The 121896-nt window shown below is 45.1% G+C and overlaps 2 protein-coding genes across 2 annotated transcripts; both read right to left on the minus strand.

Annotated features, from left to right (window-relative positions):
• Positions 1–2892: 2892 nt before the first annotated feature.
• On the minus strand, positions 2893–32663 carry LOC136588299 (protein-glutamine gamma-glutamyltransferase E-like). The gene is made up of 13 exons (XM_066587405.1): positions 32498–32663; positions 28939–29115; positions 28564–28806; positions 26067–26185; positions 24692–24802; positions 21989–22160; positions 19214–19346; positions 17991–18094; positions 16405–16650; positions 13772–14122; positions 10263–10420; positions 8109–8242; positions 2893–4793 (listed from the first exon to the last, which is right to left on the minus strand). Exons 1-13 carry the CDS (start codon positions 32502–32504, stop codon positions 4646–4648), a joined length of 2103 nt encoding a protein of 700 aa, XP_066443502.1. The 5' UTR covers positions 32505–32663; the 3' UTR covers positions 2893–4645.
• Positions 32664–68360: 35697 nt separating this feature from the next.
• LOC136588296 (protein-glutamine gamma-glutamyltransferase E-like) lies at positions 68361–118629 on the minus strand. Its single transcript, XM_066587401.1, has 13 exons — positions 118429–118629; positions 110095–110268; positions 109681–109923; positions 108642–108760; positions 100273–100401; positions 91957–92134; positions 86721–86850; positions 82927–83030; positions 81933–82175; positions 78980–79345; positions 77855–78012; positions 69343–69476; positions 68361–69138 (listed from the first exon to the last, which is right to left on the minus strand). The coding sequence occupies exons 1-13, from the start codon at positions 118433–118435 to the stop codon at positions 68838–68840; spliced, it is 2286 nt and encodes a 761-aa protein (XP_066443498.1). The 5' UTR covers positions 118436–118629; the 3' UTR covers positions 68361–68837.
• Between the last annotated feature and the right edge of the window lie 3267 nt (positions 118630–121896).

The raw sequence follows: 121896 nt of genomic DNA on the forward strand, positions 1-121896 counted from the left end.
TTCCAAAGCGTCGTCCTTTATGCTTTGCAGGGAACTTCTCAAGAGGCATAGCAGAGGAATGGTGACGCTAATGATTGCAGCATCCCCGCTCAGCATCTGGGTAGACTCCTCAAAGTTTCCAAGGACCTGGCAGATGGCTGCCAACCAGGCCCACTCTTCTGTAAAGAATTGAGGAGGCTGACTCCCACTATGCCACCCATGTTGGAGTTGGTATTCCACAATAGCTCTACGCTGCTCATAGAGCCTGGCCAACATGTGAAGCGTAGAGTTCCACTGTGTGGGCACGTCGCACAGCAATCGGTGCACTGGCAGATTAAAGCGATGTTGCAGTGTCCGCAGGGTGGCAGCGTGCGTGTGGGACTTGCGGAAATGTGCGCAGAGCCGGCGCACCTTTCCGAGCAGGTATGACAAGTGTGGGTAGGTTTTCAGAAAGCGCTGAACCACCAAATTAAAGACATGGGCCAGGCATGGCACGTGCGTGAGGCTGCCGAGCTGCAGAGCCGCCACCAGGTTACGGCCGCTGTCACACACGACCATGCCCGGTTGGAGGCTCAGCGGCGCAAGCGAGCGGTCGGTCTGCTCTGTCAGACCCTGCAGCAGTTCGTGGGCCGTGTGCCTCTTCTCTCCTAAGCTGAGTAGTTTCAGCACGGCCTGCTGACGCTTGCCCACCGCTGTGCTGCCACGCCGCGTGACACCAACTGCTGGCGACGTGCTGCTGCTGACACATCTTGATTGCGAGACAGCGGTTGCGTAGGAGGAGGAGGAGGAGGGTGGTTTAGTGGAGGAAGCATACACCACCGCAGATACCACCACCGAGCTGGGGCACGCAATTCGGGGGGTGGGTAGGACGTGAGCGGTCCCAGGCTCTGACTCTGTCCCAGCCTCCACTAAATTCACCCAATGTGCCGTCAGGGAGATATGGTGGCCCTGCCCGCCTGTGCTTGTCCACGTGTCTGTTGGTAAGTGGACCTTGGCAGTAACCGCGTTGGTGAGGGCGCGTACAATGTTGCGGGAGACGTGGTCGTGCAGGCCTGGGACGGCACATCGGGAAAAGTAGTGGCGACTGGGAACCGAGTAGCGCGGGGCCGCCGCCGCCATCATTCTTTTGAAAGCCTCCGTTTCCACAAGCCTATAAGGCAGCATATCCAGGCTGATCAATTTGGCAATGTGCACGTTTTAACGCTTGAGCGTGCGGGTGCGTGGCGGCGTACTTGCGCTCGCACTCAAACAGTGGCGCTAGCGACGTCTGGACGCTGCACTGAGAGACATTGCTGGATGGGGCCGAGGACAGCGGAGGTGAGGGTGTGGGTGCAGGCCAGGAGACGGTAGTGCCTGTGTCCTCAGAGGGGGGTTGGATCTCAGTCTCCAGGCCTAGTTACAAATTAAGCCACATTAACCAAAGCGATTAATGGGTTTCACCTGCCCTCTTGGTTGGGCATGGGCAATTTTTCTGACGTACATTAGTACTGTTGGTACACCAATTTTTTGGGGCCCTCGCCTACAGTGTAATCCAATTAATTTTTTGCCCACCTGCATTAAAGCTGATGTTACATCAGCTGTGTTGGGCACTGCAATGAGATACATTTATGTACAGCCGGTGGGTTCCAGGGAGCCACCCATGCCATGGGTCCACACGGAGTTGTAACTGCATGTGTCCACTTCTAAAGAACCCCAGTCTGACTGGGGCATGCAGTGTGGGCCGAAGCCCACCTGCAGTAAGCACGACATTACCTCAGCTGTGATGGGCAATGCAATGGAATATATTTATGTACCGCCGGTGGGTTCCAGGAAGCCACCCATGCTGTGGGTGCACACGGAATTCCAATTGCGGAGTTGTACCTGGCTGTGACTATTTATAAAAAACCGCGGTCTGACTGGGGCAGGCAGACACCTTGACAGAATGAATATTGTGGCACATAGGTTCCCCATTGCTATGCCCATGTGTGCAGCTCCTGATGGAGGTGGCACAGGATTGGATTTCTCATTGCTTCTGTACAGCATTGTGGGCTATCGCCCCGCCCCTTTAAAAGAGGGTCGCTGCCTAGCCGTGCCAACCCTCTGCAGTGTGTGCCTGCGGTTCCTCCTCATGGCAGACGCACTTATAAATAGACATGAGTGTGGCGTGGCATGAGGGCAGCTGAAGGCTGCGCAGGGACAGTTTGGTGTGCGCTGTGGACACTGGGTCGTGCGGAGGGGGGGGGGGTTGGGCAGCATGTAACCCAGGAGAAGTGGCAGCGGAGTGTCATGCAGGCAGTGATTGTGCTTTGTTGGAGGTAGTGTGGTGCTTAGCTAAGGTATGCATTGCTAATGAGGGCTTTTCAGAAGTAAAAATTGTTGGGAGGGGGGGGCCCACTCTTGCCGGTATTGTGGCTTAATAGGGAACTTGAGATGCAGCCCAACATGTAGCCCCTCGCCTGCCCTATCCGTTGCTGTGTCGTTCCCATCACTTTCTTGAATTGCCCAGATTTTCACAAATGGAAACCTTAGCGAGCATCGGCGATATACAAAAATGCTCGGGTCGCCCATTGACTTCAATGGGGTTCGTTACTCGAAACGAACCCTCGAGCATCGCGATAATTTCGTCCCGAGTAACGAGCACCCGAACATTTTGGTGCTCGCTCATCTCTAGTTATGATCATTAATAATTTCAGAAGGGTGAGTGATCCGGGAATTATTCTGATTGCCAGATTGGAGTCAGGAAGGAATTTGTTTCCATTAAATGGGGAAAATTGCCTTCTATCTCATTGGGTTTTTTTTTGCCTTCCTCTGGATCAACCTTGGGCAGCAATAGGCTGAACTGGATGGACATATGTCTTTTTTCGGCCTTACATACTATGTTACTAGCAGAAATAGGAGAGATAACAACAAACAAGTCTGACACTTAGGGCTTCATACTCATGAATTTTATTTTGCTTTTTAATAATCAGAATAGCACAAACTGATGCAGTAGTATTTGATTCGTTATTGATCCTATGAAAGCAGAAGCTGGGAAACCTTTGAAATAAAAACCTTATAGGAACATTACACCTTGAAATGATTGTTAAACAGGGGATAACACCCCTATTATTTATCAGCCTGTAGGATTTCTACAATAATGTTTGGTTCAAGAAAATGAAAAAAATCCTACGGAGGACATAGGGTTTTATTATTTGCCGGTGTGTTTCATTTTTATAGCTATGGGGCAGGTCATTATAGCTATGTCAGGGCATTGGGAGTGGATCCTGCTGCAGGCAGTTGGCTTACAGACAGACATAGGACAGTGAGGAACAGGAGGAGAGAAACCTCTAATCTCCTGACAAACCTACAGGAGATTTTTTTTAATGTATATCTCAATTTTAAAGGGTTTTTTTCTCCAAAAACATTGATCACCTATTCACAGTGGGACCTCCAGGGATGACAAAAAAGGTGCTTCTGAATCCCCTGAGTGACTCTGGCCGTAATGCTCATGTGTAACCACCACTCCATTCACTCTATTCAGGTGATGCTCTTGGTTCTCTTCCTGAGTCCCACAGAAGTGAATGAAGTGGGGATCATTCATGCAGGTAACTTAGAGGTGCGCTGTTATCATGATCTCTGAGAGACCCAACGATCACACATTTATCACTGATCCTGTGCATGGTTGATAAATGTTTATGGTGGGATAACTCATTTATTTGCAAAATGAGACAGAACAGGTTAATGGAAGAAGTGCTGGGATAATTTTTAATTTTCTATATGTATTGTTTTTTTTAAAGTTTTTCTTTCCAGAAAAAATGATATCATATCAGTCTGGATCTGTGGAGAGTCTAATGGTAACATTATGTTATGGTGTATAGCACTACAGTCTAGCACACTACATGCTCAGTAACATACAGTGCACAGGATGGATGGCAGCAGGAAATTTTTAATTGGGAATCTAGTGGAATAGTTGCCAGGTGCAGCATGCAAATCTCATTTCTCTTAGGCCCTTTGGAAAATGAAAGCACCAACATTTAATTTGGACTATTTTGGACTAATTTGGACAAGTGCTGTGGAATAAGTTGGCGCGATACAAATAAAGATTATTATTATTATTATGACTATCGTGTGACAATGTGATGCCATATCAAAGTTGCAGTAAGCCGCACCTCCAGGCACTCACTGTTGCACAATTCTTTTGGATCATATATCACATGATCCAATATAAGGGCTCACTCACACGGGTGTATTGTCATCCCGTATTATTTGTGTTCTTTTCACACGCCTTATACTCAGTGCTAATAGTCCATTAATTTATATTCGGCCAATCACACCTGTGAAAAAAAACACGACATGTCCTATCTTGGTGCGTATTATGAACTGATTCATGTCAATATAGACTATGGGGGTTGGACGTGTGCAGACAGTATACCTGTACATGCATACCAGCAGCGTACACGCATAACACTCACACTGCACACCCACAGATGCAGTGTGAGCCCGGACTAAGGCTTTATGTTGTACAACGGTTTGATTAGAAAAATTGCATTTCCAAAGTTGCCGTGTAACAAGGTCCTAAGAGAATGTATGAAAGTGATTAAAACTCATTTAAAAGATAGAAAATGTGAAATCATAAGAAGCAATCAATAAATGTAATTAAAACTGATTTTAAGGAATATTTTAGAATTCCTTTTGCTATCCAGACTGCTTATGCTTCTGCAACATTGATGAAGGTGAATGCCTTGACGTGCTTCATTCTGTGACAGGAGAGCACGACCTGCAGCTGCTTAGACCCTTTCTTATAAGGAGTGATTTCCAATCCAACTTTGGCCTTCTCTTTTGGCTTCAATGAAATCCTGTGTAAAAAGGTAAAACACATTTCAGTTTGCTTTGTGATAATTATCGTTCAGTGTAAATCCATGTCCCAACAAATGCTGAACAAGAATTCTTTCACTTCTCATTTGTCGTTTAGTTTCTGCACCCAGAAAACTGAATGACGAATCAGCCCAGGTAAACAGTTATGAAATATCATTCATTTAAGAATTACCTGCTTACTGTGAATGAAGGCGAGTGGGCTGGAACGATCCTCGGCCCCCTCAGCCTCCATTCACTAGCAATGCTTGTCCCTGTGTAAAAGCACAGAAATGATTATCGATGAGAAGACCTGTCAGGCATCTTTGCCCGACACATCGTTCTGTGTGAAAGCATCCTTACTTAGATGAGATAGATGGAGAGATAGCTGTGTAATTTTAAGTAGGTGGGGTTATGCTACACAGCCTCTGCAAGAGGAGAGGGGGGCTGAGCTTGTGCAGGTTCATGAGAGAGACCAGCTAATGAGTGCTGGGAATGTCCCTGAACCAAGAACTTAAATGCAGTAGAACCTCCAATCCAAATACGAGGCTTTCTAAATGCATCAGAAGGAAAACTTAATGCAAAAAATAAATACATGCGTATTTTTTTTTTTGCAGTGACTTAGTAATATATGTGTGTATTGATCTTTCCTGCTCAAAGTTTGCCATAGACTTTAACTCTAAAGCATGCACATTGCACAATCCCCTCCTTCCCACAACTCCCCCCTCCCATCCTCAAATATAATTATCCTATTTCTAACTGTCACTTTCATCTGCTATTTTTTGTTCCGGGTTTGTTCTCGCCTTAGGCGTTTATTTTCCTTTTTAAATTACTCCCTCCCTTTTAGGTATGGGCTTGCTTTATTTGGTCCTTGTTTCTCACGCGGAGAGATAAGGCTTAAAACCATTACACCATCTTGAATACACGTTATTGACTAGTTAAACACTGTTTTTCTTAGTTGTTACATCTCACTTAATTTTATGAGGATTTGTATTCCTTTATGTTTGCACAAAATGTTTGTGACAGTGTATGGTTGAACCAGTGATTTTGGGCATTTATTATAATAATAATAAATAATTCTTAAGCATGTATTTATACTGCGGATGTTTATGGGGTATATCAGGCCCTATAAAGAGAGGAAAGATCTGCAGAGAATCCATGCCAAAATCAATGTTATGTAGCACACGGGAATTTTGCTTTGGATTTTCTAGTGCAATAATTCTGTGCCATTTAGACATACCCTTAAGGTGACCATTAGACATTAGATGAATGTAAGCCAAACATGCCAACTTTGGTGGGACCGATTAACCATCTAATGAGTATGAAAGTATGCCAAATCTCTCTGTATGGCACATGTTGGCAGGGGAGGGAAGGATTGGACATCTTGGTTTTCTACACACTATATACTTTGCTCTCACAGAATATAAGCCATCACCAGAGGAGTTAGGGCCTTTATACACTGGAACCCTACAACAGTCATCTCAGCCATAATTGCTCTGTGCTTTCACACAGGACAGATAGATATGATAGAGATAGATAGATAGATAGATAGATAGATAGATAGATAGATAGATAGATAGATAGATAGATAGATAGATAGATACAGAGAGAGAGATGGGATAGGATATAGATAGATATATAGATAGATAGAGAGATAGATAAATAGATAGATAGATAGATAGATAGATAGATATGATAGAGATGAGATAGGATAGGATATAGATAGATGAATAGATATGAGATAGATAGATGATAGATAGATATGAGACCAGGCAAGACAGACACATAGAAAGACACAGATAGACAGACACATAGAAAGACATACAGACAGGCAGACAAGCAAATGGATAGATAGATACATACCCCAGTGCCCGGACTACTTCTCTGGTGAGGAGAGGGGCTGTGTCAGCAGGAGGGAAGCAGCAGGGAGATGACATAATCATCCCTGGTCCACTGGATGCTGTGCTGTGCCCGTGAGTCTGTGTCTCTGTCCTCTCTGCTCCTTCCCCCATCCCCCCTCCTCTTCCTCTGTCGTTTCTCCAAGTCCTTTTTCCTCCCTTCTCCTACTGTCCTCTCTGGCTCGTGCTATCGGCCAGACCACACTAAGGACGTGGCCGCCGACAGTGCAGTGCGAAGTGAAAGTGTATGGTGGAGGGCGGCCTCTGGATCTCCTCAAGCACAGGGGCGGGCCACCCCCTGCCGGTACGCCTATGCACAGGAGGTATTATTGCTCAGTGAATAGAGGTGGAGCGGGCCAGAGATTGTTCTGGTTGATCACCTCCATTTACAGTAAATAAGCACTCATTCCTGTTTTTACAGGCCAATCATCATTAGATTTTCATGCCTGCACAATCTGAATGAAAAATGATAAGCGAATGAGATATCATTCATCATTCAGATCGTGCAGCATTTACATTGAACTATTATCGTTCAGACTCCCGCAATCCAGCAACAATCTGAACAATGATTGTTCTATGTAAAAGGGCCATTTATGAAGCAGCTTATTCTTCTCTCTCCATTGAGAACACCTGCACACTCATCCAAGCCAAGTGTTCATGTGTATGGGGGGGGGGATCTGAATTGCCAGCATGAGGCCTCACTCAAATGGACATATGCAATTTTGGTCTGTAAAAGATGCATTGATTGCACTGCTTGTGTTTGTGTATGCACATTTTTTACGTCCGTGTTGCATCAGTATTCACTGCCTTTTTCACACGCACAAAGAAATAAACGAAAGAAGGCCCAACCCGTCATTTTTCCCACTGTCTATTGGCAACATGCATAAAAACGCAGTGGCTCTGTACGTAATATCCATTTTCACTGCGTTTTTTACACTTGAATAGACTTTCATAGAATATGGTGCGTTTTTTATTATGTGCCTAAGATAGCACATGATACGCTTTCTTTTCTTTTTTTTTTTTTTACATGCGTCCGATTTAATTCAATAGGTCCCTATTCAATCAGTGTAAAATATGAATAGAAAATACCTGTGAATGGGCCCTAACTAAAAACATTATCTCATGACCCCCGATTGTGGACCTTTCTTGATAGTGGGGTCATAGAATACTTTCCTCTGGTTTGCTCACAGTATTCTAATCTGATGCAGAGTTGTATCTCATGGTATTGTATAATACATGGCAGATCTCAAATGGTTTACGGTCTATGTACATTTGGAAAGCACATCATGGACAAAGTTACATGCAGGTGCAGATTTTGGTCCCTGATCTCAACAATCAATTTTGTTGATCATTGAGGACTGGAAACACCTACTTTTTGTAGTAAATGGATTTCAGCTATTTTGGAAGGATTATTCTACTCACGTGCGTTTTATCTGCTGTGTGACCAGTCCACTGCCTTCTACACTTAGCTCACATCCATTGAGGGTTTCATCCAGTGGGTTCTCAATAATGATTTCCACATTTAAGGTTTTTTTAAGGACCGGCTTGTTCAGTACCTTCACAGAAAAGACAAAAACTCATGAAGTATTGAGGTAGCAGAAAGTACATAAAGCATTACAAAACAGAGGAAGGGGGCAAGAATGATAAAATGTAAAGCTATTTATCATAAACTTGTCCTGATGAATAGAAATACTTTGATATTTGCAAACAGGATAGCAAATGCAATTTCCCTTGACATAGTGCTGCAGATGGACATTGACAAGACTCAGGAGTCATGGTTAGCATCTGATTCCTTCCCTAAATGCCCACAAGGCTTTGTAAGAGATTTCCTGTAATCTAAAATACTACTAACCCCAACCAAGCCTGAGTAGAGATGACCGAGCACGCTCGGATAAGGCAGTTACTCGAGTGAGCATCGCTCTTCTCGAGTAACTGCATTCTCGTCCGAGCAGGCTCGGGGGGCAGGGGGGGGGGGGGAGAGAGAGTAAAGAATGGCTGCCTTGGCCAGTTGCTGGGCAGGGAGCGGTGGTATGGCTCCACTTGTTGAGTTGGGCCATGTTGCAATCTCTTGCCAACTGATAGTGAACTGGAAGAGGTTGTCTGGTACATACTCTCAGGATAGGTCATCAATAGTTGATCGTCAGGGGTCCACCACTCAGGATCACTGCTGATGAGGTGTTTCTCGGGCCCACTGCCAGTATGTACAGTGCTGGAAGCAGATAGTACTGTCTGTATTGCAGTGGCCTGATTTGATAGTGTAGGCACAGCGCCTATTGAATTCAATGGGGGTTGTGCCTGTAGTACTGAACCAGGCTTCTGCAATATGCGCAGCATTATCTGCTTCCACCTCTGACTGTACTCACAGTGCCATCAGCTTTTTAGAGCTCTCTGAACGAACAGCACACTGGAAAGCCTGAGCGGCGCACCCCCACCAATCTCACTACTGGTGTCATATGTTGTAATAACAATAGCATACTTAAATAGGAAGGCATAGATACACTACACGATAGTATGACGCATAGTCCCCTGGGGGCCCCAGAACATGAATTTCTATTTTGTGCTGTGGCCCTCATAAGAGAGACTAAAACCTAATGGCAAAGTTGAAGAGTTGCATGTGAGAAACAGTAATCCACTTACTATGTCTTTCTAAGTCCCGTGGGACTGCTGATAGGACTGAATTGAAAAAAGTTTAGTCAAAGTGGCCTCCTTCTGTTATGATACATACATGGACTCTCAACATCGATCGATGCCTGAATCTCCTGCAGATGATGATGAATGACTTCCTGGATGATCTGTCCTTATCGGTGCAGGAGGAGCCCACTTCCAGTATTCTTTCCTTACTTCAGTCATAACAGCGGTCCAACTGAACTTAGACACGCATGGAAAGCAGATTTATGCTTCTCACATGCTACTCTTCAACTTTTGTAATTGGGTTTTACTCTCTATCTCTTACAGGGGCTATAACACAAAATTGAAATCCCTATCCTGGGGCCCCAAGGGGCCCATGTGTCATACCATCGTGTAGGGCAACCATGCCTTCCTCTTCAAGTATGCTATTATTATTTCAATATAGGACATCAGTATTGAGATATAGCGCTGGATCAGACTTTTTGACTACATTGCTCAAAATAAACACTAGAAAGCGATTATGATTATTCTTTTTTGAGATTTGACGCATGCCATTTAAAATCTTGGGAATTGTTTATCACCATCTCCTTTGCAGTACACTACAAGCTGTCAATCATAAATGTAGAAAAGTTTAACTAGAGTTTAATAACTTTCTATGATGAGCTATGTTATCTTTAGCCATTGAAAATATATTCTTATGTTAACACAACAAAAACCGTTGAAAACCTATTGAAACGTTAAACAAACCAAGGCATAGAAAGTTATGTGTTAAAAGTCCAATTAAATTTTGATACATATGTACATTACAGTGGATGCAGTCTGCTTCCAAGGAGACAAAAAGAAGCTACTGACTGCATTATAAATGGTGCTAATCAAATCGCAAAGAAAGAAAAAAAACATCCATATAATAGTTTTATGAATTGCTATACCATATACTGTATCACGTACCTTGATAATCATGGAAGGACTTTCCAATGTAATCACTTTGGTCGCAAGAAACTTATGATTGTCATCTCCTTTACACAAAGCCGTCACTTCCAAAACTTTATCATCCGTGAGGCAATCCCTGTATTTGCTGTATGGGAGAGTGAATGGGATTTCCTTTTCTGCAATCCAATTACAATTAATCTTACCATTTTGCATTCATCTGTTTACTGCTTTAACAGAAATATTCAACAGGTTTTAACATGTTCTTTATTACACTCTGGCTTGCATTATGAGATAGTTTATAGAGTCAGTATGGCTGTTATCGGGATGCCAGCAGAATATAAGGGCAGAGCTATGGGGGCCATATAGAGAATTCCCCTAAGTCTTGTTCACAAATGTTGCTGCAGGTAGTCCCTGTACTGTATACACCCAAGCAGTTGTAAAATACTAGCATTACTCTGGTCAGAGTTGTACATATGAATTACATCTCACTCCAGTGTTGAGAAGTGGCAGATCCAGTATGGTAACCTCCATTACAATAGGCAGCCACCTGAACTCAGTTGGGTGTTTTTTGTAACGCTGGAAGCATGTAAAGAGTCCAAATGAAGGAAAGTAGAGTTTGCAGGAGTAAAGCTGTCTTGTTTGGTCTACTTATTTTCAGTGAGCATGTCATGAGTGACTGTCTTGTAAAATATAACTACACTCAAAAATTAGAGACACTATTCCTTTCTCTCTACTTAAAAAATACAAGACCTGTTCCTACATCCTACCAACAGATACTGTCTACCCAACGAACAATTGGACTAGAAGACCACTGATGCTTTCTCATATATGTCCTCCATGATATGGTGTATAAGGTGCCCTGATGGAGCCTATATTGTGGAAACAAAGCAAAAACTACAATCCAGGATGAATTTGTACAGATCTATATACATAAAAACAAATGTCTGTCTGTCTGTTTGTGCTTTATTCATTACTACACCATTCATCCGATTGCCATGAAACTTTGGGAAGTTGTTGAGTACACTCCCGTGAAGGTTTTTGGCATAGTATATCTATCCTACGATAGGTGGCGCGCATGTGAGCATCGTTGACACTTATGCCCCCCAAACAGAAATCGATTGGTCAATCTACATCTCAAGCACGAAAAAAAAAGGCATTACGAGCTTCAGAAACAGACGAGCAACAGGATGCGTGTTCAACTACAAAATGATGCATCCGACGAACGTTTTGCAAAACAACTGCTGGATATTGGGAATAGGAAGATGGCAATCGACAGATCTACACAATGTATCACGTTGCCAGCAAATTTTGGTAAGATGACATCAACCAAAGAAGAATTGATTCAAAAGGCTTTCCCAAATATCGCGCAGAATTACAAAAATCATCAGTGGCTCAGTGCTATATTAGCAGCTACCAACAACAATGTCAATGCCAGCAATTTCAGCATTCAAAACAGAATACCAGGCGAAGCGACAACGTATAAGTCCATCAATACTGTGATGAATCAAGATGAAGTTGTCAATTACCCAACGAAATGCTTGAAATCCCTCGATTTTCCAGGAAAATTGGCATGCCTATCATTCTTCTCCGAAACATCAATCCACCATGACTTTTGGTGAAAAAGATGATGAACAATGTAATCGAAGCTACAATTTTGAATTGGAAATTCAAGGGAGAAGATGTCCTGTTGCCACATATTCCAATTATCCCAACAGATATGCCATTTAAACTCAAACGTTTACAGTTTCCGGTGCGACTCGCTTTTGCAATGACCATCAACAGAGCACAAGGACAATCGCTGCAAGTGTGTGGGCTAGATTTGGAGAATCCGTGCTTCTCACATGGACAACTGAATGTGGCCAGCTCACGCATCGGAAAAGCTTCTAGACGGGAAAACTAAAAATATTGTGTATCCACAAACACTTGAATAAATAAATAGAATTAAAACAACACTTTGAAATGTTTTCTGTATGAAAATGAATAAGTTTGAATAAAAATGACACAATGTAAATTTCCTTTCTTCTGAGATCGCAGCGACGCGCGACGGGTAAGCTAGTATACAATAAAGAAGAAGTTTGATGCACTCTTGCGGAACCATTTCTTTGGCCTAAAATACAGGGTGAGCAGATATAAATGTTTTAATCCTGAAAGAGCATTTTAAGAATGACCGAGAGAGAAAAATGTGTGAATTCAACCTGATAAGAATCATTAAAGGGGCTGTACCAGAAAATACTTTTTAGCACGTATCCACAAGATATGTGTTAAAAGTCTGATTGATGGCGTTCTCACCACTGAGATCCCCACCAAGCCCAAGAATAGTGGTCCTGTTTCTCCCCCTCCTCCTGACTGCAGGCTTACTGCACCACCTACACTGAGGAGAGGAGTTAATGGAGCAGCGGTTAAACATGCACGGTGCTGATCCATTCATTGTCAATGGGACTGCTAGAGATAGTTGAGCAGTTGTACTTTGTCAGCTCCATTCAAATGAAGACAGTAGCAGCTGTGCATGCTTGGCCATCGCTCCATTCAGTATAATCAAAAGTGGCACAGCATCAGTGTAGTGGGTACAAATAGGTGATAAAAGTTGTTCCTGGTACAACACCTTAACACAATGTCTTAATAACCCCTGGATTTATGACTCGTTACATGGACACTTCACACCTATCAGCCTGTGACCTCCTAAGTCATCACCTTTTTCACTTGCATCTACTAAACCATAGTTTTATTGTTTTAGCTTATCTTAACTGGCTTTTCCATGAATATACTCCTCAGGATAGGTAATCAATAGTTAATCGGCTAGGCCTGACGCTTGGGACACCAGCCGATCAGCTGATCGGGCACCCGCTATCAACGCCGGTATACACTCAGGTTGAGACCCCAGCCTGCAGTTACAAGTACGTGCCACTACACTTAGGTCGGAGCAATGACTTCCACTCAGTTCCCAGCTTATCTTGTTGCTGTCAACAGGTGCCTGACCAGCTAATTGGCTGGGGTTCTGAGCAATGAACCCTGGCCTATCGATGACCTATCCTGAAGCTAGTTTATCAATAGTATTTTCATGGAAAACTCCTTTATTGATGTATCAGTCCCCGTTTACAATGTCTTGACGTAACATCATTTAAAGATTGTGCATTTCTCTCACTTGTTTATTTGTTATCTGTCTGATGAAGGAGCCTCTGTGCCCCGAAAGCTTGCGAATATAATTTTTCTAGTTAGCCAATAATGGTATTACCTCGATAATATTTTTATCTCTTTTATAGAAGAGTATTTAACACGACAACAAAGGATCTAAGTAATGAATGATCAAAACTATGATCCATGAGGAATGAGAATACAGACAATATTCCTAACTGGAAAAAAACTGGCAAATTTCCAAAGTACATCAGTTGCCCCTTTGTCCTCATCGGACCCAAGAGCCGTTAATATATGGTGTCTATAAATACTCGATCCAGTAACACTATCATAAAGCTATGTATAAAAGGCACGACAATCAACAATTTCTACATGTGATTATTAGGGTACGTTACCTTCATTAGGACCCATAGTGATAGTCACAGCGTCATTTACAACATTTCTCATCACCCGTCTGCGGTAGCCGGTGCTCTTGGCACTGAAATGACATATTACTTTATTGACAGCTGAAGTATTCTTTACGACCAATGTCAGCTGCACATCTTGGCCAATGACAATGGGATCACAATCCTTGAATTGTGCGCTGCGGTTCACATTAGTCGCTGGTTTCACCCTGACATTTCTAGCGAAAGTCACAGCAGCTGGGGCGGCTCTGCCTCTTCCGTCATGCTCATCAGTGGAAGCAGCTCTTCGTCCATATATTTGGTTCACGGCATTGTCGTACGACTCTCTCTCCTGAGCAGATCCTTTCAGAAAAACAAGAACCAACATATTAGATGGCATCAAAGAGAATGAGGCTGCAGCTTCATGGAGAACATTTTGTAGTATGTCTTACCAATATTAAAGGGAACCTGTCATCAACTATAAGCTCTATATACTAAGTTATGGTGGTTACAGTTTAGCTGTCGAGGAGTCAATGGAGCTCTGTCCCATCCTTACCCTTTCCCCCCATGCCCTCGATTTCCCCGGGTGAAGTCAGAGCACGCACAACCAACTTGACTCTCTTCAGAAGGCTGTGTGGGTTCCCAAAAAGACGAATAGGAATGTATGCACACTCCCTTCTGAAAAGAGTCTTTGTGGCTGTGCACATGCTGACTTCGGGGGAAGGTTGGGGGGGGGGGGCGCAGCCAGGACAGGGGATTGGGTGCATATGAAAAACATCTCCACGGACTGGACATCACCCAAACTATAAGTAGCATGCCTTAGTTTATGTTGCTTATAGTTGATGACAGATTCCCTTTTACTATTGAGTGTAAGCTGCAGTTTGGAGGAGTGCCCTCAGTTGATGCAACTTACAGTATTCCCCATGACTGCAGCTTGTTAAAATTGGGAATTTGAACTATAAAAAGTCTCCTTGTAGCTCCAGCTTTATTCCTTTTGGATAGGTCCATGCTCCAACAGAGGTTATATTCTAATATTTTTCAATAGCCTTAAACATTTACTACCTGTGATGGTGATATCTAACAAGACATGGAATCCAATCTGCAGAAACACATCCTTGTAGAAGTGAGCCAGGCCTGTATACATTGACATACTGTACCTTTTATATCTTTGTATGGAATAATGCTATTTTATGCAAAGGATCAAAAGGAGTATAGTTTCTCCTTAGGGAGAGCACCTAGTAGATGTCAGGAGACTAAGTCTGCCAGTCCACGGGCGTTGCGAAATCCCGCGGCGAATCTCCGCCACGGAAGCCGCCACCAGGCAGTAGGAAGCAAGAGCTGGCAGACAGATCTCGGCAGTGAGCCTATCTGACAAATAGACTCACCGCGAGTGGAGGATCGCTATGATTCTCCGCTCGTGGACAGGGGAGCTGCGCTTTCCATAGCAATGCTATGGAAAGAGTTCACTGCATTCCTCACAGCCGGATTATCGCCACGGGGAACGCAGTGAAAATTTGTCCGTGGACAGGAGGCTTTATAAGGCCATGCATGCTCCTCTGGGAAACTTATGCAATTCAGAAGCTGGATTAATGCCTCTACAGTGCCATCTATTAGAAGGCAACTTTCCTACAAGTAAATGTCATATTTTTTAACCAACCTTATAATAATCACTGGGAATAAAAGCCAAAGCCAGAGTCTTTTTGTGGAAGTCTAAGGTAAACCATGGACAGACTTTTTCGGGGTATTTGCCCCTCATCAGTGTGCAAAAAGTTTGCTGGCTTGGCTGCGTGAGAAGCCTATGAGTTGGTTGCAGAGGCACAGGCGAAAGGGCTACTTGACTCAAAGAACTTCTTTAGCTCAAGTAAGCCCGATGTTACTTCTGCCACCCTAAGCATCTGTGAGTTATAGGTTGCCAGTTAACTACTGCAAGTAAAGAGACATTGTTTGGCCCCATTTCTCTTATTTCCTGACTGGTCCAAGCTGTCCTGTAGTTGACAAATCCTGGGTCCCAGCTGCCCTTGACTGCTCTAATGAACCTATGCTAGAACTTTCTATTTCTGGGGCTTTACAGTTAAAAGGTTCCCATACACATAAGATTACTGACCAAAATGAGTAGGCTCAGTCCACTTTGATCTCATTTGTAAAGGTACCTTTACACAGGGCAATTATTGCCTGAATAATCACTGGAAACAGCAAATTCAAGCTATGGTCTTCCTGTGTACACAGAGCTGCTAACAAGTCATTGATTAAGAAATTGCTCACTTGTCAAAATCTTTTGGTTTTTAGCAGAACTAAAAACCAAGCAACTAGCAGCCTGTTTGCTCTGGCCACCTACCTTCATTCCCAATGATCTCCAGCCCGCACAACCTCCACTCTCTAAAAGAATATCACTCTTCTGTAAGGGCAGAGGAATGATGTTCTATGGGACGGCTGTTGGGTACTTAATGCACCTGACAGTTGTCCCACGTAGTTAAATGGTCAACTATAGACAACATCTATGGTTGTTAATACTTTACTACTAGATAGGTTTTGCTGTGAGATAAAATCAAGTACTTAACTATGGTGCCAAAACGTTTTCCAAGAGCATTCAAAATGACATTTCTATTACAGATATTGTAGCCTATACTTTTATGATAAAATCTCACCTTCTTTGTATTTGTATTCGGATGTAATATCAGCACGACTATTGGTGCCAACAGCTTTTGTGCTTATAAACTTCCCAACAGAAGTACGGTTAGTACTAACTTGCTCCGAATCGCCAGTGTCTTCGTCGTAGAGCCAGGATATAGTATCTGCATTCACCTCCGAGAATACAAAGGGGCAATCATAGTTCATATTAATGTCTCCTTCTTTGACAGCTTTAACTGGTGTAGGTCCAAGCCTGAAAACACCTACATACAAACAGACATACAATCAAGTCAAGTTTAGTTTTATATTTCCAATCCCTATGTACCATATAATATAAGTAATACTAGTGGGTTTCACTTAAAAGCTATGCAATAAAAGGGGAAATGTTGGGTCTTTGAGTTTGTTGACATGCATCTAACGTGTGCAGATACATGGTTCAGAATACAGGAAGTCCAAAAATCCTAATATTCAGGCCAACAGCTAAGGGCTCAGTCACACGGGCATTTTGTTGTACGATTCTTTGTGCGCATAACTGATGCGCTCAAAAAAGTCGTGTGACCTAAGCGGGCGGCACGGCGGAAAAAAACACTGCTAGCAGAGTTTATCTGCACAAAAGGGCTCGGTCACACAGGCGTTTTGACGCTCAAAAAGAGCGCTGCCCGCTATCCTCTGCCACAGCTGTCACAGAGGAGCATGATGTTCTCCCATTAAATTCAATGGAGCCGGCAATACAGCCGGCTCCATTGAAAACAATGGGTTGCCAGCAAGCGCTGTAGTAATTGTCTCAGAAGGGCTTCCAATATAAGCCCTTCCCTGAAAACCATCCTAAAAAGTGTTAAAAAAAAATCTATACACATCTCTCTGCAGTTGCGTCCAGCCGGCTCTTCTCCTGAACTGAATTTAAAATCCCTGACTGCTGAATGGACTGCCTCTGATTGGTTTAGCACTGTAACCAATCAGAGAAGGCTCTCTGCTATTGAATGACAGCTGAGAGCTGCCTCTGATTGGTCACAGTGCTCAGCCAATCAGAGGCAGCGCTCACCCATTCATGAATTAAAAGAAGGGCTTATATTTGCCGGCTCCATTGAATTCAATGGGAGAACATCGTTCTCCTCTGCCACAGCTGTGACAGCTATGGCAGAGGATCACGATCTTCAGTATATGTTCTCAATGGGTCGGCGCTGCTGCCGACCCGTCCCATTGAGCGCAAGGTGAAAGCCCTGGATGTGACAGCATCCAGGGCTTTCACATACACAGAACACTGATTTGCCGCAGAACACAGTTACATGCGTTCTGCGAATCGTTGTGCCCTATAATTTTCACCACATGCGTTTGTGCGCATGTAAAATTCGCATTGCGTCTATATAGATGCAGGTCGCAAATGCAACTGTCAGACGTGTGTACAAATGCCCGTCTGACTGAGCCCTAAAGGTGTTGTACCAAGATTTCAAGTTATTCTCTATCCATAGTTTTGCAATGTGCCCCATCGACCTCATTCACAGAAGTGCAGCATGGGTAATAATTCATTCAGTTACAGCCCGACCCTTCTCCATGAATCTCTAGCATTACTCTACACAAGTATAAAGTTTTTGGTTATTCCAACCTGCACTTGTTTCTTGTGGTGTTGCATCCAGAACTTGCCATCCATTATAGTATGATCCAATGTCAGGTCTGGCCATCCAGGCTTCAACCCATACATGAAAATTCCTGGTGACAAGATCACAGCATTTCAATGCCAAATCTGATAACAGCATTAATAATAGTAATAAACATGGAATAATATAATAATGCACCAGAATTAGGCAGTGGTTTGTTGGCACATTCCTGGCAACCAGCTCTCGGGACTCATGCCTATCCAACCCTCCTTCCCCAGTTACACTATTAGGTGGTGAACCAAGTTTTAATTAAACTTGGTATAATTACATTACTAATAGTTTTATATAGTGTCAGTGGTAATAAGTTGGGATTAATATTAGCATGGTCACTTGGTCACTCTACGATTATAGAGTGTGGTTGATTTTTATTTCTATCCAATAAATAAAATCATTACATGAACTTTCAGACTAACAACATTTCAAAAGTGTCTATAAGCATTAAAGCAAACCCATCAGGGGCGCAGAGGCCCAGGGGATAGGGAGGCCCCAACTACAATGGCTGCTGTGACTGTCTCTGGTGTCCCATAGTCCCCCAACCTCCCCTCTACTACACCTTGTCAGATGAAATTTCATGATCACCACTAATAATACTGCCTGACAGCCACATTGTATGTAGAGCATAGCCTGACTCCTCCTCTCATCTCAGGCACTTAGAGCACATGTTATACTAAGTGCCTGAGATGGGGGAGGAGTCAGGCTATGCTCTACATCCTGCCATGCAATGTGTTGGTGATAATCAGGGAGTTTCAGCTGATGACGTATGGAGTGTGCAGCTCTATTCATACAAGAGGGCACAGAGAGGATCTGTTATTATGAGGGGGCACAGAGGGGATCTGTAATTACAAAATGGCATAGGAGGATCTGTTAATATAAGATTGCCCAGTGGGAGCTTCTATGAATAGAAGATGGCACAGAAGGGGAAGCGCAGGAGCTATAACATAACCCAATATTTAGAAGCATAGTAGATTTCAGCTGCTGCATGTGCTGCAATGCCACTATGTTAAAATAGATATGATAGGTATATTATATTGTGGGTGAAAGGACCCGGGCACACTCTTTGCACAGGGGCCCTCGACACTCTGTGTTCACCACTGAAACCAATGTATAATTGTAACCAGTCATTCCATTTAGTCATCAGCTTAAGTGACTGGTGATCATTTCAGATTCTTACCAAATACTGTCATCGCCTCCCAGATTGTTGCCTTCATAGTCATAATAGGTATCAATACTTAGATTTTCATCAGTGTCATGGGCCGAGGAGAAGTTAGTCACAACACGACAGGGGATTCCAAGGCTTCTGAATACTAAGATAAAAATACAACCATGTCCTTGCTAGTATATCTTTACGTTTAGGTTACAGTTTTTGGCATCTCTGCTTCTGGGGTATAAACCACTACATTTTCCTGATATTATCCCCCAGCATTGAACAGGAGAAATCTACTAATACAGATACATATTAAACAGTCACAAACCTTCAGGCCGGTACCCCTCACGCTCATTTCCAATTGCACCTGTCCTGAAGGTTTGTGAATAGAGATGAGCGAACGTGCTCGGCCACGCCCCTTTTTCGCCCGAATACCGCGATTTCCGAGTACTTCCGTACTCAGGCGAAAAAATTCGGGGGGCGCCGTGGCGGCACGGGGGGTAGCAGTGGGGAGTGGGGGGGAGAGGGAGAGAGAGAGGGCTCCCCCCTGTTCCCCGCTGCTACCCCCCGCACCGCCACGCCTCTCCCCGCCCCCCGGCGCCCCCCGAATCTTTTCACCCGAGTACTGAAGTACTCGAAAATGGCGGTACTCGGGTGCGTAAGTACTCGAAACGAGTACGTTCGCTCATCTCTATTTGTGAACATTTACTAGTGACTGACATTCATCGTGCTGTACAGATGAATATTTTATTTGATGAGATGGTTTGTGCTCTATTTTCCTTTTTTGGTGTTGCCCAATACCACCGGTAGAATCACAAGTTCTGTCATATTTCCTAGTCAGCACAAAACTCGCTGTCTTGGAGTCATATTTTACTCCGATCTTTCCTTCATTCCTTATATTCAATTACTTGTTCGCTCGTGTCACCTGCACTTCCAAAACATCTCCAGAATCTGCCCTTTTCTCACTACGGATACATCAAAAACTCTTATTGTTGCCCTTATCCACTCTCGACTTGATTGCTGTAACTCGCTCCTGATCATCTTTACCTGAATAAACTTTCACCTTTCCAATCCATCCTGAATGCAGGAGTGATGCTTATCTATACCAGTCACTACACTGATGCCTCCACCCTGTGCCAGTCACTACACTGATGTTTCCACCCTGTGCCAGTCACTACACTGATGCCTCCACCCTGTGCCAGTCACCTCACTGATGCCTTCATCCTGTTGCAGTCACTACACTGATGCTTCCACCCTGTGCCAGTCATTACACTGATGCTTCCACCCTGTGCCAGTCACTACACTGATGCCTCCACCCTGTGCCAGTCACTACACTGATGCCTCCATCCTGTTCCAGTCACTACACTGATGCCTCCACCCTAAGGTGCTCAGCCAATCACAGGCAGCTCTCGCTGAAGGAATGACGGGCGAGAGCTGCCTGTGATTGGCTGAGCGCCTCAGCCAATCAAAATCAGCTCTTTCAGCACGCGGGGATTTTAAATCCCCGTCTGCTGATAGATCAGCACTACTGAGCCAGGGACAGTGCGGAGAAGACGCGGCTGAGCCCCAGCAGCAAAAAGGAGGTGAGTATGTATTTTTTTTGTTTTGTTTTTTTACACTACTTTTGCTGTTTTTTTAGGGAAGAGCTTATATTTAAATTCCTTCCCTGAAATCCATTGAAAGGGGTCCAGCAGCAGGATCCTCTACTGAAGCTGTCATGTGTGACAGCTGTGATAGGGAATTGAAGAATTCCTCTGCTGCATCTGTCTTTTTACTAGCGGGGATGAAGGAAACATCTGCAGCATGCGGTAGATGTGTTCTTCATCCCCGTGGGGACACGGCAGCGGCGGAGAGGTAAGTTTATTTAATTTTGTTTTACATTAAAATTATTGTTTTTCAGGAAGGGCTTATATGTAAAGCCCTTCCATGAAAAACAATTCAGGGGTGCCGGCAGACCATTGTCTTCAGTGGAGCCACCAGCAGCAGCCGCATCTCCATTGAAAACATGTGGGGAGGTGCTCAAAATTTTCTCGAGCACTGCTTGGTACTCGCTCAAGTAATGAGTACTTTCGAGTATGCTAATGCCCAAATGAGCATCAAGCTCGAACGAGCATGCTCGCTCATCTCTAGTTGTGACCCTTAATTGGTTTCTTTTTGCCTTCCTCTGGATCAACATTGGGAAGGCAATAGGCTGAACTAGATGGACACATGTATTTTTTCAGCCTAATGTTCCATGTTACTATGATGTCACAGGAAATAACGCAACCACTGCAGCTAATGAGAGGCTGCTGTGTCATGTTCCTCTTCAATTCAAACCACCTAACATTTTTTCTGAGCTGCACCTGTTCTCTAGAATACATTACTCTACACAATCATGTTAATTACCAATGCACACAGTTTTAAGCATACCATACAAACACACAGTTTTTAGGAAGGCTTACTATATTTTTTAATCTATCTTTTTTATATTTACCACATCTTTACACTTTCCCTTGGAAACCTGATCCCCTTCTTCTCACTGTATGCCCCACACACCCTAATAGAAGTCATACTTGTATGCAGTACACAAATATCAGCTCATACAGCTTTATACATATATGTATAGTATCTTATTCTTAAAAAAGAATGGCTGGACTATTGCATGAAACAAATACTTGTACTTCCTGTGTTACCTCTATATCCTCATAGTATGTAAGCTCTGGCGAGCGGGACGCTCACTCCTTCTTGTTCAAATAGTTGGTCATGACTTGAGTTCATGTTCTAGTAGCACACTCCTACTGGTAGCAGAGCAAAAGTAATTACCTGAGCATAGCGTGCCAGCAAAGACCCAGCATTGGCCATAATTAACAGGACCAGAAGATGCCCATTTCTTCAGGATATCAACACTTCCTGTCCAGCTTGATGGACTCTTACCACCAGCATAATTGCCACTCCAGTTACCCGTGATCACTCCTTTGTCATCATTACTGTTAATCTGACCACAAAAATGAAAGAAATCATTACAGCTCTTACAATTTTACGACAAAGGTTACACTTGTAAAATAAGAATACTGAATTACATAATCTACTATCGAGATTTATAAATTTAATATAGTGTAGGCAAAAAGCATTACCTGTAACAACTGGATTTAACCTTAGAAAACTACGGTAGTAACTACTACTTTTATATGAGACTAATTGCTATAGAAAAGCGTAAAAGGACAGCCCAGATATTTGTCTAAGGCCTCCCTCACATAGGGCGTTTGCAGAAACGCAGTGTTTTTCAACGCTGCATTACTGCAGATTCCACCCCGCTTCAGCAGCGCTGGCATACTTTATGCCAGCGTTTTGGCTGCGTTTTCAACTCGGCTGAAAATGCAGCCAAGAATGCTGAAAAGAAAAAAAAAAGTAATACTCACCTAGCCGCTGCAGTCCGGGTCGCGGCTGCTGGTTTCTGCCACTGATCCGGGCTTCCCCGGCACTCCCAAGTCTATTGTCGGAGGCCAGGTTTGAGAACCCCGCCTCCGGCAATAGAGTGCTGTGATTGGTTGTCGGTGCTTGCTCGATGCCCAATCACAGCCCTTCATTGACTGTCTCAGCCAATCAGAGCTTGCCGGCGCTGATTGGCTGAGACAGTCAATGAAGGGCTGTGATTGGGCATCGACCGTGCCGATAACCAATCACAGCCCTCTATTGCCGAAGGCGGGGTTCTCAAACCTGGCCTAGGATAATAGACTCGTGAATACAGGGGAAGCCCGGATCAGCGGCAGAGACCAGCGGCCGCGGCCCGGACTGCAGCGGCTAGGTGAGTATTAACTTTCTTTTTTTCTCTAGCTTCTATTGCAAGCCCTCACCCCGAAAATCGACGAGCGGTTAACGCTGCCAAAAACGTGGCACCAAGTGTTGCCGCGTTTTCAGCAGCGCTAAAACCGCTGCCCATTCATTTTAATGGGCGATGCAGGGCTGAAAATGCCCCAAAATAGAACTTGCATCGCTGTCAAAGCGCAGCGTTGGGAGGCGCTGCGTTTTCAGCCCTGTGTGAGCAGCCCCATTGAAATGAATGGGAGTGTTGTACAGCGTTTAGCGCTGGGCTGAAAAGGCAGCGCTAAACGCTGTATAAAACGCCCCGTGTGAGGGAGGCCTAATAATATATCCGATCATGGGCGCTAGAATGCTGAAGATGGGAAGGAGCACAGGAAGCTGAGAAGCAATTTTCCCATAACCTAATAACTATGTATAAATATATCAGGGGACAATACAGAGATCTCTCCCGTCATCTATTTATATCCAGGATTATGACTGTAATAAGGGGGCACACTCTGTGTCTAGAGGGAAGAAGGCTTCTGCACCAACATAGAAGGGGGTTCTTTACTGTAAGAGCAGTGAGACTGTGGAATTCTCGGCCTGAGGACGTGGTGATGGTGAACTCAATAAAAGAGTTTAAGAGGGGCCTGGATGCCTTTCTTAAGTTTTATAATATAACACAATATCACTGAGTACTTCACAGGGGTTGTTGATCCAGGGACTATTCTGATTGCCAAATTGGATTTGGTAAGTTATTTTGTTTTTCTTTTAATGGGGAAAATTGGTTTCTACCTCATTGAGCTTTTTTGCCTTCCTCTAGATCAACATTGGAGGGTTTAACAGGCTGACCTGGATTGACACGTGTCTTTTTTCAGCCTAACATACTATGTAATGTTAGGCGATTGCCAACTTAGTTATAGAGGATTGCTTATTGCTTGCTCTGGAGCAACAGTAAACAAAGCAATAGGTCAAACATAGTCACATAGTGTTTAGGGCTAAAAAAAATATCTCCATCCACTTCAGACTATTATCCTGCAATATTCATCCAGATGACAACAAAAACCTCTATTAGGTAGAAGTTAATTTTCCTCAATTTTGGGGAAAAAAGTCCTTCCTGACTTCAAATCTGAAACTTCCTGGATCAACAACCCTTCTGAAGTAATCATGGACTATAACATGTAATAACTGTTGTACTAAAAAAAAACAAAAACATCCAAGACCCTCTTAAACACTTTTAGCAAGTTCACAATCACCATGTCCTCAGGCAGACAGTTTCATAGTCTGACTGCTCTTACAGTAAAGAACCCTTTTCTATGTTGGTGCAGAAACTACCTTTCCTCTAAACGTAGAGGGCGCCCCCTTGTTACATTCACAGTCCTGGGTATAAATAGATGATGGGAGAGATCTCTAAATTATCCCCTGACATATTTATACATAGTTATCAGATCTTCTCTCAATCGTCTTTTTTTCAAAACCAAATGACCCCAATAGTCGTCCACCGATCCATTTATTACTGTTTGCTATCAATCCAACTCAAGCTCTGATATGTCCTTCTTGTAGACAATATTCTATGTGTTGTCTGACCAGTGATTTGTAAAAAGGAAAATGCATTCCATGAACCTTTTTGCCTTGATTAACTTTTTTTCTGCCTTATTCATTATTTTAGTGTTACTTTTGATTGAACTTGCTTTCCAGCCCTTTGGGTCATAAGTTGTGACTTACCATTGCACTGCAAACTCTTGACACTTCTTTAGGGTCACCAAGACGAGAAAAATCCACTGCTGTCTGCTTTTCCAAAATCTTGAAACAGATCGGCAGAATGGCATCTTCAAACTGCACAGAATAAAAAGCAATAATAAACTGTCGTAGTTCAAAAAGAGCCACTTGTGTACTTTTTAGAATGATGTTACTATTATTTATTAGCATGGTGCTCCCTTCCCTTCTCGAGAGTTAGGACAGCGATTGTTTATATTGCTCATAAAGGTACCTTTACACAGTACGACTCTTGGATGCATTAGAGCCCGACAGCTGTACTAGTGACTATCACTCCTGTGCTTTACACAGGAACAATAGTATAGTCACTCAAGGGAATGGAGGCGAAGCGGCGGGGATTGTTTTGGCCACCCACCTCCATTCACAGTGAACAGGAGTCACTCAAAGATTGAGCAGCTCCGATTTACATGACCCAACAGTTGCTTCATATTCAGTTCTACTAAAAACCAGGCAACTTCGCCAAGTGAGTGATTTGTCACTTAGTGCTCTGTCGGCGGCCACTCGTACACAGGACAACTAATGCCCAAATTTGCTGTTTCCAGCAATAATTCAGACAATAATCTCTGTGTGTAAAGATGCCTTTAATTTGCATTAAAACATTGAAAAATTCTTCTGAACAATGATGGGTGCTTTTTTGTCTACATCTTCTTACTAGCCACCAACATGACCCAATTACTGTCTGACTTGTCAGATGTGCAGAAATATTAGTGAGAGGGAGACACATCGGGGGAGATTTACTAAGCTAAATGTACAAGAATACTGGATTAGTTTGTACCAAAAAGTTGGTGCTCATGCCTTGTGCCAGATTTATTATGTGTTGTAGACACTTTCTGCACCTCACTAGACAATATCTACAGAGGAGTTCTTATTTAAAAGTCGTCTGCCGCCTCCAAAGAACCAAAAGAGACTCTGTAGCAGGTGTGCTTCCTGAATACACTAGGTTAAGTTTGCAGCATGGAGCAAGCGGGTCTGTCTGCTTTAATTACCCGCACTTCATGACACTACATGTGCGGTTGGGCGTGATGTCAGACAGATGCTCTGGAGGCCGAGGTCTAGTACCCAGTGAGGAGAGCTCCAGCATCGATATCCATCCCTGGACAGGATGATGATAATAGCCTCAAACATGGGGAGGGTTGTTACAGGTCTGCCCCAAGCTTCTAGTACAGAAGCTTCTTGGCCTATAACTACTCAACTATGTTTCTGTTTAGTGAGGTCCAAATGGTGGAACTCCCAGGGATCTGATATATATCATTTAACCTGTAATAAAATCTTGTGGGAAAATAGCTTTAATGATCAATAATATTATATTTTATGCTTTATTCACCTGTCCCAGGTTCCATCCCAGCGGAGAAATATTATCGTAACCTCCTCTATATACGATGGTGCTGTCACTTAGGACATATTCTTGCCTTTCTGATTCATTTGCCATATACACATCATCCTCTGAAAAGACAAGATTGCAAAGGTCATATAACTCATATACATACATCTCAAAGTAAATTATATGTAGTTTCTGCAGATACTGTATGTAGTTTAGTGCTAATGATAGATAGTAGTCAATGGATAGAGTAATTTTTGTGTGAAATTTAAGGGAACCTGTTACCTCCCTACAGCACAATTAAAAAAGTTTAGGCGAAGTGACGGGCAGCAGTGTGAAATATGTGCCTCACTGAACATCCCACTCTTATGACAGTGTCATGCACATGCTCTCCCATACAAGTCTATGGGTACACTTGCTGCATTCCTCAATCTGAACCGAGGCAGAGGCTATATTAGGGGTGACCCTTCCCTCCAAAGGTGAATGGGAGTATGCCTTTTGCAACCAGTGGTGCCTTGTGCGCTCCCTAGTTCCCGGCACTGAAGTCTATGTGCCTCACTGTACATCACACTTTTATCACAGTGCCATGCGTGTGCTCTCCCATAGAAGTCTATGGGTATAGTGCTGCATTTCTCAAATTGACCTGGGGCAATGGTGCCTTGTGCTAGCCAGGACATCCGGTTCTTTTCCCAAAGCAGAGATCCGAGGAAGCCGTGTGGTAGACCCCAGCATAATTTTGCAGGTATTAAGGAGAGTCTGCTAGATTTATTTCTCAAAAAATACTTCTGCATCAGGGAAGCATTAAACCTATTAATATTTGGTGCACCACTTAGGAAATGCTACCATTACCACAATTACCATCGTAAGTGGAACTGTTGTTGCACTTTTCAGGAGACTGTGCCTCTCCAGTGGAGAAGACTAATGTCCATCCCTGTTATATGAATAGTTTCCATGTGATTTTCTGGCAATGAGCTATGTCTGTGCCATATTATATCCGATGTTCCCCATGCGCCATAATACATTGAATGCTACGAGACATTGCCACACATCTGGTCACAGTCAAGAAGAAGACAACAAATGCAAGCTGAAGCTGGAAGATGTGGTCACAAGTCCAAGGCAGTCAGTGAGGCATGACATTGAGAACTGCTGCTGCACATGGGAAGGGGCAAGAACACTGCTTCTCCTGAGGGCTTTTCCTATAACTGATGTCCACCTGGCAGGGTTTGTGATCATCAGCACAGGTCTGCAGAGTTGGTTCTGACTCCAATAAAGTTCAATTGGTGGCTTGACATGATGGTTCAGAAAGACTGGAGACAGCACCAATATTAAAATTCGCAGAAGGGAGCCTCATTTCAATAGGAGAGAGAACAGTCTGGGCTAACAAAATTTTACCTCATTATACATTGGCCAGAAAGCTATCCCTACGTGGGAGGATGGACCGGGCAGTTCTACTGTAGATGACCACTCTGACAGTAAAGACACAAGCCTTCTGACAACCACCTGGACTTTTCTTCTGAGGACAATGTAATACAATACAACCAAGTTGTATTGGCTACTCGGGAAATAAGAACATATCAGATGCTCAAGCTATTTATGAACAGACAAGCCTGAGAGCTTGAGTGGAGCGGAGGCACACATACATATCCTCTGCCTTTACACTTCAGGACATGATGGCGCTGCATTACTGGAATAAGTGTCGATCCCAGCAATTGTTCCCCGAGCAAACAGCAAGTTATCCCTCATCCTGTGGCTAGGGCATAACATGCTGTGGTGGGAATATCCAGTAACTTGTACTTTAGAGCAATGAGAAATGATACCTTCTAAATTTCTTGAAAATTTGGGATACTCAGTTAAACTAATGCACATTTTTTAAAAACTGAATAGATTTTATTATGACCCTCTTGGAAAAAGCTGAAAGTATACTTTTTTTCTCATAAATAAGGCACCCACCCCACAAAAATGTTATGCTTACCAGTGTCCAGCTGTTCTGGAGATATGTGGGTGTCTTAATGCAGCTCTTCAACATGGCAACATGCTCCAATAACTCTTTGGATACTCATGCACAGTGAACTATGACCAATATAGGTATTTGAGCAGTTTTTGGCAATCTCCACTTGGGACCTGAACAAGTCATCATGGTGAAGGAGCTACCTGTATTAGGACTCCCATTAAAGGTTGGGACCAGGTAAGTATAACTTTAGAAATGATGACCTTGTCATCTTTTTCCTAAAGGCTCACTTATAGAGTATATTACATCATCAAACAATTCTTGTAATAACAGTTTTTTGATGTGTAAAATGAAAGAAAACAATTACAACTAGTAACAAGATGAAAGTATAAAATGGTAGAAATCAAGAACAAGCCATCAATAAACCTGAAGACCAACTAGAAGAAAATATATTTTACTACATAAACTGTCACCAGGTGTTGAAACTCAGTTGAGGTCCTTTAATTCTAATGGTAACAATGCTTATTAAACAGATAAATGGCACGATGGTCTTACCAGGTGCCCAGGGATTGCAGATTAGCCACATATCTCCGAGCACATGAGATGTGTAAGTCTCAGAGAAGATCTGGATAACCAGTCTGCAGGATCCAATAACGGCATCATATGGAGATGTGATTGAGACATTCACAGTTTTTGATGTAAGAGAATCAGCAACTGCAGTCCAAGCTCCTCTGGTGGATCCAGTTGTAGACAAGGGGAACGTAGTGCTTAGTTTCTTGTCTGAAGTAGCTGATTTTGCTTCATGAAAGAGAAAAGAAGTCCTATTAATGTTGCAAAACATGATTGTAACTGCATTCAGAGAAACTGAGAACTGCTTTTGGGTTTGGATATCAACTTTGAATAATGAAATACGCTCTAATAGCATTTTACCTATTTCCACCAAAAACTGGATGGTATCACTGGGTTTCGGTGCTCTATTGAAACTGAGGGAGTAAAGAATTTTTTGTCCTCTTCTCATAACAGGTTGGCTGGTCCTGTAGTCACTTGTGTGATGGTCAAGTTTGTTCTGTGTTAAATTCCGGCTATAACTTGTAAGCTGGAGTGCGGCTGTGAATATACAATACATTTCAATTATTTGCAAAAGTCTTAAAACTCTTTCAGTTTAAGAAAAACAAAAGTTCATTATGTCTTCCAAAGATATAGAAAGGTTTAGTTGGAGCAATGCTATTTTAACTTTTTTTATTTTGTTAATGGAATATTTGGTTCCTTAGCAACCAAAAAGCTGGTAAAAATTGAATTTGGAGCAGATGATAACTTTTATCATCCAAAATTGCTGTCCATGATACTGCAGATAGGAGACTATTTACAGTAATTAACAGGCTGTCTGCTTTTGATTACTGTGTAAAATATGCTATAGTACTTCAAGTTATCCCCTATCTGGGAGTTCAGTAACCCCACAGTTAGGTGGTTAGGGGACATGGGACCCCCGTTCTTGGAATCAGTGGGGGTATCAGCAGTGAGACTTCCACCGATCAGCAAGTTATTCCCTATCCTCTTTTAGCTAGAACCAAGAAATATGACAAATGTGGTTCTTTACTTCTGAGGACTCTTGGTGCCCAGTAGAGATGAGCGAGCATACTCGCTAAGGGCAATTACTTGAGCAAGCATTGTCCTTAGCGAGTACCTGCCCGCGCGGAAGAAAAGATTCGGGTGCCGGCGAGGGGCGGGGGAGAGCGGGGAAGAACGGAGGGGAAATCTCTCTCTCCCTCTCTCCCCTGCTCACTCCCGCAACTCATCGCTCACCTGTGCCGGCACCCGAATCTTTTCTTCCAAGCAGGCAGGTACTCGCTAAGGACAATACTCGCTCGAGTAATTGCCCTTAGCGAGTATGCTCGCTCATCTCTATTGCCCAGGTATTTTAATGAGCTCTGTTCCTTTGCCAATAGCAGCTGATCACAGGGGACCTCAGACCCCATTCACAGGGAAATAAGTTTTTTCAGAGACAGCCCATTTTGTAATACAGCCTCTGCAATAAACAACTGATTACTGCAGGTCTGGCTCCTAACATGCAGTTAGTTTTGGCAGGGGAAGGACTGTCTAGCCAGACATTTTTCCTGTAGAGGACACAAAGTCTAGCCATTATGACTCATAGCATAGGTCCTGAGTAGAGATGAGCGAACGTACTCGGTAAGGGCGATTTCGCAATCGAGGACCGCGATTTTCGAGTACTTTACAACTCGGGCGAATAGTACTCGGGTGCGCCGGGGGGCGGGGAGAGGCGTGGCGGTGCGGGGGTAGCAGCGGGGAACGGGGGGGAGCCCTCTCTCTCTCCCTCTCCCCCCCACTCCCCGCTGCAACCCCCCGTGCCGCCATGGCGACCCCCGAATTTTTTTGCCCGAGTACGGAAGTACTCGAAAATCGCGATATTCAGGCGAAAAAGGGGCATGGCCGAGCACGTTCGCTCATCTCTAGTCCTGAGTGGTGAACCGTCCTCTATGAAAGATGTTCTACTAGGGCATCCAGATGGGTTGTCTTCATTAGACAGACCTTTTATTTTTACGCACACTATGTTCTAAACTCAACTTTGGAAATGCTGTCTTGGTCAGAAGTCAAATGGCTCTTCATGCTCAATCCATGGCAGTCATGCATATAACAGACATTATGAAAATATCCACCAAGAATGGGCAATAAATGGTGTTGATGGGGAAAGAAAAAGAGGACCAGGGGATCATGTAGAAAATGTGTTTAATTCAGCAATGCATTTCAGTATTGGATTGACACCTTCTTCAGGCCAGTTACAAATAGCATTTAAAGCGACCCTCTAGTTTCTGTCCTAGGATCGGAAGAGTGGCGGGTCTACTACCTACTGTTATTCTTCTCCGCCACTCTTTCGATCTGCAAATTCTGGATCCATTTTCAACCATTCAAGATGGCTGCAGAAATTTTTTTAACTACCTAATGCACATCAGGACTGGCCAATCAGAGAACACATACAGTGCATTGCTACTCTCCCTCTACCAATGCACTGTGGGGAATAGGTAGTCTTAACATTAGCTACCCTATCTTGGATGTCTGAAAACAGGGCTCGGGGCTGGTGGATGGGAGGGGTGGTAGAGAACAACAACTGCAGGTAATATAACTTCCTTTTCCTCCAGTTCTGGGACAGAATTTTGTCACGAAAAAAGCAGAAAAGCATAGGAGACCTGATGGTGTGTGACATCACCGGGTCATCTGATACAGCTTCTATGATAAATAATCATACTGGATATAATCAGTATTTGCAAAGAATGAAAGCTGCTGAAGTTACGCAAATATTGATGTCATTAACAACAGTAAAAACAAAATTAAAAATGAAAATATAAAACACACAAATTAGTATTTCTATAGATAATGCTGCATAAGACCTGAATAATCTCTTCTGGAATGTAGTCAACAGAGACATAAAAAGCAGACTAATGAAAATAAACGGGCATTAGTACATCCCTTGTACTATTGCTAACTAATTAGGCTAACAAGTAAAATAATTAATTAATATATGAATGACTAATAGGATTTTGTAATTTGAGTTACATACCGAAGCGAAATGTCTTGAAACACTATGCAAATCCATCTACAATATTTGACCTATGCTTGTTAGTAGGCTTACATAATGGTTGGATAGATCCCCAAGCATATTGTAGGTTTGCAAGGATATTGCATTAGATAAATTGCTTAATCAGAGCTACAGTTTAGAAAGGATGCAATATGTGATTTATCTTCTTCAAGGGCCAGGAAATGTATAGTTTCTCCTTAAGGAAAACACCTAATAGGTGTGAGGAGACATATAAGGACAAGCATGCTCCTCTGGAAAATCTATGCAAATAATGACTCTACAGCGCCACCTATTAGAAAGTAGCATTCCTGCAAGTCAATGGCAGAACTCTTAATAGGCCTTGTAATAATGACTGGGAATATAAACCAGAAGGAACATGTAACCATGTATAGACAGCCTGTTTTGGGGTTTATGCCCCTCATCAGTGTGCAGTAAGTTGCTGGCTTGGCTGGGTGAGAGGCCTATGATATGGGTCAGGAAGAGTATAGTTTATCCTTAGGGAGATAACCTACAAGGTGTGAGGAGACTTTAAAGGTCATCTATACTTCTCTGGGGAGTTTATGTAAATGATAAGATGGAACAATGCCTCTACAGGGCCATCTATTAGAAGACTGAATTACTGCAAGTCAATCTTGTTTAATTCAATCCACATGAAGTGGCACCCCATTCCATCTATCACTATAGTTATCTATTGAACTCTTATTTTAACCCATTAAATGCTATTGTTCTCTTATCTCAGCACAAGAAAAACAGTTGTAAAGCAATTATAAGGCTAAACAAACTGCTGCACAGAAAGTTATCATAATGTGCTAAAGCTCAAGTCAAACTCCACTACATCGGTAAGCATGAAGTTATATGCTATCCCATTGAATAAGCCAATCAGAGGCGAATACTCACTGGCCATGATGGAGGTCTGCGAGTTTCAGAGTTTCACTCTTGCTCTCTATAGACTTGTGGTAGTCCGTGCGTAAATTTATGCTCAGATTAAAGTGACGTGACGCCGGTGGGAGTGGCTATGGGGTTTGTGTTTGCCGTGGTCCTTACACTGTATGTTTGCAATTTCCTTTCTGTAATGAGGAAATATTACCGGTGACTAAGCATATAACAAATATTAGTATAATGTTACAAATCTTGTGCCTGTTTGTTAATAGCAATCCCTTAATCCGGAGGATAACATTCAGTGTGCAGACGTTTTAGGGCGCCCACCCACTGGCGTTTTTTTTCCCTGCGAAATTCGCAGCATTTTTTTCTCTGCAGGGGTCTATGGGACTTGTCATGTTAAAATCGCGATCGCGCAAAATCGCGATTTCGCGGTAAATTGCGATTTTGCGCGATCGCGATTTTAACATTACAAGTCCCATAGACCCCTGCAGAGAAAAAAATGCTGCGAATTTCGCAGGGAAAAAAAACGCCAGTGGGTGGGCGCCCTTATCCTCAGACATTTGTAGTATTTTTACCCATGCCTTTCATTGTAAGCCACCTAAGGCTGTATTCACACAGACGGGAGCGAGTTGTATCTGAGTTTCTCAGGCTCAATTCGCATCGCACAACACACGGATATGCCATACGAGTGCAGTGCGAGGTGTGGGACCCCACACATTATATGTGCTATTATTGTGCGAGAATTGTAGGAAAATAGGGCAAGCAGCAATTTTTTAAATTTAGATCACAAGTCCAAGTCAAAGATCACTCATGTGAATGAACTTGTTCAAATGAATGGGTTCATTTTCAGTGCAAGTACAGCGGCCTAAACCGGAGGCCCGCCTTAGTGGGGGAGACCACGAGGAAGCTATGATGGAGGTCTCGGGTGGCTCTATGATCTCTTTCGACAGCGGCGTCAGCATGGCCTAGCTCAGTCGTGCACACAGTGAACATGAATGGAGCATCCAGGCTTATAATGTCCCTGACTTTGAATATAAGTATCATGTGATGCCAGCACCTCTTCTAAGCCGCTAATCACACAGCGCAAAATAAAGAGTCCACAGTCCAAGTGTAGTTAAAAAACCAAAAAAAACCAAAGGTGCACGGCTGTACTTTACTCGCACTTTTCCAGCTTTGATTCTCCAACACATTACTTGCGTAGTACACTATATTTATAATATTTTCTTTACAGGCTTTCATTCCTTCCTAGTGTTGTGGTCTACAGTTAGGGGGGCTCCTCCCCAGTGTTAAATTTTTGTCTTCTGCAATGGTAAGCGTCTTCTGTGTTGTATGCAGCAGTGAATGGGTTAACGTCTGGGCTATGTCTGAGAAATGTATTATGTTGTATGTCATGTGACCTTGTGATATATATATATATATATATATATATATATATATATAATGTATGTTGCTGAGGATGCTAGAAAGATAACTTTCCAGTCGGCAAGTTGGTTAGTGAGAGGAAGTCAGCAAATGAGCCACACAGACACTGTCTGGTCTGTGTGGTCCAGAATGGAAGAAGCTGAGAGGTACCCTCCAGCTTAACCTGGGATTGCATCACTTACAATGTGCCAGTGCCGCTATCTGCATTGTAAGTGAGAGAGAAGAAAAAGTACACCAGAGGAGTGAGTGATGACCAGTAGAGAGTTGGAGAGAGAGAGTTGCCGGGAGCAGGATCATACAGATAAGACTGTTGGTTGTCTGGATTACCCCGAGAAGCCTCCCTGTCACACCACCCTCTAAATAATGTATTTGAGCCAGTTTGCTGTTACAAGATGGATTGTACTAAAGTTGAAGTAAACGAACATTACCGACCGTTCCCAGTTTGTCCAGAACTTTTTCCCTGTGTGTGGACTATTTTATTCAAGATGTTGGAGTTCACTGCAGATGATGGAATGGTGGCGTCACGTGTGACAAGAAGACTACAGGTAACCTCCGGTTACATCCCCTGTGATCTCTCCTTGTCAGTAATGTGGTCAGGTTCCAGCTACCTCCAGGGGAGGAGATGGTAGAGCTAGTAACAATGCTATTATCTATCCCGCCATCTCCTCGGCTGTGGGCCCACTCCTCGGAGGCTACACTAGCACCATTTGTTTCACACGCTTACTTGGAGACACTTTTTCCTCTGAACTCCAGACGTCCGTAGTCCCAGTTATCTGATAGATCATCCGTGGGGTTTGCACTCCTGACACAGTAAAAGCATTCACTCAAATTTCTCTTCTCTAAGGCTCCTTAAATTACTTCTCTTCTTTTTGTGGAAGTAGGAGAACCGTTACTCAACGCCTCAGCCTCACGCTGGGACGTCTACTTCCTCCAACTACATTCTCTCAACTCCCCATTCTCTCTCTCTAAACTCTACCCCCTAACTATACAAGACTTAGAACCATGGCACTTACGCAATTAAAGGAGCACACACATGCAATTTACTCACAACAGTCATTCACATACATCAACACTACAACTTTGGGCTGCTACACAAGTTCTGTCAGTATCGGTCACAGACAAAAATCGCGTCAGAATATCAGCCATGTAATTACAGTCTTATGGTGATATTTCCCTAGAAGCATGGATTCCATGGGAGAATTTTACGTATTTTATATAGCACTGGAGATGAGCGAGCACACTCATCCGAGCTTGATGCTCATTCGAGCATTAGGGTACTCGAGATGCTCGTTACTCGAGACAAACACCACGCGGTACTCGAGTCAGTGGCATTTCCTTCCCTGCGTGTTTAGCGCCACTTTCTAGCCAATAGCATGCTGGGAAGGCATCACCACTTCCTGCTGTGACCTGCCAGCCCCCCCCCCCCCCCCAGTAGTGAGTGGCTGGACCGATCAGGTAACCACCAAGTACTTAAACTGGTCCCGCTCGTGGCTCGCCTCAGACGCATGGTGGCAGTGGCTAGGGAAAGTGCTGCTTATACAGGGATAGTGTTAGCATAGGATCCTGTCTTCAAGAACCCCAGCGGTCCTTCTTAGGGCTACGCTTCATAATGTGCATTAGTGTTGTGGCTGGCTGGGAGCAGTAGTGCACCAATTTTTTTTTAAGCATCTAGGGCTGTGCAGGCCTTTTCAGCTATACTGATCTGTGTCTGCAGTGCCGTGGGCAGAGTTGAGGGAAAGAGCTGCTTATATAGGGAAAGTGTTTGAGTAGGATCCTGTCTTCAAGAACCCCAACGGTCCTTCTTAGGGCTACATGTGACCGTGTGCATTATAGTTGTGGCTGGCTGGGAGCAGTAGTGCATCAATTTTTGTATTACGCATCTAGGCCTGTTCCCAGCCTTTCAGCAATAACGTTCTCAGCCTGCAGTGCCGTACAACCAGCTCTCACCATGAAACTGCACTCTAACATTTCCTAGCCTACTGCAAACAACTTCATTTATACCGTTCTGTGTCTGCAGTGCATTAGACAGAGGTCTCACCGCTAAACAGTACTGTAATATTTCCTGGGCCACTGCAAAGTATTTCAGCTCTGCCGTTGTGCAGAGCATCTCACAATACCATTTCCGTTGGTGGGGTTGACATAGCCGCAGTTACCAGCACTATCGACTGGCTTTAGAGTCTTCTCCCACTCCATACAGCCTCTATTATCTACAAGTCTCTGCGAGAGGTAAATTACCCCTAGGTATCAGCGCAAGACAGCGGGTTAATTTTTTCAAGCCACAGCATAGAGCCTCCGCTATCTACAAGTCTGTGTGCAGTGAATTAAGCCACAGTTGTCAGTGCTGTACAGTGGGGCAATTTATTTGGGCCCTGCTCTATTCTTAAAGGGGTTGTCCCGCGCAGAAACGTTTTTTTTTTTTTTCAATAGCCCCCGTTCGGCGGCGAGACAAACCCGATGCAGGGGTTAAAAAAGAAAACCGGACAGTGCTTACCTGAATCCCTGCGCTCCGGTGACTTCTTACTTACCTGGTGAAGATGGCCGCAGGGATCTTCACCCTCGGTGGACCGCAGGGCTTCTGTGCGGTCCATTGCCGATTCTAGCCTCCTGATTGGCTGGAATCGGCACGTGACGGGGCGGAGCTACGAGGGGCCGCTCTCCGGCACGAGCGGCCCCATTCAGAAAAGAAGAAGACCGGACTGCGCAAGCGCGTCTAATCCGGCGATTAGACGCTGAAAATTAGACGGCACCATGGAGACGAGGACGCCAGCAACGGAACAGGTAAGTGAATAACTTCTGATAACTTCTGTATGGCTCATAATTAATGCACAATGTACATTACAAAGTGCATTAATATGGCCATACAGAAGTGTATAACCCCACTTGCTTTCGCGGGACAACCCCTTTAATCCGCCATGATGAGGAGTAGGGGTAAGGGTCGAGGACGCGGACGTCCAAGTGAGGGTGTGGGCACAGGCCGAGTTCCTGGGCGTGGTGAATCATAGCCGGCTGCTGCAGGATTAGGAGAGAGGCAAGTTTCTGGGCTCCCAAGCTTCATATCACAATTTATGGGTCCGTGTGGTTGACCTTTATTACAAAAAGAGCAGTGCGAGCAGGTCCTGTCGTAGATGGCAGAAAATGCCTCCAGCAAATGTATCGACCACCCAGTCTTCTATGCAGTCCACTACTTCTGGCCTAGGGACTGCAACTCTGAATTCTCTGGCTGCTGCTCCTTCTTCCTCCCAGCCTCCTCACTCCATGAAAATGACATATTCTGAGCAGGCAGACTCCCAGGAACTGTTCTTGGGTTCCTGCCATGAGTGGGAAAAAATGGTTCCTCTCTTACCTGAAGAGTTTGTCGTGACCGATGCCCAACCTTTGGAAAGTTCCTGGAGCCTGGGTGATGAGGCTGGGGACTTCCGGCAACTATCTCAAGAGCTTTTTGTGGATGAGGATGATGAGACACAGTTGTCTGTCAGTGAGGTAGTAGTAAGGGCAGTAAGTCCAAGGGAGGAGCGCACAGAGGATTCAGGGGAAGAGCAGCTGGACGATGAAGTGACTGACCCCACCTGGTTTGCTAAGCCTACTGAGGACAGGGCTTTAGAGGGGGAGGCAAGTGCAGCAGCAGGACAGGTTGGAAGAGGCAGTGGAGTGGCCAGGGGTAGAGGCAGGGCCAGAGCGAAGAATCTCCCAACTGTTTCCCAAAGCACCCCCTCGCGGCAAGCCTCCATGCAGAGGGCTAGGTGTTCAAAGGTGTGGATGTTTTTTAGTGAGAGCGTGGACGACCGATGAACAGTAGTGTGTTGTAGGCCTAAGGGTATGTACAGGCCTCAGTCACACGGGTGCTGATCCGCCCATGTTTCTGTACGATTAAGACTGCTGCACTGCAGGTACGACTCTCCAATGGAGCTGGTCATGCAGAGAGTCGTCCGCACGTGGTGCGGCCGTCTTATCTTGCAGAAACATGGGTGGATCGGTGCCTGTGTGACTGAGCCTTCACACAGATTTGCTGTGGATTTTCCACAATGGAAAAAGCCTGTAGCTTTTTGGTGCAGATTGTGCCTCTTCAATTGAATTTAAATTGAAGAAATGAAAACTGCTGTGAATCTGCAATACTCTACAAAATCTCTGACAAAATCCACCAAATGGTATGGATATTGTTTAGATTTTTCCAGAAAATCTGCAGCAAATCAGCTACATGCGAATGCATTCTTAAACTAAGTACATTTTTGCAATGCAGGAGAAAACAAGAGTACCTTATTGAAACCCACAAAAACTCCAGAGTGATTTTGGTGTTGGTCAGATTCAATCCTGGGACCCCAGTGCTATGGTGCTAACCACTGAGCCGCCATGCTGCCGGGATAACACGGTATAAAAAAGTACCACACAGCATTATGGGGAAAGCTTATTTCACTCTAATACAGAACTGTTGAGACACTGACTGTGCTTTTTGTCTATTGATTTCCATTTTTTTCCCATGCAATTATTGCCCCAGGATGCAGCCTACAGTATGTCAATAGCAGTAAAAGGGTTACACAGTACTTAGCATTGTATAATGATAAACAAGTGTAGCATTAAACCTTTAACTACCAGGCATTTTGGGGGTTTTCATTTACATTTTTTTTATCCCCACAGTCCAAGAGGTCTAACTTTTATTTTTCCATTGACATAGCCATAAAAGGGCTTGCTTTCTGTGTAACGAGTTGCATTTTCAAATTGTATCATGTAGGGAACCATAAAATGTATAGCATATTCACATTCTGAGCAACATAACTTTTTTATATTTAGATGAATCGGTGTGTAGGATCGTTTTTTTGGGTGGGCAAGCTGTGTTTCTTGCATACAGATGATGTATTGACAAAAAAAAAAATGATCCGGAACATGGATATGATGTTCTGTTTCACCAATTAATGACTTGAGAAAGACCTTAATTAAGTTGAAACGTTGCCTTCTTAACTATGAAACAATAAAAGAGTTACTTTAAATAAAGTTGTTTTTTTCTGCACCTTTTTATGCTGCCACTTCTCTGCTTTTGTTTATGGACAAAAAAACCCCATAATTCTGACTATGTATTTTTGTTTTTTGACAGTATTTGCCATGTTAGGTAAATAATGAGATACTTTGATAATTGGGGTTTATTGCATGTGGCAGTGATAACTATGTTATTTCTTTATCGTTTAATGGGAAAAGCGAGTTCAAATTTTATATATATATATATATATATATATATATATACTATTTTTTGTTTTAATTTACATGGCTTTTTTAGTCCTCTTATGGGAGTTCAACTTGCAGTTGCTTGATCGCTTCTACAATATACTGCAATACTTCAGTATTGCAGTATGTTATATTTTTCACATCCACATATTAAATTAATGAGCGCTGTTTAAACTGAATGAGAAATCACAGAGCCAATGATGATTTTTATACCTGCATAAAATGAACGCTGAGCAGTAAGCACACAGTCCATTCGTCATTGACTTGCGTTTTGGCTCGAGTTATCATTCACTTTTGCTTATTTGAATGATTTTTTGAGTTGTTCCATCTAGAATTACCATTAAGGCCTCATGTCCACGAGCAAAATAGGATTTAAAATCCGCAGCGGATCACCCGCATGCGGATCCGCATCCCATAGGGATGCATTGACTACCCGCGGGTAGATAAATACCCGCGAATGGTCAATAAAAGTGAATTTTTAAAAAATGGAGCATGAAAAAAAACTTGATATGCTCCATTTTTGTGCGGGTCTCCCGCGGGGACAGCTCCCGCAGGCTTCTATTGAAGCCTATGGAAGCCGTCCGGATCCGCGGGAGACCTAAAATAAGAATAACTTACCCGCAGTGGACCGGGCAGATCTTCTCTTCTTCATGGCTGGATCTTCTTTCTTCGGCCGGGCGGATGTGCACGGCGCATGCGCACGGCACGCAGCCGGCGTGCTGAGCACATCTGCCGGCCGAAGAAAGAAAATCCAGCCGTGAAGAAGAGGAGATCTGCCGGGTTCGCTGCGGGTAAGTTAATTCTTATTTTAAGCGCTCATGTCCGCGGGGCAGGAGGGACCAGCGACGGATTCTCCATGGAGAATCCATAGCGGGCCTGATTTTCCCCGTGGACATGAGGCCTTAGGGTACAATAATATGGATAATTTGTATACCTAAAAATGTTCCCTTTATCTCATCTTCTGAAATCTATTTGGACTCCGCAGGGGTATTTGTTCAGTAGGAGTGACTAACAAGACTTCATAATCTGAAACACTAACCAAGCAAAATCCGTAACAATATTTGACCTAAGCTGATTAATGTGATGACATAATGGTTGGGTAGATCTCCCAGCATATCATAGGTTTACAGAGACACTGAATTAGATAAATAACATAATCAGATGCACAGTTTAGAAGGGACTTAATTAAGTCTTGTCTAAGCTGTCCAGTGAATTACATAAATAATACAAACACATGCACAGTTTTAAAAATCTTTATTAAGTCCCTTTTAAACTGTGTGCCTGATTACCTTATTTATTTAATTTATTGCACAGCTTGGGGGTGCGCATTGACTACAGGGGACATTGAGCTTTTGATCTGCTGACCCTTGATCAGCTACCTTGTATATGCTGTGAATCATACAGCTACACTTTCAGAATTATATAACATATAAAACTGACTTTCTTTTTGTACCTATCTGGATATATATAAATCCAACTGATCATCTCTTGTACACCGAAGTAGCGTATCTAACTACATGAGATAATCATCTAGACAGTGTACTTCTTTACCCCTCGTCTTTATGTTAGTCTGTCTGTCGGCCCATAGATGTTGTTTTAAGGAATCTAAAATAAAGATTGATACTTTTTAGTCTATATCTGTGAAGGACAGGAGTCACTGGTCCAGCATGGGGGCTCAGGCAGCGATTTTTTTTATGGACGATAGTTATCCCATGCAAAGCTGACTGTACCTCCAGTGATCACAAGTGACATCTCTCTGAATAGAGACATCCGTTGTTTATTAGTATTTTCAAGGTCAGTATCCAGCTCAAAGTTATCCCTCAAGACCCAAAACATATATTCCACAGTCACCTACACCTGCACCTGTAACTAAACCATACAGCCCGCAGTCATCTGCATCCATAGCTAAACAATACAGCCTACGGTAAGCTATACCTGTACCTAAATCATACACCTGCACATCATCATTTGCACCTGTACCCATACCTAAACCATACAGCCTGTAGTCATCTGTACTTGTATCCAAACCATACAGCCTGCAGTCACCAGCACCCATACCCATACCTAAACTATGCTGAGTATAACTGCAAAACACACTTACATATATGATCTAGCTCCATGGCGTAAGCTTTCCAAACATTACTTATTTCTTAGACTATATAACATTTGTTTGTAGGCCCTTAACCCTTTCCAATCCACTGTCTGACGTCTAAAGACATTCTCATTGAAGGCTGTACAGCTCCGATGTCGGAAGACATCTGACAGGGTATTCTTACTGTAGATTACTGGCCACTCTGTTGTCGGGGGCCTCCCCAGCATGTCACATACCGCAGTACTGGCTCTAGCCAGCAGATGGTGCCATTGTATAATGTCAGAAAGAGAAGGCTCCCTAGGAAACCATGAATCCAAAATTGGATTGCAAAGGGTTAAGCTGTGTTCATGTTTTTTGTTGCATTTTTTAGCCACAATTAATAAAACAGATAAAAAACTGCACACAGAATTCAAAAACTACATGAACTTTTAAGCAACTCTATAAAGTATTAAAAACAACATGCAGATTTAAACACATGCATTTTCTGAAAATAAAAAAATACATGTAGTTTATGAAAACTGCGTGCAGGTTTTTGATACGTTTTTCTTTATTGTGTGTAAAGTGTGCAATCATATACAGGAGATGCCCAGGTTATACCAGCATGGTCCGCATCACTATATACAGGGGGTTGTATAACTTATACCAGCTGTACATGTATAATTATATACAGTAGATACCCAAAGCATACCAGCATGGTCCATATAATTACATACAAGATATGTTTACCTTATACCAACTGCACATATATATTTATATAGAGGAGATATCCAGGTTATACCACCACAATCCATATCGCTATATACAGTATGTATAACTTATACCATCTGTACATTTATAGTTATATACAGAACACACCAGCTTGGTGCATCAAACTACTAATGGCCACTTGTCTGTTAGTATGTGTGTGGGTGCTTCTCATGCTTCGCCTCTGATCACATGGTGGTGACGTCATTGCAGGTCCTATAAAGTATAAAACATGCAGAGTCTGACGGCAGCCCTGTGCTCACAGGACCTTGGGTGATGTCACCATCATGTGATCAGGCACCTGGGAGGAGTCTGGGGTCACATGACCAGGTCTCTCCCCTCAGTGTATGCAGGACTTGTGTGATCTACAGTTTATGTGTCCCATCAGCATGTAATCAGAGAGTGTATGGAGCCGAAACGTGCATTTGACAGACGGAGCAGCAGAGCCATACGCGTGACAGATAGAGAAGCACAGCCGTATGCGTGACAGACGGAGCAGCAGAGCTGTGTGTGTGACAGATGGAACAGCAGAGCTGTGCGCGTGTGAGATTAGGCAGCAGAACTGTGAGCATGTGAGACAAAGCAGCAGAGCCATATGTGTGACAGATGGAGCAGCACAGCCATACGGGTTACAGACAGAGCAACAGAGCTGTGCACATTTGAGACAGAGCAACAGAGCTGTGCACATGTGAGACAGAGGAGCAGAGCCGTGCACATATGAGACAGAGCAGCAGAGCCATGCGCATGTGGGACAGAGCAGCAGAGCTGTACACGTGTGAGACAGAGCAGTAGAGCCGTGCACATGTGAGCCGGAGGAACAAAGCCGTGTGTGTGTGTGAGCCGGAGGCGCAGAGCCGTGTGTATGATAGGTGGAGGAGCATGTGATCAGTCACCTGTGTGGGAGGAGTCTAGGGTCACATGACAAGGGGGTGATCAGTGTGTGCAGGACTCTGCTGCATTGGTTATGATCCCTGTTGTATGGGATTTAGAATGTATGTAGCAGAACTGTGTGTGACAGGCGCATGTAGCAGAGCTGTGAGTGACAGGCGCATGTAGCAGAGCTGTGAATGACAGGCGCATGTAGCAGAGCTGTGTGTGACAGGAGCATGTAGCAGAGCTGTGTGTGACAGGCGCATGTAGCAGAGTTGTGTGTGACACGCGCATGTAGCAGAGCTGTGTGTGACATGCGCATGTAGCGGAGCTGTGTGTGACATGCACATGTAACAGAGCTGTGTGTGACACATGCATGTAGCAGAGCTCTGTGTGTGTGACGCCGGTATACACAAGCTGTGTGTGTGATGCTCGTGTAGCCGAGCTATTTATAAACCAGAGGCGTGACGTCATCACAGGTCTTAAACCAGCAGGTCCTAAACCAGCAGTTTATCAGTAAGAAGTGCATTGCTCCACCAGAAACACTGGTACTATAATTTCCTAATAATTGCTAGTATCACTATATACAGGAGATGTACAGTGCAACTCTGCCCTGTTATCTTCACTGACATAATCACAAATTCTGGTATCGGGGGCTCACCATCGTATGCTGGTGCTAAGTGTCCACCCCGACTCCTCCACCAGCTTGTCCTGCACTGAGAGCACACTTCTGGCACAGCATTCGCTTGTTTAGCAGTAGTGGTGAGATAACAGTGTAGGGGCAGTGCGCTGGGAGGTTTTCTCCCACGTGTTTTGCTACAGTGGCAAGGAGATCTCTGGGCCGCCCTGGCTTAGGGGCCGGGTCTCAACTGTGACCCCTGCGATCCCTATGGATGTGCCACTGCTCTCCAGTGTTCACCCCACTTTTCCATTGCATCCTGAAGTTGTCCTGCTACCCTTCTCCTTGTTATTTGTTCGTCAAAATATGTTTCTATGAGTGCTTATTTTTAAAAAATTACAATTATAAAAAAGAGAAAATAACATTAAAGGAGATGTCTCGAGGAAGCAGTGATTTTTTTTTTTTTCCCAGTCCCCCCCATTAAGTACACATTACTAAGCCCCCCTGTAAATGACATTTCTAGCTGGTTCGTACTTACCGTTCCAGCGTTTCAGCAACTTATAAAAGTTTCCCCAAGATGGCCGCCGGCTCTTTTCCCGTCGCTCGCTGCAGCCCGACGTGCGCGCTCCCGAGACGCTGCCAGCTGTGTCTCCATGGCAACACGACGCCCCGCAGCCGCCGACCGGACCCACCGCAGCCGCCGACCAGTCACCCACCGCCAGGCAGCAGGTAACCGGCGCTAGCTCCCGGCTCGCCAGCGCTACGCTCCCGGCTCCCCAGCGCTAGACCCCCGGCTCCCCAGCGCTAGACCCCCGGCTCCCCAGCGCTAGACCCTCAGCCCAGGTGAAGGCCCCGGAGCCCAGCGCTAGGCCCTGGAGCCCAGGTGAAGGCCCCGGAGCCCAGGTGAAGGCCCCGGAGCCCAGCGCTAGGTTCCGGAGCCCAGGTGAAGGCCCCGGAGCCCAGCGCTGGGTTCCGGAGCCCAGGTGAAGGCCCCGGAGCCCAGCGCTAGGTTCCGGAGCCCAGGTGAAGGCCCCGGAGCCCAGCGCTAGGTTCCGGAGCCCAGGTGAAGGCCCCGGAGCCCAGCGCTGGGTTCCGGAGCCCAGGTGAAGGCCCCGGAGCCCAGCGCTAGGTTCCGGAGCCCAGGTGAAGGCCCCGGAGCCCAGCGCTGGGTTCCGGAGCCCAGCGCTGGGCTCCGGGGCCTTCACCTGTCAGTGAACATCACCCCCGACCCATCACTTACCTGGGCGGCTTCTCGGGACAGCTGGACACCTGGGCGGCTTCTCAGGACGGCAGCTCCAGTTTCTGCACCTTCCTCTAACAGAGGAAGGTACAGAATGGCCGCTCCAGCGCGCTCCCGAGCAGTGACAGCTCGTCTGCGCATGCGCAGAAGAGCTGTAGCGGGGAGCACACTGAAGCGGCTCGTGCTGGAAGGAGAAGACCAGACTGCGCAAGCGCGTCTAAAAAAGCAAGCTGCCAGCGAATTTAGACGGAACCATGGAGACGAGGACGCTAGCAACGGAGCAGGTAAGTGGAATAACTTCTGTATGGCTCATATTTAATGCACGATGTACATTACAAAGTGCATTAATATGGCCATACGGAAGTGTACAACCCCACTTGGTTTCGCGAGACCACCCCTTTAATATATACATTTTATAAAGTTCATGTACATGTTAATTGAAGTCACAGCTGATGGTTGGAGATGACAAAGTGCTGAGCAGCTAGAAAGGTGGACTTGAATGCCAGGAGTTCGGTGGGGCATATTTCTTCCCAGTTCACCCAACTTTTGGTTAATGCAACACATTTGTACAGTTATGTTTGCTTAATATGAGATCTTTATTTAAGCTGTGGCTGACCACCACCCACTTAATAAGACAATTCCTATCTCGTGTATTTATTTCAATGGGATTATGAGGTTATTGCATTGTTAGTGCTGGAGATGCTCATGGGAGTGGAGTGGCTGAGACTACCTGTAGTCTAGAAAAGACTTTATAAGTCCTCTCTAAACTTTAGGTCTGAGTATGTTATTTATCTAATTCACTGTCCTTTGTCAACATTTAATATGCCAGGAGATCTATCCAACCATTACGTAATCATATGAAGAAGCATAAACTTTATTAAAGGGACTCTGTCATCAGGTTCACGCTTTCCGAACTATAGGCAGAATGAACCTGAAATAGGGATGCCTGTGGCCCCCATAGTTGTTTTATAAGTACACTTTGAAATCTGACTTGGAGCTGAACTGTAAGTCACTGGGGCAGGATTCTCTGAACTCTCCTTGCCCGCTGCATGAAGACTGACAGCTGTCTCTCCTTTGTGTATACGGAGAGAGCTGTCAGTCTTCAAGCAGTGGGCAAGGAGAGGCCAGCACAGCCCACCTCCATAACTTGCAGCTCAACTCTGAGTCAAGCTTTAAATGTTTTAAAGGCATTATTTGAGTTGTAGTAACTGATGGACTATCCTCTGGATAGTTCCTGAAAGCACCGCCGGTCCTGTCACACGTGCGGCTGCTGTGTGGCGCAGGGGGGCCCTGGTCCTCGTCACCTCCCCTGGCCGCCGAGCTCCGCCTTGCCGCCGGGTTGCTAGGGACGCGCTGGGTGTTGCCCGGCGTAGCGTCCTAGGTATCATGGCAACCAGACATGGGTCTCCTCTCCTGCCTCCTGCAGGTCTGCGGGTGGTTCCCCAGTGCTGCTGGGTGCTCTCAGCTGCTGTCAGGCTCCCCGCCCCAATCATCTGCTGGGGCTGGAGCTCTGACAGCATTTAAACCTGCTGGTGTCTGCAGTCCAGTGCCAGTGTTAGTTTGGATTTCCTGCTACACCAGCGTACTGCGTATTTCTGACTCCTGTTACTGACTCTCTGCCTGTTGACCTGACGTTTCCTTTGCCTGACCCTCTTGTACCGCGTACCCTCTTGTTGCCGACCCGGATTGTCTGACTCTCCTTGCTGTTGTTTGTTCCAGTGTCTGTCTGTTTGTTAGTCCCTGTGTCCCCCTTCCTTAGTGAGTGTAGGGACCGTCGCCCAGTTGTCGCCCTGGGGTTTAGCCCAGGGGGGCAAGTAGGCAGGGACAGGGGTTGCGGGTATTTTCAGGGACTTGCAGTTTCCCAGACCCCGAGTCCTGACAGTTCCTGTGCATAGCTGCATAGGTCTATAATGGGGCTGTGTGCTGTCCATGGATTGATAGCACATGGCCCCAAATGCGCAAGCTTCACCTTGCCCGAGTCCCTTCACATGACTGTATGAGTTTTTACGTTCACCTGTATGCAGCGCATATAGGCATGAATGACTATTTAACACAATTGAGTCCCAATCTTATTTAGCATATTTAAAGCCATTCACAGCGGGCATGAATGTTAAAAAAATATGCAGAAGCGATGGCAAGCAACAATCGGCATAAATCCGTGAAATGGCATTAAAATGCCTAATTAGGGCCAGCTGTCTTCTTTTCCCAGAATTGTTCGCAATATATCTCGCTCCCCCTCCTTTTTTTCCAGCTGCCAGAGAAGTCTATAGGAGCTTACTGTGTATCACCGTCGAAAGATAGGGCAAGACCTATCTTTTCACGTGCCATATAAAATATATGTCTAAAAATGGTCGCGCATGTCCTATTTTTTAATGCGTGTATATTTTGCGCAGAAAAAAAATGTTCATCTGAATAAAGCCATTGAAATCTAATGTTTCACAAGGTCACGTTTAAGGTGCTTTTTTTCACTTGTGTAAATACCTGCATAAATACAGTCATCTGAATAAGTCCTCAGGCTGGTTTGAGATGAGCGTATTTCACCTCCATATTTGGTCCGCATTTTATTGACCACTAGCTTTTTCCTGTGACTTCGTCTGCGTGAAATTCGTATTACGCTTACTAGATGATACAAATTGTAACTATCTTTATAATTATTATGTAGCTAACTATAGATGAGCGAGTATACTCGCTAAAGGCAATTGCTCGAGCGAGCATTGCCTTTAGCGAGTATCTCCCCCGCTCGAGACTGCAGGTTCGGGTGCCGGCGGCGGGCTTCGGGGGAGAGCGGGGCGGAACGGAGGGGAGATCTCTTTCTCCCTCTCTCCCCCCTGCTCCCTCCTGCTGACAGCCGCTACTCACCGCTCCCCTGTGCCGGCAACCGAACCTGCAGTCTTGAGCGGGGGAGATACTCGCTAAAGGCAATGCTCGCTCGAGCAATTGCCTGTAGCGAGTATACTCGCTCATCTCTATTGCTAACCCATCACTAATTAATAGAGATGAGCGAGCACACTCGGATAAAGCAGCGAGCATCGCTCTTCTTGAATAAGTGCTTACTGGTCTGAGCAGGCTCTGGGGGGCGGCAGGGGGTAGTGGGGGGGGGGGGGGAGAGAGAGAGATCTCTCTCACTCTCCAACCGGCTACCCCAGGCCGCCCCCCACCGCCTCCCGAACCTGCTCGGACCAGTAAGCACTTACTCAAGAAGAGCGATGCTCGCTGCTTTATCCGAGTGTGCTCGCTCATCTCTACTAATTAAGGGCGCCCACCCACTGGCGATTTTTTTTCCTTTGCGTTTTGCGTTTTTTCTCAAGAGCAATTAGTTTTGAATGTGCTCCTGTCCACTGGTGTTTTTTTTTTCAGTCCGTTGCAATTTTTAACATAGGAACTGTCAGTTGCATATGTGTCCTTATTTTTCTCTTAATGCACCCATGAATGTCAATGGAAATTAACGGAAAATGCCGCGAAAATGCAGCGAAAAACGCGCCGAAAACGCTGCGTTTTTCACGCACGAAAATCGCAAACGCCAGTGGGTGGGCGCCCTTACCTTTATATTTCTCTATCATATATCTCTGGTGTTATTTTTATTATATAAATCATTCTCATAATACCTGTGTTATGAGAGGTCCTTCACTAAGGCTTCTTTCCCACGAGCATATATCGTCCGCCGTTTTCACGGCCGAGCTGATTCACGCTTCATTGAGAGAGCTAAAACTGGTGAACAGGCGCACAATTCAAGCATTTGTGCGCCCTTTCAGACGACATAGGTCCCGTCGCATATATGCCGAGACTACCATGCCGTCGCTGCTTTTGCTTCCCTCCCCATCGCAGGCTCAGCTGTCCTCTCCTCCCTGCTCGTTCTTGCTGGCCCCCATTGATGGCTATGGACAAGGAGCAGGGAGAGGGCGGAAGCTTAGAGCCAGCGGCAGAGAGGACAGGTGAGCCTGCACGGGGGGAGGAGAGCAGAGGGAGGGAGTTTAGCAGACAAGCTGCTAAATTTTCCCCCACCTCCAGCCGCTCTAATGGGCTCCCATAAGAGCCCATGCAGCGGCCGACGTATTCCAGCCCAAAAGATAGTTCCAAGAAGCCTAATCCTGATTAAACTACCTTCATAGTATTACCTTCAGATGCGAGGATCATCAGACTGCTAGCGGAACTCACTCTGGAATTGGCTACATAGAATTAACCATGTGAAAAACAGCCCTCCCTCCAGTCTATAGGTACTGGCACAAGGCACTTCTGGATTCCGGCTGTGGAATCCCACAAGGAATCTGGCCCTGACCATGGCGTACCTGTCATTCTCCGGCTTCTCTACTGCGGATTGTCCGCTGTTTTTTTCTGAAAGCCTGCTCTTTTCGTGTCATTGCTAGGCGATGATGCTGAATTTGCAACCTTGCGACATTGTGGAATGGCTGTGGATCGGACGGCTTCCATTGAGCTGTCTGCGTGGAATCTGCGCAAAAATGGAGCATGCTGAGATTTTTCATCTGTGAGCAGAAACCGCAATTGGTTTCCGCTCGTGTGCATGAAGAATCACTTTTCCACAGCATGCAATGGGTGGTATTTGCTGCAGAATCCAGAGGCAGGCGCCTGCGACCGATTCCGTAATTCAGAAACACTTGAGTGCATGAGGCCTATGAAATGTCCTGACTGGCTGATTCATCAAGGAAAAGCCAAAACTACTGAAGTTAGAAACATGAACTTTTGACAGATTTTTTGAAATCCAACCCCTAAGGCCGGTCTCCCACAGATGACAGTAAAACCGCTGTGCAGCGTTAAGTACGAGCTTTTGCCAGTGTTGTTACTGTGTTTTTAGCGCAGTAACAATGCAGGCAAAGAAAGCCGATGACATCACCCCTTCCACTTTACCTCGCGGTCGCATAAAACGCTGCATCCAAAAACACGGTAAAACGCTGCACACGGAGTTCTGCCGTATTTTTGACAGTATTGAAAACACTCCCCGTTGATTTGAATGGGTGATGCGTCGCGTTTAAAAATGCTTAAACGCCCGAAAGTAGAACAGACAGCGCTTGAACACCGCGTTCGAAAGCTAGTCTGAGAAGCCCCATTGAAATGAATGGAGGCATTTTACAGCGTTTAGCGCAGCACTTGAAACACTGCGCTAAACGCTGTAAAAAAGGGCTGTGTGAGAGCAGCCTGAGGCCCCTCTCACAAATGCGCTTTTTAACGCGATTACCGCGGCGTCTTGAATGCGCTTTAATCGTGGTACAATGCTCCTACTGATTTTAGTCGGGCCTCACAGACCTGCGTGCAACAACGGTGTTTTCAGAACGCCACGATTTTTGAGTGTTGTCTGCGCTACTTTGCCGCGTTTTCACGCTTTTTAAGGCGTCTCATCACAATGATGGGGTGCGGTAAAAACCATTGTTGGAAACGGCAGTTAAATTGCAGCAAAACGCTGCGCTCAAAATCCCAGCGTTTTGCCAATGCTGTGTGTGAGAGCGTCCTTTGGGGGTGAAAAGGGGGTCAAAAATTTGTATGGAAAAGCAGCATCTAACGCACCTAAACTTGGAAAAAATAATCTATTGAGCAAATTAAACGTGTATTTTACTGATAGTCGAAAACACTGACCTAAATATTTACCCGGCTGCTACTAATTTGCACTATCCACCATAAGGGCTCCTTCACACTGGCGATCGCAACTTTTTTCCCACCATTTTTGAGCGTTACCGCTGCTTTCTCTCGCAAAAACATCACTGCCATGTGCAATTTTCTCGCTACGATTTTTTAGCTCAAAAGTCAATTGGACTTTCTAATGTTAAAAACGCATCACATCGCACAAAAACCGCAAGTTTATGCTTTGTGATGCATAGGGAAACATGGGAGATTAAAAAAAAACACTAAATGCAGAACGATGGAGCATACCACGATTTTTTTTTAGCGCAACATCGCATGAGTGAAAACATCGCAAATATGAAGGAAACCATTGAAAATAATTGGTTTCATAATTCCGTTTTTTTACTCACTCTCGCATTGCACAATTTTATCGCCAGTGTGAAGGCGCCCTAAGTGTGACGTCACAACATATTAGCGAGATAGTCCAAAGAACGGTTATAATTAGAGATGAGCGAACGTACTCGCTAAGGCTGATTTCGCAATCGAGCACCGCGATTTTCGAGTACTTCACTACTCGGGTGAAAAGTACTCGGGTGCGCTGGGGGGGCAGGTGGGGGGCACGGCTGAGCGGGGGGTAGCAGCAGGGAACAGGGGGGAGCCCTCTCTCTCTCCCTCTCCCCCCCCCCCCCCCACTCCCCTCTGCAACCCCCCGCTCACCCACAGCGCCCCCCGAGTACTTTTCACCCGAGTGGTGAAGTACTCGAAAATCGCGGTGCTCGATTGCGAAATCGCCCTTGTAGAGTACGTTCGCTCATCTCTAGTTATAATCATTCCCATCACTATCATGAGATAAAATGGTGAAATCATCCCAGCGAATTACCATGTGCTCCAGTTTCTCCTCACGCACCTCTCTGGCCATGATTTAAGTATTGTGCAAGGTATAGGATATTGCTCTAAACAGGCAGGCACCATCCCCAATAACAGGTACGACGGGATGAGGCACCATTGTGCTGTTTATGCTTAAAACTCCAACAACCATTGTAGATTAATTATATAAAAACTTTCTAAAATATAATCTGTCTTCGTCACCTGTAGCAACCAATCGCAGCACAGCTTTCATTTTACCTCAGCAGTATAAGAAATGAAAGCTGCGCTGTGATTGGTTGCTATACTACTGAGGTAAAATGAAAGCTGTGCTGTGATTGCTTGCTTTGGGCAGCAAGGGCGGATTTTCTTTTAGACAGCTTTCATAAGTGTGTGGTACCCATAGCAACCAGTCACAGTACAGATTTTATTTCTGATGTGGCTGAGGTAAAGTGAAAGCTGTGCTGTGATTGGTTGCCATACTGCTGAGGTAAAGTGAAAGCCGTGCTGTTATTGGTTGCTGTATTGCTGAGATAAAGTGAAAGCTGTGTTGTGATTGGTTGCTATACTGCTGAGGTAAAGTGAAAGCTGTGCTGTTATTGGTTGCTGTAATGCTGAGGTAAAGTGAAAGTTGTGCTGTTATTGGTTGCTGTATTGCTGAGGTAAAGTGAAAGCTGTGCGGTGATTGGTGGCTATACTGCTGAGGTAAAGTGAAACCTGTGCTGTGATTGGTTGCTGTGTGGGCGACAAAGACAGATTTTCTTTTGAATGAACGTATTCACATGAGCGATTCTTTTGCCTCCCTGTTCCATCTCTTGGTGTCCCCTCAGAACGCCTCAGCCATTGTTTTCAATGCGACCTTAAAAGACGTCGCATGCAACTCGCATACCGTTCGATGGGAAGCACTCGTGATCCTCTGACGCGCCTGAAACACGTGCCTGAGGAGAACTTTGCATGGACAAGCACTTAGATTATGCGCTCACCAACATGACTTGAGGCGTTTTAATAACAAGGGACTTCTCATATAGAGTAGCAGCACCGCAATCCCTGCACTCCCTGTAGTTGTGCATCTAGTTCCCTATTTATGCATTATACCGTGTCATCAATCAAGACACTTGAAGTTTTGCGTCTTTACTGCATATCAAAATGCATTGAATTGCCCCCTCGACCTGACGATTGCCATCTAAACATGTAAATAATAAGCCGCTTTTGTAGACCATGTTACTGTAATAACAAACATATCTTATCGCAGTACTCAATAATAACCACTAGAGGGCAGTATAGTCACAAAATAGTTACCTAGACTTGTTTACTTCCGTAGTAATTCTTACATTTATCCTCTTGCATAAAATATCGGTCAGTGGCCATACTTGCTGGTACACTGATACAAGGGTAGGTATAAACACACTTCCCAACAGAGTGCAGACAGGTAAATTACTATATGCAGGAGCTACAATACACGGATGAAGAAACACTCTTAGGGCGGCTGCACGCAAGCGTAAGCATGTATATGCTCGCTATCACGTGACGTATATGCACTGTGCAGGGCGCACATTCGTGTGCTATAGCACCTGTATCTGCACTTTTTACTGTAATTTTTTGCATTGCCAGGACCACTCACATTGCCAACATGGTCAGGACAATACTGAGTGGGTGGGGCAGCCTACCTAGTAGATATGGCAGCTGAGTGGGTAGGCGGGGCAGCTGACTTAGAAGCCCTGGTGTTAAATTGTTTTGCCTGCATAGTCAGGCAATTCAGTCTGCGATTTTGGGCAGTGCTTTTAGTGCGCAATTGTGAACTAAAATAGAGCATGTTGGTTTTTCCCCCCCATGTTTAAAATGCACGCTAAAAATTAACGTCTGAAGGAACTCATTGACATCAATGGTTTCTGCTTGCTGGACATTCGGCACTCAGATTTTGCGGCCGCCCTTAGGGTGGCGTTACTCGAGCGTATGTGCAAAAATGCAGTACAGCGTATTTGCCCATGAACGACGTTTGAAGAGGTGCCTATTCTGTGTGTGGGGCGCAAGTCTGCACATAGCACTGCACCTTTTGCACATGCAAGGCCAGTTCACACGTGTGCGTGATGCACCCTTTCCGTGGATTTCTTGGCTATTTAAAACCTAATGAGCTCCTGATGTGTTCTTTTTACTCTTGTCTCATTCTCGGATGAGAACAGTACATACACATGTGCAGTATCCCGCATGTTGGGCGGAACATGGATGGGGTTGTCCGATGCGAGTTGCATCCAAGAATCTTGGGCACAACATTTAAATTATCTGTGTGCATATAGCCTTATAGCTACCACCAGGGGCGTAGCTAAAGGCTCATGGGCCCGGGTGCAAAGTTTACAATGGGGCCCCCCAACTTCTCTTAACCCCTTAAGGCCGCCTGTAGACGGCCGGGTCGGATCCGGCTGCAAGAATTCTTGCAGTGGGACCCGACCCGAGCGCCTGCAGTGAGCAGCGCAGAACTCACCCTCTCCCGCAACTCCGGCTCTTTCATGTGCTGGCTGCCGGGCAGCCAGCGCATGCGCAGAGTGGAGCCGGCGGCTGAGGAGTGACGTTTCTGTGCGGGGCTGTGCGAGCCCCGTACAGCATTAGAGCATGCCGCGGTTTGTTTTCTACGCGTGATTGTAATGCAATCCTATGCAGGTGTGTACTGTCAGAAATTCTGTGAGGAATCCCGCCGCGGAATTTCCGCCCGTCTGCAGGCGGCCTAACACAGAGGCATAACCTGAAGCTCCTAGGCCCCAATGCAAAACTTGTAACAGGGCCCCCAACTATAATGCTTTATTCATAGTACTGGGCTCCCTATATGGAGAAGGGGGGTATTTTGGGCTCCCTAAGGGTCCTAGGCCCAGGTGCAACCACATCCCTTATAGTTACATTAGTGCCTACCACATATTGGTGGGAGTGCTTGCTTACTATTATACTTGCACATAGATAAGGCATAAAAAGGGTGCCAGCAGCATGCAGGCTTACAAACTACTAATGATGAACCATACAATATAGGCTGGTGGACCACTCTGCACCTCACAAGTGAACCACACTGGTACTGACACCCAATATTTCATAGCCAGATTGCTTCCTGTGACAAATATTAGATATTGGTTAATATTTTGGCCAGAGTACACGAAATCACAACCCCTGTCAAGGGTCCTTGTTATCTTGGAAGCCCCTACGCTAACATTACAAACAAATTACTGAAAGGGAATCGAATTATTCAAGAAAATCACTGCCATTGAAGTGAACCCGACTAGTACTGACACCCCTTATGACATCATTGAATGGCTGTGATCGGTTAACGCAGCTCCGGCTTTCATTAACTGACGCCTCGCTGAGTTAGCCAATCAGAGCATTTGCTTTCTGGAGGCAGGGCATTCAAGCCCCGCATCCAGAAAGCAATGCTCTTTTGGCATTGAGGAGGGAGCGACAGCCTGCAGCAGCGCCGTGGGAGGTGAGTACTGATTTTTTTTTACAGCGTATTCCCGGTGTATACGTTGACAGTTGGGGGTCGTCTTATACGCAGCAAAATATGGTAATCAGAAAAGTTATATTTGCAAACTTTCAGAACATGGAGGCTTCTTCATCAGACTTTACAGATAAGCCTGGCTTCACGTGTCGCTGCCTGATGAAGGAGCCTCTGTGCTCTGAAAGCTTGGAACTATAACTTTTCTGCTTAGCCAATTAAACATATCACCTCTCTAATTATTATTTTTTCTATATAAGAGTATTTAACATCACATACATTTTTCTGGTTACCACAATGCTATGCTATTTCTGCCCTACTTCCATAGTACCATAATAGTGTGTGCAGCTGTCCCTTTAATCCCTTCCCACTGGAGCCTTCTTGTGTTTTTTAGCATTTTTATTTACCATTCCCACTTTCAAAACATCCCAACTTTTTTTTCTGGCAATGTAGCTTTATAAGTGCTTGTTTTTTTATAGGTAGAGTTGCAGTTTTCAATGGTACCATTTAACCTACCATTAGAGATGAGCGAGCACCAAAATGCTTGGGTGCTCGTTACTCGGGACGAAATTTTCGCATTGCTCGAGGGTTCGTTTCGAGTAACGAACCCCATTGAAGTCAATGGGCGACCCGAGCATTTTTGTATATCGCCGATGATCGCTAAGGTTTTCATGTGTGAAAATCTGGGCAATTCTACAAAGTGATGGGAACGACACAGCAACGGATAGGGCAGGCGAGGGGCTACATGTTGGGCTGCATCTCAAGTTCACAGGTCCCACTATTAAGCCACAATAGCAGCAAGAGTGCCCCCCCCCCCCCGCACTGTCAGCGTGAAGATCGTTCTCCTCTGCCATAGCTGTAACAGCTGTGGCAGAGAAGAACGATGTTTGCCCATTGAATTCAATGGAGCCAGCAATACAGCAGGTTCCACTGAAAGCAATGGGCTGCCGGCGATCGCAGGATGAATTGTCGGGAAGGGATTAAATATATAACCCCCTCCCTGCAATTCATCCAGAAATGTGTTACAATAAAAATATATACCGGCGTATAAGGCGACCGGGCGTATAAGACGACCCCCCAACTGTCACCTTATACGCCGGCAATACAGTGGAGCAAAGAATAAAAATCATTACTTACTTCTTCTGACGTTCTGCGGCGCTCCTGCAGGCTGTTGCTCCCTCCTGGTCCACGGCAGAGTATTGCTTTCTGGACGCCCGGCTTAAAATCCCCGCCACCAGAAACACAGCCAATCACAGCCATTCAATGACATCATTGTCATTGGCTGTGATTGGCTGAAGGCACGTGTGTTTCTGGAGGCGGGGATTTAAAGCCCTTCATAGAGAAATCAATGCTCTGCTGGGAACCAGGAGGGAGCAACAGCCTGCAAACACCAGGAGGGAGCGACATCCTGCAGCAGCGCCGCAGAACGTCAGAAGAAGTAAGTAATGATTTTTATTCTTTGCTCCGCTGTATTCCTGGCGTATAAGGTGACAGTTGGGGGGTCGTCTTATACGCCCCGTCGCCTTATACGCCGGTATATATTTTTTATTGTAACACATTTCTGGATGAATTGCAGGGAAGGGGTTATATATTTAACCCCTTCCCGACAATTCATCCTGCGATCGCCGGCAGCCCATTGCTTTCAGTGGAACCTGCTGTATTGCTGGCTCCATTGAATTCAATGGGCAAACATCGTTCTTCTCTGCCAAAGCTGTTACAGCTGTGGCAGAGAAGAAGAATTTGTCTTCTATATGTTCTCAATGGGGTTGGCGCTGCTGTCGCCGGCCCCATTGAGCGCATATAGAGAAGATTTATGGTCTTAAGAAGGACCGTTGGGGTTCTTGAAACCTAAAATACTCCTAACGCTCTCCCTATAGCAGCTCCAACACGATAGCACTTTCCCTGAACTAATGTCAGAATGCATCCGTAGCGAGCCGCGGGAAGGGCAGATTTCAATACTCGGGTGAAACCTAATCTCGCCAGCCACTCACTGCAGGGGGGTGGTATAGGGCTTGAACGTCGCAGGGGGAAGTTGTAATGCCTTCCCTGTCTTTCTATTGGCCAGAAAAGCGTGCAAATTTCTCAGGGAAGAAAGTGAAAGTAACCCGAACATCGCGTGGTGCTCGTTACGAGTAACGAGCATCTCGAACACCCTAATACTCGAGCGAGTATCAAGCTCGGACGAGTATGCTCGCTCATCTCTACCTACCATATAATGTATTGGAAAATACATAACATGCATACTTTTTGGGGAGGAATAATTTTTTACGCCGTTCATGGTGCTGCGTTTATGATGTTCATGGTCTTTTTTATGACATTCATGTTGCATGGTGCAATAACCAATTGATATAGTTTTTATGTTCTACCATTTATTCAAAAAATCAATATAAAAAAGCCTTTTTTTAAAAAAAAAAAAAAAAAAGACAAGCTGCTTTCTGTTGCACTTTTTCAACCCCTTTACTTTTTACTTTTCTGTCAATACAGTTGTGTGAGGAATCGTTTTTTGCAAAATGACCTGTAGTTTTCATTATTACTATTTTGGGGTATATATGACTTTTTGATTGCTTTTTATTCAGTTTTTTTCTTGAAGATGGGTTGACCATGAAAGACATTCACAATACAAGCTAAATTATGTGATAACAATGATTTGTACTCGAAAGAGACATGGCAATGCCAATGTTTTCTTTCTTTCTTTCTTTTTTGAATCAACAACTGGGAAAAGTTTTTTTTTAACCTTAAAGGGGTTGTCCCGCGCCGAAACGGGTTTTTTTTCTTTTCAACCCCCCCCCCCCCCGGTCGGCGCGAGACAACCCCGATGCAGGGAGGTAAAGAAAGCTTACCGGAGCGCTTACCTTAATCCCCGCGCTCCGGTGACTTCAATACTTACCGCTGAAGATGGCCGCCGGGATCCTCTGTCTCCGTGGACCGCAGCTCTTCTGTGCGGTCCATTGCCGATTCCAGCCTCCTGATTGGCTGGAATCGGCACGTGACGGGGCGGAGCTACACGGAGCCTGCATTCTGCACGAGCGGCTCCATAGAAGACTGCAGAAGACCCGGACTGCGCAAGCGCGGCTAATTTGGCCATCGGAGGGCGAAAATTAGTCGGCACCATGGAGACGAGGACGCCAGCAACGGAGCAGGTAAGTATAAAACTTTTTATAACTTCTGTATGGCTCATAATTAATGCACAATGTATATTACAAAGTGCATTATTATGGCCATACAGAAGTGTATAGACCCACTTGCTGCCGCGGGACAACCCCTTTAACATTGTTTACCAAGGCTGACCTCACTTCCAAAACTTTCTGCAACCAAGAGGCCTGGAAGTCCAGATAATGATCCTGATGTCCTTCTGTGGGTTGTTACTGTTCCTGGGATGTTCTCTCTCACTCACACAGCTCATCGAACCTGGGCAGGTGACTCCTCCATAGATGAGAGGCACTACTATAACTATAAATAGTCTTTCAGTCTTCACTTGATGGTTAGTAGCTGCTGCTACCCCTCTCACAGGCCTCTGTGATTTCTGCAGACTGTCACGCTCGGACTTCTTCGAAGTAATACAAGAGCTCAGGTCAGGAATAGTATCATTTCTCCTTAAAGGGGTTGTCCCGCGAAACAAAGTTGGGGTATACACTTCTGTATGGCCATATTAATGCACTTTGTAATGTACATTGTGTATTAATTATGAGCCATACAGAAGTTATTCACGTACCTGTTCCGTTGCTGGCGTCCTCGTCTCCATGGTGCCGTCTAATTTTCAGCGTCTAATCTCCCGATTAGACGCGCTTGCGCAGTCCGGTCTTCTCTGTGTTGAATGGGGCGCACGTGACGGGGCGGAGCTACGAGGAGCAGCTCTCCGGCACGAGCGGCCCCATTCAGAAGGGAGAAGACCGGACTGCGCAAGTGCGTCTAATCGGGAGATTAGACGCTGAAATTAGACGGCACCATGGAGACGGGGACGCCAGCAACGGAACAGGTAAGTGAATAACTTCTGTATGGCCAATATTTAATGCACGATGTACATTACAAAGTGCATTAATATGGCCATACAGAAGTGTATACCCCCACTTGCTGCCGCAAGACAACCCCTTTAAGTAAAGCTCGTTTCACATGGGCAATCACGATATCGCTGCGAGAAAATCACCGCAAAACGGCATATGTACTCATGCATGTTTGATCATCAGCGATGCTATTTCTCGGAAAAGCATAACGCATTGCATCGCTGCTGCCTGTGATTTTCTTGCGTGATACACAACAATAGGTTTTTTTTAATAAATTCTTTATTTGTGAATTTGGGGATAGATACAGAAAGCAAAGCGGGAAAAACAATAGGAGTTTTTAATGTTAAAGCGCATCACACGAAAATCGCAAGTTGATGCATTGCAATGCAATAAAACAAAGGCTCCATAGGGAAACATGGTCGATAAAACAGAGCGAACCGCAGAAAGATAGGGCAGGCAGCGATTTCTAAATCTCACATTGCATGAGTGGAAACATCGCAGATGGGAATGAAACCATTGAAAAGCATGGGTTCCATAATTCAGCGTATTCATGCGCTCTCGCGTCGTGTGAAAATTGTGAGATTTTATCGCCCGTGTGAACGCGGCTTTATCATAACACACTAAATGTCAAGTTAACGGCTGCTATATCCGTGGTTCCATTTAAACTACTTTGATATCAGAACCTCTCCATCCAGGAAAAGTACGTTAACTTCATTGTCTTGGCACCTTATAAAAATCAGGTTATTCTGTTCTTCACCGCTGGGTGTCAGCATTCTTTGCAGTGTTACTATTTATGACTCCGATTTATGGAGCAGGTTATTCATTCTCTTTAGTTCATGAATGTTACTAATTGTTTTATTAAGAATACAGGCATAGGCTTTGTGCATAGCAAATACAGGGGTGGCATGGTGGCTCACTGGTTAGCACTGTTGCCTTGCTGTGCTGGGGTTCAAGCTTCAAATCCCACCAAGGACAACATTTGCATGGAGTTTGTATGTTTTCTCCATGTTTGTGTGGGTTTTCTCCCACACTCAAAAAAAAATACTAACAGGTGAACTTAGACCTTGAAAACCAATAGGAATATCAAGTGCTGTACAGAATATATACGCGCTATGTAAATCTGTCAAATAAATGGAACACTGGATTTTTAACGGGGTTGAAGGGTTTTAAACATGGTTGACAGACACCGTTAATGGTCATGATCAGAGAAAAGTCTGCCCATGGCTGTTAACCCTCTAAATACCACTCTCATTACTGACAGCAGTATTCAAATGTCGCAATCAGGAATTAAATGTCCCAATTGTGATTTCAATGGCCCGAATGGCTCCACCGCGACAGGGGTGCCATCTGGGTGTAATAGCAGCCTGGGGACTTCTGAAAGTCCCCAGGGCTACCATGATCATTTGTCTATTAAAGATATGCCCATGGCATGTCTTTTATAGGAAATCTGTTAAAATATAGTATAATGCAATACCATAATATTGCATCATACTCTATATGCGATCAAACGATTACAAGTTCAAGTCAAAAACAGGGAAAGAAAAATAAAGATTTTTTTAAATTACTATAAAAATAAAAAAATCTTAAAAGTTAAATAAAACCTTTTCACAATTGTCGCGTCTACAAAATGTTTCTTAAAATCAAAAAATTGACATATATCACAGAAGGGCAGAGAATAACCAATTTAAAAACTAGAATTCCCTAAAGGTCCTTCTAAAATGTAATCTTTATCAAAGAATAAATAAATGTAGGAAAATAAATAAAAATATAGAACTATCACCAGGTAATAATATAATGTAAAGCTGATCCCCAACCAAGAGACTAATGTATAAGTAGACTAGACCACCTGTAGACCGAGTGCAGGACAAAAATGCTCATATGAGAGAGCCCTAAAGAGGCTCTACCTGTGTAAATGTAATAAACAAGCTGAACATCACCTCTCCCGACTCCTATCTGCGTCCAGCACCGCTGCTCCGGGTCTCCTCTCTGCTGTAATGTTTACACCTATAAACCCTAGATATTTCCTCTCCAACTGTAGATTACTGACTCCAAGCCCTGGTGAATACCATTGTGGCGTATCGTACATTAGGGTTTTTCTCAACTGAGACCCCACTGTAAAGTAAGTTGATTACCTCAATTTCTGCTTCTTTGATTATATGACCGTATTGCCTGGAGAGCTGGGTACTGTTCACTTTTTTAAAATGTTGTACTTCCCATTTCCAAGACCTACATCAGGATCCCATTGATGCTTTCCTCTTCTGGATGATTGTATGACCAGGGATTCTATGACCATTGACCACTGAATAAATTGACAAGCAACTTAGGACTTCAGGTGTGACAGACTGCCCCTATAGGGTGACCCGGTCACCTTACCAGGTAAGTCACCTATGTTGTTACCTCAGCATCTTATTGCTTTGCCTTTTATTCTTTATTTCTTATAAACATATTTACAGGGTTCACCTGATGGCGATCAAAAGAGTGCTTTTTTTGGCCTCTTTCGGGCTAGTATACTTTTTTCACTGTATAGTAAAGCCAACTATGGTGTTCTGTGCAGCAGCATTCAGCAAAAAACATATAGCATATAGTATACGTCTTTATAGCATGGGAGTCTATGGGCAACATATGTCACTCTATGCTTATTCAACAAGGTCTTACATCAGACATATGCTAGGTAATCAGACACATATTATGAAATTGCCCTAGGAATACTCCGGATCATACAAACACAATTCTAATTGCCAAAGGCAAAAAATATCCCTAGGTAATATCCCCTAAAATATATTATTCAAAAAGCCAAAGACAATATTGAACTATATCTAAAATAAAGGGGCAAATGGTTGTAGCAAATGAAATGTGACCAGCAGTCATCAGTATCATGTGTGCATATACATACTAAAGAATAGGCCTGGATGGCCAACTTCCAAAAGCCTATGTAGAGATTAGGAAATCAGCACCACCAAAACCCTATTAAAATCTAATCTATAGCCACCCTAGGTAATCAAACATGTCAACTCACCCTATTTTACAGGGAATCACCCTATTTTTAGCCTCACTCATTCACCCTGTAATATGTAGTCTTCAAGCTGTTATCAGGAATGGAGGCTAGAAATAGGGTGCAGGAGCAGCAATACAACCATTCTCTATTGGATTAATCCTACGGATAGTGGCCCATATACTAACCTACCGTGCTCCCAACTGTTGTTCAGCTCTAGGCACTGCTGCACTGGGTCCTGATGCCATCCAACAGAAAGACCTTATCTGTTGAGGTGCACACAACATCCCAATGCTGAACAGCATCAGAATACAGTGCATTGGTGCTCAAAAAGGAACAAGAGCCAAGAGCAAGGGAAGTAAGTATATAGTCTGATCTGGGGACTGAATACTCCTATGGGATCCAGTCTGTGGTTGAGTATATTTAGGGGGTCTGAATTAAGTTAGGGGCAAACAAAATCATAATATATTAAGATGGCCTGTTCTGGGGTCTGATATAAATCAAATGGGTCTGGTAAAGGGCATGATGTTAATATAGGTGGCCTGAATATATTTAGCGAGCATGGGGTCAGATTCTGATCTGTGTATTGATATTTGTAAATATATTTAATCCCAATATTTTACATAAGCCATACCCTTTCGGCAGGTCACTCTAATTTTTGCTGTGACCTGCTACTCAACTGTCACCTTATGAAGGGTTCTACCAGGATGACATCTCTGTGTGTTACTACTGGTATATATGGTGTGCTAGGCCCTTAGGCCAAGTATTATTCTTCCAGCCAATGGACATTCCACCCAAGGTGTTGGTGTTTAGATTTGACCTTTACCTGACCATAGACCCAGGTGAGTGGACCTTTACTCCATGTAGTTGAGTACCCGTCTCATAGAGTAACACCATTATGTCTTCCTGCAGCAGCGACTAAAGGGAGCTCTCCAAGTGTCCACTTGGAATATTGAAATACCGTCAAATAAGAAAACACGCAAACAGTGATAAAAGTTGGTCCCTGAAAGCTGATCTCAGGGGTAGCAGCTGTTGTATGCACAAATCTATATAGACGTCTGCATCACAAGTAAAACTTATATAAATGATATTCAGTTTTCCATTGCTTGTAGATCAGACACTGCTTCCATCATCAGATCCATTACATAAGTGAATGTGTCTTTCTTCACACCTTGTTTACAATGATTTCACACATCTTAGTCATCAATAATATGTGACATAATTTCCCATTGATAATGATATAGCTGAACTTCTAATAGCAGGATATTAAAAAATTCCAGGACTGCTACTATTTTGAATAATGAATTTTGCTGTTCCAATTATGACTGACGATAACTAATTACTAGACAAGTATCACATCTCTCCATAGCGAATAGCTAATTCCTAACATACCTAAGATCATCATTATGTTAGCTTACACCGGGGCTCATGCTCTTGTGTGGATGATGTGACATACAATATCTTATATAATGTTTGATACTATTACAGCACACATTCAGGAGACGATATTGGTAAATTGTAGTCGACACATTAGGAGCTTTAAAGACTGTGCATGTAGATAGAAGAGGCCAGACCGCCCTGGCACGGTGCACGGGAGTCCTCCTTGACGGAGATAGGAGGGAGGAGAGTGGAAGGGGCTAAAAGATGGATCCAGTGGAGAAGTTGTGGGGCGAGCCACATGTGGGGGTGTGGAATTGGAGTTGGCTTCTGGTTTCTCACCATGTGGCCAGCACAGGAGGAACATCCCTGCCTACCCTATTGGTGGTTTTGCTTGTTAGCTCCTGTGTCTTCTTGCCCGCTGTTTGGACTTGGTAGCCAAGTTGATACTAGGTTGCATGGGTAGGGGGGTGATTGGGGCTGTTCTGACGTAGGTATTTGGGGTGTTTTGTTCTTGTCATGGCAACTGTGGATGCAGTACTTGGAGTTGGTGGTTAAATCAGTGGGGTGACACATCACATCATGGCCATGCATTCCTCTAAATTAATTGGAGGTGGTTTGTATTTCCTGACTGGATGCTGGGGCTCCTTTGGGTGTTAGTCCTTTGGGGTCTTTCACTGTGGTAATTTATGGCATGTGCAGGCAGTCTCTTCATTGCCTCTGAGCCGGAAAATGGCTGGAGGCAAGCTACTTTGAGTCTAATATTGCCAGTTTGTAGTCTTCCCCTGTTGTCCAGGTTCTCATTTAGTGTTGTACATATTATCGGTATAGATGGAGGTGTGATTTGTAGTAGTTCGGTTAAGTGGACAGAATGGTGTCAGTTATGGTTATATGTTTTATTTCTGGTTAATAGCTCAGGAATTTAGCTATTTGAGAAAATTGTTCTTTTTTTCTGTAATACATGGCTGCTGTGGCCATTAAATCCATTTTCTGACTCTTTAGTCTTTTTACAAAGGGGAGTAAGGGATCAGCGGTGGTGTGATGAGAAAAATCCTAGAGGGTGGTGTTTGGTGTTTTTACTCTAGTCATGAGCCAACAGCTGGTTGTTGACATGCTACACCTCATTCTATTTATGCCTACTTACTTGTACCAGTACCCAAGTAAGAGAGTACGCATGCAATGCAGGAAAGGGCAGGCGGTAATGATGTTAGTACTTTGCAGCTACAACTAATCATTAAAAAGCACTGATTCATGGCGTGTGGTTTCGACACTCTTGGCAACCACCACCACTCTCTTAGTTCCGTCCAGCAGCTGTTGATTTTCCAAGTTAGCTAAACATATTTACCCCATTTGGGTCTGCCCACGGATTCTGGAGCAATGTTTGTCCATAGGATGCAATGCAAAAGTGATTGTTCCAAGCACACGAGCTGACATAAACTGTGATTTCTGCTTGCGGAGGAAAAATTGCAGCATGCTCTATTTCTGAGTATTTTCTGCACGATGGCTTCCATTGAAGTCAATGGAAGCTGTCTGATCTGTGGCCTATACGGAATGACAATTCCGGAAAGGTTGTGGATTCTGTGTCATCACCTATTGACGGCACAGGGAAATCTGTACTGCGCATGTGTGCTGGCACGACAGCTGGCACAGCCACAATTTAGAAGAAAGAAGACATGGACAGGTACGCAGGGTTGCCAGCTGCAGGCATGGGTGCATTCTGTGCGGGATTCCCCATGCGGAATCCATGTGTGCCCTTGTGCATTTGGTCTTAGTTATGATGATTTATATTGCATGGTGAGTATTTATAATGCTTTATAATTAAGTCTAGCCGAAGTGCTGATACCTGTGCATTCCCTGTATGATTAATAAATCTATCTTATATTTGTAATGATAAGTATCTAGTCCTTCATTAGTCATAACTAGAGATGAGCGAACCTACTCGCTTCGAGTAATTACTCGATCGAGCACCGTGATTTTTGAGTACTTCCGTACTCGGGTGAAAAGATTCGGGGGGCGCCGGGGGGCAGGGGGAGGCGTGGCGGAGCGGGGGGTAGCAGCGGGGAACAGGGGGGAGCCCTCTCTCTCTCCCTCTCCTCCCCACTCCCCGCTGCAACCCCCCACTCACCCACGGCGCCCCCCGAATCCTTTCGCCTGAGTACGTAAGTACTCGAAAATTGCGGCGCTCGGGTGAAAAAGGGGCGTGGCCGAGTACGCTCGCTCATCTCTAGTCATAACCAGTATAGTGATAGTACTGGCATCTCAGGATTGGAACAATCAGGCTGGTGACTGATTTCTTCAGTATAACAAAGGTAATATAATACCTGCAACAATAGATTCCAGCAGATCATATATGCATTACCTTACTTTAATAAATTATAATATAATACTGTAGCTCAGTTATTTTAGTGTTGTCAGTAATAGAGATTGCAGGTGTTGCACTCACTACCTGCCCCTATACCTGGGGACCTCAAGTGCAGAGGCTCAATGATATAAGAAAATTGTTGCACAGTGATATACAATAGTTATGATAAATGGAGCTGAGCCTATATGGCTTGGTATCATCTTATATGACACTGGGTGATATTATTGGTGACCCTGTAAGTTGATGAGCCTGTAAGAAGCATTCAATATAAAGTCTAGGAGTTTCAATCAAAAGTCTTCATTGTATTTCATTACTATACAGTATATATATTCCTCATCTCCTTTATTGTCCCTCCACAGTGACTCATCCCATATGAGTGGCTGTACCTGATATTGCAATTCAGCCACATTGGGTTGCCCAGGGTTAGAAACGCATGGCTGCTTTCTTCCAAACACAACAGTGTGTGTTATCACATCTCAGCTCCATAGAGGTAAATGGGAGCAGAGCTGCAATGCCACACACAACCCATGGACAAAAGTGACACTGTGTTTGGAAGAAAGCAGCCATATTTTTCAAATACTGGACAACCCCGGTATTAGTGTATCTTGACACCACCAGCAATAGTCCCCTGTAGCTAATTGGCTGCGCTGCTTCTTGGGCACAAGGTCCTGGAAGGGCACTAAACTAAGCAACAAAAGGCATAGAGCGGCTGCCGGGTCTGTAGACAGATCTCCAAGCAGCTTCCCCGTCAGGCGTCCGCCACGGAGCTCACTGCCGGCACGGAACTCGGGGCCGCCACCGGCCACAACACAGCTCACAATCGCCGGACACAACGGAGCTCACAGCCGGCGGCAGGGACTGATGTGTCAGGCCGACAGCCGGGTGGGATACATGCCAGAAATGCCGTCCGGGACACAGGTGAGATGCTGCTGTGTCTCCCACCATTTCTGCCGGCCCTGCTGCCTTACGCTGACGGTTACTTCTCTTTTTTTTCCTTACATTATTACATGTTAATGGTGCCATTTTACTGTGGTAACATGGCAGCATTTACAGATAATAATGTAAGGCAAAGAAGATAACTAACCATCAGCCTGATGCAGCAGGGTCGGCAGAAATGGATCCACAGTGTGCTGCTAGTACCTTGCAGCCTTGACCCTATCAGGAGCTGGGGGTGTGAGAGGGGCGTTCCTCCTGTCAAACCCCTAGCTTCTGGTGGTGTCAAGATACACTAATACCAACAACCGCTTTAAATGGTATGAACTACAATGCCAGGAACTAGCTCTAAGACAAATGAGCTGCTGTGCCTATATAGACCATTAGGTGATATACCCGTGCGTTGCACAGTGATTTTATGAATAGCAGTCGTGGAATATACAAAGTGGGCCGCAAAAATAAGCCCAGCACCACACTCTTATGAAAGCTGTCCAAAAGACAACCTGTGTTGCCCATAGCAACCAATGACAGCACAGCTTTTACTTTACCCCTGGAGTATAAGAAAAAGAAACCAATCACAGCGCAGCTTTCATTTTATCTCAGCAGTATAAAAAAAGAAAGCTGAGCTGTGATTGATTGATATTGGCAACAAAAATTACGGGGGTGTCGGTGAGTTTTCAATTTTTAATTACGCCAGTATTCGTCACCTGGTGCTAGAGAACGATCATGCAAAATTTAACTTAAATCGCACCAGAACTGTGGATTTGTATATTACACAAACCAATTTTGTATTTTATATATAAGACTGTACTGAAGCCGATCAGGATGCAGGACGATTTACAGTTGTGGATGTCTGTGTTCTGGAATGAGTGATTGATGGATCTATATTGATTGTTCAAGGCTCTCCAGGACTGAGTGTGTGATGTGTTGTCTAATTTGGACAAACTGCCTACTGTCCTCCTCAGTGCCGGATTACTGCCCCCCCCCCCCCCCCTTTAGCTATGCCCCTGCTTCATGTGGATGTTACGTTGCCACCTACCTCCTATAGAGCCTAAACATGGTACAGACCTAGTACATCTCTTCATAGTAACAGTACTCCCTAAAGACAGTGGTCTGACCCCACGGGATGTTACCCTCTGCCACACTACTACCATTTAGGAACGGTTTGAGGAACATGGGAAAAAAAATAAATCTATCAAGCTTCTGTGGGTTATATTGGAAAAAGATCTTCGATCCATGGAGGCCACACCTGACAATTCTTGGGACTAAGGCTGTCTGCACACGACCGGGTCGGATTCTGCATGCGACCCTGCGTACCTGTCCAGATCTTTCTTTGTTCTGTTCTGTGGATGTGCTGGCTGCGCCATTGCAAGGTGGTGACGCAGATCCCACGGCCTTTCCATAATGAAGGTTGTGGAAGGGCCGCGGGTCGGACGGCTTCCATTGACTTCAATAGGCACAGCATGGAACATTTTTTGATGAATTGAGAGTGGGAGGATAGAACAATGCCTTTACAGTGCCACCTATTAGAAGGTAGTCAATGTCAGATCAGATCAGGAAACCAGCTGATCTTTTGAGCGGGCACATGCTGTCAGTGCCACTATACACAGAGTTGGAGCGGAAGCTGTTGCTCCAACCCCTGTGTAGTGGCCAGCGCTTAGAATTGCAGAGGAAGCTCCCATTCATTTCAATTAGACCCAAGCCTGCAATTACAAGTGTATCCCACTACATAGGTCAGAGCTTCCACTCCGATCCCTGTGTATAGCGGTGCTGACAGCATGCACCCATTCATCTCATTAGTCAGTTAGGTGCACGAACAGCAGACCTCGGCCAATTAACTATTGATGACCTGTCCTAAGGATAGTTCATCAATAGTATTTGTGCCTGGAAACCCCCTTAAAAGGTCTGACATTGACTTGCAGGAATGCTGCCTTCCAATAGGTGGCGCTGTAGAGGCATTGTTCCATCTTCCTATTTGCATATACCGTATTTCCCAGAGCAGCATGCATGACCTTATAAGTCTCCTCACACCTTCTAGGTGCTCTCCCTAAGGAGACCAAATTTCAGTTTGGATCAGACAAAAAAAGGGCACAATCTATATAAAATCTAGCAGAAAATAAGCAAAGATATATCTTTTTATTTAGCCTGTAAAGAGTAATTTTTCCATAACTTTATGTAAACACTGGAACATCAATATCCATAGTGCATAAATTAGCGGCGCTCAGTGCGTTACTTAAGGGGTTTTGTCACGCAAAAATGAGGCTTCGTTCATATTAAGTTTGTGAACTACATTTGACGTATGCATAGGGCCCCATTTGCCTGCCATATACCAATAGAGTGCTCTTTTGACATACGCCAGGCTGATATGCATCAGCGGCATACCTTTATATTCACTATATAGAGTAGTGTAGTGAACTATATGATGCAATACAGGGGAAGACGAAATTTAAAAAATATACTGCGCAATACATGTGGTTTTTTTTTTACACTCATGATCGGCGCAGACTAACAAGCAGATAATATGAATGCAGCCTTACTACTTAACTACTGTCTGTTCAGCGTTACTGATAGCTGGTTTATTCTTATTCCATATAGTCCTCATCTTCATCCTCGTCATATGCATCACCATCTTCTTCCTCTTCACCCTCCTCATATACATCTCCATCTTCATAAGCTTCATGCACCTCTGATACTTCAACCTCCGCATTGGTTTCACTCTCCTTGTCGATTTCACCACCTTCTTGCACTTTTACTTTGTGAAATCCTTTAATAGTTGTAAATTGTTTGGAAGTAAAATGCACTGTGAGCTGTTTGTTTCCACTTTGGTAGGGTTTAATTATCACCATCATTCTGCCCGATTCTTTGGGCTTCAAATTTAGTGCTCTGTAATAATCAATAAATGGTTAATATTTGTTTCGGCATGGCACTTGGTTCGAGAGGCAACAAACAAGGGACATTTAGACGTGTTATCCAGTTCTTACAGTCAAATTGAGGAACCTAGATGGTGATTTTTCCTTCTCTGGGATCAAGGCACCTACAATTTTAGGTATTATTTAAAAAATAACATTATTTCCTTTAATGACTTACTTTCGCCTTATCTTTTTATCGACCAATCCACTACCATCAATGACTAAGACTCCATCATTCAGCTCGGTAGATAAGGGATTTGTATATCTAATCTCCACCGCCAAAGATTTTTTTACATATGCAGTGTCGTAAATCTGAAAAAAAAAAAAAAATCTAGTAAATGTAATTAATTTCAAAACTTCAGCTAAGGGTCTTTATCAGCTTTGTAGTTTGGTTATCGATGAATTATGCTAGTGTTACCTTATTCTAGATGCATTGGCAACACGCTGTTTCAATGGAACCATGTGACAAGCAACTCAAAATCAGTGGGTTTGGATGGAACACGCGCCAATCAATAGAAAATATGCTTAGAAAAAATGGCTTTTTCTAAAAATGGTCACAAAGTTTTGCATCGAAAGCTTTGAAGTTGCAGGGTGATCGCAGTGATTGTTTGAGTTGACCATGATCCACCAGTGATTTCATGAAGAAATAGTTGCTGAGAGGTTTTTACTGTTTGGTTTTTTTTCATTCAGAGGTTGAATGATCGTTTTGTGTTACAACTACATAGTATATGCAGCTCTTGCTGTAGTTTAAATGTAGTTCTTCTGAGCCAAAGCCATCAAAAGCTGTATCTCAAGTTGCATTGAAAACTGCATGTTTGTTTCCAGTTCAAAGTTATCTGCATACATCGAGGAAAATTTCCGCAAATAATCCACATCAAAATCTGCAATGAAATCACACATGACTTGGTTGTGGATTTTGGTTTGAACTGAGAACATATTCAGATTTGAAAATCGTAGAATGACTAGAACTTTCTGTGGATTTCTTCTACTGTGAGCCAATGGGGTTTGTTTAAACCTTATTCACTAACATTGCACTGTACTTTGGCACAAAATTTCCAAGAACATTCTACAGCCCAAATCCTGCAACAAATATGCAATGCGTGATCTTATAGTGGCCCGGGGGGTCCTCCAGGGTAGCCACACAATCACCAGTCCTGAAGCACCTGGCTACATGCTTCCGCGGAGACATAGAAGGTGTCATACATGAGAAAGACCCTGTTTTTCCCCTTCCTTCACAGGCTTAAGCTATCTGCCTGGCAGGACATAGGCCTCTGCACAAACTCTCAGCAATCGTGGGCATAGAGCGTAGCTAGCGTAGCTGTGAACGTCTCATTAGCGCTGTATCGCTCCTCTTGTTTGTCCCAATGCATTGCCCCCGATAGCTATGGTAACGTGAGAGAAAATACATGTTGGCTTTGGCCCACACTCCATGCCCTAGTCAGTCTGCATTTTTTTTTTAGTGCCAGACAGGTACAACACCGCTATGGGAAGTCTATGTGCACCCACAGCATGGGTGGGTCCCAGGAACCCAGAGAAGGTACATAAAGAAATCCCATTGCAGTGCTCCGGTTAGTTGTGGTAACGTGAGAGAAAATACATGTTGGCTTCGGCCCACACTCCATGCCCTAGTCAGTCTGTTTTTTTTTATAGTGCCAGGCAGGTACAAAACCACTATGGGAAGTCTGTGTGCACCCACAGCATGGGTGGCTCCCAGGAACCCAAAGAAGGTACATAAAGAAATCTCATTGCAGTGTCCCGGATAGCTGTGGTAACGTGAGAGAAAATACATGTTGGCCTCAGCCCACACTCCATGCCCTAGTCAGTCTGGTTTTTTTTTATAGTGCCAGGCAGGTACAAAACCACTATGGGAAGTCTGTGTGCACCCACAGCATGGGTGGGTCCCAGGAACCCAAAGAAGGTACATAAAGAAATCCCATTGCAGTGCCCCGGATAGCTGTGGTAACATGAGAGAAAATACATGTTGGCTTAGGCCCACACTCCATGCCCTAGTCAGTCTGGTTTTTTTTCTAGTGCTAGGCAGGTACAACACCGCTATGGGACGTCTGTGTGCACCCACAGCATGGGTGGGACCCAGGAACCCTGGGAAGTTACATAAAGAAATCCCATTGCAGTGTCCCGGATAGCTGTGGTAACGTGAGAGAAAATACATGTTGGCCTCGGCCCACGATTCATGCCCTAGTCAGTCAGTGTTTTTTGGGGGCCAGATAGGTAGAACACCGTGATGGGAAGACTTAGTACACCCATAATATACACAGACCCCTGTAATATTCCTGTAGCTAAGGTATAAGCTAACCTCAGTAACAGTTATGTTGCAGAAGTCTAGGGAGACTCCAGTAACATTTCTGTAGTAACAGTATAGACAGACCCCAGTAAAATTTGATTAGCAGAAGTATAGGCAGACCCCTGTAACATTTCTGTAGCAGAAGTATAGGCAGACCCCTGTAACATTTATGTGGCAGAAGTATAGGCAGACCCCAGTAACATTTCTGTAGCAGAAGTATAGGCAGACCCCTGTAACATTTATGTGGCAGAAGTATAGGCAGACCCCAGTAACATTTCTGTAGCAGAAGTATAGGCAGACCCCTGTAACATTTACGTGGCAGAAGTATAGGCAGACCCCAGTAACATTTTAGTAGCAGAAGTACACGCAGACCCCAGTAACATTTATGTAGCAGCAGTGTTGGCAGACCCCTGTAACACTTTTGTAGCAGCAGTATAGGCAGACTCCTGTAACATTTGTGTAGCAGCAGTATAGGCAGACCCCTGTAACATTTATGTAGCAGCAGTATTGGCAGACCGCTGTAACATTTCTGTAGCAGCAGTATAGGCAGACCCCAGTAACATTTATGTAGCAGAAGTATAGGCAGACCCCAGTAACATTTTAGTAGCAGAAGTATACGCAGACCCCAGTAACATTTATGTAGCAGCAGTGTTGGCAGACCCCTGTAACATTTGCATAGAAGCAGTATAGGCAGACCCTGTAACATTTCTGTAGCAGAAGTATAGGCAGACCCCAAGTAACATTTCTGTAGTAACAGTATAGACAGACCCCAGTAACAATTATGTAGCAGTAGTATAGGCAGACCCCTGTAACATTAACGTGGCAGAAGTATAGGCAGAGCCCAGTAACATTTTTGTAGCAGAAGTATACGCAGACCCCTGTAACATTTATGTAGCAGCAGTATAGGCAGACCCCAGTAACGTTTCTGTCGAAAGAGTGTAGGCGAACCCCTGAAACGTTGGGGTACCATGATTGTAGGCGAAGGCTGGAAAAATTAGTTAGATAAGAGTATAGATGAGGGCCTGAAAAATTAGTGTTGCAGGAGTACATGTGTACCCCTGAAACATTGCTCAACCGAGAGGGCAGGTGAAACCCATAAATATTTATTGAAAGATGCAGCTCGCTGTTGCTTAATTTGAAACAGAGCCTGGAGGCAGCCCTGTTAAAAAAATTGGTTCATGTTAAAGTATCAATGCTTTTGAAACTTTGAAAAATTGTTAAAAAATAGTAAGCACAGCCGTTTGGGTCGTAGAAAAAGTGGCAGTTCAGCGTGATGACATGATGTTTCAGAAGGTGGAGCAGGAAGAGAAGGACTAATATCATACACAGATTGACAAAGGTAAACGTCCCTTTTTTTCCGGTGATAGAGAAGAATGCTTGCATCCGCAGTTGCAGCGAAAGGAATCTTTAGGTTCCGCTGCTCTCCGCTGGTGGAGAAGAAAAGTCTGGGGAAATCCAGGCTTTGTTCATCTTTATGAGTGTAAGCATGTCGGCACTGTCAGTTGACAGGCGGGTACCCTTATCCGTGATGATTCCCCCAGCTGCACTCCAGGGCATACAGCGCAAGTTCGTGCCACGTGTCCAGCTTTGACACCCAGTAGTTGTACGGAGCAGAGGCATCATGGAGGATGGTGGTACGATCGGCTACGTACTCCCTCACCATCTTTTTACAGTGCTCCCTCCGACTCAGCCTTTACTGGGGAGTGGTGACACAGCCTTGCTGGGGAGCCATAAAGCTGGCAAAGGCCTTGGAGAGTGTTCCCCTGCCTGCGCTAAACATGCTGCCTGATCTCCGCGCCTCCACTACTACCACTACTTGGCCCTCGGAACTGCACCTTCTGCCAATAGCGCTGTCAGATGGGAAGTTTACCATCAGTTTGTCCACCAGGGCCCTGTGCATCACTCTCGAACCCCTTTCCTCTTTGAGAATGAGAGTGGAAACATTCTCCTTATACCATGGGTCGAGAAGGGTGTACACCCAGTAATCCGTAGTGGCCAGAATGTGTCTAACGCGAGGGTCACGAGAAAGGCAGCCTAACATGAAGTCAGCCATGTGTGCCAGAGTACCAGTATGCAACACATCGCTGTACTCACTAGGAAGATCACTTTCAGGATCCTCCTCCTCCACAGCCCATACACGCTGAACAGATGAGAGGCAAGCAGTATGGGTACCCTCTGCAGTGGGCCCAGCTGTCTCTTCCCCCCCCTCCTCCTCCAAAACACACTGAGATATAGACATGAGGGTGCTCTGACTATCAAGCGACTATCTCCTGTTTCGACCACAAAGCGTCAGCCTTTATGCTTTGCAGCGAACTTCTCAACAGGTATAGCAGAGGAATGGTGACGCTAATGATTGCAGCATCGCCGTTCACCATGTGGGTAGACTCCTCACAGTTTCCAAGGACCTGGCAGATATCTGCCATCCAGGTTTACTCCTCGGAAAAGAATTGAGGAGGCTGACTCCCACTAAGCCGCCCATGTTGGAGTTGGTATTCCACTATTGTTCTACGCTGCTCATACAGCCTGGCCAACATGTGCAGCGTAGAGTTCTACTGTGTGGGCACGTCGCACAGCAGTCGGTGCACTGGCAGATTAAACCGATGTTGCAGGGTCCGCAGGGTGGCAGCGTCCATGGTGGACTTGCGGAAATGTGCGAAGACCTGGCGCACCATGCCGAGGAGGTCTGACAAGTGTGGGTAGTTTTTCAGAAACCGCTGAACCACCAAATTAAAAATGTGGGCCAGGCATGGCACGTGTGTGAGGCTCCTGAGCTGCAGAGCTGCCACCAGGTTACGGCCGTTGTCACACACGACCATGCCCGGTTGGAGGCTCAGCGTCGAAAGCCAGAGGTCGGTCTGCTCTGTCAGACCCTGCAACAGTTCGTGGGCCGTGTGCCTCTTCTCTCCTAAGCTGATTAGTTTCAGCACGGCCTGCTGACACTTGCCCACCGTTGTGCTGCCGCGCGACACCGACTGCTGGCGACGTGCTGCTGCCACATCTTAATTGCGAGGTAGAGATTGCGTAGGAGGAGGGGGGAGGGTTTAGTGGAGGTGGCATAAACCGCCGCAGATACCAGCACCGAGTTGGGACCCGCTATTCTGAGGGTGGGTAGGACGTGAGCGGTCCAAGGCTCTGACTCAGTCCCAGCCTCCACTAAATTCACCCAATGTACCGTCAGGGAGATACAGTGGCCCTGCCCGCCTGTGCTTGTCCATGAGTCCATTGTTAAGTGGACCTTCCCAGTAACCGCGTTGGTGAGGGCGCGTACAATGTGAGACGTGGTCGTGCAGGGCTGGGACGGCACACCGGGAAAAATAGTGGAGACTGGGGACCAAGTAGCGCAGGACCGCCGCCGCCATCATGTATTTGATAGCCTCCGTTTCCACAAGCCTGTATGGCAGCATCTCCAGGCTGATTAATTTGGCAATGTGCACGCTTAAAGCTTGAGCGTGCGGGTTCATGGCGGCGAACTTGCGCTTTCGCTCCAACACTTCTGTTAGCGACAGCTGAACGCTGCGCTGAGATACATTGCTGGATGGGGTCGAGGACAGCGGAGGTGAGGGTGTGGGTGCAGGTCAGGAGGGGCTTGTGCCTGTGTCCTGAGAGGGGGGTTGGATCTGAGTGGCAGGTTGGGGCACAGGGGAAGAGGTAGTGGTGTGACCCGCAGGCGGTGAATGGCCTTCGTCCCGCTTTGTGGGGTGCTTGGCCATCATATGCCTGCGCATGCTGGTGGTGGTGAGGCTGGTAGTGGTGGCTCCCTGGCTGATCTTGGTGCGACACAGGTTGCACACCACTGTTTGTCGGTCGTCCGAGCTCTCACTGAAAAACATCCACACCTTTGAACACCTAGCCCTCTGCACGGTGGCTTGGTGCAAGGGGGCGCTTTGGGAAACAGTTGGGGGATTATTCGCTCTGGACCTGCCTCTACCCCATGCCACCCCACTTCCTCTTCCAACCTGTCCTGCTGCTGCACTTGCCTCCCCCTCTGAAGGCCTGTCGTCATTAGGCTTAGCAAACCAGGTGGGGTCAGTCACCTCATCGTCCAGCTGCTCTTCCTCTGAATCCTCTGTGCGCTCCTCCTCGGACTGACTGCCCTTACTACTACTGTACTGATAGACAACTGTGTCTCATCATCATCGTCCTCCTCACCCACTGAAAGCTCTGGAGACCCTTGGCGGAAGTCCCCAGCCTCCTCACCTGGACCCCGGGAACTTTCCAAAGGTTGGACATCGGTCACGACAAACTCCTCAGGTGAGAGAGTAACCAGGTTTTCCCACTCATGGCAGGGACCCAAGAACAGTTTCTGGGAGTCTGCCTGCTCAGATGATGTCATTTTCATGGAGGGAGGTGGCTGTGAGGAAGGAGGAGCAGCAGCCAGAGGATTCAGAGTTTCAGCAGTGGACTGCGTAGAAGACTGGGTGCCCGATACATTGCTGGATGCATTTTCTGCCATCCACGACAGGACCTGCTCGCAATGCTCTGTTTGCAATAAAGGTCTACCACGTGGACCCATAAATTGTGATATGAAGCTGGGGAGCCCAGAAACCTGCCTCTCTCCTAATCCCGCAGCAGCCGGCTGGGATTCACCTGGACCAGGAACTCGGCCTGTGCCCATACCCTCACTTGGTACTCCGCGTCCTCACCCGTGTCCGCGTCCTCGACCCCTACCCCTCAGCATGGTGGATTACGAATAGAGCAGACACAGACCGCTGTTAATAATTATGGAATTATGTGCGTACAGTTTCACGCTGAGAGCGGAATTGTAACGCTAACTCCAGGCAGAAAAAAATAGTAAGGAAGGCCGCAAACAGGCGTAACTGTGCAATAGTGATGGTGATGGACTAAAACTTCCACCAGACACCCAGTAAAATTTAAATGGTCAGAGGTAGCCCAACAAAGGAGCTTTTTTTTTTTTTTTTTAAAAGAATACAGGCTGTATAGTGTGTATATGACTTTCACTCTATAAGTGGGTTGGTTGGCCGTACACTGTGCGTCTCAAATTCACTGCGGACACAGGCCGATGTTAATAATTATGGAATGGTTTGCGTACACTTTCTGACTTAGAGCGGCAGTGGAATGCAAACTCCAGGCAGAAAAAAATTATACGGAAGGCTGCACACAGGCCTAGCTCTGCAATACTGATGGACTACAACTCCCACCAGCAGCAGCACTTTCCCTATACTCTCCCAGTGTGTGTCTGAGGCGAGCCGCGGGTGAGACTGCTTTAAATACTCAGCGGTCACTTGATTTCACCAGCCACTCACTGCAGGCGGGTGGGATAGGGCTGGAACGTCACAGGAGGAAGTTGTAATGCCTTCCCTGCATGTCTATTGGACAGAAAACGGCGCTAAACATGCAGGGAAGGAAATGGAATTGACTCGAGTACCGGTGCTCGTCACGAGTAACGAGCTTCTCGAGAACCCTAATACTTAAAGAGCATCAAGCTCGGATGAGTATGCTCGCTCATCACTAGGAATTACACCTTCTGTAAAAAATCTGCAACAGCAATTTCTCAAGATGTCCTTAATTCCGCAGCAGAAAGTTTTTTTGCAGCTGGATGTACTGTTGCGGTTTTGAAGTAAAGACACAGATTTTACCAGATACAGAATTCAAACCCCATAGGGATAACAGTGACGCATAAATGTCCGTATGGACTAATTCCACCTTGTGTGAAAGCACCTTTAAAGAAGTTTTCCCTCAATAGCAAGTTATTCCAGATCCGAACACTGGAATCCCACCGATCCTGAGAATAGGGGTCTGGAGCCTTCAGTAATGAATATAGTAGTGGTCGCATTTGTGTGCACTGCTGCTCCACTCATTTGAATGGGAGTGCTGGAGATATTTGAGCAATTCAATTGCTCCCACTGAAATAACTAGAGCTGTTCCATGCATTTTTGATTGCCACTGGTGTGTATATTACTGAACTCCCCAGATCCCTGTTCTCCAGATTGGTTGGGGTCGCAGTAGTCCCGTAGATATGGGACCATTTCGTTTTTTGTAAAAAACCCTTTAAAGTTATTTGAATGACAGGACTAGAGATGAGCGAGCATACTCGCTAAGGCTAACTACTCGAGTGAGTAGTGCCTTATTCGAGTATCTGCCTGCTCGTCTGTAAAGATTCGGCTGCCGGCGGGGGAGAGTGGGGAGGAACGGAGGGGAGATCTCTCTCTCCCTCTCTCCCCCCCCGCTCAGCCCCGCAACTCACCTGTCACCCGCGCCGGCAGCCGAATCTTTACAGACGAGCGGGCAAATGCTCGATTAAGGCACTACTCGCTCGAGTAGTTAGCCTTAACAAGTATGCTCACTCATCTCTAGACAGGACCTTAAATAAGGTTCCCATCATAAATTTTGTATTATGTACACGGTTCTGGATATTTTTTTTTTTTACCTGTATGTCCAGATGGGGCCTCTCAATAATGATAACTTTACGAACAAGCATTTTCTTTTTGTTTTTCAATTCACAAAGTGCAACAACTTCCATAAGATTATGGCTTGACAATTTATGTTCATAGTCTGAAGCAGATATACTTAAAGAATGCGTCATCTCTGGAATATACAAGAAAGTAATGGTTATATGTGTGCTAGAGCCTGATGAATTTGGACTTCAAAGGTACAAGAGCTAGAAAGGTTTACAGATACATAGATCCTCTCAAAGTTTAAACATGGCTGCAATACCACTGCTAACCATAAAGTGGTAATGTAACATAGTATGTTAGGCTGAATGAAGACAATGTCCATCTAGTTCAGCCTGTTTCAACAACCCCCTCCCCCCCTCTTGTTGGTCCAGAGGGAGGCAAAAAAAAAACATCAAACCAATTTAGCTCATTTGGAGGAAAAAATTCCATCCTGACTCCTTCAAGTTCGAACTGAACTTTATGAAGGATGTAGATCCTTCAAGTTCAAATTGAACTTTATGAACCCTTTAATTAGCATTTTATTGATGTTATTATGCTATTATTTTAGTACTAAACAACTTTACCACTAGGAGAGTCACTGAAAAGCCAGGAAAATAAAAGTACGGCTTGATCATTACAATAGGGTACTGAACCACTAGATTACCAGGACAGAAAGTAGAGCAACTAGGCGCTAGCTATAACAATTAATAGTGGGTTACCAAGGACTCTGTACTAAACTACTGAGTGAGACTTGCATATGGAAGGGAGTGGTGGGGGTAAGGGTTGATGGGAAAAAGTTTGCCACGCTATGGCTAAGTTCAGACGGGGTGGATTTGCTGCAGATTTTCCGTCTGGAAAAACTGCAGCATTTACAGTAGCAGCAAAGTGGATGAAATTTTTACAACTTTGTCCACATTAATTAATATGGAAATTGACCTGCGGTGTGGATTTTGGATGAGGGGATGAATTGTACACCAAAATGGTGCAAATTTTTACACAGATTTTGCATTGTGGATTTGCAGAAGAATGTCCAATGTGAAATCTCCACAGTAAATTCCTTCCCGTATGAACATATCCCAATATGGCTAAAACCAAGTAGGAATAGGATAATGGATTACCTTTTTTGGGTGGCACAGTAATAGTGGCTCTATCAGAATATACTTCAGAGCGCGGTCTGCCCGTGTATTCAATGGTAGAGGAGCTGAGCTTTACTTTAACTATTTCACTTTTCTTAGTGATATTCTGTAAATGCAGTGTCAGATGTATGTCAGTTCCAAACTCCGTGGATGAATTTAGTTTAAATTTCCCTTTAATGTCAAATTCTTCCTCCTCCTCATTTAGGTCGTCAAATGAGGCTCCTCCGGTTCTCTTTTTGCGACGCTTCTTTCCAATTCCTCGCTTTTCAAGGCTCTCCTTGTTTATAATACCCATTTCTATTAGTTTTTTCCGGGCTTTCAAGTAAATAGATCTTTCTTTTTCAGATTCTGGAAGACAAAGCGTTAAAGTATAATTACAATACAGTGAATGGCCCCTTAATAAGAGGCACCGGCCTTTTCATGATTACAACTTCCCTACATGGAAACTCGACATGTGACATCGGAGTAGAGCATAAAATCACGTGACAAGTTTTCTATGGATCAGTTTCTAATGAATCCACATTAGAATCGGACAATTGAGCAATCTCAGGGACTCTAAACTAGGCATTGTCATTAGCTCTAAGAATAACTGGGATCGGTATTTGATACATTGTCAACCTTGTGGGGTTTTCTTGAGCAATAACGTGGAGCATTTAGGTATAATAATGCGATTGAGGAAACAACTAATCAATGAAAGTGGTTAGAGGAGGAGGTCAAGAATCGTTCAGATGAACAGGTGATACAGAGTCAAGCTCATGGCAATTGAATGCAACAATCCTGCTCCAAATAGCATATCCGAACACACAACACATCATTCCTTAGCCTCCTCTTTCTTGATATATTATACTTTTTGGTTGATGATCTGCAACCTTGAGGTCGGCTTGGCATTGCTTACACGCATTGTGACGTGATTCGTTTTTTTCCCAGCCACGGTGCTTCTTGCACAGGGCTTGTTGAGTGCGGCTGACGTATTTCTTTTGTTAGATTCCTTAGCCCAGATGGGCTATAACCGCCAATAACAAGTGTCATTGTTGTCTAAGGCCTTGTTCACACGCGCAGTATTGGTGCGTAAAAAGATTGCGGCTATACTGCACTAAATATTACGATTTTAATTAGCTTTGAAATTGCCCATTTACATGATCAGAGGTGCGTAGCGCTGTTATCCAGCTCCCATAAGAGTCTATAGAAAGCAGGCACCAAAGATAGGTCAGGTCCTATTTTTTTTGCACCACGGACCTTAAATGCGATCATTGCAGTTGTATGTCCTATCTTTGTTAGGTGCGAGGATTTAGCGCGCCTGAAATTCCTTTATCTGAATGGTTCTATAGGAAATCATTGGTTCTAATAAAAGCGCCTTGTTTGCACTCCTCTAATGCGCTAAAACAGCACACGTGTGAACGAGGCCTAAGAGAAACAGAAAGACGAGACTCCGGTGGGCAAACAAGTGCAAACATTAGATTACTGAGCAAAGGAAAAGCATCGCCTGCTCAGATAAATCTAGATTTCTGTTGTACCATGTTGATGGAAGGGTCATAATTTAACACAAGCAGCATGAATCGATGAACCTATTCTGTCACTTAATTGGGACTATACTGCTATTTTCTACAAAGTGTCTGGTTTGGAGCAACATTGGGTTAAAAAAATAACAATTGACACCTTTGCCATCAAAAAAGTCCATGTTAAAAGATGGCATAGGGTAAGGGTGTGGCTAGGGGCTTGACTTGTCACAAAATATGTCTTTCCCTCAATTATTCCAATGGCTCCAGAAGTAGCAGTGCCCCCTTTCAGTGGTCCCAGTAGTAACACTGCCACTTTGCTGACTCCAATAGTAATAGTGCCTCCTCACAGTGACCCCAATAGTAATAGTGCCCCTTTAGTGGTCCAAGAAGTATCAGAGCCCCCTTAATAGTCCCAGTACTATCTGTGCCTCTTTTAGTGTCCCAATGATATGAGTGCCCCCTCTTACTGCCCTTCCCACTCTTGAACCTTTGGCTGGGTAGCAACTCTGTCATCCAGTGCTATAATTCTCTCTGAAGTTCCCGTTCAGATGCCGCTGCAGTGCTCTGAGAACATCCTCACTCCTCTCCCCGGGTCTCTGTTCCAGCAAATACTGTACATTGCAGATAGGAAAGAGTGAGCATCTTCTCTGAGCATTGCATCTGAACCAGAACTTCAGAGTGAATTATAGTGCTGGATAACAGGGTTGCTGCCCTGCCGGAGGGGCTCACACCAGATAACTATTTTTTACTGTCCAGTAAAAAATAAGTACTGTCACCAGCCTCTAGGGTAAAGTACCAGCCTGATGGCAACCCTAGACACATTGGATTGTTTCCGCTAATATAGCATAATTTTTGAATTTACTATAGCATCTGTATAATGGGATACTCCTATATAATAATGCCATTCTTGTCCATGGGTTGTATCTGGTATTGCAGCTCAGCTCCCATTCATTTCAATGGACTATGCTGCAATGCCAGACACGACCCCATTGACTAGGGTGTCGCTGTGTTTGGAAAAATACAGTCATACGTTTTTAAACCCTGGGCAACCTTTTAAAGGGACCTTTTACACAGGCAGAATATTTCTGCAACATTCAGCCTCTGACTAATCTTTTAAGATTCTAGCAGTGCTCCTAACTGCTAGTGTTTCATCAATGAGCTTTGTAAGACACCCAACGATGCAGGGAAAGTTGTGGAAAGGCCCTAATGTTGAACGTTTGCATTCAAGCCCACAAGCCTTTAGCTACACCTCTGGGTCTCAGGTAGGAACACTTTAAAAACTGTTATGTTTTGTAGGGTCTCTATTGTCTAATATAACATTTTGTTTAAAGATCACAAATAAAAGTAATAACTATGCAATGATAGAGGGCAAATACTTTTTAGTAGTACTGCATATAGCATCAATAATACAAATTATAGTTGTAAATAGGACATACTTTCTGGATACTTATAGGTGTCCGTTATATCTATCCGTTCATCACTCCCCACAGCTTTGGTGCTGATATTTGACCCCACAATTTCGATGTCGGTGTGTACTTTCTCCCTCAGATCCTTGTCATACTGAACCCATGTAACGCGGTCTGCATTAACTTCTGAGTAAATGAACGGGCCATCGTAATCAAGATCAATGTCTCCTTCTTTAATGGCGTGGACGGAGGCGGGACCACAGCAGTGAATGTCTATGGAAAACAAATCAAAGAATTAGCCCATCACCTGAAGGGGTTGTCCATCTTAATATATGCTATTAGGGAGTCAGAGTGGAGAACGTTACAAAGAGGGTCTCTCGTTCTGGAGGACCTGTCCTGTCCTGCATTACACAGGCCGTCTAGTAATATAAATGAATACTGTGTAATGCTTAATTTCTCCTGTGGGAGCGCTGCAAGGAAATGGAACACTTACCAGCAGATTACATCTGCTCGCTAGGGGCCCAAGCAATGGAATGCTTAGTGCAAAGCTCTTTTTTGTGAAGGGGCGCTTTGAACAAGTAGGGATTGCCGACAGCAGACAACTACAACTCACTGACCAAAAAAATAATGCACCAAGAAGGAGTTGTTGGAATTGAATGAGACTTCCTGCTTCTCTCATTCCAATGATGTGCCCTCCCTCAAAGTCTGTAAACTGAGCAAAATGTCTTCAAGTGTGTGGTAGAGGCATGTCTACTGGACTTGTGATTTCTCAACAGGAGGAACATTACACAAAAATAACCTCTAAGAGCCTTTTTATAGAGCAACAGGAAAAGAACTTTTATGGCCTCTGGTAGCGAGACCCAGTTTCTAATCGGACCACAACTGTACTTTATATATCTGCCTGAGACATAACTACATGCCAAGTTTTGTAGCAATCCGACATTTCTATCTGGGTGCATTATTTTTCTTTCAATGAGTGTTCTTTTAGAAACATGTGTTGAAAGTAATAGATCTCATCCTGTACCTCCACTTAGTTCTTGTGGTGTTGCATCCAGCACTTGCCATCCTCCATAATGTGGACCCAATTCACTTCTGGTGAACCAACCCTCATTCCAAACATGGAAATTCCTGCAGATTACAAGATTTACTAAATACTTATTATTTTATTAAAATATTCCTAGAAAGAAAACTTAAAAGCTGTAGTAGTAGGGTCATCCATTATTCTCATGGGTAGGAAGAATTCATGGTGTAAAAATTAACATATTACCTTGTATACTTTATCTGCTTCAGACTCTATCTATCCCAATTTCTCGCGGAGTATTAGCGAACTTCCAACAACTTATCTTTAGGTTAAAACTTGGGGTACCCCTTGCAGAGGAAAAGAAGGAGGGTCCGGTATCATGCTTAACGATTTGGGGCATAGGAATTGGTTCGGTATGGATGGTTTTCCGGTTGCCAGCGGAGAGGGTAGCGCGGCTAAAACAGGCGGTGGAGTCCGTTAGTGTGGCTCGTAAAGCTACACTGCACCAAATTCAAGTGTTGTCTGGGCTACTGAATTTACCTGCAAGGTGATACCTATGGGCCGCGTTTTTATCTTGTCGCCTTTCGCTGGCCACAGCCGGTGTAAAGGAGACACACCATTTCGTGCGGATCACGAAAGCAATCAGAGCCGATTTAGACGTGTGGAAAGTATTCTTGCAGATGTTCAATGGTCACGTGATATGCCAAAAAGAGGACAGGTCCAGCGCCGAGTTAAGTCTTTTTTCGGATGCAGCAGGTTCGGTCAGTTTCGGAGTTGTTTTTCGGAAACCATTGGTGTGGGTCGACATGGCTGAATGTATGGGTAGAGACGCATTTGGTGAAAAACATTGCTTTGCTGGAGTTCCCGAATGTGGTGGCGGTGGAGATTGGGAGTGACAGCATGCGGGACCAAGGCATCTGTTTTTGGTTAGATAACGAAGCAGTGGTGCAAGCAATAAACAAGCAACCGGCTTAATCAACTCCAGTTTTGGCTTTGTTGCAGCATTTGGTGCTGCGGTGTCTACAACACAACATACCATTCAGAGAGAAATGTGTCCCGGGAAGTCAAAATAGCGTGGCTGATGGCCTTTCTCGCCTGTAGATGGAGACATTCAGGGAACTTCACCCGGCAGCAGATGCCGAAGGGGTACGTTACCTTTCTTTCTTGTGGAGCATAGCAGAAGGGAGCTGCTAGCATAAGTGCAGGCGTCAGTAGCAGCAGCTACTTGGAGAAGCTATAACGGAATTTGGGCTGGATGGCGCAACATTTTTTCCAGATTTGGAACGTGCAAGATCATTGACTTTAGACGCACTATTAAAGCTGCACAAAAGAAGAGTTTCCGTGGATGTAGTAAAGCGTCACCTAGCGTGTATTGCGTTTTTATTGCGTCTGCATGGTATGGCAGACATTACGAAAGAATTTGTTTTTAAAAGGCTGGAAGAAGAGTCGAGTGGACAAGCGACGGCCTACTACTTTTCCGTTGTTGTGTTTGATGTTGAGAATTTTGGAAGAAATTTGCGTAACATCTTTTGAAGCTCTCCTTTTCCGTACATGTTTTTCCCGTGCTTTTTTTGCTGCCCTTAGAGTTGGGGATTTGGTTCCAGCAAGCACGTATAAAATGGGCAGTTTGCAGGTGAAGGATGTGGTGTTGATGGAGGACCCCGTTAAGGTTTGTATAAGAAGATCAAAGACAGACGTGTATGGAAGGGGCGAGTGCGTATCGGTTTCGGCGTTAGGATCGGAATGGTCGGGTTGTTGCGCCAATATATGGCGGCCCATGCAGGTGAAGGACAGTTTTTGCAATATGCTTCAGGTCTTCCAGCGACGGTTTATCAGTTTTCGTCAGACATGTGCACGTGCGTAAGGCGTTTACGCCTGCATCCACAGGAGTTTGGAACTCATTCCTTCCAGATTGGGGCGGCTACAACAGCGGAGGCTTGCGGAGTCTCAGCAGATAGAGTAAAACGCTTGGGAAGGTGGAAATCCAAGGCCTATAAGTTTTATGTTCGTCCCGATTTGAGGGTACTATGAGATGGTGTTTAGCCAAGGTTTTTGTTTTTAATTTTCAAGTTTTTTAGAATGTGGTGTTGGTGTCTTTTTTTTTTTTTGCAGCCAACCAACCTTGGAATGTCTGGATTGTTGACCATTCATATATATATTGGGCAGAGAAACAATCGGAGACAAGACCTATTGGAAAGGACTTAGGACTTAAGAACGCAGCGGTGCGTTGGAGGGGATTTAGTGGACTGCAGTGGGCCAGGCTGCTTCCTGAGATGATAAAGATCAGCAGATGGACACCTGAGAAGGTCGTATTGCTAATCCATGCAGGGGGTAATAATTTGGAGAAAGTAAAGGTGGGGGAGCTGATAGCAATAATGAAGAGCGACATTGAGCATTTTTGAAATTTTTCTTCAGGAGGGTAGTTATAGTATGGTCAGATGTAGTGCCTAGGAGGGTTTGGAGAGGAGCGAGAAATCCAGAAGGGGTAGATAGGGCTAGGAACGCAGTTAATATTAAGATTTCAAAGTTTGTTCAATCATTAGGGGGTATAGCGATCCGTCATTGGGAGTTGGAGTGTAGAGACTGGAGTGCGCTATGGGGAGACGGTGTCCATCTGAATGATATTGGCTTGGACACATTCCTTTCTAGGTTGCAGGATGGGCTGGAGGCGGCGTTGGAGCTGGCATGTGGGGTGGGGCAGAGTGCGGCGTAGTAAGTATGCTGCATCCTTCGTAGCGAAAAGCTTCTCATGCCAGCCTTGGTTTTAGAAAGGTGGACCTTCTAGCCTGGTTTAGATCTGAACTGGCTTTCTGGCGCCTTATGAAACTTTTGAAAAACTTAGTTGGAGATGCATGAGAAGTTGGTAAAGGTTAAAAGTTAAATAAATATAATTAAAACGATGTTAAAAATGTTAAGTTAATAAAGCTGTGGCCTACCCCATGTGTTAAAATGCCAACCGTTGTCTTAGTGGTTATTGGGGAAAAGAGGGAGCAGAATGCTTAAAGGTACAGTACCCCCAGTCTTGGTAGGCAGCTGAATGGGTCAGTTCAGCTGCCTAGGGACTGGGGGGCGGGGAGTAGAAAGAAGTGGAATGGACGCCCGGGATTTTTGTGGATTTGTGAGAGGAGGGAAGGAGATAAAGTTTCAGTGCAGAGTGAGGATCTAGAAAGTTTCAGAAAAGTTAGGAAAGACAAGACACCCGCCCGCCCAGGGAGTTTAGGGATGCGAAGGTTGGGTGCACGGGTTGGAATTGGAAGTTGTCACAGCTGGTTTAGGTGGAAAGCTTCGCATGCTAGCCTTGGTTTTAGAAAGGTGGACCTTCTAGCCCGGTTTAGATCTGAACGGGCTCTCTGGTGCCTTATGGGACTTTTGAAAAAGTTAGTTGGAGATGCATGAGAAGTTGGTGAAGGTTAAAAGTTCAATAAACATAATTAAAACGATTTTAAAATTCTTAAGTTAATAAAGCTGTGGCCTACCCCACGTGTTAAAATGCCAGCCGTTGTCTTAGTGGTTATTGGGGAAAAGAGGGAGCAGTATGCTTAAAGGTACAGTACCCTCAGTTCATAATATGGCATAAGCTGTCAGCGACACCTTAAGTCCGCTTTAATGTGAACTTATTAGGGGTGTACTCTTGTACCCATATTATGGAGGAATGCTCTGACACAACTATGGATCTACTAACCTGAACTCGCAACATCATAGATACTGTCCGTAATACAGGTGCAATAATATGCCTATAGCGGCCTTATACTATGTACACACACAACACCAACAGACATAGAGAATATTTTGCATACCACAATGAATCTTTACTCAGCGATATTCCTTTTTTACTGTATATGCTTTCGATAATCAGATTCGAATCCTTGTCATGAGCCGAAACATAATTTGTGACTACTCTGGTTGGTATTCCCAAGCAACGGAGAGCTAGAAATTTATAAGAAGACAAATATCAAACTTTTGTAAATTAGCATAATTCAGAAAAAAGTATATAAGTTAATAAGACAGTCACACTTTCCAGCATTCCCCAGCTTGTAATACCATGTCATATTTATTGTAGGCCCAACATTTAATATCTTTAGAGCTGTTTCAAGCACAGTTTTTCTGACGTAAAGATCCAAATCCCCTACATTGTCATAGAGTTAAAGGGAACCTGTCATGTACCATATACTAAGATATGATGCTGTTAGGGGATGTGACAGGGAGCTGGGAGATGTATTTTTCATACTCACCTCCTCTAGCGATCCAGCAGTGTACCCCTCTGATGTCGGCACATGGCACAAAAATCTGACTCTTTTCTGACTGCCGTGCATGCTCTCCCATAGACTTGTATAGGAGAGTGTGCACATGGGACTCTGAAAAGATTCAGATTTTCACGCAACATGCCCACTTCACCGGGTGACAGCACTGGTTCCCTGTCACGTCCCCTAACAGCGCTAAAACTTAGTATATGGTGCTGTGGGGATGTGACAGGTTGCCTCAAACTTCCTAAGGACCAGGGTGTTTTGATCCTAAAAGACCAGACACTTTTTAGGGATTTTGTACCCATTTGGTGGTTTTACTACCCTATTTTTTTTTCTTCAGCTGCCATAATTTTGCTGCAGTTTTATTTCCGTGATATATAATATAGGGCTATTTTTTATATCTTTTTCACTGACATTTTACCATTTTTAAGTTTTATTAGTGGTAAAAATCTAAGAAGCCTTCCGGTTCCGGCGCCATGAACTGAGGAGCAGTGAGTAACAGTTCCGATCACACCACTCCAGAAAACAATCCCTAAGGGCTCCCACCCACTGGTGTTTTTTTCTCCACTGCGATGCGATTCTAAAGTTAAAGTCTCGCGTTGCAGTGCGAGAAAAACGCAGGCAGATATCCCAAAATCGCTGGGATATCGCTGCGAGATCGCCAATCTTTTCAATGGGGCCAGTGGCAGCAGCGCTAGCCCCATTAAAAAGATATGGAGAATGCCGCGGACTTCTGCCACAGCTGTGACAGCTGTGGCAGAAGTCAGCGGCATGCTATCCCATTGCTTTCAATGGGATCGGCACTGCTGCCGATCCCATTGAAAGCAGTGGTTTCTGACAAGCCCTGCAGAATGATTATCGGAGAAGGGCTTGAAATATAAGCCCTTCCCCAATAATCATATAAAAGTGGTTAAAAAAATAAGAAAAAAGTTACTCACCTCTCCTGCTGTCAGCCGCGTCCTCTGGCTGGCTCCCCGGCACTGCTACTGAGCTCTTTCACCAGACGGGGATTTAAAAATCCCCGCCTACTGAAAGGGCTGTGCAGATTGGCTGAGGGCTCAGCCAATAGCAGCTACTGCTTAGCTATTGGCTGAGCGCTCAGCCAATAACAAATAGCTCTTAGCAGAAGTACAGTGCCACTCACATAGAGGGCACAGTGAGAAAAGTTTTATACGTGCTGTACTACAACTGCATATACCAGCTAAAGCAGCAACACAAACCACTACAGCTCTGCTACCTCGCACAACAGGACCTGTAGTCTGCTACCATCTATTAGATGTCCTCTGCACATCTCTTTTTAAATACCGAATGTTGGAGCCCGCAAATGGAAATTTATTAAGGGACTTGCAGTTTCGGATCAGGCAAATATTGCTGACAATAAATATACGTAAGGAGGCTCTAGGCAATACGGTCGCATACCAAATACTCAGATATCACTGCAAAAGGGTTCTAGAAGCACTATATAGGGTATTGCGAATCTTCTGTCCCTTTCCGTTTTAATATACCAAAGTACAACATACATATATAATCAAGTCTCTGCTTTATGGAGGACTTTATCCTTAAAATGGGGCGTTCCAAAGCAAAACAAACAGATGGCAGTACAAAAGTAATCTTTTTTTCTCTTGTATCGTAATGTGAGTCGCTATGTTTTGTTTTTGATAATGAAAAATTGTAATAAAAAAGAGTTTTGAAAAAAAAACAATTTTTTTCAAATTTATACTTGTTTACTTTTATAAAAATAGTATATTTACGCAAAAAAGTAGGGAATGGGTTTGTTTCGGACATTTTGATATATAAGTCATATAAGACCTCTGGGGGTCAATGACATTGTCGTTTTATTTTTTTTAATTTCACAATTTTCTACTTTAGGGCTTATGCCCATGGCCGTGGGGGACTCTGCAAGCGGAATACCGCAGCGGAGTCCATCACGGCGCCCCCTCAAAGACACCATACTCACCTCCAGATCCACAGTGCAGCTCCCGCATGTGCTACAGTGGAAGTATAGCGTTGCGGGTGGCTTCCATTGACTACAATGGAAGCCGTCCGTGCGTATTCCTGTGGCAAATAGGACATCCCACGGGTTATTTCACGCTGAAGAATTTCGCGATGGAATTCCGCAGCGTGAATATCGAGCTTTTAAGTTCAATAGAACCTAATAGCTGTGGTGAAACGCCGCAGATTTCCGCCGTGTTTCATGCGGCCGAAATCTGGCCGTGGGCATTAGTGCTTAGATGGAGCATCCATAGGAGCCCGAATTGCAGGGGAAACCCCCCCCCTGTAGTGACACTAGTCACTAGCAGAGCTGATCAGGGTCTGCTAGGACCCTGCAATGTTGTGACACGGTTTAATAGCAGAAGTATTACTTCCACTTTCTCTCTTTAGTACATAGCGCTCATTGAGCACTATATAGTCTGGAAAGGAGAGAGCAGAAGCAGTTAAAGACAACTTCTACCTTTTCCTTGGGGTCTTCAGTTGTGTTTGACAGCTGAGGACCCGGCCTGCTCCTGCTTGATTGCAGGAGTAGAAGATTTAATCCTGCGTCATGCTTCTGCTATCAGCTGGATTAAAGCCAAGGACCAAGCACAGTAAATTTATTGTGGTTTGTCCTTAAGGGGTTAAGAGAGTATTTCAGGATTTTACAAGCTGATTTACCAGTTGATCAGAGAGGATTTGCTGCTCAGGATCCCCACTGATCTGTTGATCATCTAAACTATTGTCAGTGTGGTGACCAGACATAGTTATTGGTGGTCAGGGAAGTAAGTGTAATAGATGGCGTCACCCCCATTTGAATCAATGGGTGCGATGCACTTCTATTATACTTCCAGTTCTAACTGCAGTGTAATAGGATGCAGCGCTATCATTGATTTCGTTGGGAGTGTGAGGGTATATATATATATTGCCATATGTTTTTTTATGCTTTATACCTATATGCAAGTTTTATTCAATTCCAAATGAGAAAAAACTTATATGTCGCCTTACATCAGATATTCCAAGGCTTTGCAAGGCTGAGAGAGATGATACCGAACCAGACATGAAGGATGCGTGTACTTGGCCGTTTTCCCAGAAGCAAGATATCAAGATGTTCCACTATGTACATAATTTTCACTGTCTTAGGCCGGAAATCCGGACTTCCCATATATGGAGAATGCATGCTTGGCCGTTTTCTTAGAATTGAGTGGGTGATTCTTTGCACTGGAGTTAATTGAATACGTAATTTTCTGTACATAAGCCAGAGGCGCCATAACAAGATATCGGCTGTTTTCACTGTCTCAGGCCGGAAATCCGGACTGCCCATATATGGTTATAAGCCCATCACCCCTTGCTGGGGATGGGACAAAGGGTATAAGATCTCATGTAATCTGTAATAAAGCACGTCGGCAAAGCGCAGCCATGTCCTGTGTGAGGAATGATACCAGACCTCTGTGTGGTGTTTTTTTCTTTACCGCCGGCAACGGGGCAAGTGGGGTGGGCCCGATTGGTGCTGTACTTAGAATTTTATTACCCTGACAGGAGTAAAGCCGTCTATTACACTTCCTTTCCGGACCACTGACAACAAGTTCTGGCCCGCTGCACTTTTACAGTGAGGAATTGATAGAAGGTGAGCAGGTCAATGAATTATTTTTTAACCCATTCCCTTTTATTAACCCCTTCCCGCTCCATGACGTACTGGTACGTCATGGAGCGGTGGGGTATGTATGCAGAGAGGTTGCGGGACGACCTCTCTGCATACAGCGCGGGCATCAGCTGACACCGACGGGCAATAGCCGCGATCAGCCGTTCAGCCGATCGCGGCTATTAACCTTTTAAATGCCGCTGTCAATTCTGACAGCGGCATTTAAATCCCCTGAATGATGTTCTGAATCACTGCTTGTAGTCCCCCAGGGTGACTTTTAAGTAACGTTAAAAAAAAAATCAATAAACTTTTTTAAAATTGTTAAAAAAAAAGTTATAACATTTTAAATCACCCCCCTTTTGCAATATCTATTATTAAAAAATCTAAATCATAAATTAAAAATATGTATTTGGTGTCCGTAATAGTCCAATCTATCAAAGTAGTGCATTTTTTTTCCCGCACGGTGAACGTCGTCCGAAAACAAAAAAATAAAGAACGCCAGAAATGCATTTTTTTAGTTACCCTGTCTCCCAGAAAAAACACAATAAAAAGCGATCAAAAAGTCATATGCATTCCAAATTGCTAGTATAAGAAACTACAAGACACTACGCAAAAAATTAGCTTTCGCTCAACTACATTACCGGAAAAATAAGAAAGTTATTGCACGCACAAAATGACCGCAGAAAATAATTTAAAAAAATTAAATGTCTTTGAAAAAATAAAAGAGTAGTACAGTAAAAAAAAAACTATACAAGTTTGGTATCGTAGTAATCGTACTGACCCATAGAATAAAGTTATCATTTCACTTTTGTTGCTGTTTGTGCACCGTAGAAACAAGTCGCACTGAAAGATGGCAAAATGTCGTTTTTTTTTTCATTTTACTCCACTTCGAATTTTTAAAAAGTTTTTCAGTACATTATATGGTACTTTAAATAGCACCATTAAAAAATACGACTCTCCCCACAAAAAACAAGCCCTCATACAGCGACGTCGATGGATAAATAAAGGAGTTACGATTTTTTTGAGGGGGGGGAGGAAAAAACGAAAGTGGAAATAGAAAAAGGGGCCGCGTCATTAAGGGGTTAAAGGTTGGAAAACCCCTTTAATTGAGTAACCTAGATAGCAATTGTACCCTTAATATCTATGACATTCTACAGTGGATATACTGTGATTTACCAGTGCACAGGACTCCAGCGAAGACCCAGCATTGTCCATATTTGACAGGTTTATAACCTGCTTTACGCCACATGTAGAGGATGTCTACACTTCCATTCCAGTCCAGAGGATCAACCCCACTGTTAATTCTGCCTGACCAGTTTCCCTCCACGACGCCTTCATCATCATTGCTGTTGATCTGTAACAGAATAAGGTGGAGGAATGTCTTACTGATGTTTTTAGTTTGTTTTTATTGTTTCATTTACAGTTTTTACATTGCCCTTCCTGTACATATGTATACATGTATATGACAATGCTCTTTGTGCACCGCTGCAAAAAAGACTTAAAGACAATGTAACAACAATTGACAAGTTTTCCTCCTCCTCACCATTAAACTTCCTGACCATGTTCTCTATGTATGCAACAATATGGTGATATTTTAAGATGAAACTTCACATGATCACAGAGGTCAATTGCTCCTCCCATGGGTGACATTGTAAGGAGGTGGAGGAAGCATTCCCAGCCCCCTCCACACTGGAACTGAACGGTTGCCACCACTTTGAAGCCCTCCTCCTCGCCAGTGATGGGGCTGGGGGCAAGAGAAGACCAGCCATTTGTCAGTACCAAATAAAGGAGGTTCCCCCTCTCTCTGTGAAATATTGGTGATGCAACTAATGAGTCACGACCCAGAAGATGGTCCCCAAAGTATAGGGAAGCTAAGCCCTGCACTATAATCTAGATGCTTAGTTATTGTAAATACGTAACTCTGCTATAGCACGGAGTTTAAATAGGTTTTTTTTTTTTTTTAAAACCTGGTTCATGCGCTAATATGCTCCTTAGCAGTAAGCATATTAGCGCATGCGCCTATGTATTTTTGCCCTAAGGGCTCCCACACACTCGTGTTTTGTTAACGCTGCATTAACGCTACCTTTTTTTTTACCGCAAATGTCAATGGAACTTTCTAATGCTAAAATGCATCGCAAAAAAAACCCGATGCACAAACTTGCGATGTGTTTTTAACTTTAGAAGTCCCATTGACACTTCCATTTAAAAACGTAGCATTAACGCAGCATTAAAAAAACCCGCAAATGTGTGGGAGCCCTAAAAGGGTTAGACCACACGCAAACCACTTTGACATTGGGTCTTACTGCAAATCGGCATGCTCACATGGTTTTGTGGGCAAAACTGCTTTTATCTGAAAAACTGCACACACGTTAAGGCCTCGGTCACACGGGCGAATTTTCCCACGATTTGCGCATGCGCATGCGATCTGCGATCTTTTAGAACCCTTTGCTTTGCAATGGTATCGGACACATGGGCGCTTTTTATGCGCTTGTCCGATAAATTATAGGACACAAGAAATTGCAGATCGCGCCTATCTGCGATCTGCGATTCCTTGTGTTCTCTATATGCGCTCAATGGGGCCGGTGGCAGCAGCGCCGACCCCATTGAGAACATATACTACACAAATCATTCTCCTCTGCCTCAGCTGTAACAGCTGTGGCAGAGAAGAATGATGTTTGTCCATTGAATTCAATGGAGCCGGCAATACAGCCGACTCCATTGAAAGCAATGGGCTGCCGGTGATCGCACGATGAATTTTCGGGAAGGGCTTAAAAATATAAGCCCTTCCCTGAAAATTATCCAAAAATGTGTAAAAATAAAAAAAAAATCTATACTCACCTTGTCCCTGCAGACGGAGTTTAGCCGCGGCCGGCTGGCAGTTCTCCTGAACTGCTCTGAGTGGTATTCAGCAGGCGGGGATTTAAAATCCCCGCCTGCTGAATGGGCTGCCTCTGATTGGTCACAGCCCTCACCAATCAGAGGCAGCTCTCACTCACCCATTCATGAATTCATGAATGGGTGAGTGAGTGCTGCCTCTGATTGGCTCAGCGCAGGAACCAATCAGGGGCAGCTCTCAGCGCAGTTCAGGAGAACTGCTAGCCGGCCGCGGCTGAACTCCGTCTGCAGGGACAAGGTGAGTATAGATTTTTTTTTTTTTTTTACACATTTTTGGATGATTTTCAGGGAAGGGCTTATATTTTTAAGCCCTTCCCGAAAATTCATCCTGCGCTCGCCGGCAGCCCATTGCTTTCAATGGAGCCGGCTGTATTGCCGGCTCCATTGAATTGCAATGGGTTGGACAGTGCTCCTGTGATCGGCCCATTTCAACGAAAACGCGGCTAGGAGCAGATTTTTCCGGCGATTTTTCGGCCCGGTCACACGATTTGTGGATGCGCATCCGTCATGCGATCCGCAAATCGCGGCAAAAAACGCCCGTCTGACCGAGGCCTAAAAGTCAGTTCGAAAATTACCGTGTTTCCCTGATAGTAAGACACCCCCGATTGTAAGACGTATCGGGGGTTTCAGGGGGGTCGGCCAATGTAAGCCGTACCCCGAAAGTAAGACAAACACGGGGGTATTGCCGCCTCCCTCTCATCTAGCTGCACACCGCCTCCTGCCCACGTCCGCACCGTCCCCCTCTCCATACGTCGCCGCGTCTGCCACCTCCCTCTGATCTTAATGAGCGCCGCCTCCTGCCCACTTCCACGACGCCCCCCTCTCCATACGTCACCGCGCCGTCCCCTGCACTTGTCGACTTTGTCCGTTCCAATACAGTTAGTCCCCGACTTGCGAACAGGTTCCGTTCCGGGAGCCTGTTCGCAAGTCCGTTTTGTTCGCAAGTCAAACAAATGGTTGTATGGAGGGGATCGCGGGTGGATCCCGCTCCATACAACGTCGGGTGCAGGCTGTTCTTACAGCGGGCACCCGGCGGCAGCAGTTCCGACGAGCCGTGGCGCTTGTCGGAACTGTTAACACTTTAAATACCGCTCTGACAGCGGTATTTAAAGTGTTAACAGTTCTGACGAGCGGCGCGGCTCGTTGGAACTGCTGCCGCCGGGTGCCCGCTGTAAGAAACAGCCTGCACCTGACGTTCAGGGGGCCCGTACAGCGTCCCATGATGAGATCGCGGGACGCTGTGCGGTTGCTAGGCAGCCGGGGACCTCCTGAAAGGCCCCAGGGCTGCCTATGCAGAGTGCCCATCAAGCGCACGGCTTGCTAGGCGCTCTGCATAGACAGCCCTAGGGCCTTTCAGAAGGCCCCCGGCTGCCCAGCAACCGCGTTGTGACCGGACAGGCTTCTATCAGGCTTGATAGAAGCTTGTCCGGTCCCTGCACAGTATGATGTAATGCCATAGCATTACATCATACTGTGCTGTACAGATAGTTCGTATCTAGCGAAATTCGTAAGTCGAATGTTCGCAAGTCGGGGACTATCTGTATAAGACATACCCCTAAAGTAAGACATAGTGGGGCTTTTGGGGATAAAAAGAAAGTAAGACACTGTCTTACTTTCGGGGAAACACGGTATTGTTTCGTGATAAAACGGCATGTAAGTGCACTTTTTGGCAATGTTGTGGCTGTTACGTGTTATCTAAGCTTTTTCAAACTATGTCATGAATGCCACCTCTGGGTTCCTCACCTATCAGGTGAATGGGGGGGCACCAATTCCCTCCACACCATGTTCTCCATATTCTTTAGTGGAGATTGAGCCACACACAAATGCAGCCACCTTTCCATTGATGTGTATGGAGGATGCAATGGCTGGGAGTTTGCGATGGGGATCATGTAATATTTACAAGTAGCTATACAGTAGGCCCCCAGAATGAACTTTTATGGTGGTCCCTAGGAACCACTGTCTGACACTGAAGATGAGTATTCCATATACTACCAAGGAATTTCAATACTTGCTTCCATGAAGTGTGAGCCGCATGGTTAAACAGAATCAGGTTAGGCTTAGCACAGCAAAAGTCATTGAAAAACATTTGCTACATCCTTAACCCCTTAACGACCGCCCCATCGGGAAACTACATCCTCAGAAAGTGTGCTTTAATCCTAGAGGACGTAGTTTTATGCATCCTCTTTGGATTAATGCCCACTTGCCTGAGGACGTGACAAGCTCCATGCTGTCGGTGCCCGCCGGTAGCCGACAGCATGGAGCTGTCATCCCAGGAAAACGAGCAGTCCCCCCCGGCATTGCGATCGGCGCTATCCATTGCCGATCGCAAAAAGTAAATAAAACACTGTAAAAAAGTGTCAGTTTCAATGGATGACAGTGATCATGTAAAGTTAAAAAAAATTTTTTAAAAGTGTAAAAAGTAAAAAAAAAAAAGTTAAAAAATCTTACGTCTCATCACCCCCCACGGATCATATCCGTGAGGGAGGATGAAATGACGTACCTAAGGCCCGCGGATTTATCTGTGGACCTTACCCCGCTTCTGCGCACGCGCCTGTCGCCAAAGTGGCGGACGCATGCCCAAAAGCTGTGGATTGCCAGCGTAATTTAAAATCTCCCTGCTCCTGGCTACAAAACTTAGCCGAGAGCCTGGAGATTTCGAGGAGATCCGCGGTGAGCGGTTCCTGGTCACGTGTTCGCCATTATCCAATGGATAATGGTGATCATGTAAAAGTTAAAAAAAGGTGAAGGTTCATCTCCCCTCACCAATGCGATTGGTGAGAGGAGATGAAACCTTTTAACGGAGGCCTACGTATTTGCACCCCGACGCGATCTTTTTCCGTGAACTTTCCCGGATTCTGCGCATGCGACCACCGGCAAAACACCGGACACATGTGCAGGAGGCGGGGAGCCCAGGAAATTTAAAATCTCCTTGCTCCCAGCGACCAATGGTCGCCAAGAGCCTGGAGCAGTGACAGGTGGCCTCGTTGAGCGGTCCCCGGTCATGTGATAAAAAGGTAGCGATCTACCTTTGGCCGGTCTCACATGACCGGATAGGAATATACGGATTCTGCATGCGTCTGATCCGCGGTATTACGCAGATCAATCGCATTGGATTACACAATTCTGCTCACATTAGTGCAGTGTTTCTCAACTCCAGTCCTCAGGACCCCCAACAGGTCATGTTTTCAGGATATCCTATAGTAAGAACACATGTGGCAATGTCTGAGGCACCGACAATCATTACATCACCTGTGCAATACTAAGGAAATCCAGAAAACATGACCTGTTGGGGGTCCCTGAGGACTGGAGTTGAGAAACACTGCATTAGTGGGTTGGAATTGTGTAATCCACTCGCAGAAAAGAGAACGCAGCAGAAAGAATAGAACATTTTACCGCGGATATCCGCAACATAGAGCCCATTGTGCTCCGTGGTCGCAGATATACCCGCAGCCCATACGCAACTACATTGCATTTTGGCTGCGGATACCCGCGTCATCGCTAAGCAACGGTGCGGGAAATGCAAACAAAAAAAAAAGTACTGCGAATGACCACCTGTGTGAGTAGGCAGTTATGCGCAGTACATTACGCGGCCGTACGCAGGGTCACAGCCGGGCTCACAGCTGGGATCCGCTGCGGGTCTCCACAAGCGGATTCCACCTACGGCTGCGTGAGCCCGGCGTTATTCAGACCACTACCTGTAATACGCAATTTACAAGAAGCCCCGGGAATGCTCGCCTTCCTGCAGTTCCAGGAGCAGCTTGTTGAGCGTCTTCTGTGTGAAACCGCCGAACCTCCGCAAGCTTACGGAGACTCACAGAACGCCACTTTTTACACCCCATCCCCGCCGCTGAGGTTAAGAAATACCCCCAAAAAGCATGAGAGGAGGGGGATACACGGTTTTATTGCCCCATGTGCCCATTCCAATCAACCTACGTAACTACCCCTGTCTTCGGAAATACTACACAGTTCACATTATTACTTTTATCTAAGATTTGGGGAACGCCGAAAAGGGCGCGGAGTGTGTGTGGGGGGGGGGGAGGATTTTTTTAAGGTGTCAATTTTTATTCCGTACAAGTGGGCAATGGGTCCTGGAATTTATTCAGTTGTGCCCAGAAATCCAACCAGTGTTCCCTCCTTTATAGGCCTAACCATGTGTCCTATAAGTAGATTAGGGCCACAATGGGTATGTTTCTGAACACGGGACAAACGGGGGGATCCATTTTGGGGTGAAGGTCTTCATTCCTATGTACACTGTACAAAAAAAACTGTTTTTAAATTGAAAAAAATGCCAAAAAAATGAAAATTGTAATTATTTCTTTCTGCTTTGCTTAGATTCATTCAAATACTGTGGGGTCATAATACACAGTACACCCCTAGATGAATTCGTTAAGGGTCTAGTTTTAAAAATAGGGTCATTTGAGGGTGTTCTTTATTGTTTTAGACGCTCAATGGCTCTATTAGTGGGCAATGGGGCCTGGAATTTATTCCGTTGTACCCTGAAATCCAACGGGTGCTCCTTCCACTATAGGCCTAGCTATGTGTCCTTTAAGTAGATTAGAGCCACAAGGGGTATGGTTCTGAACACGGGACAAACAGAGGGATCCATTTTGGGGTGAAAGTCTTCATTCCTATGTGTGCTGTACAAAAAAAACTGTTTTTAAATTGATACAACTGCCAAAAAGATGAAAATTGTAATTTTTTCCTACTGCTTTGCTTAGATTTATTCAAAACTTGTAGGGTAAAAATACACAATACACCCCTAGATAAATTCATTAAGGGGTCTAGTTTTCAAAATGGGGTCACTTGTGGGGGTTCTCTTTGGTTTTGGCTGCTCAAGAGGTCTACAAATGTGCTATGGGGCCTAAAACCCCTTCAAGGAAAATTTCAGTTCTGAAAGCCACCGACTAATCCTTACATTTTGGGCCCTGTTGTGCATCCAAACAAAAGATTAGGGCCACAATGGGTATGTCTCTGAACACAGGAGAAATAGGGGTATCCGTTTTGGGGTGCAAGTCTTCATTCATGTGTGTGCTGTACAAAAAAAGCTGTTTTTAAAATGACAGAATTGACAAAAAAACAAAAAATTACAATTTTTTCCTTTTGCTTTGCTAGAATTCATTCAGAAACTGTGGGGTCAAAATATGCAGTACACCCCTAGATAAATTTATTAAGGGGTCTAGTTTTCAAAATGGGGTCCCTTGTGGGGGTTCTCTATGGTTTTGGCCGCTCAAGAGCTCTACAAAAGTGCTATGGGGCCTAAAACGCCTTCAAGCAAAATTTATGTTCTGAAAGACACCGACTACTCCTTTCATTTTAGGCCCCGTTGTGCATCCAGACATAAGATTAGGGCCACAATGGGTATGTTTATGAACGGGGGTATCCATTTTGGGGTGTAAATCCTCATTTTCATGGGCACTATAGGAAAAAAATATGTCTTTAAAATGAAATTTTATTTTTTCTCCTCTAAATTTAATTAATTCCTGAAAAAAAGGTGGGGTCAAAATACTCCTGACCCCCCTCAGTTGATACATTAAGGGGTGTAGTTTTTAAAATGGGGTCATTTGGGGGAGGGCTCTATTATTCTGACACTCATGAGCCTTTGCAAACTTGGCTTGGTGCAGGAAAACAAAGTGTTCCTCAAAATGCTGAAAAGTAATGTTAAATTTGTATGTCATCTAAATGGTTAGAAAAAACAAAAGTTTTTCAAATGTGCATTCAGAATAAAGTAAACAGATGGAAATATATATCTCATCAAAAATTTGTACAGTATGTTTGGACATATTTGAGATATTACAGTTGAAAATGTGAAAAAAATGACAATTTTTTCATAATTTTCCCAATTTTGGCGCTTTTAATAAATATACACAAATTATACAGGTCTCTTTTTACAACCAAAATGAAGTACAACATGTGGCGAAAAAACAATGTCAGAATCACTTGGATATGTAAAGCCTTTACGGAGTTATGCTACGTTGAACGACGCATGTCAGATTTCCAAAATTTGGCTCTGTCACTAAGGCGCAAACAGGCTTCGTCACTAAGGGGTTATACATGGCCGACCATTCATCTGAATTTCCAACATGTGATACTACTTTTCATACAAGGAGACGGTCCTGCTACAATCAATTGCTGTCTTTAGAGAAGGCACTGTCTTCTAATGACAACCCCTTTAACACTTTCCAATCCACTGTCTGACGTCTTTCTACATTCTGATTGAAGCCTGTGCAGCTCCAATGTCGAAAGACCTCCAGCAAGGTATTCTTACTGTATATTGATGTCCGCTCTGTTGTGAGGGGCCTCTCAGGCATCTCACATACTGAAGTACTGGCTCTAGCCAGCAGATGGTGCCATTGTACAATGGCAGAAAGAGAAAGCCCCCTAGGAAACCCTGATTCCAAAATGGTAAAGGCTTAATGTAGTAAGACGGGCTATGTTTGGCAGTGTACAATAGCAGAGATGAATTGAGCATAATCACAGCTAATATTACAATGTCTTAAATTGCAAATTCTGTGCCGCTACATTTGTTTATGGGTGAATGCTTTCTATAACGTTCATAATTCAGTGTATTCATTACAATTATTGCATTCTTCTACTTACCATTGCACTAAGCACTCTGCCCACGTAGCCAGGATCATATCTCTTTGAGCAGTCCAGTACCTTATCTTCCTGGTAGTTTATACTTCTGTTCAACATCTGGAAACAAATGTCCAGAATGCCTTCTTCAAACTGGAAAAAAGAACAATTTAATAATTTATCATTTTCTTCACTTCAGCACAGGTAAATGACAAATGTAGCAAACTTTAACCCAACACGGATGACTTGCAACATATTATCTTAACACGGGCCTGCACAATATGTGGCCTGTGAATCACATGAGGCTCAGCAGAGGTTTCCTTGCAGCTTGCAGACTGTGACATGACTATAGTCATGTTGCGGTCCACAGCACAGTCATGTGACGATAGCGGCTCCACTACCTATGCCCTAAACTTTACCAGCTATTAGCATGACAAAACTGTGCAGGCAGTCCTTTCCTAAAGGACATTCAGTGAATGACAGTCATGTCATCCACAGCTGGTCATGTGACTATCATTAAGTCTAGAGAAGGCCCCAGGAGAAGCGCTGTGCAGAATCCTATAGTAAGTTGATCTTTATAGTATAGATACTAAGTATACTATACTATAACGCTACTTATGCTTACTATATAGAAACTATAGTAACTATACTAAAAGTTTATAGTTAGAGATGAGCGAACGCGTTCGTCCGAGCTTGATATTCGTGCGAATATTAGGGTGTTCGGGATGTTCGTTATTCGTAACGAACACCATGCGGTGTTCTGGTTACTTTCACTTCCTTCCCTGAGACGTTAGCGCGCTTTTCTGGCCAATTGAAAGACAGGGAAGGCATTACAACTTCCCCCTGCAACGTTTAAGCCCTATACCACCCCCCTGCTGTGAGTGGCTGGCGAGATCAGGTGTTCGCCTAATATAAAAGTCGGCCCCTCCCGCGGCTCGCCTCAGATGCCTGGTGAGTTAGATGAGGGACAGTGCTGTTTATACCGGAGCTGCTGTAGGGAAAGAATTGGTAGTTAGTGTAGGCTTCAAGACCCCCCAAAGGTCCTTATTAGGGCCACTGATAGCTGTGTGTTGGCTGCTGTTAGCAGTGGCATTTTTTTTTTCTCAAAATCGGCTCTGCAGAGCGTTGCACCTGGCATTAGGGACAGAAGTGCTGCATAGGCAGGGAGAGTGTTAGGAGTGAGTGTAGCCTTCAAGAACCTCAACGGTCCTTTCTAGGGCCATATTTATCCGTGTGCAGTACTGTCCAGGCTGCTGTTAGCTGTGCTGCATTTTTTTTGGGCTTCTCAAAATCGCCTCTGCAGAGCATTCCACCCTCCATTGATACTGCAGGGAAAGAATTGTATAGGCAGGGCCACAACACAGTTATTATTCATAGAATATACGCAGTGCTGCCTTTTGGTGGAAAAACAAGTGAAAACAAATCTATTTGTCCAGCCTCTGTCCGTCCTTACGGGCGGTGGACACGTGTGAGCTGCGTGAAAAACATTGCTAAATCATACGCACCCAGCTACGCTTTACTGCTGGCTTCGCCATTTGCTTTCCTTAATTGGGAAAAAAAATACCTGCTCTGCCAGAGTTATAATAACTCTGCTACCCTCACGTTCTGTGACACATTAGCAGGGACACAGCACAGTTATTAAACTTCTCATGTTCATTGAATATACGCAGTGCTGCCTTTTGGTGGAAAAACAAGTGGAAACAAATCTATTTGTCCAGCCTCTGTCCGTCCTTACGGGCGGTGGACACGTGTGAGCTGCGTGAAAAACATTGCTAAATCATACGCACCCAGCTACGCTTTACTGCTGGCTTCGCCATTTGCTTTCCTTAATTGGGAAAAAAAATACCTGCTCTGCCAGAGTTATAATAACTCTGCTACCCTCACGTTCTGTGACACATAAGCAGGGACACAGCACAGTTATTAAACTTCTCATGTTCATTGAATATACGCAGTGCTGCCTTTTGGTGGAAAAACAAGTGAAAACAAATCTATTTGTCCAGCCTCTGTCCGTCCTTACGGGCGGTGGACACGTGTGAGCTGCGTGAAAAACATTGCTAAATCATACGCACCCAGCTACGCTTTACTGCTGGCTTCGCCATTTGCTTTCCTTAATTGGGAAAAAAAATACCTGCTCTGCCAGAGTTATAATAACTCTGCTACCCTCACGTTCTGTGACACATTAGCAGGGACACAGCACAGTTATTAAACTTAGATTATTCATTCACTAGAGGCAGTGGGGCCTTTCGTTTTCCAAAAAGGGAAAAAATTATATTTGGCCTGCAGTCTTGCGCCAATTTATTTCCTGCCTGTGAAATCAAATCACTGGTAATACAGCATGCTGAGGGGTAGGGGTAGGCCTAGAGGACGTGGACGCGGCCGAGGACGCGGAGGGCCAAGTCAGGGTGTGGGCACAGGCCGAGCTCCTGATCCCGGTGTGTCGCAGCCGACTGCTGCGCGATTAGGAGAGAGGCACGTTTCTGGCGTCCCCACATTCATCGCCCAATTAATGGGTCCACGCGGGAGACGGTTATTAGAAAATGAGCAGTGTGAGCAGGTCCTGTCCTGGATGGCAGAAAGTGCTTCGAGCAACCTATCGTCAACACGCAGTTCTGCGCCGTCCACTGCTGCAAATCCGAATCCTCTGTCTGCTGCTCCTCCTTCCTCCCAGCCTCCTCACTCCACTACAATGACACCTGCTCAGGAGCGGGAACACTCCCAGGAACTGTTCTCGGGCCCCTGCTTAGATTGGGCAGCAGCGGTTCCTCTCCCACCAGAGGAGTTTATCGTTACTGATGCCCAACCATTCGAAAGTTCCCGGGGTCCGAGGGAAGAGGCTGGGGACTTCCGCCAACTGTCTCAACAACTTTCTGTGGGTGAGGAGGACGATGACGATCAGACACAGTTGTCTTGCAGTGAGGTAGTAGTAAGGGCAGTAAGTCCAAGGGAGCAGCGCACAGAGGATTCGGAGGAAGAGCAGCAGGACGATGAGGTGACTGACCCCACCTGGTGTGCAACGCTTACTCAGGAGGACAGGTCTTCAGAGGGGGAGTCAAGGGCATCAGCAGGGCAGGTTGCAAGAGGCAGTGCGGTGGCCAGGGCCAGGGGTAGAGGCAGGGCCAGACCGAATAATCCACCAAGTGTTTCCCAAAGCGCCCCCTCGCGCCATGCCACCCTGCAGAGGCCGAGGTGCTCTAAGGTCTGGCAGTTTTTCACAGAGACGCCTGACGACCGACGAACAGTGGTGTGCAACCTTTGTTGCGCAAAGCTCAGCCGGGGAGCCAACACCAACAGCCTCACCACCACCACCATGCGCAGACATATGATGGCCCAGCACCCCACAAGGTGGGACGAAGGCCGTTCACCGCCTCCGGTTTGCACCCCTGCCTCTCCCCCTGTGCCCCAACCTGCCACTGAGATGCAACCCCCCTCTCAGGACACAGGCACTACCGCCTCATGGCCTGCACCCACACCCTCATCTCCGCTGTCCTCGGCCCCATCCAGCAGTGTAGTTCAGCGCACCGTTCAGCCGTCGCTTGCGCAAGTGTTCGAGCGCAAGCGCAAGTACGCCGCCACACACCCGCACGCTCAAACGTTAACCGTCCGCATAGCAAAATTCATCAGCCTTGAGATGCTGCTGTATAGGGTTGTGGAAACTGAGTCCTTCAAAAGTATCATGGAGGCGGCGGCCCCGCGCTACTCAGTTCCCAGTCGCCACTACTTTTCCCGATGTGCCGTCCCAGCCCTGCACGACCACGTCTCCCGCAACATTGTGCGCGCCCTCACCAACGCGGTTACTGCCACGGTCCACTTAACTACGGACACGTGGACAAGCACAGGCGGGCAGGGCCACTACATCTCCCTGACGGCACATTGGGTGAATTTAGTGGAGGCTGGGACAGAGTCAGAGCCCGGGACCGCTCACGTCCTACCCACCCCCAGAATTGCGGGCCCCAGCTCGGTGGTGGTATCTGCGGAGGTGTATGCTTCCTCCACTAAAGCACCCTCCTCCTCCTCCTCTGTCTCGCAATCAAGATGTGTTAGCAGCAGCATGTCGCCAGCAGTCGGTGTCGCGCGGTGTGGCAGCACAGCGGTGGGCAAGCGTCAGCAGGCCGTGCTGAAACTACTCAGCTTAGGCGATAAGAGGCACACGGCCCACGAACTGCTGCAGGGTCTGACACAGCAGACCGACCGCTGGCTTGCGCCGCTGAGCCTCCAACCGGGCATGGTCGTGTGTGACAACGGCCGTAACCTGGTGGCGGCTCTGCAGCTCGGCAGCCTCACGCACGTGCCATGCCTGGCCCACGTCTTTAATTTGGTGGTTCAGCGCTTTCTGAAAAGCTACCCACGCTTGTCAGACCTGCTCGTAAAGGCGCGCCGGCTCTGCGCACATTTCCACAAGTCCCACACGCACGCTGCCACCCTGCGCACCCTGCAACATCACTTTAAGCTGCCAGTGCACCGACTGCTGTGCGACGTGCCCACACGGTGGAACTCTACGCTCCACATGTTGGCCAGGCTCTATGAACAACGTAGAGCTATAGTCGAATACCAACTCCAACATGGGCGGCGCAGTGGGAGTCAGCCTCCTCAATTCCTTTCAGAAGAGTGGGCCTGGTTGGCAGACATCTGCCATGTCCTTGGTAATTTTGAGGAGTCTACCCAGGTGGTGAGCGGCGATGCTACAATCATTAGCGTCACCATTCCTCTGCTATGCATCTTGAGAAATTCCCTGCAAACCATAAAGGCAGCTGCTTTGCGCTCGGAAACGGGGGCGGGGGAAGACAGTATGCCGCTGGATAGTCAGGGCACCCTCCTGTCTATTTCTCAGCGCGTACAGGAGGAGGAGGAGGAGCATGAGGAGGATGAGGAGGAGGGGGAAGAGACAGCTTGGGCCGCTGCTGACGGTACACCGGCTGATTGCCTGTCATCCTTTCAGCGTGTATGGCCTGAGGAGGAGGAGGAGGAGGAGGAGGAGGAGGAGGATCCTGAAAGTGATCTTCCTAGTGAAGACAGCCATGTGTTGCGTACAGGTACCCTGGCACACATGGCTGACTTCATGTTAGGATGCCTTTCTCGTGACCCTCGCGTTGCACGCATTCTGGCCACTACGGATTACTGGGTGTACACACTGCTCGATCCACGGTATAAGGAGAACCTGCCCACTCTGATTCCCGAAGAGGAAAGGGGTTCGAGAGTGTTGCTATACCACAGGACCCTTGCGGACAAGCTGATGGTAAAATTCCCAGCCGACAGCGCTAGTGGCAGAAGGCGCAGTACCGAGGGCAAGGTAGCAGGGGATGTGCGTAGATCGAGCAGCATGTACATCCCAGGCAGTGCAACAGTCTTTAAGGGCCTGGCCAGCTTTATGGCTCCCCACCAAGACTGTGTCACCGCTCCCCAGTCACGGCTGAGTCGGCGGGAGCACTGTAAAAGGATGGTGAGGGAGTACGTAGCGGATCGCACGACCATCCTTGGTGACGCCTCTGCCCCCTACAACTACTGGGTGTCGAAGCTGGACATGTGGCCTGAACTAGCGCTGTATGCCCTGGAGGTGCTTGCTTGTCCTGCGGCTAGCGTGTTGTCGGAGAGGGTGTTTAGTGCAGCTGGGGGAATCATCACAGATAAGCGTAGCCGCTTGTCAACCGACAGTGCCGACAGGCCAACACTCATCAAGATGAACAAAGGCTGGATTTCCCCAGACTTCTGTTCTCCACCAGCGGACAGCAGCGATACGTAAGCAATACGTAGGCTGCACCCGCGGATGGAAGCTACGTTCTCTCTCACCATCCAAAACGGGGACATTTCTGCTTCATCAATCTGTGTCTAATATTCCTCCTGCTCCTCCTCCTGAAACCTCACGTAATCACGCTGAACGGGCAATTTTTCTTAGGGCCACAAGGCTCACTCAAATAATTTTTCAGAACAATTTTTATAAGTTTCAATGCGCTTAAAAGCATTGGAACTTTAACTTGAACCAATTTTTCGTTACACTGGGCTGCCTCCAGGCCTAGTTACCACTTAAGCCACATTAACCAAAGCGATTAATGGGTTTCACCTGCCCTCTTGGCTGGCCATGGCCAATTTTTGGGATGTACATTAGTACTGTTGATACAGCAATTTTTGTGGGCCCTCGCCTACAGTGTAATCAAATTAATTTTTAGGCCACCTGCATTACAGCTGACGTTACCTCAGCTGTGTTGGGCAATGCAATGGGATATTTTTGTGTACCGCCGGTGGCTTCCTGGCACCCACCCATGCTGTAGGTGCACACGGAGTTTTTACTACATCTGTACACTTATAAAGAACCCCAGTCAGACTGGGGCATGCAGTGTGGGCCGAAGCCCACCTGCATTAAGCACGACATTACTACCTCAGCTGTGTTGGGCAATGCAATGGGATATTTCTGTGTACCGCCGGTGGGTTCCAGGGAGCCACCCATGCTGTGGGTCGACAGGGACTTCACAATAGGGAGTTGTACCTGCCTGTGTCTATGAATTAAAAAGCCCGGTCTGACTGGGGCATGCAGACACCTTGACAGAATGAATAGTGTGTGGCACATAGGTTCCCCATTGCTATGCCCACGTGTGCAGCTCCTGATGGCGGTGGCACAGGATTCTATTTCTCATTGCTTCTGTACAGCATTGTGGGCTATCGCTCCGCCACTTTTAAAGAGGGTCGCTGCCTAGCCGTGCCAACCTCTGCAGTGTGTGCCTGCGGTCCCTCGTCATGGCAGACGCAATTCTAAATAGACATGAGCGTGGTGTGGCATGAGGGCAGCTGAAGGCTGCCCAGGGACACTTTGGTGTGCGCTGTGGGGGGGGGGGGGGGGGGGGGGCGGTTGGGCAGCATGTAACCCAGGAGAAGTGTCAGTGGAGTGTCATGCAGGCAGTGATTGTGCTTTGTTGGAGGTAGTGTGGTGCTTAGCAAAGGTATGCCATGCTAATGAGGGCTTTTCAGAAGTAAAAGTTGTTGGGAGGGGGGGGGCCCACTCTTGCCGGTATTGTGGCTTAATAGTGGGACCTGTGAACTTGAGATGCAGCCCAACACGTAGCCCCTCGCCTGCCCTATCCGTCACTGTGTCATTCCCATCACTTTCCTGAATTGCCCAGATTTTCACACATGAAAACCTTAGCGAGCATCGGCGAAATACAAAAATGTTCTGGTCGCCCATTGACTTCAATGGGGTTCGTTGTTCGAAACGAACCCTCGAGCATCACGGGAAGTTCGTTCCGAATAACGAACACCCGAACATTTTGGTGTTCGCTCATCTCTATTTATAGTGTATTCACTATAGTATATGTATAGTAAGTATGAATAGCTTACTACAGCTACTTACTTCACTACTACATTCAGAGAAGCCATGGGAGTGGCAGTGCACAGAATCTTCTTATATAAGTATAAAGATTCTGGGCACCGTCGCTCCTGTGGCACATTACACACTGAGGAATTTCTGAAACATGGCCACTCAAGGTTTTCTGCAGTGACAGGAAGAAGTTCATGTGCGTTTTTCACACAGAGAAGTGCAGGCTATGCGTGCCATTGTTTATTACATTTACTCCAAGACATAAGTAGGAAAAAGAGATTAAATAAAACCTGAAATACATTTGGAGCAAGAAAACTACTATTACAGAGGGCTGTATGACAGTGTCAGGTGATGTGGGGAAATGTTGATCATCACACCAGTCCCCATGCTCTAGCATGCTGCATCTTGTAGTACTACTGTTTTGTTTTGCTCTCCATCCATATCACTTGCTCCCACCCACCTGTCCATAGTACAATTAGGCTCCATTTTTAGTCCACGACCTTGTGATTTGATCTACAAATAGCATTGCATTGTAATCAACTACACTGTGCTGAGAGAGAGAGAGAAAGAGAGAGAGAGAGAGAGAGAGAGAGAGAGAATGAGAGAAAGAGACAGGCAGGCAGGCAACCGGCGGGTCCCATACAATAATACTCAAGTCTCCCGTTGAAGTCAATGGGGTTCGTTACTCGAATATAGCTCTCGAATTTTATGACTCGAATAACGAGGAACTGAGCATTTGGGTACTTGTTCATGAAAATTAATTAGTGCTGAAATCCATCAGCCCTATTTCACTGAGTAAAGTTATTGTTCATTTTTTGCATCTATGCTCCAACTCTTAGGTGCATCCAAATTTCTGCATAGGAGTTCACCAACAATAAGCGGATTACTTTGAAATCAAGTTTTCTAGACCCTGTTAATCTACAATCCATACGATGTGGTACATAAAAATAGTGATCAATGGAGAACATTTTATGAGTTGACACAATGGCAGCCATTCTACAGTGGGAAAGTTGTTCTCATCATGGTATAAAACAATTAGAAACATAAACTAATTTTTATAACCATTAAAAAAAGGTTAAATTCCACTTACTTGCCCATAATTCCATGCTGATGGTTTAATGAAATCTGTGAGACCATAAAAAATGATTCCGTTGTCATTTAAAACATATTCAAACCTTTCCTTTTCCTGTTCCAAATACACAACGTCATCTGAAAAGAAAGATTGTACATGAATATATTTTACTTGATCAATACCCTTAAGCCTCCTATTGCCTGGGGGACTCTGAATTAAAGCCGTTGTCTCGTCAGCGACAACTCTTTTTTTCAATTTGGTTCCAGGGTGGTAAGTTGCTGCCCCTGGTACCCCTGGCAAATAGCTGATTTGCTGCAGAAAGCCAGTGGCATGAAATATAGAGTTACATGGCACTGTTTGGTATTATATGATGAAAATCCGTTCTTGTAATACAAAGACAGCTGAAGTCCATTAAAACAGGAGCCGCTCATACACAACTCTATGGTGTTCATATACCCTAACATGGCATATGGATAGGGGTTGTATTTATGAGACAATGTTACTTAAAGAGGTTGTCTTGCTTCTAGGTGATTTGCCATACATTGCACAGTGGCTTGGATTGGTGTGGCAGGTTGAGTACCATTCACTTTATAAGAACTCAGCCTGTAGTACCAAGCCTGGCCACTATGTAATGTACAGAGCTGTCTGCTTCCTGCAGCAAAACACCTAGAAGCGGAACAACCATTTTAAAGAGGTTGCCAGCTTTGGACCTTTTCTCTTTATTACAGGTGTTCCTTTACAATAATCTGATGACAGGGAGGCTTACAATGATCAGCTTAATCTGAAGAAGTGTTTCTATCCCCTTAATGACACAGCCCAACAGACATTTTGTAATGGGATCAGCATCTGATCCCACTCCACACAAACCCTATACCTGTAAAACACACATGTTCCCTACTGAGCGATTTCTGGCTCAGTGCCCTGTCAGGGGCCATGTGTACACGGTCTGACAGTAGCTCGTTTCAACGATTATTCTAGCAATTATTGGTCCATGTAAAGGTCATTTTAGATTGTAGTATATAGTAGGAAATCAGATTAAAATACATTGCAAACTTACCTTTTGCCCAAGGATTAAACAATAGTATGATATCATTTAATTTGAAGTAATTCTTCTTATTCTTAGAGAAGACGTATAGACTCATTTTGTAATGACCGATTGGTGCACTTGAAGGAGTCTTTATAGTGATCTTCACTTCAGTAGATGAACTGGAGTCTTTCACAGCAGTCCAGACATTGCCATTTTTAGATCCAGAGAGTTGGAAGACAGCAAGTGTGTTGTCCGATTCCGCGGGGGCCGGGCCTATCAAAAAGTAGACAGAACTACTAATTTGGAAATAAGAGCAACATATTCAGGTTGTAGGAAAATACTTAAAATAAGAGTCATCTGGGGTATTACGTAAGACTGATAAAGAAAAAATGGCTGAACATGGAGGCAACATCTCAAAAGATAAAACATAACATGCATTGTAACCTGTGCTGGCAATGAATTCCATCTTCTCTCCATTCTGGATGGGTCTATTGAAGTGAAGCTTGATTTTAAATTCTTGCCCTCTTCTGAGGATGAGTTTGTTGCTGTTGAAGTAGTTGGTTCTGTGCGCCTTCATGTTTGACGCCTTTTCCATACTGAAATTCTTCAGCTTTAGGGCTAGAAAGAAAAAGCGCATAGAATCCAGCATTAAGTACATGTAATCATAATACATCATAAGTCATGGGCAACAGACTTGCTTATTCAGGTAGTTCATCTGGAAAACCGGATATATAATGTATATTTTTTGTTAAAATGGGACCTGTCAAGGGGTGGACTATATTACGAAGGATTTATACAGTCAGTTCTTGAAGTTTATATGTTGGAAGCAAATGGTATTACATTTTTTGCTTTGGAAGCAAGAAACATGGTGTAACATAGTGCAATGATCTGGTGTAACATCTGCTTCCTTACTGTTGTGTTATCATTATTATTTACATGTGACTAACGACATCTCCTTTTCGATCTAGGGACAGTTCACGTTGCCCCCCATTTCCGTATGTTAGCATTGGGTGCTTTTAGGCAGGGTTTTCTCTTATTAGTTGGTCAGGGTGGGATTTTCCTTTCCCATTGTTTAGTTTCATTATTGTGAGCTTTGTTCTTTGAGCTTTTACAAAGTATATATATCTGGAGAACTATTATGTCTGGTCTGGACGAGCTGTTTTGGTGTCTGGCTCAGACGTAACACACGGTCGAGCATAATTTTCTGCGCAAATTTGATAGGGGCCAAATTGTGATGGCTATATGACTGGGTTAGAGCATCCTCAAGAGCACAGGTCTTCTGGGGAGTTCAGTCATTAATAAAGACTAAGAGGCTATTTATTAATCAACCCATAAGTTGATAACTCCAGTCCTCAAGTACCCTCAGCAGGTCATGATATGAGGATATCCTATAGAGAGTACACCTTTGGCACTTTCTGTGACTCTGATAATTGCATCACCTACGTAAGGAAAAGCTGATCTCTTGGGGGAACTTGAGAACTAGAGTTGAGAAACACTAAAATAGATCCTATAGGCAAGATATTGGCTCAAAGGTCAACTCTACATGGGGTTGTCTTCTGTAGGACCTTTGGTGCTCATTACTGTCTCTTAACCAGGGACCACTGGAGAACCCCTGGTACATTATGTGTTCATTAGGTGTTATTTTCTTGAAATACTTCTGTTCATGCTTTATATTTTCCACATACACATATGATTGTAGCCAAGAATTTGACTGAACCCAAGGGACTTGATTCTAAAATGCCTGTGCTGATATATGTGTTGTGCAGCGTACTTAAAATATTTTCCTTTCTGAACAGGCTACATGTAAAGATTTTTTTCTGATGACTTGCATATGTAGATGATGTGTTCTTAAGCAACCCCGCACAGTAGACCAGTATTCCACTTCTTTTGTGACAGCCAGAGGTTCCTGCATTTCATTGATGATGATGAAGACCTCCACCTCCACCTTCATCTTCTGAATGACTATTGTTCTTGTGTGAAAGTACAGGAGCGATAGTCTGTGGGATGGCTGCAGAAGCTTTGGCACCCTATAATCATCCAACTTAACCCTTTCCAATCCAATTTGTATCCTGATTTTCCTAGGGGGCTTACTCTTTTTCTTCCATTATAAAATGGCGCTATCTGCTGGCTAAAGCCAGTACTGCCTGAGGTGACACGTTGGATAGGCTCCAACAGCAGAGAGGCTAGCAATATACAGAAAAAGAACCCCAATAATTGTCTTCCAATATCGAAGCTGTGCAGCCTTAAATCATAATGTCTTTAGACATCAGACAGTGGATTGGAAAGAGTTAAAGGTAACGTAAGACAGCGATTGCATTGTTGCCTGAACTTATCCTGCTTATTTGCTTTAGTGAATTATTTGTTTGTGGATTATTCAATGTTTCAGACTTTCCTTTACTTAGATGTTACAATAAATCTTGCAGAACAAAGAAGGATTGCATGATGAACTTTATTTAACTCTTTCATGATTGGGGCTGTTTTGGGACCTGGCACGTCAATGGAATCAGTCGGGATTTTTTGGGGATTTGTTCAGAAACATATGTCAGGGCTTCTTGGCTTTTCGATTTCTTGGGCTTCTCATTTTTCCCTTTTGTGCTGCACTCATAGAGCTTTTTTATTGTTCCACATTTGATCTGATATCTTTTCATTTTGTACGTCGTATTTAGAGAAAAAGTCTTTATTCATATTCTGTTCCAAGGTAGTTGGTTTATTTAATTATATTACCAACTATAATGAATCCTCTATTTATACTTTGTATAACGATGCCAAATATATGAACATAGTGTTATGTAGGATGTTGTTATAGCACTGAGCCCAAAATACCCCATTTTTTAGTTTTAGATGTATATATCTACCTTAAATATATCACAAAAAGGGAAATATAAAAAAAACCTCTATATTAGGAGGTTGTGTAAGTGGCTGCCTCATCGGTGTCCTCCACAGGTGTAACTGGCTCCCTCATTTGCCACTTTGGCTGCCTGCATGCTGAGGTGGTGCAGATATCTGCCCTCCTGTATCAGTAAGTATATGGTCATTTTCAATTATTGTTTTTATATTTCCCTTTCTGTGATACATTTATATTAGTGTAGGGACTCACAAAAAGCGAGCACCCTTGAAGATTGGCTTGTGAGCTCATGTATTTTGGCCAAAATCCATCTAATAACTCACATTTATTATGTATTATTCACATGCAGTGTGGCTTCTAGACACCAGGGAGCCTGAGGGAACGGGGGGGGGGGGGGGGCAGTACCAATGTGATTCACTTTTTGAGGTGCAGGGCAGCCCACCAAACTGATATGGCATCACTAATAGGTTGCTAGCCTGCATGGTGTTACATGTATCAGAAGGTCTGGCACCCTGTATCAACTACTCTGTATTAGGAGTATACACTAAGCAGCCACCCCGATCTACCTACATTAGGAGGTTGTGTGAGTGGCTGTCTCATTGGTGTACTCCACAGGTGTAATTGGCTCCCTCATTTGGCAATTTGGCTTTTGGAATGCTGAGGTAGTGCATTTTCCGTTTTCAGTGATTATTTATTTCTCTACCTTATTGACATGCATCATTTATACATGGGTGATAATCATCTAGGTTAGGAAAATTAGCCGGGATAGAATGGGTACATATTAGTGGGTGGAGATCATTTTTACATGTTTAGAGTAAAGGCCCTTTTCACAGCCTGATTATCTGGCACAGACATTCCTCCAAAAAATGACACACACGAATCATGCAGCAAGTACACAATGACATTGAACACACTATCTTTACATTTGTCAGGGATCAAACCTGGGACCTTCTGCACTCCAGTCAGTAACTGTCTCTGCTGAGCCATCCAGCCCTTGGACAGTTCCGCTACATGGCTCTTTGCCTTGTTCCCAGATCCTGTAAACCCAACCCCTGTCCTAACCCCGCCTCTGTTCCTAATTAGGCTCATTATAAAAGCCTGACCCTGCCAGTGCACCAGCTTGTGATTATTGTGCTCCACAGCCTTGATCAAGTTTCACTCCTGCCTACTCCTCTGCTATTTCAACAAGACTTCCTGAGACCAACCTCTGGCTTCCTTCCTGACAACGCTACCTGCCTCCTCCATTTTTACTGCAACATGAGACCTCCTGATACTGACCCCTGGCTTTCCTTGACCATTCTCTAGACCTGTGGATACTACACCCGTGGATGCAACCCCAGCGCCAAAAATGCTACAACGTGTATATTCGCCAAGATAGAACATGCTGCGATCTTTCTAGCACACATATTTCATGCAATATCTGTGAGCAGCAACATGGGAGCCTATAGCAGATTGGTACAGTGTATTACATGCGCAAAACCCTGCATGCATAATATGCTGTCACCACAGGCTTGTGTGAAGGACCCCTAAGTGTTCAGTTACCCTAAGGCACCACGACAGGGCAAATACAGCATAACACAGTGTCTATTCAAATCAATAGGCTGTTTGTGTAATGAGACATTCTTTGTCACAGTTCTGCATTCTGGCCAGGAAAAGAGGATTCTAAACAGGAAAACCATCTGTATTAACTCAGAAACTCCTAATAGCATACGAATGGAGCAAAGATTAACTTGACACTTAACACTTTAAATAAGCTGCGATAAAGAACTTGTTCTTGCATCTTCAATAACTTTTTAATGCTTTTTCTTGTGTTTATCTTAACCATCCGCGGGTGCAGCCTACGTATTGCTTAGGTATCGCTGCTGTCCGCTGGTGAAGGAGAGAAGTCTGGGGAAATCCAGGCTTTGTTCATCTTGATGAGTGTTAGCCTGTCGGCACTGTCGGTTGACAGGTGGGTACGCTTATCCGTGATGATTCCCCCAGCCACACTAAACACACTCTCTGACAAGACGCTAGCCGCAGGACAAGCAAGCACCTCCAGGGCATACAGCGCGAGTTCAGGCCACGTGTCCAGCTTCGACACCCAGTAGTTGTAGGGGGCAGAGGCGTCACTGAGGACGGTCGTGCGATCGGCTATGTACTCCCTCACCATCCTTTTACAGTGCTCCCGCCAACTCAGCCTTGACTGGGGACCGGTGACACAGTCTTGCTGGGGAGTCAGAAAGCTGGCAAAGGCCTTGGATAATGGACCCCTGCCTGCGCTGTACATGCTTCTCGAACCCCTTTCCTCTTCGGGAATGAGAGTGGAAAGGTTCTCCTTATACCGGGGGTCGAGCAGTGTGTACACCCAGTAATCCGTAGTGGCCAGAATGCGTGTAACGCGAGGGTCATGAGAAAGGCATCCAAACAAGAAGTCAGCCATGTGTGCCAGGGTACCTGTATGCAACACATGGCTGTCCTCACTAGGAAAATCACTTTCAGGATCCTCCTCCTCCTCCTCTGGCCATACACGCTGAAAGGATGACAGGCAAGCAGCATGTGTACCCTCAGCAGTGGGCCAAGCTGTCTCTTCCCCCTCCTCCTCATGCTCCTCCCCCTCCTCCTTCTCCTCCTCTGGCCATACACGCTGAAAGTATGACAGGCAAGCAGCATGTGTACCCTCAGCAGTGGGCCAAGCTGTCTCTTCCCCCTCCTCCTCATGCTTCTCCCCCTCCTCCTCCTCCTCAACGCGCTGAGATATAGACATGAGGGTGCTCTGACTATCCAGCGACATACTGTCTTCCCCCGCCTCCGTTTCCGAGTGCAAAGCATCTGCCTTTATGCTTTGCAGGGAACTTCTCAAGAGGCATAGCAGAGGAATGGTGACGCTAATGATTGCAGCATCCCCGCTCACCATCTGGGTAGACTCCTCAAAGTTTCCAAGGACCTGGCAGATGGCTGCCAACCAGGCCCACTCTTCTGAAAATAATTGAGGAGGCTGACTCCCACTACGCCGCCCATGTTGGAGTTGGTATTCCGCAATAGCTCTACGCTGCTCATAGAGCCTGGCCAACATATGGAGCATAGAGTTCCACTGTGTGGGCACGTCGCACAGCAATCGGTGCACTGGCAGATGAAACCGATGTTGCAGGGACCGCAGGGTGGCAGCGTCCATCTTGGAGTTGCGGAAATGTGCGATGACCCGGCGCACCTTTCCGAGCAGGTATGACAAGTGTGGGTAGCTTTTCAGAAAGCGCTGAACCACCAAATTAAAGACATGGGCCAGGCATGGCACGTGCGTGAGGCTGCCGAGCTGCAGAGCCACCACCAGCTTACGGCCGTTGTCACACACGACCATGCCCGGTTTGAGGCTCAGCGGCGCAAGCCAGCGGTCGGTCTGCTCTGTCAGACCCTACAGCAGTTCGTGGGCCGTGTGCCTCTTCTCTCCTAAGCTGAGTAGTTTCAGCACGGCCTGCTGACGCTTGCCCACCGCTGTGCTGCCGTGCCGCGCGACAGCGACTGCTGGCGACGTGCTGCTGCTGACACATCTTGATTAGGAGACAGAGGTTGCGTAGGAGGAGGAGGAGAGTGGTTTAGTGGAGGAAGCATACACCGCCGCAGATACCACCACCGAGCTAGGGCACGCAATTCTGGGGGTGGGTAGGCTGTGAGCGGTCCCAGGCTCTGACTCTGTCCCAGCCTCCACTAAATTCACCCAATGTGCCGTCAGGGAGATGTAGTGGCCCTGCCCGCCAGTGCTTGTCCACGTGTCTGTTGTTAAGTGGACCTTGGCAGTAACCGCGTTGGTGAGGGCGCGTACAATGTTGCGGGAGACGTGGTCGTGCAGGGCTGGGATGGCACATCGGGAAAAGTAGTTGCAACTGGGAACCGAGTAGCGCGGGGCCGCCGCCGCCATCATGCTTTTGAAAGCCTCCGTTTCCACAAGCCTATACGGCAGCAACTCCAGGCTGATCAATTTGGCAATGTGCACGTTTAACGCTTGAGCGTGTGGGTGCGTGGCGGCGTACTTGCGCTTGCGCTCAAACAGTGGCGCTAGCGACATCTGGATACTGCGCTGAGAGACATTGCTGGATGGGGCCGATGAGGTGAGGGTGTGGGTGCAGGCCAGGAGATGGTAGTGCCTGTGTCCTCAGAGGGGGGTTGGATCTCAGTGGCAGGTTGGGGCACAGGGGGAGAGGCAGTGGAGCAAACCGGAGGCGGTGAACGGCCTTCGTCCCACCTTGTGGGGTGCTTGGCCATCATATGCCTGCGCATGCTGGTGGTGGTGGCTCCCCAGCTGATCTTGGCGTGACAAAGGTTGCACACCACTGTTCGTCGATCGTCAGGCATCTCTGTGAAAAACTGCCACACCGTAGAGCACCTTGACCTCTGCAGGGTGGCATGGTGCGAGGGGGCGCTTTGGGAAACAGTTGGTGGATTATTCGGTCTGGCCCTGCCTCTACCCCAGGCCACCGCACTGGCTCGGCCTGTGCCCACACCCTGACTTGGGCCTCCGCGTCCTCGCCCGCGTCCACGTCCTATAGGCCTACCCCTACCCCTCAGCATGGTGTATTAGCAGTAGTGCAGAAACAGAACGCTGTGGTTGGAGGCTGACTTCGCTTACGGAACGCCAGGAAATAATTTTGCACAAGCCTGTGCACTGTGGACTGGAATACAGCGGTGATTTAACAGCCAACACAGAGCCAGGAAATAATTTTGCGCAAGCCTGCTGTAACACTTAGCTGGCTGCGTATGAATTAGGAGGACTACTACACCCAGCACAGACCCAGAACACTGAGGACAGTCACAGGCAGCCCAAATAGATTTTTTTCCCCAAATGTTTTTGCAAAGGCCCACTGCCTATATTCAATAAATATATCTCTTCTCTCTCTGCGTCACCGCTACTGGCCCTGGAGTATGTCAAATAACTGCAGAGTGTTGCACTGTGGACTGGAATACAGCGGTGATTTAACAGCCAACACAGAGCCAGGAAATAATTTTGCGCAAGCCTGCTGTAACACTTAGCTGGCTGCATATGAATTAGGAGGACTACTACACCCAGCACAGACCCAGAACACTGAGGGCAGTCACAGACAGCCCAAATAGATTTTTTTCCCCAAATGTTTTTGCAAAGGCCCACTGCCTATATTCAATAAATATGTCTTCTGTCCCTGCCTCACAATATATGTGTTCTGTCCCTGCCTCACAATATATGTCTTCTGTCCCTGCCTCACCACCACTTCTGGCCCTGGAGTATTACTGCAGGGCGCAATGCTCTGCATGGCCGATATACAAAAAAAAAATGTGCAACACTGCAAAAAGCAGCCTCCACAGTACTGCACACAGTTAGATGTGGCCCTAAGAAGGACCGTTGGGGTTCTTGAAGCCTAAAATAACTCCTAACACTCTCCCTATAGCAACTCCACCAAGATACCACTTTCCCACCTCTATGTCAGAACGCATCTGAGGCGAGCCGCGGGAGGGGCCGATTTTTATACTCGGGTGACACCTGATCTCGCCAGCCACTCACTGCAGGGGGGTGTTATAGGGCTTGAACGTCGCAGGGGGAAGTTGTATTGCCTTCCCTGTCTTTCTATTTGTCAGAAAAGCGCTCTAACGTCTCAGAGATGAAAGTGAAAGTAACTCGAACATCGCGTGGTACTCGTCACGAGTAACGAGCATCTCGAACACGCTAATACTCGAACGAGTATCAAGCTCGGACGAGTACGTTCGCTCATCTCTAGTTGTAGTCTATGAGCTAGTTTTTTAACCCTATAATCAGAAATTGTATACACCCTTTCATCAAGACAGGAGTAATGCCCATTGACACAATGCTTGTCCTTATAACATATAATAATCATAGTTTCATGCCCAGACCTTGTAAGTATAGATTAAATATGCAGTAATTAACATGCAACTTAAGCGCAGGCATAGAAAATGCTCCATTTACTCACCTGCCATGATGATGTGTTCTCAGGAGAAGACTATTGATGATATACAAGTGTCTTCGATCTTCGTATCATCAGAATGCAGCTATACCACTATTGATACGCAGCTGAAGAGTAAGTCAATGACGAATTCTGGGAGGAGATCCTAACCTGTACTGACTTCCTGAAAACTCGGTCCCCGGAAATGATTTGTATGGAAATGTGTTTTTCTGCACTGATGATTTTGTGGATTACGAATTACCTGTTCAGCAGGTCTGCGGGTTAGAGAGGTACAGTCATAAAGGGAAGAACCTTAAAGTGACATCTGAATCATACGGAGGAATCTAAAAGGGAGGATCTTTAATGCAGAGGAATACATTAACAACATTGTGTGTTTTCTTCTTATGTTTGTTTTGCAGTTTATGGAGATGTAATTTAGTATTTGTCATATGACAACCCAGTCTAGCAATACAAAACTTTGTGATCTTTGTGTGCTACAGTCCAGACCTTCTAAAACTTTTTATACTAGGGCCTCACCAGATAGACCAAGGTGATGTCTGTGTCTTACCATCCGTAGGGCACAAACACATTCCAGCAGCACTCAATATATTTGCCAATCTTGCAGGGGTGAAGATATTCAAGCTCATGCAAAGCCACTTCCACTGGGACCATGGACCTCTGGTCCATCCAATGTCCACCAAATTGTAGGGATACGTAGCAGCATCAATGGTGTAAAATAAATGTACTTCTTTATTGCTCCATGTTAAAGGCAGAACAGGCAATGTTTCGACATCTAGTCTTTGTCAAGCCTGGCTTGACAAAGACTAGATGTCGAAATGTTGCCTGTTCTGTTTTTAACATGGAGCAATAAAGAACATTTATTTTACACCTTTGATGCTGCTACGTATCTTTACCATCCGTAGTGCAAGACCATGCTAAAGTTAAAAACATGTCTCAATTTACTTTTTACCACTTTATAGTCATTTCTGTCAAACCTGCCTCCGTGGCTGCATCTCTCCAATGACTACCGGGCACCTCACACTTTGAGAGACATGGCTTATAGTCCCTATTGGGACATGTAGCTAAGGCAGAGATGCTTCTAGGATGACACATGACAATGGAAGACAGAGCATAAAAGATGTTCAGTAGATAGAGCAAAGAGGTCCCAATAGTACTTACCAAATTTGGGCCATCCTTTATGGTGCTTGTTTTTCCTCCCCCATGCTTTTTTCATAACTGTTCTGCCAATCCCCCTTCTTTGCTTGCTAGAATTGAATTGCCCATAGAGACAAAAGTCCATTGTAGGTTATCACCACCCAATAGCAAGAGGGATGAAACCAACCTCAGTTGGGCCTTCTATCTTTCTATAGAAACTGTATGGACTCCTCTTATGGTAAGTACATTCTTGCACTTATACTAGAATTATAGATAAGACATTCCTCAACAGAGGATTACAACAATCAGACTGCTCTTCCTCCATGATCATTACAGAAGAGCTTGTCAAAATCAAACTACAATGTAACAAAATTTTTATTTCCCCACATCTCCATTATACCTAAGATTTCAATTCTATAATAGCTAAAAATGTGGAAATATGTTGGGTATGAGTAGGAGATATGGCTCTCTTGAGACATTAATGTTTGCTGAGAAAGAAATGCAGATAAATAAATGATCTGTATGATGGATTAATGCAGATTCATCCTCTATTATAACCTTATAGAGTACGTATATAAAATTCTAAACATATATCACATGTAGCATGAAAATGGGACGATTGAACAATACCTCTGCAGCACCATCTATTGGAAGGCAGCATTTCTTCAAGTCAGTGTCAGACTTTTTAAGCAAGTCTTGTAACAATTACTAGGAATTGTAAGCCAAAGGCAGAATATCATACGCAGGCAGCGGTTTCAGGGTGATTGACCCTCATCAGTGTGCAGCAGGGTTCTGGCTTGGCTAGTTAGAGGCCTATAGATGTAGGACTGGAAGGGTATAATTTTTATTTAACGAGAGAACACCTAGAAGGTGTGTGAGGAGACTTATAAGACAGACCATCCATGCTCCTGAATGCAAATGGTAAGATGGAACAATACCTCTGCAGTGCCACCTATAGCATGTAGCATGAAATACAAACTTCATAACCAAGGAGATGATTTAACATAGCAACTCAATTAACACTAGAAGGCAAAAGTTATGCAGCCAGTAGGCCAGTGCACTGATGGTATAACGGGACTTTGTAGACAAGTACAGGGTATTTCACCCAAAGTGCAAGTCTTATTCCAGCTTGTAATTTGTGTAGAAATGTACTAATTTCAGAAATGCTTGGAGGTTCATGGTGGCGCTTTTAGTATCTTCTGTGAAGACTCTTGAGCTCACCAAGAAGAAGGGTAGGCATTAGTATTCATTCTTGTCAGATATCATTGTCCCAAAAACAATCATTGCAAAATTACTGGGTTGTAATTCAAGTAAAACCCCTGTAATACACTGCATCCTGGGGGGCAGAGATTTTGCCTAGGTGTGAATGGCAACATCAAGTCACTTTGTGATGTCAGTCTGATAGCAAAAATGGTGCACATTTACTCACTGCGCTTCATAAATTCCGCCATAACCTTCTAATACTGAACCATTGGTACCATTTTGGAATACGTACAGGTTTTTGATCGCTTTTTATTGCACTTTTTCTTAGAGACAGGAAGAGCAAAAAAGCGCATTTCTGGCATTCTTTATTTTTTTTTTCGGATGACGTTCACCGTCCGGGGTAAATAATGCGTTACTTTGATAGATCGGACTTTCACAGATGCAGCAATACCAAATATGTATTGTTTTTTTACTTAGATTCTTTTATTATAAATATGGCAAAAGTTTTTTTTAACTTTTATTACTTTTTTTTAAATAATTGGTAAAACTTTATTCTTACATTTACTTTTTTTTTGTTTAATCCCCAGAGGGGACAGCAACCTACAGGAATGGCTTGATAGGCATTCTGGTACGACATCCCTGGGGCCTTTCAGAAGGCCCCTAGCTGCCGTGACACCTGCACGGCTTCCTGCGATCTCATCGCGGGGGGCTTTACGGGACCCATGAACATTGTTTGGGGGATTTAAATGCTGCTGTCAGAATTGACAGCGGCATTACAAGGGTTAGCAGTTCTGATCAGCCGCGCAGCTGATCTAAGCTGTTGCTGCCGAGGGTTGGCTCTAAGAAACAACTGGCAGCTGTGATGTATGGAGGGAGATCACTGCGCGAACTCTCTTCATAAAGAGACCACCAATACAGACCATCAAAAGGTGTATCAGCAGTCGTTAAGGGGTTAATGGGTATTTCAAGCACAGACTAATATTTTAAAAACTAATGTACATCATCACAATAAGTCATTTTCTAATAGGTTCCCTGTACCTGGTCTAGCTACGTTCTTCGTTTTCTATCTATATCACGTGACCCTCCACTAGAGAAATTTCTCCACTTCCTTTGATATCTTGTCTACTTTTGCTACAC

Source organism: Eleutherodactylus coqui, chromosome 13, assembly GCF_035609145.1.
Source record: "Eleutherodactylus coqui strain aEleCoq1 chromosome 13, aEleCoq1.hap1, whole genome shotgun sequence".
NCBI classification, from domain to species: Eukaryota; Metazoa; Chordata; class Amphibia; order Anura; family Eleutherodactylidae; genus Eleutherodactylus; species Eleutherodactylus coqui.

Coding starts and splice junctions, on each gene's coding strand:
- LOC136588299 (XM_066587405.1), bottom strand. Junction 24,803..26,066: donor TGGGATGGAACCTGGGACAG/GTGAATAAAGCA, acceptor TATTCTGTGCAG/TTTGAAGATGCCATTCTGCC. Junction 10,421..13,771: donor CACTATGGGTCCTAATGAAG/GTAACGTACCCT, acceptor ATTGGATTGCAG/AAAAGGAAATCCCATTCACT.
- LOC136588296 (XM_066587401.1), bottom strand. Junction 83,031..86,720: donor CTGAGTAAAGATTCATTGTG/GTATGCAAAATA, acceptor TGTAATCTGCAG/GAATTTCCATGTTTGGAATG. Junction 69,477..77,854: donor GGCCCCATCTGGACATACAG/GTAAAAAAAAAA, acceptor TTTTTTTTTCAG/ATTTACGACACTGCATATGT.